Below are 121216 nucleotides of genomic sequence, written 5' to 3' on the forward strand. Positions count from 1 at the left end.
TAGGAAGCTTTGGAGCTAAGCTAGGCCTAGTTTTATCCAAACTTCCTCTTCCTGCCCCAGTGGGAATTTCCTTTCGGTTGCTTGGAAAATTGCAGCCAAACTCTACCAGGGTGAAGCTTAAGACCATGTCCTGCCCCAAAAGCCATTTGCAACCAGAATTTGAACTTGGCTCTCAGAAGCAGACTTGACACAATCACCGGCCACGAATGTTCGGGCCTTTCGTTTATAATTTTTTTCTGCCCTCTCCACAAAACATCTCTGTGTGGCCTGAAGAAGTGGACTTGACCCATGAAAGTTTGGAGACGGTTTGATTTCTTTGAGTGGTCTTGCTAGCTGGATCGCTCAGTGGATTTGGTCTCTGGGTTGGGAGTTCGATTCCCCCACCTGGGAGAAGAGCCAGCCTGGGTAGCCTTGGGCCAGCTGCACCATCGCAGGACGCCCCCCTAGAGGAAGGGAAGGGAAATAAACCACTTCTGAGCATTCTCTTGTCTTCTCAAGAATGAAGTGCCTTTGGGGGAATCGGATGGGAGCCTTTGCCGGATGTGCTTGGTAACTCCCGCGGTACAGAGGTGGTGGCAATCTACCTTCTAGGGCTGGTTTGAACCCTGGTCTCCAGCTCATTGGGTTGGGGTTCCTTGTGGCAGAACCATGGGCTGAGAATCCAGTTTCCCAGAAAAGCCAGCCTGTGTGGCCTGATGTAGATTTCATGGTCCCATAGAGACCGGAAAGAAGAACTTGGCTGGGAACCCTCTGAGCCTGTCATGCCTTGAAAACCCTGGGAAGGCTGCTGTAACTCGGAATCGGTGTGGCACAGAATTGTTACAGCTCTCCTAAGCCAGTGGATTGGGGTCGCCAAGGCCCAGAGTTCGAATCCCACAGGGCCTCCCAGGAAAGAGGGCAGCCAAGAGGACCTGGAACATGCAGGACTGATGGGATTTGATGTTCTTCTACCTGGACAGCCATAGACAAGCAGCCCCGTGATCCCAGAGCAGCTCCAGAAGGAAGGGCTGGGAAACCACTTATGAGGGCTTGCCCCCTGGAAAATTCTAGATTTAGAATTCTAAACCTGGATTGATTGGATGATGATCACCATCATCATAACTGGATTTCCTGCCTTCCTAGTAATCCCAAGGGTTTGACACTGCTGGAGCTCAGTCTGGGAGGAGAGCAATAACTGCTGGAGGTTTTTGGAACCTCGCTTGCTGCCTTTAGTGGGAGGGACCTTTCTGGACTGGAGTGACCGTCAATCTGTCTAGCACTGGCCAATTGTGTTCCCGCCTCTCTGCTCTGACTCTCTTTCCCCTTCTCTGTTGTCTCTTGGAAGTCAGTGAGTCTGTTGGAGCCTGTTGTTGGCAGCAGTCATGTGTTGTTAGATTGCTGTTTCATTTCTTCGGAACGGCAAGTAAAGAAAATGTTTTTCATTCTTTCTGCTTCAAATGTTTTAGACTGAGTTATCGAGACTGTAAGTGCCAGTTAATGAGAAATAGGGGTGGACAGTTCTTGGGAAGTTGAAGCTAATTCTGTTCTGTAAATCCTTGGCGTCTGATGGCTGGATTGATGGGGAGTTAAATTTTTGATTAAAAAAGTATCACAACTTGGCCAACATCTTGTGGCTGAGCATAATAAATTGCACTAGAGTAGGTCCACTGAACAAGTGGAGCTTTGGTGACTCAATGCCTCTGTATATTTCAAATGGGCCTACTCCACCTTAATGCTTAGTTAAATGCTTAGCGATAGGTCGCTGACTTTTCCTTCTCTCTTTTCTCCACAACGGATTAGCGATGCATTGCTTTGCCAATGTCTTCCTTATTATAATTGTCATCCCCATTTCTGTGTGTCTTATAGTTGTTTTCCCCCCTTAGCTTGGTGGTGATGGGAGAGTCTCGGCACAGCCACAGAGAGAAACACATTCCAGGCCTGCCTCCTGTATGTTGACCTCATTGCACACAAATGTCGCTTTAGCAATATATCACTAACTTTTTTTAAAACAAAATTTTAGGGCGACGGAGATCCAGAAACAGGACAGGAAAGGAATCTGTTTAAATGAGGTGGCCTATGTTGCCTCCTTAACTGGAACAAATAGCAAGAAATATGCCAGTTGAAATGACAGTCATGTGAAAGGGGGAACCGTGGCCTTTATACCAGATACAAATACATCGATATAAAAAGGAAGAGGAAAAAGAAATGAATCAAATTATGCCCTTGTTTTAGCCTAGTAAGTCCCAGTGAGAGTAGGCCCATTTGAATGAAGAGAATTTACAGAGGAGCTGCGTCACTAAACGCCCATCCATTCAATGGGGTCTACGCTGGTGGAACTTAACACACGAAGCTTTTTCTGATCAGCAGAAGCATCTCTCCACGCGAGAGGCTGAAAGATTGACAGTTCCGAGAATGACTAGTTTATAAACTACAGGGATGCTGGGAGTTACACTTCTAGAGTAACTTTGCCAAGCAGTACTCAACATGGCGAAGTTTCTTCGGTGCAATAGACATCGAGGTAAAAGATGTATTTGTTGTTGTACGAGTCTAGATTGTCTCGGAAGCAGACGGCTGCTGTCTTGTCACATTCACAAAGCTGGGTCTCACAGTGGGATCCATTTCCTAGGGGGGGAAAACACAGAGGACACTTTAATCTCTGACCCTTATTCAAGATGCTCAGCCTCTCTGGTTCTTCCCCCTTGTGGATAGCCATCCTAGGATTATTCCGCTGAGAGGGGTTGACGAAGGATGGACACGGTGAAACATTTCATGTTTCTTTCATTTTGTGTTATTTTTTTGGGGGGATGCCTGCCTCTTTGCAGTAGGACCCCTGTATCCACGGGATCAGTATCCACTGATTCACTTATCCATGGCCTGAAAACATTTAAAATATTAAAAGAAAAATCCCGAAAATATATATATGTTCCTAAAAATTAAGTTACTAGAACTGGCCACTACAGGGTAAAACACAAAAGGACACCCTCCCCCCAGGACTTGGCCAGACCAACCTAATTTGTTCCTTCCCTCGAGAAATGAAAGGATTTGCTACTTGTTCCCACTACCCCCCTCCCTGGAAAGCATTTGACTGCAGCGTCTGCTTTGTTTTCCTTAACAGTATGGCTGGCCGTGTGAGGCAGGACTTGAACCCAGGTCTCTCAGGCAACTCACCGCATGTGATATTTCCACCTTCAATTGTGTAATCGTATCTCTCTGTAGTCGTGTGGCAGTCTTTCAGCTTTTCGTAACAGCAGTCATGGGCGAAACAGCATCTGTTAGGATGACAGAAGAAGACCTTGAATTGAAACAAAACTGGCCTCTGAGCCTGGAGGTTAATGTTTATGACACATACACAACCTCTCTTTACAGGTTAGCTACCCATCGGCCAGAGAGTCAGACAAGGCTGTATAGAACCAGGAAGGAGAAAAAGAAAGAAGAAACAAAATTTTTGGCTATAATAGTGACTTTGAAAAATGGCAAAAACTGTGGTCTAGAAACTATAAGATGACAATGGCAACATCTTATAAAGAGAATTTATATACAGTGGTGCCTCGCTTAGCGATGTTAATCTGTGCAGCAAAAATAGTCATTAATGCTTTCCTATGGGCTTAAAAACTAACCTTAAGCGAAAATCCTCCATAGAGGCGACCATTTTCGGTGCCTCTAAAGCGAGGCAACACAGCGGGCGGCCATTTTGTTTACCAGCGGCCATTTTGGAACCACCGATCAGCTGGCCGAAAATGGGGGCTTTGTGATGATCGCTTCCCTGCGATCATCGCAAAGCAAAATTTCCCCATAGGGAACATCGCAAAGCGATCACTTTTGCAATCGCAAAACAGCGTCGCAAAGCGATTTCTTCGTTAAATGGAGCGATCGCTATGCGAGGCACCACTGTAAAATGTTTTCTAGATGGCAATTACCACCCAGTAGATTAACTAAAATGTACTCTAATAGGTCAAGTAAATGCTGGAAATGTCATTAAAAAACTGGAAATTATTATCACCTTTGGTGGACCTGTGATAAAGCAAATTATTTTTGGAAAAGAACCACATATATAGCTTGTTAAAATAATCAAAAAACATGTAGATTTTAAGCCAGAACTCTTTCTATTAGGTAAAGTAGCAGAAAGTGTGGATAAACAAAGTATATATTTAATGCTGCATATTTTAACAGCCTCAAGGGTTATATTCGCACAATACTGGAAAAATGAAGAAACACCTACAGATCAAGAAATAATTAAAAAGATATTGGACTGTGCCGAAATGGATGGACTGACACTGAAAATTAAAGGAAAGGAAGATGCAGAATATTATCAAACATGTTTTGTCAATGGTTAGAAGCACGTATAAATTAAGAGCTTAATATGTATTGTAGCTGTATTAACAAATGATTATAAGCTGAACCCAGGTGACAGAATGTTAAATAAGCGTGGATGAAGAAGAAGAAGAAGAAGAAGAAGAAGAAGAAGAAGAAGAAGAAGAAGAACAACAACAACAACAACAACAACAATAATAATAATAATAATAAGACATAAGACATAAGACATAAGACATAAGACATAAGAAATTTATTTGTCATTGCGCTCACAAGTGGGTGCAACGAAATGAGGTGCTCTTCCCCAAGGTAAAACTGGACAACACTACCAAAAAAAGTTAAAATATACACAACTTTCACCATCCAAATATAGATACCCCGTTTTCTCTCAGCAATTAAAAAGTCCACCAAAAACTTATGGCCCCGCATTTAAACTCAATACTGCACTTGGGTAAAAACTGTTCTTGAATCTGCTTGTCCTTGCTTTCAATACCCTGAATCTCCTTCCTGATGGTAATAGTTTAAAGAGCTGATATCCCGGATGAGAGGAGTCTTTCAGTATGTTAGATATCTTCCTCTTACATCTGTTCTTATACAATTCTTCCAAAGAGGGGAGTGAACAGCCAATGATGTTTTGGGCCGTCTTGATCATCCCTTGAATTGCCTTTTTCTCTGCCACTGTGCAGCTCGCGAACCATACACAGAGACAGTAGGATAATATGCTCTCAATCGAACTCCGATAGAAGGTGATTAACAAACTCTCAGTCAATTGTTGCTTTCTAAGAATCCTTAGAAAATACAACCGTTGTTTTGCCTTCCTGATTAACGCAGCGGTGTTTGCACTCCAAGTCAGGTCATTTGTTATGATAGTCCCAAGAAACTTACATTCAATAATAATAATAATAATAATAATAATAAAGCAAGAAGGAGGACAACCCTCCCGAGATTTGGTTTCCAGCATGAGTCAGCCTGAGTCATTGGCCCGTATACACAACACTTCCAAGAAAATATAGTAGGATCCCTGTACCCGTGGGATCAATATGTGCAGACTCCCTTATTCACGGTCTGAAAATAATAAAAATATTAAAAGAAAAAAACCTAGAAATCTATATTTCTAATAATAAAGTTACCAGAATTTGCCATTAGAGGGAAACAGAGGCTATGCTATGTATCGTCTTTGTTAATAAAATAACATTCACTGTTATCCACGTTTTTCAGTATCCATGGGGGATTTGGAACGAATACGGGGATCCTACTGCGATGCTTCCCCACAGCGCTCTAGCAGAGGATTCAGAGTCCCTCTTCAAAGTACAGATCCCAGCATTTCATAAGACATGAAATGCCAAGCGGTTATAATGACCTTGGATCTACAGAGAAGGCATTTTATCAACAGCACGGAAGCCAGTGCTGCGATGTTGTAGCATGGCTTGATGCTCTCTGGTGAAGGTGGGGGATCTGGGTGTGTGGTCTGGGCTAAACTGCACTGTTATACCTGTCTGATCCCACCTTCACCATCTACTGGATGAGAGAGAGAGAGAGCATTCTCCTGCCCTTCCCTGAACCACAGCAGAGAATTTTAAGTACCAAACTACAGACCATCATCCAAAAATGTAACTGTTCCAAGCCATTGAGAAGTACGATGTTCAGCCAGCAACTGAGTTACCTGTCCGTGGCGTCCCGTGGCTTTCCTTTTCCACCCAGCCCACAGTAACAGCCGTAACCGGTATAGTACGGGAACGATGTTTTCCCAGTGAGTTTTAGGATCATGTCTCCAAATTCCAAAATGCCCCCATTGGCTTTCAAAACACCTATGAAAAAAGTTGTAGAGTGGTAAGAATATTAGCAGAGCTTTGGAGGTCATTGTTAAAAATCTGTAAGTTACACGGACACTTGCGAGGCATGCCAGGTTTTCTCAAAAGCAGCCGAGGACCATCCTAGACAAGAGCATGTATTTACAAGGAGTCCTTCTTCAAGTGCAGAAAGCCATCTCTTTGTCATAGCGCGAACTTTCCATATCTTGCATATAGCAGAGCGTTGTTCTGTGACTGGTCCTTTGGGGCTTAACATAAAACTCATTTGGGCAAGTCTGCTTGCCTAGGTATGGATTTCTGGGGAAACCCCTTAGTGGAGAGAAAATATGTTAATTGCAGGGAACATACATTTCCCTTTAACTTCTAACCTGACCTTAAAATAGATGCTTCAACATGTATTTCAAGAAAAAACATGCAGTGGAAAGCCAAGCCCAAAACAGCCTTTCAACATTGGGAGCTATAAAAGTGGCTAAAAGTTATAGTTTCCCTGCAAAGCTAGTGAACATACCCCTTATGACATGGTCATAATAATGTAACTTAGCTGTACATCTGTCACGGGAAAATGGAATTACATGCAAATAGGATAAATAACTCATTATTTACAACCAGTTGTTTCTAAACCCCAGGTATTAAAAGGGACTGTTCTATCGCCTTGCTTCTGGCATCAGTGTGGAGATTCTTTCATGCCCTGACTCCATCAATCAGTGTCTTCTAAAACCAAAGAATTAAAACTTCCTGTGTGATTGATAACTATCAAGAGTTGTAGTAATTTGTAGTACAAGTAAGGACCCCGTGTCCGAGGAATCAGAATCCATGGTTTCACTTAAATGCAGTCTGAAAAATATCAAAACTATATTAAAAACTCTAGAAATACGTATTTTCACAATGTAGTTACCAGAATGGACCACTAGTGGGTGCCAGAAACCATACTACGTATTCTTGTTGAAGAATTCATAGCAGGGTCTCTGGCTCCCACTAGTGGCCACTTCTGCTACTATACAGTGAAAATACATATTTTTGGAATTTTTTTTCTTTTACCGTGCTAGTGTAGCATTTGCTGTTATCTGTGGTTTTCAGGATCTGTGGGTTTGTGCTTGGAACCAATCCCCCCTGGATATGGGGATCCTACTGTATTTGATTTTTATAAGTCAAAGTAAAGATCAGCATTGTTTTTTGGGAACTTGGGACTGTAATGCAACTTGGGACTGTAAACTTCAGATGAAATCCTGTTGTTTAGCGTAGCAAGTCGCATTGTGAGTAGGCCCATTGAATTAACAAGGATTTGGTGAGTCAACTCCTCTCTAAGATCCTTTGAGACAATGATCCTACTCTATTTGCAAAAAAGTGTTTCAACCACAGTGCGTCATTTCCTGTCTTATCAGCTGACTGGATGAGCACAGGTGAACTCAGTTACAAACCGAAAGAAACTTTTGTATTATGACACTGCTTTTTTTGCTTTTGGGGAGGTACAGTGGGGGGAAGGAAGGATCCATCCAAAGTGTTATCACAGATATTGTGATAATGGGTTTGCAATCGCATCGCTTTTCCCCTCCTTTTCCTCCAATGTTTTCCTTCTTGGAAAAGGGGAACAGCTGTCTGTCAACACTTGAAGCTTCTCCCAGAATGGAAAAATATTTATGCCCTTTAAAAAATTAATCCTAAGGCTATTTTAGCACATACACCCATACCCATGCACACAAAAGATAATCCACACACCTGTGATGACAGCTGAGTTTGGAATTTTCTGGACTACAAATACCACAATTCTCCATTATGGGAGTTCTACAATATCTCACAGACACCTTGTAAAGACTTGAATGTGGCTCACGGGGGGGGGGGGCTAAATCAGAAAGCTTTGAGGTTTAGCTAGGCCTAGCTCCCTTCAAACTTCCTCTTCCTGCCCCAGTGCTAGCTGGGAAATTTCTTTCTGAATAGGAAGCTAGGGAGAGCTAGGCCCAGCTAAGCCTCAAAACCTTAAGGTTTAGGTCTTTTTTTCTAAGTTCATCACATTGAGGAATTTGCAAAGTGCCTTATAAGGCAGGTAGAACTCCCAGAATGGAGAATTATGATATTCGTAGTCTAGCAAATTAAAAACATTTCATCCCTAGTAGTAGTAACCACTATCTTGTTTCTTTGTTTCCAAGTAGGCCATCTGGTAGCCTAGTAATTCATCCATCATTGGTTTGTCCTTTAATATTTCTTTTTAATTCCACTCACCATAAACGAACAGCACCATCAGTCCCCAGTGGATCTTCATTTCCTGATAAGAATCTGTGTGGTTAAAAAAAGAGAGAAGGGAATAACCAGACACTATTATATGTATCAGCCAGCATCCATGCTATTGTGAGTGGAATCCATTGACAGAGGTCGCTGTGCGAAGGAAAGTAAAGACCCTACAGATTTACTCAGAAGTAAACGTTCAGTTTGGTTTCATCGCAGGGCACCTCCAAGTAGGCGTATGCAGGCTGGGGTCACAAGGAAGACGAAGGGGACTCGTCCACGAAATCTCACATTAAAAAAATTACGTGTATAAAGTTGGTCTTTAAGGCAACACCACATTTTTGCCTTTTTATCTGTGCTGTTCTTTTCTCTCTTTTAAAAAACTTTTATTTTGCTTTTACCAATAAGGAAGAGTCAATAAAACATCCCAGCTGAGAATGGCCGTCAACAGGGTCTTCTCAAGTGAAGGTAAGAATCAGGTTTTAGACAAGTTTCGTTCTTCGATCAGGATTCCTCGGATTTCCTGCTGGCTAGGAAATTGAAGGCCGTCATAACCCAGGAAAGTGAACTTTTCCAGTTCCAATGATGAACAGGAAACAAATTTGGCCCACAGGTCTCTACGCTTTCCTGAGGCTGAGTAATTAGAGGAAGATGATGAAACCGGCATGTCTTAGGCAAGAGAGGAGACCGAGCTCCCTGGATGGCTGTCCGTGGAAAGGTCCAGTCTCAGAAAAGCGGTGATGATGCAACTGGGTGAAAACTCAAAAACATTTCTAAAGAATGACCTTCGGGGTATTTTCAGTGAATTGGGAGCCAGGAGGAAGGCTGTAATTAGGGAGAGCTTTAAGGTCTTGCATTTCTGGAACCCACAGTGAGATCCGGTGTCGGACCAGAGGAGGCAAATCTATTGATCATCGGAACACGCCCCTCTTGTGTTTTGGCATCCCGGCTTGCTACCAAACAATACGGACATTTTTGCTCCAAACACATGGCATTCTCCGATGTTGTGGATGATACATGGGTTCTGTGGTATAACAGCCATAGCAGACGACTTTGATGACTTACAAAATGCGCTGAAAGAGTTGAAAAAAGGGATCCTGGCAAGTCTTTGGGTCCGAAGTCCCGAGTTCAACTCTCTGGCACTCAGCCCCGAGTCCAAAGCCCCACATCTGTGTCCCTATTAAAAATAACCTTCTTCCCCCAGAAAAAAAGAGGGAGGAGTGGGTGGTTCTGAGTCATAAGTTGATTCCGAGTCATTGAAAAACAATAAACCCCGAGTTGAGTCGCCGCCGTGACTTAAGTACGACTTGAGAGCAAGTTCCTTGACTCAGGCCCCCATCCCTGAATAGAAAACTGGGCGGGAGAAAGTTGAAGTTTAAAACTAAACTGAACAAGTGAAGTCCAACCGAGAAGAAAATCAGAATGTTGTAACTGATGGGTGTCATATAGAATAAACGTATGAATATATTTATCTGGGGCGGGTAATATCGTGTGCAAAATCTAACCTTCAAGCTGAAGCAGGGAGATGAATTTGACAGATCCGTGTGCTCCACCGAGCTGGACTCTAAGAGAACCCATAAATAGAAAAAAAAAATCAAAGAGAAAGAGAAAGACAAATGGCGAAGATCACACTAGTAGAAACCAGGACATTCAACCTTTGAGGCACGTTGAGAAACAACAATGAGCCGAATTCTTTTCAGACCTTAAAGCCGAGAAATAGATCGGAAGAAGGAACTGTGGAAAATCAAACTGGCCGGAGGAATTTGGGGAGTTGTCAAAACAAACAAACAAACAAACAAAAAAACCAGGAATAATAACAATAACTTTTCCAAGCTGTGAGAACAACAGACAGATAGAGGGGCAGTAGACAAAGGGTTTCCAGGTGGTTGTATGAAGGATCTGTTTTAAGTCATCGCCTCCAGACTGAGAAAATCAAGATAGTACTTACTTACTTCTGCCTTTTAAAACGTCTTGGAGGTTCGAATCACGCCTGGCTTCTCCTATGGTCCTCCTTTGGCTGCTAGGGGTTTTATATGCTCTCGCCCTGGGTTATCAGTAGGCTGGAGGTTATGGAAAGTTTTGGGAAACACTTGTTTTCCTGTATTACGGTCACCATGTGAATCAGCAAGTTCCTCCTCTAACAGGTTACGGAGCCGAAACACCTCTAGGCAGTTCTTGCCCAGCAAGACAACCGGTCTCTCGGTGCCCCGGTGACCTCATTATATTGAAAGAATGAAAGCCGTGGACACCGGAAACCCTCTTTTGCAGAACTCAGAATAAAACCCCTCAGAGGAGCGAGAAATCTGGTCTAAACACTTTGGCCACGTTGGGCAAACCATCTGGAAGCCAGAGCTCAGGGGTTCCGCTGCGGAGCGAAAGGTTGGGAGTTCGATTCCCCCACTGTGCTTTCTGGGAGAAGAGCTAGCCTGGGTGGCCTTGGGCAAACTGTACGCAGTCCCAGGGCGCCCCTGGAAGAAAGGAACAGTGATAAACCACTTCTCTACCTGGAAAATCCTGAAAAAGGGCCATCGGAAGCCAGAATTGACTTGACAGCACACAGTTACTGGATGGCTGAGTGGCTGAGGAGCTGGAGGTTGCGAGTTCAATTCCTCCACTGGGTCTCCTTGACAGGGGCTGGACTCCATGAGCCAGAGGGTGTCCCTTCCAGCCTGGGTAGCCTTGGGCAAACTGCACCATCCCAGGGCAAGCCCTGAAGAAGGGAGGGCTAAACCAACCCCGAGCACTCTATACTGTATCTAGAAAACCTTGGAAAGGGTCACCATAGATTCGATAGCATGGTTTATTTATTTATTTATTTATTTATTTATTTATTTATTTATTTATTTATTTATTTATTTATTTATTCATTCATTCATTCATTCATTCATTCATTCATTCAGTTATTTATTTCCTTCCTTCTTTCCTTCTTTCATGATACTTTTTCTTCTTCGCCGATCAGGCAATACTGTACAGATATTTGGTACATCGTCATGGCATTAACTTTTCCTTGAATGACGTCTAATTCCGGGGAAGGGCATCTGTGACTATGGTTTGATCCATCCATAAAACATGTCCTGTATATGGTACGTTAGGATTCCCGCGCATGCGGTTCCTTCTTGTATCGGAGCGTTGCCCCATTTAAAACGAGGGACGTATATGAAACGTAGGTGAAACTTCAAAACATGAAACAAGCAATATTGATGCAATGCTTCTGGGCTAGAGGAAAACATGTTTTTTCTGGAGGCACCGATCCTCCCACTCTCCCACCAGAAAGACTGAAAAGTGGATTGGGGTTGTGGGATCATAAGGGGAAATAGATCACCATTTGGACTACGCGTGGTCTGGGGCGATCGGTTTCCCGTCAGTTATATGACAGACAGGGAAACGGGCTCCAGCCTGACCTGGATCCATGCCTAAGCTGGTAGTTTTTGGCCCGGCTGTAGGGCTCGCTGCTTCCTGGAGCCAGGCTGGACCAATGCCCGGGGGGTGGGGGTGGCTTTAAGGGAGATGGGCTCCTTTCCTTGGGAAGGAGAGATTCGCATCTGGGGCCCCTTCCCTCCCCGCTTCCTGGCTGCTCCCCTAGTGCCGACGCATTGGGCCAAAACAGAGAAAGTTCGGATAGAAGCGGTAAGCTGCTCGGTAGCTCTTGACATGCTTTTTCAGGCAGAGCACCAGTCTTTTGTCACATTCACAGATCTCCCCCTCACACGGCGGCTGGTGGCCGAATATCCGTTTTCTCCACCACTCCCCACCACCTGAGAAAGAGACAAGGGCAAGACGTTAGGACAAAGGAGAAGAACTTGTTAAGGGCTGCAGTTCTTGGAGCCCAGATCTAGTGGTGCTTTCATGGGGCATCTGGGAACTGTAGTTCAGCCTCCTGGCTTTTCCTAAGCTCTGATGAGAGCAGGGTGCATGAATCTACGACCCCCAAAGCTTTGGGGGACTTGTTTTCTCTTCAGCCAACGCTTGCCCGGCTGTTGCGGCTCATTCGAGTTCAGCTGATCAGCAAACCAATTCTGTTTGGATTTCCTCTCTACCAGAGGCAGGTCTTTTGTATAGTTAACGGGTCTTGACTGCTCGCTTAAGAACATCCTTAAATATTTTGCATTGGAACAGGAGGACGTCACGTGGCTATGGATGTGCCCCCCCAATCCTATAGATGGTAGAGGGAAGAAGAAATGCCACCCAGACACTTCCTGTTTACATTTTGAAACCCCAAAGGGCCCCAAACTGTTGTTTCTGGGCGCAATACAGTCCGTTGGGAGGGCCGGGGAACATCGGAGACCTCCCGCCCCCTGCATTGAAGCGAGGAGAGTTTACGCCTCTGTCTCGTGGCCGGCTCACCACATTTGACTTTCCCTCGGTGCACCGAGTAGTGGTAAAAGGTGGCTTTGGAATCACATCCTTCTGCATCAACTCGGTCGTAGCAGCGGTCGTGGTCATAACAGCAGCTGAGGAGGGAAAAGGAAAACGGTGGGAGAGCCGACAGGCAGCAGAGCCACTGGAGCAGAATCGCGCTCAAGCAATTGTAAGGAGCTGCGTTTGCGTTCAAGCTGACACAGCACCTTTCCACGAAACTGGACGGGAAAAGCCATGTGGCCAAAATTCAGTAGTTAGACTAGTTTTGACCAGAGGCAGGCTTCTTCAATAGCATTATCTCAGCCATTTGCTAGATCTTTTGTACATGTGGTGGGGCCCAAATTGCACGCACATATGTGCTGCATGGATTGAATTTCCCCCCAGTCACAGAAATTTTGTCCTGGATTCAAGTCGCCTCATTTTACTTGCTGATTCTTTGATCTTCCTATGTGGCTTTGAAGTCTATTAAGTGACTTCCCGATGGTCCAGCCTCTCCTCTACGGGAGATAGGCTTTTGCCATCTCTGATGCACCAGGACGTCCCACGGACAGAAGTCAGAACATGGGGCTCACTATCACATGTTCTTCTGCACTGCAAACTGGACAGACAAGCCGCTAATGAATGACGAATGAAATAAGTGAACACAACGTCAGACCAACCCACTTCGTGGGCACCCAACCCCCCTCGACGATGGCTGAAAGTGAGGAAGAGTTTTCTGCACACCAAATAGGGAACCAGGAGAGACGAGGCTAAACCTACGGAGAACAAACACAGCACACCTGGCTGAACTGATGAACGCCAAAGAGTGTCTCCCACCAGGACAACGTCAAAGAATCAGCAAGTAAAATGAGGCTTCTTGGATCCAGGACAAAATTCCTGTGACTGGGGCGAAATTCAATCCATGCAGCACATACGTGCGTGCAATTTATGCCCCACCACACGTGCAAAAGAAGATCTAGCAAATGGCTGAGATAGTGCTATTGAAGAAGCCTGCCTCTGGTCAAAACTAGTCTAATTATCTGAACATTTTAATTTTACCCGGATTTCATACAGGTCCGTAATTTTAAATTGTGCCATATTAAGACAGCCTGATTCTGGGATCAGGCTGTCTTAATATGGCGCAATTTAAAATTCAGTTGTTAGGAAGAATGAGAGAGAATGGAGGAAGAATGAGAGAGAATGGAATATTCTCTCTCATTCTTCCTCCATTCTCTCTCATTCTTCCTAACATATATATACATTCAGAAACAGGAATGTTGCACATTTTAAAATTATATGTATACAATCACTGGTCTTTGAACTTACATGCCACTTGGTGGGCCAAGGGGACTCTCTTGGGGTGGGGGAGTGGGTAATGCTTACACCCTTGTTTTCTGGGATTATGTAAACAAAATGGACATAGTAAGTGGGCACCCTCTTCCTGTTTCTGAATGTTTCCACTTTTGGTTTGTGCACAGACACTGATGGAATTTGCAATTTGTATGGGAAGGAACAGCATGCCTTTCAGAAGCGACACTGCCTAGAGGCGTTCCAGAGAGCAGAAATGGTGAGCAGAGATTTGTAAATGCAAGTATTCTTAAAGTATATCTAGGTGAGCCACAGGCAAATACTTGCTTATTCTTTAGACATGACTGACTTAGTGTTAACTGTTTTTTATGAACCTTGCGTACTATCTGCTGGGTGCTTTTTCCCTGTCTTTGGTCAGTTGGGAGGAGTCTGTTTGCTGTTGATCTGTCCAGTTGGTTGATAATATGAGTGCAAAAAAAGAAAGCAGCAGACACATTTGTAATTTTTTAAGCAGTTGTAAGAAATGTTTTTTATTCTTTCTCTTACAAATGTTGTCAAGGCATTAAGTGCCAGTTAATGAGAGAGGGGTGGACCATTGGGTGAACTTGTAACTATTCTCCTCTGTGAGTCTCTATACTTCTATACTATACGCATAGTAAAAAAAAGGAATTTTATCAGAAAGTTAACACTCTGTAACACAAACCCCATCATATGGATTATCTGGAAGCTTACCGGTCAGTTTCATCTAGTGGCGTTCCTTTGCCACCCAATCCACAATAACACCCATAGCTGGAATAATGTGGTACAGCATTTTTCCCTGTAACGTCTTTGATCATCTGTGCAAGTTCTAGGAGACTTCCGCCTGTGCCAGTTAGACCTGGAAATGAGTCAGAGAGGTGACAATTTCCATTGCCAAAAATAAAATAAAAGCAAGACTCTTATCCCCATCTTTGCTAGATTAGGCTCCCCAAATCCGTCTCAACTTAAAATTTCCCAGGTATTTCACTTCCAAAGGGGAAGCAGTTCTATACCTTAGTTTACCAGAGAAGACGACGCATCCCATCACATGAGGCTATCATTGTCAATGATCGTGGGAGATGATGACTGCTATAACATTTGGGGACCCATAACTGGAACTATTGTGTTAGCTCTCTTCTATTCCCCCCCCCCCCTATTTTTAAGTGTTTAAAGTGATGTAATTCAAAAGGCGCCCCCTGGCACAGTGGTTAAACTGCAGTACTGCAGCCAAGACTCTGCTCACGATCTGGGAATCGGATCCGAATGGATTCAGGTAGCTGGCTTGAGGTTATATGTCATTAGCCACCCAGAGTAGTCAGTTGCCTAAATGGGCGGGGTACAAAGTCAATAAATAATAAATAAATAAACTCCGTGTTCAATCCTTCTGAGATCCATAAATGGAGTACCCAGGGTGGGCAGTGTGTAGCTTGCACAATTAAGACTGTAAACCGCCCAGAGAGAGCTTTAAGCACCATGGGTTGGTATATAAGCCGCACACTTTGCTTTTTGCTGCCTCGCTGGCCCAGAGAGACTGTCTCAGAACATGTGCAGAAAGTTTGACTCTACTAAGTGCTCTTTCTGCACCTCTGGCTGAGTACCTGGACACGTGTCTCTCTGTATTATGGATATAACCATAGGATTCTGGGCAAATGGCTCCCTTTTCTCTTCTTCTGGTGGACATCCATCCTATATTTAACCATGTTAGCCATTGCATTAGGGTCTCCAACTGTTTTTTAATGCAGCTAACCTTTAACAGCCACAAGGGAGAGCAGCTGAGATGACCCAGTATTCTCCCTGTTGGCCATGGCCTCCGTCAAATTTGGGCAGTGCGGGTGTGAATCATTTCACTTCAGGTTGTCTTTGAAGGATTTACCGAAATATGCACTCGCTTCCCCCCATTTGGGATAAGAAGGACGAGGGAGTGTGAACATTTCTGAGGTGGAAGAAAGGAACGCGGACAGATATTTTTCCGTCCCAAGAACGGAGAGCCTGGGGAATCAGAGCAGCTGTCCTGCTTCCTGAAATCCCACGTGCATAAACACAGGAAAGTTTGTGTTTTTTGGATGGCACATGGGGTGGGGTGAGAGAGATAGAAATCGTGCTTTCCCTCTATTGGCTAGAGTTGAAAAATATATTTTTCAGGGCACATTCCAAAAAAGGAACCTTTTCCCGGGCTCACTCATAGAGACCAAAGGTTGGGAACCACTATCCTATGCGTCTTCCAGCCTTGAGACCACACCAGTCCCACAGAACAACAACAACATAAACAAAACAGAACTCAGAAAATGGCTATTTCCTTTTCCATGAAACCCCTTGGGCTTCCTTCCTCCCTTCCCCCTTTCTCTCTTCTCCTTCTTTCCTTACTTCCTCCACTCTCTTTCCCTGCCTTTCTTACTTCCTCTTATCTCTTTTCCTTCCTTCCTTTTGGGTGGGGTGTCTATGTAAAGTTTTTGAAGTCTGTGGGAGGTCAGACCCTGGGGTTCACGTGGACCCCACATATTATAGGACCCCCCACTTCCATCCCTTTGGAAAAGGCGGCTACCTAGGCTTCGAGCTCTGTGGCCTTTTTGAATCAGGGCAGGATTACTTGGCAGCAGGATGGAAAGAACAGTGTGCATCCCACGTCTTGGCACTTACCCCAAGTCAAGAGGAACATCACCAACGCAGGGAGAGTCATTTTTGCCCCAGGAGATTGAAGAAAACAAATCTGGGTGCCTTTGCTCGGTCACGTACCTTTTCTGGGCATCTAATTTTTGCAGTGCAGAGGGCAAGGTCTGATGGCCAAACTGACTTATATACAAAGCCAAGGGTATTCCCGGCCCTTGGGGAATTCTTATGAAGAAGTCTTTTGTCATTGATCTTCCTTCCCCTTTTAAGAAGCCCATGAGGCCGATTTGGGTTTTCACCTTCACCGAAAATATGTCAATGCTGCTTTATTGCTGTGGTTCCCAAGCTTAGCCATGGGGAGTGGCTCTGGATTCATCCCATCAGAGCCACTTTTTACTGTTTTCTTTTTAGTTGGATAAGAGCCGAGAGAGGCCAGCACTCGTCCAGACTCGTGGTCCTCCCGCTGGTACCTATGGGGCTGGGTGGGGTAGACAGGGCTGGTGGGGCTCCTGACCTGTCGACTAGTTAGTAGGTGGCCGGATTTCCCACCCGCCCCTGTCCAGTGACTCCTGGTGACTCCAATTTCAGCAGTGTTCCAAATCCACTCCAGGTTTTACTCTGCACTCTACCCGAGGAGTTCTCCAAGGTCCTTAGACTCAATGGGGCCCACCAACCAGAATGACCCCTTTAACGGGCAAACTAAAACCAGGAGTGGATTTTTGCATCCTCCAAATTGGAGTCACAAGCCACCTCTACCCCTGCCAGCTCAAAAAGCTCTGGAAATGAACACGCAGCTTTGATATAAAAAGAGTTTTGCCATGCAACACACACACACCTGAATATATCAAGCAGTGGGCACGATAGCTGCTTATCACAATCTGCATCTAACAGTTCCATCATCCTTGCTATAATTTGCCTCTAGACATAGGGGAGATGGGTGGAAAGGATCATAAACCCACTGCTCTGGTTCTCCTTTTCTCTCTCTCTTCCCCCTCTTCTGAACAATCACATCTTAACTTCAGCTGGGGTGTTTTTTCTTTTGGTGGCTGATGGGTGAGGGCTCAGGCTGCTGGAAGGTGCCATAATGCTAAACTCCTTACCCAGAATTTGGAGAAGAATTTTTTTTTAAAAAAAGTCTGGGAAATCAAGAAAAAAAAACACCACCCATCAAGTCAGATGAGAGGAACGTCATCTGGATCTTGCAGGAATTTCTGTTATGATCTGAATGAGAGAGGGAGTGTAAAGGAATATAAACGCTCTTCCTGGAAGAGAATGTACCATAATTAAAGTGTAAGGAAAGCAACGTGGTATTTGTACCCACTGGTTTTCAAGGTCTGGGGGTAGAAGTGGTTGAGGATGATAATGTGGCTTTTCATAGAATAATGGACTTGGAAGAAGCCTATAAGGCATCAAATCCTGTCAGTGCAGGAACCCAAATCAAACCAGATCTGACAGAGGGCTGTCCCATTTCCTCTTGAAGGCCTCCAGCGTGGGAGCGCCCACCCTCTCCTCCTAAGGCCATGGGTCCTGTTGTCGTACTACTTGAACAGTCAGGAAGTTTTCTCTAATATTCAGACTAAACCTAGCTTTCTTTCACTTGGGCCCATAATTAAATGTCCTGCACTCTGGGATGATGGAGAACTGATCCTGCCCCTCTTTTGTATGAATACCTTTCAAGTCTTTAAAAAGGGCTGTCTTCCCTCCATCTTCTTTTCTCAAGGCTAAGCTCGCCCAGTTCTTACTGTCTGGTTTCCAGCCCCCTGATCATCAGCCTTGTTGCCCTCCTCTGAACTTCTTCCAGTTTGTCAGCATCCTTCTTAAAGTGCGGTGTCCAAAACTGGACACCTTTCCCACTCACAAAGAACCACAGAAACCAAATAAACTCCTCACAATGACAGAAAAAACACACTGAGGGAGAAATTCAAAGTGAATTTGAGAGAGCAATTCAAAGTGCATGGCTGTGATAGCACACGATCCTGCTGTTAGCTTCCCAAACGTTCCAGTCAGTGGCCTTCGGTTTCTCCTTCACAGTAGCAGTAGTGCAAAAATAATCAGAACCAACCAATTAAAAAAATAATAATGAAACAATGAGTTTATTCTTTCTGTTTTAAGAAACAAAAAAAGTGTCCATGTATGGAACGTGCAAATTATTACTTAAGATGCAACGGCTACTTCTTTCTTTTTTTAAAAAAAAGCCTCTTGAAAATCAACTTTAATGTTAAACAACCTTGAAATGTAAAGCTTTCCAAAAATTCTGGAGCAAAGCACCGTGACCGTATTCAGAACTCTTGCAAGCTTTTCATTTCAGTTGCAAAATTACGGCCGGGTTTGTTCTTGTTTGAGAGCCTCCTGACTCTTGTTGATGGCTCTGGTTGGTGGAAGAAGACCCGTTGCCCTGCTCGTTTTTTTCCTCAGGACATTTCGGGGTGGGTTCTTTGCACAGGATGCCGGGGTAATGGCGCCATTTTCGGTTGTAGCTTTTGGCTTCCTGGCTGAAACAATAGGCCGCCTGCTCGTCACATTCGCAAGCCAACATAGAGCAGATGGACTTGTTCCTATAGTCTGTGGAGACAAAATTGTTTCTTGGAACACCAGAAATAAATTTATTTATTTATTTATTTATTTATTTATTTATTTATTTATTTATTTATTTATTTATTCATTCATTCATTCATTCATTCATTCATTCATTCATTCATTCATTTACCCCCACCTTTCTCCTGAAAAAAGGACCCAAGGTGGTTTTACAACATTCAAAGTCAATATTTAAAGCCGAAAATTATACATATACAAAAACGAAAAAGGAACAAATAAATCTAGGCATCCTTCAGTCTCGAGAGACTATGGTAACATTTTCTGCATAGAGGTCTTGGAACAGCATCTAGTGTGACTGAGGAGGCCAATTCAAAAGTGACAATCCCTTTCACACTGAAGACAAATACAATCTGTACCCTACCCAGCTCCCTGATTTTGCTGCTTTCGGGACTGCCTCTTTGCCTCGGCCTGCTGGACAAGGGTCTCTTCAAATTGGGAGAGGCCATGCTGCACCGCCTGCCTCCAGGCCGAATGCTCAGAGGCCAAGGTTTCCCATCTGTTGAGGTCCATTCCTAAGGCCTTCAGATCCCGCTTGCAGATGTCCTTGTGTCGCAGCTGTGGTCTCCCTCTGGGGCGATTTCCCTGCACTAATTCTCCATACAGGAGATATTTCGGAATCCGACCGTCAGCCATTCTCACAACATGCCCAAGCCAACATAGACATCGCTGTTTCATGCCGACAATTCCAGCTCATTCTAAGACTACTCTACTACTCTAGAACAAATAGATACCACTCCTAGAAATGCTAAACAAAAGCAATACTAAAAGCACATTCAAAGCGGTAATGCGTAACCGTCCATCTAAAAATCACACACAGGTCCCTAGTTATTGAGGGAAAGCTTGCCTGGAGAGAAAACTCTTGGCCGGCAAAGATGGAAGGAAAGCCAAGATGGGACCAGCCTGGCCTCCAGTGGCAGAGAGTTCCAGGAGCAGCCACAGAGGAAGCCCCTCTGCCGTGTCCCCACCAAACGCACCTGTGAGGATGATGGGACTGAGAAAAAGGCCTCTCCTGATGATCTTAACACCTCAACCTGGCTCATCAAGGGGCACCCCATTGCATCTCAGGGAATCTGCTAGGGCTGAGGACCCTGTTTGGTGTGTCTGGGGAAACAGACCTGTTTCTGTGGGTCTCCAGGCAGGGGGGACAAATCTCAGGGCGATCAGCCCTGGAGGGGAAGATTTGCTTTGATTTTTGGGTGGGGGGTGGCATCAAAGCCAGGGACCCACCCCCACCCCTTCCTTGGCCAGCACCAGGGCTCACTGGCTTAGCAGGAGGACACTCGTGCGACACAAATGCCTCTCCCTTTGCCTGATCTGCTTCTGTGACATTGCAGGGGCTCCCATCACATCCTCGCTACTCTTGGGGTTCAAACCTGACATTTTGGGGAATGGGTTGCAATCCTAAGTCTCAAGGGACCTTCCGCTCTGCCTGAGCAGCTGGTATTAAGAGGAAGGAAACATGGGTTAGAGAAGTGGTGCTTTGAGGGGGAGGGAACACACAACAGAAACACGTCTCTCTTTGTGTGTGTGTTTATTATATGTTCTTAAAAAATACTCATGTTCAGTGAGGTGTAAGCATTTTTAAGCCAGTCAGTTCCAGTGCTTAACACTGCACATTATATTTCCCTTTCGACACGCACGACAAAGCTCAGAAGGCGAGGTCCCAACCTCATGCTTATTTAGTGAAAAATGTCTGTGAGAGCACCGCTTCCAATTTACCTACACAGCTTGCTTTCTGACTGGCCATTTGAAGGCAAACAGGTGCTGTGACAAACAGATGCCTTTCACCGCTTGTGGGAGCACCTCTTCTAAAAACATGCTAAGCGTAGGGTCTACTTTTGGTGGAAACAAATCCAGTCACTGCCTCTCTAGGCAAAGGTCTTGGAAGAAGCCATAATTCAGAGTTGGAAGAAATCAACAGGGTTAAGACGGACAAGGGGGATATAACCCCAGTGCCTGGACTGTGTTAAACTGGGAGGAAATCTTGCTTTGTCTTTCAATTAAATACTTTTTGTCTGGTGTTCCTTCCTTGAGGAAACCATAACCATGAAGCCTTGTGATGCTGAACTATCCTCAGGAAAACTAGTCTCTCCACCTGAGCTATATGAGCTACTCCAGAGTCATTAAGTGGGTGGGAATGGGTACGAAGGTCTGAAAGGGGGGAACCTGTGCTCACAAGATTGCCTTCTGCTGACTCTGAGCGATGGGCCCGGGGGGGAGATCCAAACGAAGGAGGAGGCAGCAGGACATCTAAAGTGAAAATGAAGAGCTACTGGCAACAGACGCTGTTTTCTCATCCCAGTATCACCAGGATCTTCTGTTTACCTGTGGTCTGTTGACTTACGCTAGGGAGGGGCCTCACCCCCAACTCCACCGCTTGGGAGTAAAAGGCCTTATTCGGATCAGGCCTTTCCCTCCCGTCCACATGACGTTTCCCTTATCCCAGTGAATACTGTAAATTTTTCATGAAGGGGTTCTCCTCCTCCTCCTTCTTCTTTTTAATCCTTAGTGCACGTCATGGTTTATTTTTGTCTTGGTTTGTTCCTGTGTATGGGAGGCAGAAATTTACATCATGCCACTTCCCATTTTAAGTTCCTTTTCACAGTCATCCTCTCATGGGGATGCTTTCAGTTGCCTTTCCACTAGCCAACACCCCCCTTCCAACAGGTTCTGAAGAGATGCTCCAACAGGGAAGTGGATTTTGAATGTTTTGTTGAGATTTCAAAGATTTTCTGGACAAAGGCAGTTCTCAGAAACATGCTTTTTAAAGCAAAGCAAAACAAAACACAGCACAGCACAGCAAAGCCAGCTTATATACCACCCCAAGAGCACTCTGTGGGCACTTTACAATTTTAATCAAGCAAGCTATATGGTGCCCCCTCCCCAGCAAGCTGGATTTATTGGACCTTGGAAGGCTGAGTCAACTTTGAGCTATCAGGATCAAACTCAGATCATGAACAGAGTCATAACTACAGTACTGCAGTTTAACTGCCTCATGGGGCTCCTTAGTGTAGTATTGGCATAAATTCTGGAAAGAGTCGTGCTCCTTCATCAGCCATGGCAAAATGGGGTGGACCTGTGCCCCATCTGGAAGATCGCTTTTGTCTTCCAGCTTCTGGGAGTACAGTTCTCACAAGGGGTATTGCCTAGTATCTGTGACGTCACTGTAGCAACCATCAACGGGACTGTCTGGAATATGATGCTGCTGCTATATCACAGGCAACTCGGTATCGATGGCCAAACTGATCCTTTTGACGGAACCCCAACCACCTCTTTGAACGGTGCGGGAAAGGATTTGAAAAGTCCATTTGGATTTCAGCAATACAGTCGCAACTCACTGCAAAGAACATCGCCATTGATGATCAGGTATCTGTAGTGATCAATGTATGGGTGGCACTTCCGCTGGTGCAAGCGCTCGTAGCAGCAGTCGTGGTTGAAACAGCACCTTGAGGAAGACAAAACATATCTGTCTAAAGGAAGAGCTACGCAAAAGCAAAGGAGAAGCATTCTGCCTGGCCTGGCCTGATAAGAACAAGCTAGCAGATTGATGCCTAGCCATTATCCTTCTAAGCTTATACATATTATCTCATGGTACAATATTATAGACCAATGGCCTTTATAAAACCTCAAGAACATGGTCAGACAGCCTGAATAATCTACAACCATCGGATCCTGGCCGCAAAAGCCTTCGAGAATACAGTGGACCCTTGACTTACAGACGGCTTGACTTACAGACTTTTTGAGTTACAGACTTCTCTGGCCGCAAAATTTAGGTTTGACTTGCAGACTGAGATTTGACTTACAGACCAGAAAAAAAACCAAAATGGAACAAAAACAGCCTGTTACGGGATTAATCGGTTTTCAATGCACTGTAGGTCAATGGAGACTTGACTTACAGACTTTTTGACTTGAGAACCGCCTTCCAATACGGATTAAGTTCTCAAGTCAAGACCCCACTGTACATCGAGCCTTTATAAAACTTCCTGTTAATTTGCTGTTAACTTCTGTTAACCTGCTTTCCTAGGAACGAATCAAGCGGTGGAGTTGAAAAGGATGTGATGCAAGATTGTTGTGATAGTTACTCATTCTTGCCACGGAGGCACAACCCCTGTGGGAATTGACAGAACTTGGAAAAGTTACTTTTAAAAAAACTAAGAGCCCCACCGGCTGATATTTTCTTTATTTTCAACTCTATTTATGTGTGTGTCAGGGCTGGCTTAAAAAAAAACCCAAAGAGGGTAGAGGAGGGAGGTGAGTTCCAATCAGGGCCACATAGACTTACCAGAGTATAAAACAGTCTGAAACTGCATTACAGGTATTTGTATTTTAACCTTCAAGTGACTCTAAAGGCCTTTTTGAGTGCCATTTGAATCGATGTGATTTCATCCTAGGACTGATCAGGGAACAGGAATGCTCTTTGGTCATGCAGAGTTCCCAGATCCTTATGTGAACCACATGGGCTCCAGATATTTCAAGAGAGAGCCACGGGCCTTAAAGCAGAATAAGGCAAGCGGAACTTGATTGGGTGGCCCTAGACTCTCTACCTGCAGCCTCAAGGACCTATCTCTGAATAAGACCATCTGTCTACATGATCTTTCATGGAGTTTGGATTTTTAAAACTTCTAGGAGTTTTATTTTTTTAAAAAACCATTGCAGGCGTCCCTTATCCGCAGAATCGGTATCCGCAGATTCAAAACTATTAAAAAGAGCTAACCACTAGAGGGAGCCAAAGACCATGTGTATAATATTTGCTATTCTAATACAGTGGTGCCTCGCAAGGCGATTGCCTCGCGGGACGATTAATCCACAAGACAATTGGTTTTTGCGATCACTGTGGCTCTTTGCAAGATGATGTTTTCTATGGACAATTTTCACGACGTTTTTCCCCCATTGGAGCATATTAAATAGATTTCAATGCATTCCAATGGGAAACTGCATTTTGCAAGACAATGTTTTCTATGGACGATTTTCGCAAGATGATTTTTTTCCCATTGGAACGCTTTAATTAGATTTCAATGCATTCCAATGGGGAACCGTGTTTCGCAAGACAATGTTTTCACAAGACGTTTTTCGTGGAACGAATTAACATCATCTTGCGAGGCACCACTGTAGTGTTTGCTATACGTAATCTGTGGTTTTCAGCATCAGTGGGTTGGGGGGGGCAATTTCGGAGACACTAGAAATGGGAATCATGGGTGCTGTAGAAGGGAAGAACAGGACTCCCCATGACTAAGCTCCCCACCACACTTACATATCTGTCCTGTCCCTCGGCTTCCCTCGCCCGCCCTTTCCGCAGTAGCAGCCGTATCCGTTGTAATAGATGAGAGCGTTTCTCTTGGTGATCCTTTCGATCATCACCTTGAAATTGAGGAGGCTGCTGCTGATGGCGCAGAAAACTCCAAAAGCAAAAGCAGAGGTGGGGGGGAAAATTACTTTTCGGGCCTCCCACAGGGTCCTAGAACCAGCGTGGCCCCTTTTTATATGATCGCAGGCCAGAATCCTGTTGAGAAATGTAGATCCCGGGTCTGCAGTGAACCGCCTAGGAGATTACCCCATTGAAGGCTTATGGGAGGAGGGATCCTGCTTGTGTGAGGGGTCACTAGATCCTGCCCACCCCTTGCACAATTGCCAGGGAAGAAGGAATGGCCCACAGAACCAAAGGCTTCCTCTGCAATAGGATGCTAGCTATGAACTTTGACGACATTTGGAAAAGTGGGCCACAACTGTCAGAATCCCACAGCAAACCGATCTTGGGGTTAAAACTAGGTATATATACAGATGGACTCTCTTATTTTTAACACTTACCGCTTGCCCCCAGGATAAGAGCCAGGAGAAATTCCCTCATATCTAGGATAAACCTGAAAAGGGGGGAAAGGAAGCCAAGTGACACATGATTAAGTTCTTTTTTAGAAAAGGAAAAACCTCAGCTCTGTGGAACTATCTTTGTGTTTTACTGAAATACTGCAGGTATTAAAAGTCAATTAAAAACATGGCTGTACATTCAGGCCTTCCCTCCAGCTAATACCTGATTTTTCTGTTTATTCTCCCTTTATTTATTTTCTATTCTATCTTTGTATTGTATTTGTTATAGTATGATTTATGTAATATTTTGTATTATTTTATTGTTTATATTATATTGGAAGCCGCCTAGAGTGGCCTTATAGGCCAGATGGGCGGGGTATAAATAAAATAAAATAAAATAAAATAAATAAATAAACTGCCTGGGGTCCTTTGAAGGAGAAAGGCAAACAAACCAACAAAAGATGAAAGCCAGGATGTAAGATACATATTTTTGAAAAGTGACTAGTTACAGTTACAGATAAGTTATTTACTTTGTATATAGCGATAGTGTTGGTTGGTATTCATATGAACACGGCAAGCTGCTAGCTTAGGGTATAAAACACAGCTATACAGCGATGTTGTGAGGGATTGGCCGGACGGCTGAGTCTGGAGTTCGAGTCCTCTCCCCTCCCTGTGCCTCTCAGGAGAATAGCCAGCCTGGGTGGCCTTGGGCAAAGTGACACAGCCCAAGAATAACCCCGGAAGAAAGGGAAGGGGAGGACCACTCCTTTGACGGGCAGCAGGAGACATGAAACTCCCTCCTTGAGACCCGTGGGGGAGTCGCTCACAGGATCGGCCTCTCCTACCTTGCAGGGCTGGTGTTGTATGAATGAAGTGGGAGGAAGAAGAATCAGAGTCATGGAGTCAGAACGGGTCTCGAAGGCCATCGGGTCCAACCCCCTGCTCAAGGCAGGAACACAAATCAAAGCAGATCGGACGGACAGTGGGCCCATATTTCTCTTGAAGGCCTCCAGCCTTGAAGCACTTGCCCCCCCTCCCCCTGAGGTCATTGTTTCTGTTGTTGTACTGCTCTAACAGTTAAGAGGTTTTTCTTGATATTCAGCCTGAATCTGGCTTCTGTCATTATGTGTCCTGTACTCTGGGAGGAATGAATACAGATCCTAGCCCTCCCTCTGTCGGGTAGCCTTTCAAGTCTTTGAAAAGTGCCCTCCTATCTCCCCTCAAAGTCTTATTTTCTCAAGGCTAAACGTGCCCAGCTCTTTCCATCTTTCCTCATAAGGCTTGGTTTCCAGCCCCTCTGATCCTCCTTGTGGCTCTCTTCTGAACTTGCTCCAATTGGTCAGCATCCTTTTTGAAGTGTGGTGTCCAGAACTGGACACAAGACTCAAGGTGAGGCCTAACCCGTGCCAAAGAGAGGGGAACAAGCACCTCACAGGATATGGAAGCTATGATTCTGTCAATACACCCTAAAATAGCATTGGCCTTTTCTGCAGCCACATCACACCACTGGCTCATATTCAGCTTTTGATCTACAACAATTCCAAGATCCTTCTCGCTTGTAGTATTACTGAGCCAAGTATCCCCAATCTTGTAACTGTGCATTTGGTTCCCCCCCCCCAAGCCAGGTGTAGAACTTTGCACTTATCCCTCGTTAAATTTAATTCCATCCTGTTATTTCCAGCCCAGTGCTCAAGCCTATCAAGATCTTTTTGAATTTTGTTCCCGTCTCCCAAGGCATTAGATTTTCAGTCTTTCCTCCTAGGGCTTGCTTCCCAGTCCCACCATCATCCTGGTCAGGTCATGCCAGCTTGAGTTGAGTGAAGTCTAATTAGTGAATACATGACGTGGCATTCAGGAGACATGCCATTTCATCCATTTCCAGGACCTGAACCTAAAAGGCAAATCTGATGCACCCCAAGAGCAGCTGTAGAGCTTAGAAGAGTTACTTTTTTTTTTTGGACCACATCTCTCAGGATCCCCTACCACGGCATGCGGGTCAGGAAATTTAGGAAGCTGTAATCTCAAAGTAACTTTTAAAAGCTCTGGGGCCCTCAGATACATTTGCACAAGAAGAGGCGTCCCTCTCTGCTTTTCTTGCTCGGAACACGAACGCCGAAGGGCACCCACGGACCCATGTTCCCCGATGGGTGGGGTGGGCCACCCTGGCTCGTCAACTTCCCACAGCTTCTGGGCCAGTGGGAAGAGGCATCTGAGCAGTCCGGTCGCCCGCAGGAGCCGTGGCGCACACAGTCAAAGAGAAAAAGGTTGGTATTAAGAGACCCAGGCATCGCTCACCGCTCTGCATGAGAGAGTTCAGCTTCCAATGGAATCTAACTCAATTGTGATGCTCAGCACCGTGGTGCCTGTGGAACAGGAAAGGCGAGAAGAGGCCGAGAAGAGAAGGGCAGGATGGACTCCCTGTTCTTTTTTGGGGGTTGCACCCTGAAAGGTTGGGGTTCAGAGTTGAAAAAAAATAATATTTGCAAACTTTGATGTCCAGGGAGATTGGAAATGGGGAGTAGTTAAAAGCCCCCTGAAACTGTGCACAAAATCCTAACTCTAGTAATGTAAGGGGTTTTCCCCACCACCACCCTGCTAGGGGCTGCAGAAGTTCGAAGGGGTGCCAAGGAATTCTGGGAAATATAATGCCAAAAAAAGAGAGAGAGAGTAATTTTTCCAAGCTCAGTGTTCTCTCCGGAAAGGAGACAGGTTAAATAAAATAGTGAGATTTCACTGAACACATGGCTGTATCTTTACGGAAGATGGGGATCAACCTGTGGCTATCTGGATGGGGTTGGACTACAACCCTCATCAGTTCTAGCCAGCAAGCTGAAAGATAGAGGCTGATGGGCATTGTGATCCACAAATTGCCCCCCTTTAAATTGCTTTAAAGGTATCTTCCTTGACGTGGAAAGCTGGGTTAGAATCAGATGAAGGAGCAGTTAAGACCTGGTGGAAGAAAGGCAAATCGTTTAAGAGAGGGAGATGATGCTATCGCACCCGCAGAATAGGAAATGACTTAGAATGGGTCCCAATGAAGGCGAAAGAAGAAAGTGCAAAGGCAGGATTGCAGTTGAATATTAAGCGAGAGAAATTGTATTTACAGAATTCCATGACTTCAATGTTGACAGTGAAGACACTGAACTTGTTATTTAGGCCTGGGTGCAGTCATCCATCCAAATGGACTGAATGCCAAGAAATCAGAAAAAGACTGAGACACAGAAGAGCAGCTGTGAAGGAATGAGAAAAGACCACCAAATCTAAAGAGGTGTTGCCAGAGATCAAGGCCAAGATCCTTCTATGATGTTTCTGATTTCTATATATGGATGTGAAAGCTGGGCAAAAAAGAATTGATTCATTCCAACTTTGTTATTGGAGATCAACTTTCTGGTTATTATGGACCACCAGAAAGACAAATAAGATCAAATCAGGCTTGAACTGTTCATAACAGCAGATGTGACTAAAAAAAAAGAAAAGACTCACTGGAAAGAACAATAATGCTAGGAGAAAGTGGGAGGCAGTAGGAAAAGAGGAGGCCCACCTAGGAGATGACTCAGGAAAAGAAACCATGGTCTTGAGTTTGCAAAATCTGAGCAGGGTTATTAATTAAGGGAAGAGGTGAAATCCCCCCTTTTCTCCTATAATTTCTTTTTTGTTTTCCAACTAGAGAAACAGACGCGAGAAAGAAGAGAAACAAAACGGAGATGGTGTCAAAAGGAACCTGCAAGTTCCTCTAGAAGAAAAAGAAGCGACCCATCTTCACTTTTCAGACATCTATGAGTCAATTGAACGCGTCGCTGAGGTGGCCGGAAATGGGAGCTTGTGCCCCTCTAGCCCCCCCACTCCAGCTCCATGGTGGACCCCTCCCTACTTTCTTCTGGACGTCATCGAACGTCGTTGGATGCGGTGGGCGTGGCTTTTTCCGGAAGTGGAGTGGAGGAGACCACCGAGAGCGGCGAAGGAGGTCGTTTCTCCGCCTGAGGCCGGATGTGGTTGGTGGTACCGTTGCCATGGGAACAAGGGGATCGGGGAGCCTTGGGGGCGGGCTTCCGGAGGAGGGGGCGGCCGCTTGCTATGGAGAAAGGGGGCCGGAGGTGACTTGGGGAGCCGAGAAATGGGGGGGGGTTGCTATGCCTTTGCGGGAGTATTATGGGATAGTTATTATGGGATGTCGCCCTGGTGCGGTACTAGCCCGGACTTGGAAAAGTGGCCTTCCTGGCTGGTGCATGATGGGAGTTGTAGTCTGGGATAGGTAACGCCTCCCAACCTGTCTATCATATGTAGGCCGCCTTTCTCCTGGCTTGGGTGGGAAGTCGGGGGGGGGGGGAGGAGGAGAGAGACACAAAGTGACCCTGACAGCAGAAGAAATTACGGAAAACACACATTTTTATAATTTTTTTTAAATCAGTAAAAGTGCAATAGTAATTAAAAGCCCATTAGTTAATTACAGACTTTATTTTTAATTCTATTTTTATTTTTATTTATCTAAAACATATGCATAAACATAAAATACACAAATCAAAATACAATGTAACTGTGTTCCCCACCACCGTACACTTAGAAAAACAAAAAATTCAGCATTAAGGTATTACTATTATTCGATGTCCTATAGTTTTGCTATTATTTTTATTTTTATTGTTATTATCATCATCATTATTATTAATATTATTATTACTGTGATACTGAAACTGATGGGTTCAGAGGAAGCAAAAGGAGAGGCCCTGAGAGTTTCTTTCTACCATTGATTTTTAAAGAGCTGAAAGACTAGAGTGACTTACAAACGGAAATTTTTAACCGGCCTGTTTTGACTGTCGCCTTCTTCAGTTGCGCTGGCTAGAAGTTTGTTGATTTTTTTATTTTGCTTTTACCTGAGCCACTGAAGAAGGCGGGAGCAGAGACGTGTGGCTTGAATAGGCACATCCCTCTTGCAAGGGCATCGAGGCGGCCAGGAGCACCTCTGCACGATGGAAACTTAATGCGCCAGCAATGATGTCCGCCTCTGGAGAGATTTGGTCTGGCCCCGGTCATGCAGGCCCTTCCGGCTGGATTACTGCAAGGCGCTCTGTGTGGGGCTGCCGATGGGAAGGGCCAGGAGACTTCAATGGGTCCAAAAGGGTGCAGCCAGATGGCTAACCAGGGCTGGTCGCAGGGATCACATAAGTTAAAGCCAGACTTCCCTGGTGTGGAGTCTCAAATGTCACATTGGCCATTGAATCTGTTGGCTGAAAGTGGCTGATCAGCTTCTTTATATTATCTAACCCTCTTTAACCAACTCCTCTGCCTTTCTTGGCCCGGCTTCCCCTCCCGGGAAGCACCAAGCCACAAACTCATATGTAACTGTTTCACAAGAACGAAAAGTGAAAGAACCGAACTTTCCAGAAATGAAAAGGAGGAAAGAGCTGTTAGCTAGGCAGTGATTCATTCTCAGTCAGGCTGGAAACCCTGAAACAAGTGCCTGCGTTCAGCTGGTAGGTGTCTGTCTGTCTGAGCATTTAATTCATTTTTGCTTGGTACAAGTGCAATGAGAGTTATGTTTTTTAAAAAGGGAGAGGAATGTAGTTTCTGAATTAAATTGTTTAAACTTTTGTATTTGAATTCAGAGTCACTAGCCCGTATTGAGCTTCACCCCAATTGCTGTCATCTAGTAATACAGAATTGGGCTGCCCCAGCATTATGTAGGCAATGATTTCCATGGAGAAAGCCCTTTCTCTTCTTGGGGGAGAGCAGGATCTGTGCGAGGAAAACCATTCTGTGCGACCACACTGTTCAGTGGAAGCTCAACCAGCTACTAGCTGTTGACCCAAACTTTCCCCCCAACCTGACTGAAAAGCAGCCTTGACATGCCCAGTTCAGCCACGTCACACTTGTGTTTAAAAAAAGCATTTTATCTGAAATTTGTCCTAGTCTTTGAAAGCGATGGGTAGATTCCTCAAGACTGTTGCAAATGCACTTGAAATGAATCTGGACACGAAGAAGCTGCTTGGAGGGCGGAAGGATTGTGTTCCACTCGGCAAGGGTGAGCAAACCCTGTGGGTCCTGCGCAGATCCTCATCTTTTGTGGGCTGTGCCACTTTTAAATTTTTTTTTCTCCAGTGTTTTTTCAAATGTGGAAACGCCGGGATGTTGGCTTCTCCTTTTTGTAAAAAAGTAAAGAAAACCTTCCCATTCTCATCTGCATCCAGGAGCTTTGTTGTGGTATAGAAATGGCATTACTTGAAAGGAAGTCATACAGAGGAGGGACAGGATCTGTTCTTGATTATCCCAGAGTGCAGGACACGTCATAATCGGCTGAAGCCGCAGGAAGCCAGGTTTAGGCTGAATGTTAGGAAAAACGTCTTGACTGTTAGAACAGTATGACAACGGAACCCATGACCTCGGGAGGTGGTGAGTGCTCCAATGCCGGAGGCCTTCAAGAGAAAACTGGGCCACCCTCTGTCAGATCTGCTTTGATTGGAATTCCTGTCTTGAGCAGGGGTTGGACTTGATGACCTTACAGGCCCCTTCAACTCAGTGTGATTCTGTTGTGGCTATGCCATGCTTAGGCATGACTGAAAGGCTTGTTATTCAGCCAACGTTGGAAACGGTTAAAGTTTCTCGTCCGATTAATCTAGATCCATTCTGTTTTTCCCTTCCAGAGATACACATCAGGATCAGACTGTAACGATGGATGCTGCCGGGCGCCCTTCCACGGGCCAAGTCATCCTCCTGGCTACCAGCTCGGCAGTTACGGCCATCCTGTACGCCATTTACAGGCACAAGTCAAAAGTGGCTCACAGCCTGAAGGTCCGTGGCTCCTTATTACTTTAGCTAGTTGCCCTTTGGTTCGCTGACGTTTCCAATCACTGGGCATTTGGAAGGGATGAATAAAGTCCCAATTAAAAGTAGCAATACAGGAGCTTTTCCACTGTGCCTTGTCTGTTTTCCCACACAGGGGGACAGCCATCTCTAGAGGTCCACCCTTGGAGGGACATGTCTGATCTTGAACCCCCAGCATGAGTTTGAGTAAAAAGACCCCTTATGCTCTCTATGTGGCTGAAACATATATTAAAAAAAACACAGGAGGGGCGTAGGCTCCCTTCAGAGCATGACAAAGGGCTCCAGCACTTATTTAAATAAAGCAAAAAATACGAAAATAAAATCAGAGCCTGCTGGGGCTTACTAGGTACCCCTGCCCTGCCCCCAGATCCAAGTGGGGTCCTTTGGCAGCTAACACGAGTGACGGGTGGGGCTTCCTGCTGCTCCAGCAGCCCTCAGCGGCCCTCGAAAACCTGATCCGGAGGGTTCCCCATGCCCAGCCCTCCACCTCAGCTTTTTAGCTTGTGTTGATGGTGGTTGGGACCGAAGGAAGTAGGAGAGGAGACCACCGATTTTGGCAGGAACAGTCAAATCAGGAGGAAGAAGTCCATTACGAGATCCCGGCAGCTGAGCCAGTGGCTTACTTTCCTCTCTCACCCCCTTCTCCGACCTGTTGCTAGTTAGCAAGTCCTGATCTTCTGGCGTCTGGCCCTTCCTAGCTGCCTTGCGTAGATGATGTCTGTGGGTTCAGAGCTGGAACCGGTTCTGCAGCAGACGAGCGTCGCGTGGTTGATGAGCTCTCTTGTCCTTTGCCCATGGTGTGGCTGTAGCCAAGCTGCTGATTCGGAGGAGGCTTTTACCAAAAATTCCTCTTTGCTTCCCCCCCCCCCCCGCGACTTTAGGGAGCCAAAAAGGTCACCCTTGACCAGGACTTGAAGACCTTCCTTATGGAAGCACCAGGGAAGTGTGTTCCTTACGCCGTGATAGAAGGTAGGATCCTCGAACCACATGGATGTCTGGGGGGTGGGCACGTCCCTGGTTTGCTTCACCATCCCTGCTTTTCTCTCTCCTCCCCCCCCTCCGGTCACAGTGGGTTAACAACGGCAGGCAACTTGGTCCCATTCCTGTGTTTCAAGCTTTAGCGCTCCGAAGGCTTTGGGATGTAAAGGAGACGTCCAGAACACTTGCCCCCCCCTCCAATGTGGTCCACTCCTGGATTATTATATAAAGTGAACAGGAACATAGAAACAGATGCAGTCTTCTCAAAAAAATGTTATTTTATTTTCTCAGCCGGAAACCCCTCTTCCAAAGTTCGAAACATCTCTTCCGTATCTCCTTGGAGATATGGAAGGACCTAAATAATTTCTAGGCAAATAAAACAACAGGAGCGAGGAACGCTCTGGGCCTGTTAATGGAACGTCGCCTGCTATTCTGGTTGTTTTACAACTTTCCTGGAAGTTGTCTGTGAATAAGGACATGGGAACCAAGAGGTGTCGTGTCTGCAGAAGGAGACTCTGCATCTCCTTTCCCACTTTATTTTCTCAGTTGCTCTTTCTCATAGTTTTCTTTGGTATTTGAGTCACCTGTCTCTGTCTTTGTCATCATCTACTATTGTCTCCATCCTGGTTCTGGAAAAATGGGCGACAGGCCATGAAATGTCCTACCAGATAAAACTTGCTCGTAATCAAGGTGCTGTTAAGATTCTTTTGTTGCCTTTGTTACCTTAGACCAGTGGTTCTTAACCTTGGGTTACTCAGGTGTTTTTGGACTGCAACTTCCAGAAGCCGTCACCACCAGCTGTGCTGGCTGGGGTTTCTGGGAGTTGTAGTTCAAAAATACCTGAGTAACCCAAGGTTAAGAACCACTGCCTTAGACTGAACACAATCCCACCCCCTCCACCTCCATCTTGGAAGGAAAATGGGTTGAAGCTTCCTCTCCACTCTTTGGTAGATGTTACACAGAAATGTGAAACTCAGAAGTAAGAGCCTGTCCAGACTGTGAAATTTGGTACTATCTGGCTCCGGCTGAAAAGGTCCTTTGCTCCAGTGCAATCTATTTTAACAAGCTGAAACCTCTCTCCAAAGAGAGCTAATTTGCCTTTCAATGAATCATCCCCAAAAGAATGCATACCCTAGTCTCATGCCAGAAATGTATGGGCCAGCTCTTAAAGGGCAAAGGATGGATCATTTTAAGTAGAAGCATGATCAGAGGAGTTTTTTTCCCATGCTTTACAGTGCTGTCGGGGGACCCTATATCATAACTATATGCCAGTGTGGGCCGGCTCTCAGAAAAAATGAGTTGGAAGGCATTCCCAGGTTTTACAGGTGCTGTTTGTCCTACATGTGCTTGGAGAAACATCTCTTTGTTGCCAGATAAACCTGTTGGCATTTCTCGCGGCCACAGTCTGTACTTGCATCATCGAGCACGTTCCGATTCTGACGGTTACCTACCTAAAACTATGACAGGGTTGCAGAATAACCAGAAATGTCAATACCTCCTGTTTTTGGTGGTGGTGGTGGGTCTTGGAAATGTATAAAGCATGCCCAAGGTGGTGTGATGCCTTACGAGACTCTCTTGCTCCTCTAGCCATGCCCTTGTGTTATATAAGTATGTTGCGGCAGTGGGGCTGAACGTCGCCATCCGGCCTCCAAGTGGCTTCTGCAGTTTTCCCTTATCCGTGATCTAAGGTGTCTAAAAGGTGTCTAAAGACCAAGAAGCTGCAGCTTAGAACTGGTCTCTGCCTTGCCGCCAGCAGATCCACTGTATGGAATTGGATTGTGTTGGAAAGGGGTCCCCAAGGCCCTCCCCATCCTGGAATTGGCTGCCCCAACTCTTGATTATGACACAAAAAAGTTCTTGAGACTTGGAGGGTTGTTGTGGGCTGTTGCATTCTGGGTTGCGTCATGCTGTCGGGCTGGTTCAAATGTGCGTTTTGATTCTTTTATTTTGCTTGGCTGTCTCAACCTTCTGTACCTGACAGGTGTGGTGCGCTCGGTCAAGGAAACTCTGAGCAGCCAGTTTGTGGAGAACTGCAAAGGGGTGGTCCAGCGGCTGACCCTGCGTGAGCACAAGATGGTGTGGAACAGAACCACCCACCTCTGGTTGGTATAGTGCCCTCCCTCTGGACCGCTTTTAGGCCACGAGGGTTGTTGAATTCATGGGTTTCACAGAGCCAGTAGACTGACAGATTGGAAGACATGGGACACACAAACGCACGCATGCACACACCCCTTAATGGAAGGTTAGGCATGGATCTCCTAGATTCCTGTTTAACAAGAAGTTAAGTTGTATCAGCAACAGCTGGAATTGTGATCCTGGTTTCCTCTCCTACTGCAGGTCTTCATTTACTTTGCATTATCTTTAATGGTTGCTGCTGTAAATAGATGCTGGGCTTGTTTTGTATATATTTTAGGCTGAAGCAGATACCAACACCAAAAATACATCAATTTGTCTTTTGTTTTTCATTTGTTCCTGCTGTACATTTCCTTATTTGAGAGCCCCTGTTAGAACAGACCCATGGAATGAATGGTGAGCCTATACTTGTAGGTCCATTGATTCAGCTGGTCTGCTCTAGGTAGAACTGTTCATTAGAATTGGATCCCTGTGTGTAAAAACTGCCCATTGAAAGTTGACAAAAGCCTGTGTCATAATAAAATGTGTTGAAATTTCACAAATCTCCCTTTAGGACAGGTGTGCCTGTCTGTTTACCTGTGACCTTTCAGATATTATGGCCTCAGTGTGTATGACCAAAGGTGAGAGATCGTGCAGTTCTCCATCCCTCAACATCTGTGTGGCCTCAGTTCACACATGCACACATTTTCAAGTAGTTTTTTTATGTAAGACATTTCTTATCTGCCTTTCTAGACTTCGGACTGAACTTTCCATGCATGGCATAGTGAATTTTTAAAAAGGTCACCCAGTCCGCCTCTGCAGGCTTCCAGTTTCTAACATGGTTTGAAAGGGAAAATCGTGGCGGTTGGCCAGAGGGCCATAGGACAGCGATGGCGATCCTACGGCACATGTACCACAGCTGGCACGCAGCGCCCTCTCTGTTGCTGGATTGCTACCCCTGGCAGCCAAACCTGAGGAGGTGGCTGCAGCCGTGGCACTAGCGCCGAGATGCCAGGATCCGGAGCAGCTGGTGCTGGTGGTGGCAGACCAGCCGAGCTATAGGCAGTGTCAGGGTTGGGCACAACTGGAGGTGGATCCAGAGTGGGGACTGGAGGCACCTCCATGCCTGGGATTCCCCCTTCCGCTTCTGCTGCCACTCACTGCCACCTGCTGGGTTGTTCCTTTAAAAAAAAAACAGTTTGGGCACTCGGGCTCAAAAAGGTTTGCCATCACTTGGCATAGGAGAACAAGGAAATTCCAGCGGTCGTGTTTCACAAAGTATATATGGGGTGGTATGACTCCTACTCCCCCTCCCAGCCTTGGCTTCTGACCTTGGCAGATGCTTTTCCTGCAGGAACGACCATGAGAAAATCATCCACCAGCGGACCAACACGACACCGTTCGATCTGGTGCCCCAGGAAGGCGAGGCCGATCGGGCCGTCCGGGTCGTGCGCCCCCTGGAAGCTGCCGAGCTCAGTTTGGAGACGGTGTACGAAAAGTTCCACCCCTCCGTGCAGTCCTTCACGGACGTAATCGGCCATTACATCAGCGGGGAGCGGCCCAAGGGCCTGCGGGAGACGGAGGAGATGCTGAAGGTGGGGACGGTGCTCACCGGGGTCGGGGAGTTGGTCCTCGACAGCAACCACACCATCAAGCTGCAGCCCCCCAAGGAAGGGATGCGCTACTACCTCAGCGGCCTGGATTTTGACTCCTTGCTTCAGAAGCAAGAGTCGAGCGTGAGGCTCTGGCGGATCCTGACCGTCCTTTTCGGCGTGGCCACCTGCGCTGTGCTTGTCTTCCTCCTGTACAAGCAGTACCGCCGGCACCAGGAGAAGCAGCGCCTGCGGGAGATGCAGGAGACACTGATGGCGGGGGGAGACACGGCCAACCATTGTGTCATCTGCTTGAGCAGCCCCCGGTCTTGCGTGTTTCTGGAGTGTGGACACGTGTGCGCCTGTGACAAGTGCTACCAAGCGCTGCCCAGGCCCCCCCACTGTCCCATGTGCAGGCAAGAAATTGTTCGGGTGGTGCCTTTGTATAACAGCTGAACAATTGGAAACTACCTTCAGACACCGTTGTCGCTGCTCAGGAGTGTTCTTGGGGGGGGGGCTGTTGCTGTCCCGAGAGGCCCCTAGGGTGGGCTGAGTGACTCCTTTGCGCCCAGAGATGTGGCCAAGCTTCACTCACCGAAATCCACAATTTTTTTTATGTCGCTGTGACTTTGGAACAGGATCCTTTGCTCTCGGTTTGGAGAGAAGGACAAAACGAAGCACCTTCTCAACGGCGAATTCGTACCTTCACAGCCGTACGTGTCTGCAACAGACTTTTCTGGGTTTGTTTTGTTTTTCATTTTTGTTTCGCTGTGCAAAAACTAACAGAATCATGGTTTTAGATTCAGCCCTGTGTGTTCTGCCCGGAAAACATTCAGAGATTCCAGTTCTTGACTGAGAAACTCCAAATGAAGTGCCCCAAATAAAGCAATACTCTGGTGTTGTGTATTTTTAGCCCTCTCAATAGACCTGAGTTCAGAGGAGTTTAAAGGTTTTAGGAAGGAGCTGGCCGAAGGCAAGCAACAGGGGCCTTAGAGGAGAGAGGCTGAGGAGGTGGGGTCTCCCCAAAAGGAGCGACAGGGGACTTTAGGCCATCTGGCACCCCATCCCTCTCACCTCCCCTAGACACACACCTTTTCTCCATTCTCCAGTGCTTCTCTTCCCAGAGGTGAAAAACATTCTTATCTCCAATCACTTATCTCCGATCCCTTCTGCCTTTGCTCTGCCTTTAAGCTTTTCAAAAGGTATCCTTTGAGGGAGGGCAGGGGTGCACTGATGCTGGGGCCTTCCACGAACGAATGAATGAAAGTCCTCCCACCCTAGTGGCAAGTAGCCTTTTAATAAATTGGGCTGCAACTAAGGAGCGTTTTCAAGGAGGACTTGAGCATAAGAGGATGTGTCTCCATATACCCTGTTTCCCTGAAAATAAGCCCTAGTATGGTTTTTTTCAGGATGCTCGTCATATAAGCCCTAAGCCCAAGTTCAGTGAAACCCCTGCCCTCCACCCTTGTGCAGCAACCAGAAGAAGAGGACATGACTGTATTTGAATAAACATAGATTGTAGATGAAAAAAACAAGGCATCCCCTGAAAATAAGCCCTAATTTTTTTTTTTTGGAGCAAAAATTAATATAAGACCCTGCCGTATTTTTGGGGAAGCACAGTATGTATGAGTGACTCTGTGATTTGATATGATGCTATCAAGAGTGTGTTCGTGGTGGGACAGCATGGAAACTATGGGGTGACCCCCAACCCTGATGGCCGACAGTCCCCACTGTGCTGGCCCAGAACTACTTCACCCCTTTGGACTAGCCCATCCCAGAGGATGGCAGAGAGAGTTTTATATACCATTGAAGTAGCCATCCTGTCCTTGCGTGAGCCCTATGGTGCAGGGGTTAAACTGCAGTACTTCAGTCAAGACTTTGCTCACCACCTGAGTTCGATCCTGATGGGCTCAGGTAATCGGCTTGAGGCTGACCCGGCCTTCCATCCTTCTGAGGTGGGTAAACTGAGCACCCAGCTCTCAGGGTGCATGTGTTAATGTGCATAGTCTGCATGACTAAATTGTAAATCACCCCGAGAAAGCTTTAAGTGCCATGGGGTAGTACGTATATAAGCGGCACCTTTTGATTTGCTTCATCCTAGATGCCCTTGAGATACCCGTTCAGCTCTCCTGGCGTTTCTGAGCATTCGCCCAAGCAAAACAGTGCCGTTGCAAAAAGCCGAATTGTAGCTGGGATGGGGAAGCCACATTTGCTGAGACTCTCGTTTGTGCAGACGTCAGAAACCTCGACTGGAAGTGAGGAACTCTGCAGGATTTTAAAATTCCCAGTTGAGCCATCTCTTCTGGAGAGGAGAGACCCCAACCCTTTTGGGCTCTCACCGAGGTCACCTGAATGGATGGATGAGAAGGCAGCATTTGGAGAGGATCGTTTCCATTCCTAGCAGCAGAACCTGCTGGATCAAAAGAAAGTGGATCTTTTAAGCACTTTTTCATAAGTTGAAAGCAAGTTATTTTGGTGGAGTACGTTTTGTGCTGCCACGTCTGAATTTCAGCAGGAACTTGGGGGGGGGGCAGAGTAGCAGTGAAGGGGGTGGCAAGGGGTGCGAAACCAGATGGGGACCACATGCCTTGCTAAAAAGAGAGGTGAATCTGCTTCAGCCACTCAGTCATTAGAATCCTAGAGTAATGGACCTGGAAGGGGTCTCTGACACCATCCAGTCCAACCCCCTGCTCAAGGTAGGAATCCAAGTCAAAACAGATCTGACAGGCTTGTCCAGTTTTCTCTGGAAGGCCTCCAGCATTGGGAGCACTCACCACCTCGTCCCGAGGCCATGAGTTCCATTGTTGTACTGCTCTAACAGGATGTTTTTCCTGATTTTCAGCCGAGATCTGGCTTCTCATAGCTTGTGTTCACAGCAGCTGCCATGTACTGTACGTAAAAACATCCATGTAACATCACAATTCCTTATTTTGTGATACTTTTCCCATCTGATCTTCAGAAACATGGGATGAACCAGCAAAGGTGGGCCTAGTTTTGAGGGGTGGTGGGGGTGGTGGAAAGTTGCCATCAAGCTGATGGGGGTGCCCAGGGTTGGCTGTGGCTCAAGCCACCAATCCAGGGCCAGCCGAGAGGGTTGCGCTGTGGTGCTCCTGGCTTTTCCGAGAGGCCGTGCGGGCCTCTAGGTGGCGGTGCCTCCCTGCAAGCTGGTCCCAGCACCCCCCAAATCCAGTGTACACCTTTTTGCCCAGTCCAACCAATCTGTGTTTCTAGCTTCTCTTTCTCCGACCGGCGATGGGGAGGTGCGGCGCGAAAGAGGGGGCAGCTCGGCAAGCGAGAGCTGTCGCTCAGAGCTATTTCTGTCCTGCCGCTCTTTCACTCCCACGGCGTGTGACACTATTGGACCTACGGATCTGCTTCTGCGGAGGAGGGTGTCTTTTCGGCACCCCCCCCCTCCTCTTCCAGCCACCTGCTTGATTCGCAACGTGGTGGTGAAAACCAACCAGGGATGGCAAAAGGCGGAATCTCACATGCGCAGAGGGATGGTTGGTGGGATGGTTCGCATTCCTGTCTTGAAGAAGCGATGGGGGAATGGGTTTACTTTGATGCCATGCCACGTTGGCAGGATCTTGCCATCCTTTCTGTGCCCACTAAGGGTGGAGAATTTCAAGAGGACTAGCAGCATGGCTCTAAAATCCCAGCTGCTGGGGTCAAGACGAGCGGGGAGATGTTAGCCTTGCATCCTTCTGACACTGGTGGTGGCAACGGGTTCCCCTTGGCCTGAAGAGAGGGTTAGATTCTTGACTGGTCCTTGATGGGATCTGGGTTCATGGCTCTTGCTTGCTTCCGGAGACAGGCCGAACATTGATTCATGAGACGTGGTGGCTATTAGGAACTTGCGTGAACACAGATTTAAGAAAGTGCCTGTGACAAACCCAGACCTACTGGGATCTGTCACACAGTTTACACTAAGCTGCCACCAACCATTCCCTTTAAGAAGTCACACAGACCAGGGATGGATTTTTAAACAATAAAAAGAATAAGGTTTATTTTAAATACACACAGGGAAAAATAAACAATCAGGTGAATAGGATAAAGTAACGTGGCTTATTCTCACTCATACAAGCATACAGTTTGGTTCACCCAGAACCCTTAACTTGAAGCACAGACCCTGAACCTATCAGTTCTGGCTAACCAGCAGACACCTGAACCTATCAGGTTGGTACTCTGACACACAGTAGTACCCTGTCTGACACTCAGACTCCCACAACAGCTTCTTCTTCCCAGCTGCTGCTTCGTCACAACCCAGTGTCTCTCAGCATCTCCTTGTCTCACCACACAGGCATCACATATTTATACAGTACAGCCCCTCCTCCTGATGTCCCGCCTTCCACTCCCCATAGGATGGAACTTTCCCTCCAAACCCATGACAGACAGGTAACATCAGTGCTGTATGTAACACCTCCCCTCTTTATAAGTTGTTTTGTAGGGGGAAAGCTAAGGTGCTTTTCACCAAAAAACAACCTGGATAAAACACACAACAACAATTATACATACCATATTATACTTACTTATACTTACACTCTAAGTTAACCATAGCAATTAGGCATTTAAACATTTACCATCTACATTACATCAATTTACCTTTATTCATACAAACCAAGTTCAAAACCAGGTACATTTTACTTTTTGTCATCACTATATACACATAGTCCATGTTTCTTTCGCCGTCTTCATTCTTCAGGTCTTCTTGATAAGGCGTCAGCAACACAGTTCACTGACCCTCGGACCACCTTCACTTCAAAGTCATAGTCCTGTAGGTTTAAAGCCCACCTCATAAGTTTGCTATTGTGGGTTTTCATTGTCTTTAACCATTGCAATGGTGAATGGTCAGTACACAGAATAAAATGTCTTCCCCAGATGTAAGGCTTGGCCTTCTGGATCGCGTAGACTATGGCCAAACACTCCTTCTCCACAGTTGCCAAATGTCTGTCACCTTTTTGAAGTTTCCTACTCAGGTAGGACACTGGATGCTGGTCACCATTCTCATCCTCCTGGCACAGAACTGCTCCTACCCCGCTGTTAGACGCATCGGTGTAGATGATGAACTCCCGGTCGAAGTCTGGAGCCCGCAGGACTGGATAGTTGATTAACGCCTCCTTCAACCTCTGGAACGCCGCCTCACAGTCGCTGGTCCACGGGATGCGGTCATCAGCCCTCTTCCTCGTCAGATCGGTCAGCGGAGCCGCAATCTCGCTAAACCTCGGGATGAACTTTCTGTAGTAGCCCACCAACCCAAGAAATGATTTGACTTTTTTCTTGGTGTTGGGTCTGGGCCAATCACGAACAGCTTCTATTTTGGCCTCCAGGGGTTTTATCACTCCTCCCCCTACCATGTGACCCAAGTATTTTATTTCTGGGCTACCCAGCTGACACTTGCTGGCCTTTACTGTTAGCCCTGCTGCACTTAACCTCTGCAGCACTAACTCCAGGTGTATCAGGTGATCTTCCCAGGTGTTACTGAAGATCCCTATGTCGTCAATGTAGGCCACTGTAAAGTCACTGAGCCCTGCCAAGGTCTGGTCCATCAGCCTTTGGAATGTGGCTGGTGCATTTCTGAGACCAAAGCTCAGGACTCGAAACTCATAGAGACCAAAAGGGCTGCAAAAGGCAGTCTTTTCTTGATCCATGGGATCAATTCTTAATTGCCAATATCCCTTTACCAGGTCCAATGATGAGATGAACCGACAACCCCCTATGGTTTCAATCAGGTTGTCTAGCCTGGGCATTGGGTAGGCATCAGGAGTGGTTACACGGTTTAATTTCCTGTAATCGACACAAAACCTAATGCTCCCATCAGGCTTGTCCACTAGGACTATCGGAGAGGACCAAGGACTAGAAGAGGGGACGATTATGTTCTCCCTCAGCATTTCGTCCAGCTCCTTCCGCACCTTGTCCCTATAGGGTCCCGTTACTCGGTATGGGGATACTGCCTGCGGGGGTGCATCCCCTGTGTGGATCCGATGCATCACTCCCTTCACTATCCCCGGCTTGTTGGAAAACACCTGTTGATATTTACCAAGCAGCATTTTTAGTTCTTGATGCTGGTCTTGGGTGAGTGCAGGACTGATCTTTACCTCCTCTGGGTTGTATTTTACTTCCCCTCTACCCTCCCAGAAGGGTAATTCCGCTTCCTCACTCTCAGCTGCTTTTATCGCGAATAAAACCCTCTGTTCCCCTCTGTAGTAGGGTTTTAGGGCATTCACATGAACCACCCTCCTTGCTTGGTTCTCCTCCTGCTCTATAAGGTAGTTCAGGTCTGACATCTTGGAAATGACCCTATATGGTCCTGCCCATTTGAGCTGCAGTTTATTTTCTCTGCAGGGCCTAAGCCAAAGCACTTCCTCCCCTGGGTCAAAGTGCCTCTCTCTAGCTTTGTGGTCATACCATGTTTTCTGTCTGACCTTCTGAGCTTGCAGGTTTTCTGCTGCCAGCTCTAGATTTCGCTTTAGGTCATTCATCAAGGTGTCTATGTATGTCACAACGTCTTGTGGGTCATCCTGGGTGATCTGCTCCCAATTTTGTTTGATCAAATCAAGGGGCCCTTTCACCCTTCTCCCAAATAAAAGTTCAAATGGACTGAACCCGGTACTGGCTTGTGGCACTGATCGATAAGCAAACAAAAGGGATTGCAGCTTCTGGTCCCAATTGTTTGGATTCTCTGCCAAGTAAGCCCTAATCATGCGCATTAGAGTCCCATTGAACTTCTCAGTTAACCCATTACTTTCCGGATGATAAGCAGTGGTTTCCTTGTGCTTAATTCCACAGATTTGCCATAAGCGTTTCATGAGCTTTGATGTGAACGATGCTCCCAAATCTGTGATTATCTCTGAGGCAAATCCCATCCTGGACATATACCCCACCAAAGCATCGGCCACTGTGTTAGTTTCAATGTTAGTCAAGGGTATGGCTTCAGGATACCTTGTGGCATGGTCCACAATTGTTAGAATGAACCTGTTCCCCCTCTTTGTGGCCTTGGGCAAAGGTCCCACAATATCCACCCCTATACATTTGAACGGAGTGTCAATCACAGGCAAAGGGCACAACTTTGCTTTGGTCCTGTCGCGGTTATTCCCCTGCCTTTGACACACATCACATTGTTTACAGAACTCCCTGATCTGCTTCCCTATGTCAGGCCAGTAGAAATTCTGTGTGATTCTCTGCTGTGTTTTGTTCACCCCTAAGTGTGCAGCAAACATGTCAGAGTGCCCCCTTTGTAAGATCATGGGGCGATACTTTTCAGGTACCACCAGCTGACTTCTGATCCCATCTCCCCCTTTTGAGATATTCCTCAGGGTTTCTCTATATAAAATCCCCTTTTTCTCCAGAAATCTCACTGGGGTTTCAGGTGTTAGCTGGGCGTCAGTCACCTGTTCAAAACACTTTTGGAGAGTGGCGTCTGCCTTTTGCTCTTGTCCAAATCTGCTGTCTGTGGTTAAGGTTTCCACCACAGCTTCTGAACCCCCCTCTGCTTCCGTCTCTGGCTCATCATTACCCCCCTGAACTGTCCCCGTGGTGGCTTGTGAGCGTGTAATCACTAGCACCCGTTTCACATGTTCAGCCAGGTCATTTCCCACGAGCACGGCTGCTGGCAGAGTCGATGAAATTGCTAGCCGCCAATCTCCCCTCCAGCCTTGAAAGTTGACAGGTACCTCTGCTACTGGCAGAGAGATTACCTGCCCCTCAATCCCTGCCACCTTTATGCTCTCATTTGGGATTATAAACTCCCTAGGAATAATATCTGGATGGCACAGGGTTACCTGGGAACAAGTGTCCCGCAGCCCCCTATACTGACGGTCAAGTATTCCTACGTCCACCCCTGCTGTCTCAAACAACTGAGAATCTGTTTTCACCAGCAAGCAGCGTTTTACCTCCACAAGAGGACCATTTTCCTCAGCCTGATCAGCAGAGGTAGCTGTTCCAGACTGAGTAGCCATGGCAACAGGCTCCCTCAGTGACACTGAGCCTTGCTCTTTCTGGACACAGAACACAGCTTTTGGCTTGGTCCCACTAGAATCCTTAGGCACCATTCCTTTTAGCTGCTTTAATTTCTCACACTCTGAGATTAGATGACCCTTTCCCTGACAGAAATAACATTTTCTGGTGTATTTTGATTCTCTCTCATCTTGTTTTGGTTTTCCCTCCAAAATCTGAGGTCTTGGTTTCATGTCTGAGGGCTTCCCTTCACCATGGGCCCCTCCCCCTTGCTGGCTTTTCCCTGGTCCCTGAGAGTACTTGCTGTAGGTTTCTTTGGGTTTACCTTCAGATTTCCCCTCACCCAAGGGCTTTCTTATTTGGGAAATAAAATCTGCGATCTCTGCGGCTGCTGCCACAGATTTCGGTTTCCTTTCCCTCACCTGGAATTTCAATTCCCCATGCAGGACTGAATAGAACTGTTCCAGGGCTATCAAGTCTTTAAGCTGCTCATAGGTCTCTATTCCCTCCTGCGATAGCCATTTCTCAAGCAGCCTCACCAATTGGGCCCCCACTTGGGTAAAAGTCTGCTCTGGCTTCTTGGTGAGGGACCTGAATCTTTGTCTCAGCTGCTCCGCATTTATCCCATGTCTGGCAAACACCAGTTTTTTAAACTCTGCAAAATCTTTCATCAGTTCCTCAGGCATCTCGGCATAAACCTCAGCCAAGCTACCACTGATTAAAGATCGCATGATGGCCATCTTCTCAGTTTCCCTCACTGAGAAGTCCACAAACGCTCTTTCCACTAAGGAAAAGAACACCTCAGGACAATCTCCCTTGTGGTACACAGGGAATTTCTTCAGATCAGCCTTAGACAATTGGCCTCCCTCAGAATCCCTATTGTTATTATTGTTCTGATTCATCAGTTCCAGTCTTCTTAATTCAAACGCCATCTTCTCTCTCTGCAATTCCAATTCAAATTGTCTTTGCCTTTCCCTTTCCCTTTCCTCCATTTCCCTCACCCTCAGTTCATGCTGTTGGGCTAGGAGTATCTTTCTGAGTTCTGGGTTCTGCTCTCCTGTGCTGTCACCTTGCACTGAGCCAAATTCATCCTCAGAACCTTGGTCAATCTGGGGGTCTTTCACTTCACTCATTTCGGCCATCTGGCTTCGAGTCAAGGGCATAATCCCCCCTCAGAACAGGCTGCTTTAAAAAGTCAAGCCTCAAAATAAAACGACCACTTTTTTCCTTCTTGCCTCAGAACCAGCTCTCCCTAGAGACTGCTGCTGTTCTTCAGCACTAAACTTGTAACAGTATCGAGTCAGAGCCTACCCCCCTCTGCTGGGCCTCTCAGCTGGCAAGCTAGCTCACTGTTACTATGCAGTTTTGCCTCAGCTTTTTCCCGCCAAAACTAGGCCGCCTCAGAGCACCTTAATCTAAGTCTCCCCAGTTGGCACGTTCTTCTACTAGCGCACCTCCCCGTGAGGTACACCTAGAAGATTACCTACGCGCCTCAGATTGTCCCTGACTAGACCCCCCTCGCTCTGGGCACACTTGCCAAGGCTTTGCTGGACCACTGGACAACTGGACCAGTCGTATCCCACCGCTGCCACCAATCAATGTGACAAACCCAGACCTACTGGGATCTGTCACACAGTTTACACTAAGCTGCCACCAACCATTCCCTTTAAGAAGTCACACAGACCAGGGATGGATTTTTAAACAATAAAAAGAATAAGGTTTATTTTAAATACACACAGGGAAAAATAAACAATCAGGTGAATAGGATAAAGTAACGTGGCTTATTCTCACTCATACAAGCATACAGTTTGGTTCACCCAGAACCCTTAACTTGAAGCACAGACCCTGAACCTATCAGTTCTGGCTAACCAGCAGACACCTGAACCTATCAGGTTGGTACTCTGACACACAGTAGTACCCTGTCTGACACTCAGACTCCCACAACAGCTTCTTCTTCCCAGCTGCTGCTTCGTCACAACCCAGTGTCTCTCAGCATCTCCTTGTCTCACCACACAGGCATCACATATTTATACAGTACAGCCCCTCCTCCTGATGTCCCGCCTTCCACTCCCCATAGGATGGAACTTTCCCTCCAAACCCATGACAGACAGGTAACATCAGTGCTGTATGTAACAGTGCCTTCTCCAAATAAATGAATAAATAAATACATTGTAAAAAGCAACAAATGTCGTTTCTTGGCGGGTTGACCGTGCAGCTGAGAGACGAAAGCTTTATTGATTGTCTGGTTTTTATTAAGTTGCATTTATTTTCTGCCAGCGAGGTCATGGTGCTGTATTCCACCTTCCCCTCCCCGTTTTGTTCTCACAACAACAACCCTGGTCAGACTTCAGGAGATCTGGCTGTCCCGGGGTTACCCTGTGTGTGTGTCATGAACCCAGGGGTGGCTTGAACCTGGATTGTAGACGTTCCAGCTAAATGCTCTAACCACTACACTGCACTGCATCTCAAGCATACACAACCGGCACTTACAACCCAAGCCTTTAGTAGGGGTCTGGTCCACCCGTTGTTCGGGTGGGGTCACCATGCGGTGGGAAAAAGCTTGGAGCCTTGCCAACTTTGGAGGGAGCTCATCCCACTGCCAAACAGCTTCTTACTCTCAAGAAATTCTAATCTTTCCTTCGGGGCTCCGTTTCTGTAATTGGAATCCGTCATTCCAGGTTCTACCCTTCGGAGCAATAGCAAACTAGCATGCTCCCTCTTTCAAGGGAAAGCCCTTCCGATCCTTGAAGAAGGTGTCTCTCGTATCTCTCCTCTGCTTTCTCTTCTCCAAGCCAAATGTACCCATCCTCCTTGCTCGTTTCTCACCGAATTTATTTGTTGGACTTTTTATCCTCTTTGTTGCCAGTTTCTGGATAAAGCCGAGCTCGTCCGTATCCTTCCCAAACAGCGGTGCCCGGAACTGGAGACTGTATTCCGTCAGCCATTTGACCAAAGCAGAAGAGAAGGGTACGCTGCCTTCCTCCAAATCTGGACACGGTGGTCAGGATCCTGTTGCCTGCCCACCTGTGCAGAAGGAAATGAGGTAGGCCATGGTGGCAATTTGCTTGCCACTAGAGATGGCCCTGAACCACTGGTTTGATAATTTGGCGCGGTTCATTTTTCAGCCAGACAGCTGATCTGCGCTTCGGTGATCCACTCCTCCCAGCGGTTCAGCTGTTCAGCCAGGAAACGAACTGCGCCGAACCAGTGGATCGTGCCCATGTCTACTTGCCACTGATGAACGAGGTGTTGGTTGCATTCCTGGTCACAACCAGAAGACCTTGAGTTCCTTTTCATAGAATTTTTACAATGCCTTGGAGAAGAGAAGCCCTTGTCCAAGTTCGGCACTCCATTGCGATCAACTCGGTGCCGGGATTTTATTGCTTCTGCCTCTTGATCTTTGCAACTTTGGTGGAATTCCAAGGTCATGAACTCCCCAAAGCTATTTTGTATGAAACCAGGAAGAAGACCGCATGCTGAAAGATGGGAGAATTCATGCAATGCCTCTCGGCGACTGAACAATGAACTGGAAAAGTCCTGCACCGGACCCAAGGGAAATTTCACCTAAAATATTCTTCCCCTTTGGTGGTGTGGAGGAATCAAGGAACTCTTCCACCAATAATAGTAGGACTTCCGTATCCGCTGGGGGTCCCCCGCACAGATGCCGAAAAATGTGGATTAGAGCTAACCTTATTTTAGTAGTGAACACTGTCCATAGCACGGTCTTGAGTTCCCTCTAGTAAACTTTAGAAATATACCTTTCTAGGATTTTCCTTTTCATATTTTAAATATTTCCAGTCTGTGGATAAGTGAGTCAGCGGATACCGATCCTGCGGATAAGGGGGAGGGGTTTCTTACTGTAAACTCGGATGAAAAAAATTGACAAATCATTATTATTTTTTTGTAGAATCACAGAATCATGGGGTTGGAAGGAGCCTACAAGGCCACCAGGTCCAACCCTCTGCCTTTTTTTTGACCCTCTCTTATCTCATTCTGGGGCCCTTGCTGATGGTTTGTTACCCTCGTTCCTTTTGGTGTCTTGAACCATGCGACCCACCGATGTGTTCAAGCCCCTCCAGCTTTCCCTTGAGAAACATCACAGACCTTGGTGAGATTGATTTTCCTATTTAACCAGATTTTTTTTAAAGCAAAATTAAACTGCTAGATGAAAGGGAGGCCGAACCATCTGTTCGCTGGGGAGGTGAGATTAAGAAGTTTTTTTTTTCCTTCTCAGATGATGTTTGGGAGTCAGGCCTCATAGGCTGAGCATTGTCAACCTCCCCCTTCTCCCCAACGGGGGGGGGGGGGAAGATATAAAATAGAACAGCCAATTAAGTCGAGAAGTAAACAGCACCTTTTCCACCTCCCGCCCACCCACCCACGCTCAGGCTGTTGCAGAAATGACAGCGAGGAACTCTAATGGGTGCACTTTAAAATCAAGGGCTGTCCAGAAGTCCAGCCCTGGGCTCTCGTCAGCTCACCAGTACCCTCCGAATACCCCCCCCATAATGGCCGAATCCATTCCCAGATACAGTCATGGTCCCACTTCGGGGTGGGGGTGGTAGGTTTCCATTTCTGTCTTTGTTTAGCCCCCTAGTAGCATTCATCTGTAATTTCCAATATATATATTTTTAAAAGACGTCAAGAAAACCCAGACTGATTTAACTGTACATTTAATTTTAGATTTTAAACCCCATTGTCTCGCCAATCTGCATTTGGAGAGTATTTCTGTATTTGCCTTTTGGCTATGAACAAACGCTGCAACTTTTTAGAACTGACACCAGATTTGCTATTTTCCTCTTCCCTTGGCGTCTTTTTTTATTTTTCTTTGTTTGTCATCATCTCTCCGAGGGCGTGCAGTGTTTTGATTCGAGTCTGCAAAGTATTCTGGGCTTCTCTCTGGCTGAAAAGAAGGGTAACAAGTCATTATTCTGTTGCGTTTCTGTTTTTATATGATTGTTCAATGTATTTATAGCACCCTCTGCCTTGAAGTAGGTCAGAACCATATACAGGAGGACCCCCGTATCCATGGGGGATCGGTTGCAACCCTCGCCGTGGATGCTGAAAAATGTGGATTATAGCAAACACCATTTTAATAGCAAATGATATACATAACATGGTCTTCGTCTCTTTCTCGTGGCCAGTTCTGATACCTTCATAGTTAAAAATAATTATTTTGGGGGTATTTCTTAATATTTTTAAACAGTGGATAAATGAATCAGTGGATACTGATCCTGCAGATAAGGGGGCCCTGCTGTATGTACAGAGGCTTTGAAGAGAAATGCCCAGGTGGGATTTCACTTACTCACTTTGTTTATACCCTACTTTGCTTCTCGTAAAGGAACACAAGGCAGCAGGCCACAATTTTTAAAAATGTGTCTATAAAGCCACGCTCAATGAGGATAGTATCTTTGCTGTAGAATTAAACCAGAAGAATTTTAAAGCCATCGTTAGTTCAAAAAAGTGTTTTTAAAGTTTGCTAAAGTGTGCTCCAGCCTTTTGGAGTAGAAAAAAATGTCGAGCTTTGAACAAAAATATTTGGCACCAGTTGCTGTAGCAGAAAGAAAGAAGAGCCAAGCTTAGGAGGAGGCTGACAGTGGGAAGCCAAAACCTCCCCTAAAGAGGGTTCAGATTAAGCCCACTGGGCTCCCTTCATTGACCGTGCACCGGGAGAAGCATGCATTTCATGTTCCAGGCCTGGCCAGAGGAGGGGAAACATTGCTTACTGGAGTAGTTGCATTCTAGGCTGTTCTTCTTGTTGCAGAGTTTTGAATTTTGGGTTAAATCCCTCTCCCTGTGCAGCAGAAGTGTAGGGATTCACAGAGCAGAATTAGCTTCAAATTCCCCAGAGTAGCCCACTCCTTTTCGTCAATAACATGTCACTTTCAGTCCCATTAACTCACTCAGAGACATAGGTAGCAGAAAGAATAAAAATGTTCCATTGACCTACAGGCCAACAGCAAAAGAGCAAACGTAGCTGCTTTGAACAAATAGGTCTCAACAGGCTCACTGCTTTCAGATGACTCGGGAGAGGGAAAGAGACATTGAGCAGAGAGGGTGGGCCTTTCAGAGGTAGAGAAGGAACCATTGGTTAGTGCTGGATAGATTGACAGTCACCCCAGTCCAGAAAAGCCCCTCCCACCCACACCTTCTGCAGCCAGCATGCGAGGTTGAAAAACCTCCAACACTTCTTACATTGAATATTCCTCACTGTGTGCATGTTACCATGTGATGCTCAAGTGACTACATTGCAAATTATCCTTTAGTTTGTGTCAGAGCTGGCATGGTTAAAATCGAAGCATTGGCCAGTAACTCCATGACATAAAGCTAAGTGTGGGAAAGCTTGGCTTCCCCCCCCCCCCCCATGGGCGTTATGTTTCTTTTTGGTTTATTTTGTACCAATTCAACTGGCATTGCTTTTTCTGGTGTGCGTCATCGCCTGTCTCAGTGCAAACGGTCAGTCACAGGCATGCACTGTGTTGACATCTTCAGTGTGACACAGTGTTGTCTCCCCTCTGAACATTTCTTCCACTTTCAAAATTACACTTTTCTACTCTAGCGCTGTATCAGATGTGCGCTATGTCACTTCTGGAAAAAAAGGAAGACAAAGGGAAGAGGTGGGATGGGACTTTGATTCTGGTAGAAATCAAACCAATTTGCAAACGTGGTGTGGTCTCTTGTAATAATTGTTTTGGTGTGCGTGACTGGAGCCTTTTTAGCTGTGGAAACTAGCAGGGCCCCTATATATTAAAAAACTTCAAAGTAAAGCCGGTGTTCCTCCCGGTGTGGTTGTACCCTTTTGTGCAGGCTTTGGTTGGATGGGTCAAAGTTGTGTTGCTTCTTAATTATTTTGTTTTTTAAATGCTCACTACCAGTTGATACGTGCGCGGGGGGGGGAATTCCTGGAAATCCAGGATAGGAAGGGGCTAAAATGAAGAACTTGTGGGTTTGGCACAGAGCAGGGTTGGGGAGAGAAAGAAGGAGAAAGCTGGCTGGTTTGTCTACAGACCAGAGGTCAGTACAGTATCTCTGCCTTTGCCTGCAGAGCAAATTTGCTTTGTTACTATGGAGGCCCACCAAAACTTTGCTACCTGAGTCGGTTGTGTCTCTTTGCATCACGTGACTTGCTGTCAAGATAGACATAAGCCACACCAACAACTAAACACAAGGGTTCCCCCCCCCCAAAAAAAATGTTGGACTTGACTCGTGACTTGGAATGCACCCACCCCTCCCTTTTTTCTGGGGGGAAAAGTTTGTTTTTAACTGGGACTTGAACTCGGAGTTTGGACTTGGGACCAAAGATTCAGGCTTGGGACGGACCCAAAGGCATCGCTGGCTGGAATGGAAATGACCACACGGGCAAGGGACTTGGAAATGACCCCTGGGCTGCTTTGTGAAGCCAGTATGATGTAGTGTGTAGTGTGTCGGACCAAGAGTCGAGATCGGAGCTCAGCTGTGAAACTCATGAGGTGTCCTTGGTCAAGCCGCCCTCTTCCAACCTCGCTGGGTGGTTGTTGTGAGAATAAAGGGTGTGTGTGTGTTTGTGTGGCAGGAGAGAACGGCCATGTACGCGCATTGGGATAAAGGCAGGATATACCAAAATAAAATAACAAACTCTTCAGATCAGGTGCTAGGAGGAAGGGGGTCGCCATGGCCGTTGGCTGCCGGGACACAGGATCGGGGCCACGGGAAGAAGTGGGGAGAGGCTGGGATCCTGTGGTTCCTGTAAAGTGTTCCCTCTGTGACTCAGAGCTCCCCGGTCTAATTAAAGGATTTGAGTCGCTGAATCACCTGCCTTTCAATTAGTCGGTTAACTGATTTCATTTGAAATAGATTTCCCTGTAAACAAATAAGCAAAAAAAACAACAACCCCCGGATGGGATCCTGAAAGCACCGCAGGGTCATAGAGATTGCTTTCGAGTCAGGAAGCTGGGAAGAAATTACCACAATTCAGTCAGAGGTCCCTTAATAATATTATTACCGTGATTGATTCAGAACAAAGTACACCTCCTGTGAAACACCCTTTAACAAACATTTTAATACTTTCCCCTACAAACGTCTCAAGAGTGAGTTTTTGAGACTGTGAGTGCCAGTTACTGAGGAAAGGCGTGGGCTATCTGAGGAACTTATAGCCATTCTTTTCTGTGAGTCTCTATACTTCTGCTGAGTAGCACAGGGAATTTTACCAGTAATTCAAACCTCTGCAACATATACATGTGATATTATATATAAAATTTATATGTCCCTCTCTCCCCATTTTAACTTACACTACAGAAGGAATAGGGATAGAAAGCTAGTTCTGCAGCATTTCAGGAAAGGCTTTTTTTTTCCTGAGCCCTGTCTGAGGTTTTCTAATTGCAATGATTTTTAAAACCAGCATCAGTCTCAACGTAGAGCAAGCCTTACAGCTGAAAGTATTCCCTTTCTCTTTAGATGTGGCAGAAGGCTGGCCATTCTTTTCTCTCTCTTTTAAATACATTTTAATTCATTTTCAGGCCAAAGAAAACAAAAGTCAACAACGCGCTACCAGCAAATCTGCTCGAAATAAACACAGTTCTCAAAAAATAAAAACCCTTCTTTGCCGTTTGAAAACGTCTCCTGTGTTTCTGAGGAGTCACCGGAGCACATTTTGCGGCTTCCCGGCATGGCTTTTGGAAGAAAAAGCCTGCTTGAAATCTCTCTCTCCATCTCTCTCTGTCTCTCTCTGTGCTATTGAGTCTCCTGAAATAGTCCTTTTCAGCATCACTGAGCGAGCAGGATACCCGGAGGAGTCAAAAGCCAAGCCGTCCCTGGGAAAGATGCCAGGAGGGTTTTTTTAAAAAAAGGGAGCCAAGATTTCCCAGGGGGTCCCGGTGCGAATAGGAGAATGTGGGACCTTTCCCCGGAAGACACCCCTCCGATGCTCTGGAGTTGATCTTCACCTACTATTTGGGCGCTGTCCAGGCCCACCGGTGCTGAAATGTCTGTTTGGCACCAGGCCTCTTCCTGCTGTCCTGAGAGGATGGCAGAAGGAATTGATGGAGCACATTTGCCTCTTTCGAGAACAGGTGTGCCGAGCTGGAAAGACCACATCTGGAAGAGATCGGGTTTACCTCTCCCAGAAAGCCACCCCTCCGGCTGCTGGGCCCAAGATTTAGGAGTGAAAGGGGAGCATCTGTGCCGGCGAATCTGCTCCAGCTCTCTGGTGCTCTTTTTCGGAGGAGAAGGCAGACGAAGGAGAGGCAAGGTGACTTAAGGGTTAGAATCCTGCACCCAGATTTGAGAGATCTTTTTGCTGGTCCCCATCCAGCTGCGAAATCTGCAAGTGGCTTGTTACTCTCACTTGAGCTGGCCCGTCTAGAGATGTAAAATTTCCAAAAATTTTCATTCCGCCCCCCCCCCCCCCGTTTCTTCCCATCTTTTTGTTGGGAAAAAATGGAAACTTTGGGGAAGTTTACATCTCTTGAGAGAACTTCAATACACAAAGTCTCAGAAGTCTTCTATTAAGGTCTTCATGTTATATAGTTTGTCATAGACATATTATTTATCTTTGTAAAATAACATATTCCAAACTTCATATTCCCCCCCCCCCGTTTTTTTTTCCAAAAAAAAAAACAAAAAATGGCTTTGGAGAAAAAAAATGAAACACCCCCCCTGAGGTTTTCTCCCAATTTTTCCATCACCTCCACCCGCCCAGGCCTTACCATCTCTAGGGTTGTTTTGTAAGCAGAAAGTAGTACAGTAGTATATTTGGCTGATAAGGCCTGATCCAGATTGGGGCTTTAGCATGGACAAAAACCATGATCGGGTGATCTACCTCCTCTCTCTGCTGTTCACTGTGGATGATGGGTAACTTCCAGACCCCTGCTCTTCCCTCTTCTGGCTTTTTAGCTTTGGTCCGACACACAGCAGAGCATCGGCCTGATGTAAATAAAGGTGTTTGAAGGGGGAAAGTTCCTTTGGGACTCCAGTTGTGTGATTCTGAGAACTACAGTCCAAAAAAAAAAGTATTCCCCCCCCCCACTCCAAAGAAATATCTCTGAGTGGGAGGGGGAAAATTAGCATGACTGAGGTTTCTAAAAGCACACACATTATGGAGTAGGTGGCAAGTGAGTTTTGCTCCTACTCACAGTAATGCAGTGCTAGAATCGGAGGTGGTTTTAGTGGAACTGATTGCCAGGAGGCTGTGGAATGGTGCACGTCTTCCCACATCCCATAGTTTGGAGAAGAAGCCGGCAATTTCCAGCACGCGTGTGTGTGTGCACCATGTGTTTCAGTAAAATTTTGGAGAGTTCCAGTGGGAACATTTCCCACTGCTGCCTTTTAGCTTTACATCTGGGGTGGACAAGACTCACCCCTCCAGACATAGCAGGACTACAACACCCATCATTCCTGGACAGTGAAGCATTGGGTGAGGAATGCTGAAAGTTCTGGTCTGAAAGCACCTAGAGGGCCACCAATGGCCCGACCCTCCTTGAAAACAAGGTGCAGAGGGAGCACCTGGACTGGAAACAAGGTGCATAAGGAACACCTTAACTGGAAGCAAGGTGCAGAAAGAATGCCTTGACTGGAAACAAGGTGCAGAAGGAATACCTTGACTGGAAACAAGGTGCAGAAGGAATACCTTGACTGGAAACAAGGTGCAGAAGGAATGCCTTGATTGGAAACAAGGTGCAGAAGGAATGACTTTACTGGAAACAAGGTGCAGGAGGAATGCCTTGACTGGAAACAAGGTGCAGAAGGAATGCCTTGACTGGAAACAAGGTGCAGAAGGAATGCCTTGACTGGAAACAAGGTGCAGAAGGAATGCCTTGACTGGAAACAAGGTGCAGAAGGAATGCCTTGACTGGAAACAAGGTGCAGAAGGAATGACTTTACTGGAAACAAGGTGCAGGAGGAATGCCTTGACTGGAAACAAGGTGCAGAAGGAATGCCTTGATTGGAAACAAGGTGCAGAAGGAATGACTTTACTGGAAACAAGGTGCAGGAGGAATGCCTTGACTGGAAACAAGGTGCAGAAGGAATGCCTTGACTGGAAACAAGGTGCAGAAGGAATGCCTTGACTGGAAACAAGGTGCAGAAGGAATGCCTTGACTGGAAACAAGGTGCAGAAGGAATGCCTTGACTGGAAACAAGGTGCAGAAGGAATGCCTTGACTGGAAACAAGGTGCAGAAGGAATGCCTTGACTGGAAACAAGGTGCTGAAGGAATGCCTTGATTGGAAAGAAGGTGCAGAAGGAATGCCTTGACTGGAAACAAGGTGCAGAAGGAATGCCTTGACTGGAAACAAGGTGCAGAAGGAATGCCTTGACTGGAAACAAGGTGCAGAAGGAATGCCTTGACTGGAAACAAGGTGCAGGAGGAATGCCTTGACTGGAAACAAGGTGCAGAAGGAATGCCTTGACTGGAAACAAGGTGCAGAAGGAATGCCTTGACTGGAAACAAGGTGCAGAAGGAATGCCTTGACTGGAAACAAGGTGCAGAAGGAATGCCTTGACTGGAAACAAGGTGCAGAAGGAATGCCTTGACTGGAAACAAGGTGCTGAAGGAATGCCTTGATTGGAAAGAAGGTGCAGAAGGAATACCTTGACTGGAAACAAGGTGCAGAAGGAGTGCCTGGACAGGAAAGAAGGTGCAGAAGGAATACCTTGACCGGAAACAAGGTGCAGAAAGAACACCTTGACCGGTAACAAGGTGCAGAAAGAACACCTTGACCGGAAACAAGGTGCAGAAGGAGGCGTACGCTCCCTCTGCACCTTGTTTTCTGTCAGAATACTTCTCTAGAGGCTTGCAAGGGGCTGCGTTAAAAGCATGGGACATGCCGGCTTGGCATGATAGGAATGGTTGTTCCACACCAGTGAAAGATGTTTGGTGAGGAATGGCTGATGTAACCTCTGATTTTCCCCCAAAGCACTCCCTGCCTTGATCATTTTAATGATCTTCTCTACCTCTCTCCCTTGTGCACCATCGACAGCATTTTCGGCAGAGCTGACCATCCAGACCTTGCACCTTGTTCCGAGCACAGCCACCGGGCGGTTGACGTTCGGTTTGAACAAAGCCGTACTACCCCTGGCGGTTTTATTTTCAGCATTTTCCCTCATAATCTCTCCCATGGCCCGCCAAGCAGACACACCTGTGAATTTTAGTGTCTGTGAAAGGTGCCAGACTTTGCACATGGAAATTTAGTGTTGGTTATGCAAAAAAAGGGGGTGAGTAGAAAGGGGAACGAGGTGTAGCTGTGTTGGGATTTTTAGTTTAGTAAATTTCCTGCATTGGGGGGGGGGGGGAACGGGACAAGAGCAATCTAACAGGGAGTTCTGTTTTCTGCCCAAAGTACAAGACCCAAGGTCTAGCTTAGAATGAAGCTAGGCAGTTAAAGCAGCATCTAAATGCTACTTTGGTGTAACACAGATACTTCCCTGCTGACAATCAAAGTACTTTACTTCTGCTTTTCCGAATCATGGTTTGCTTCTGTTACTGAAACGAAGTAGCCAAAGGGAGTGACCACTAGGAAGGAGAAGGAAGGAAGCCCACCAGTACCAGTCTGCATGTAGATCTAGAAAAGACAACAAGGGGAAACAACCCAGGCTATCTGTTTCCCTTCTCCCCACTGAGTATGGATTACTTGACACATGCATCAAGGCAGTGATCCAATAGATTTTATTGGTATGAAAGAGGGAGGGGGGAAAGGAAGTAAATCCTCATCAAACTAAAATAAAACCTCAGCTTGGCAGCAGTTTCTGTTCAGCATCTTTGGGTGAGGAAAGGAGATTTTCGTGAAGTGACACAAGACTTTTCCTCCTCAGAGGCAGGAATAATTTTATGTGTGCCCCAACTGGTTTGACAGTGCTTTAAAACAACAACAACAACAACAACAACAACAACAACAACAACAACAACAACAACAACAACAACAACAACAACAACAACAACAACCAGCCCAGAGATTTCCAAGGGAAAATTCTTTCCCATCTTCCTGTTACAGTCAAGTTGAATCCCTGGCCTCAGGCAGCAGATGCAGGAGGGCAACCGCGGTAGCTTTTCAGTGGGTCCTCCCGCGTGCCCTGCTTCATTCTGATGTTGGAGGGCAGGGCCTGTTTGACCGACCCTAAACTCTCCTGGTGACCCTGGGCTGGCTGGGGGCGCTGCTGATGTCGGATGGCCCTCAGCTAACCTCCTTCGTTCATCCCCAGAAGCTATGCAGAAATGGGCCCAGGGGTTATTTGGATGGGAAACACCCCCCCAGGGAACCCCAGAGGTCTCCGGGAAAGGCTAAACCAGCCTCTTGCAACCTGGGAAGAGAGCTGGGTGGCCAAGAGTCAGAGCAGGAGAAGGCCACCTCTGAGGTGCCCTGGAAGAAGGCAAGCTGCCCGTCCTGTTTGATTCCGTCCGTGAGAAGTGAGGGATCCTCTCAACTTTTCCCTCAGGCAGCAAAAGCCACGGAGTCTCCAGATTCCTGCCCAGCTGCTCCTGTTTCTCCTCACTTTCTCCATCAGAAGGCAGCTGGCTGAGGCTCTTGACCTGGACAGCCTCAACGTGGGCCTTCGCTGTTGACTTGGCCGTAACAAGAGGAACATGTCGTGAACGAAACAGGTGGAAAAAGTTCTTTTCTGGGTTGTAGTTCCCAGCCTCCCATTGACCAGACTGGCTGTGGGACACGGGAAAGTCCAGTCGTTCTGAAAAGTAACTTTTCTAATCCCTGGCTAAAAGAGAAGCAAGGAACAATGAAATCCATCTATGCAAAGAATGTGGAGTGCTTACAAGCCGCGTGGACAGATTTTCCTTGCACTTCATGTCTGAGTAAGTGTGGATCATTTTCCTGCCCTCAGGGCCCACATTTATATTCACTGGCCCTGAAAAACAAAACTTGAAGTACAATGAGAAGTTGCATTTTTAAAGGAACTCAAAACTTCTGCCTAATTAGCTTGCTGTTACTGTTACCATTCCTCTAATTTTGCAAGAAATTCATTACGTTAGGCATTTTTAACACATAAGCTTGGTTTTGAACAGGAGGCCAGGAAAATCCAGGTTCCCCTTAGTCTGATTTCACTTTGAAAATAAATAAATAAAAATACAAAAAATGTAAACTCAAGAACATTTCCCCTTGTTGCTTAGATTAAAGAACAGCATAAAACTGGAAAAAATCTGTTCAAATTCATTTAAAATACCTGAAAATGCCCTTTAAGAGTAACTTTTGAAAATAACAAGGCATTACTCATTATACTTAAAAAGTAACTTTGAGATCACTAGTTACATCAAAACAAAGGAACAAGTTATATGTAACCAAATTATGTGAAAGTAGTTACAGTGGTGCCTCGCATAGTGAGGTTAATCCGTTCCGGATTAACCCTTGCTATGCAGAAACATCGCTGTACGGAAAGGAAAAAGCCATAGAAACGCATTGAACTTTGTTCAATGCGTTCCTATGGCTTGAAAATTTACAGTTCAGCGAGGTTCCTCCATAGCGCCGCCATTTTCATGCCCTCGGTAAGCGGGGGCAGGGCACGAAAAGGCGGCGCGGACCTTCTGGCGGCCATTTTGGAACTGCTGATCACCTGTTCTCCCCCGCTTCGTTATGCGATATTCGCTAAGCGAATCGCTTAGCGAATATCGCAAAGCGGAAAACCTCCATAGGGGCCATTGCTGAGCGAATGCTCCAGCGATGGCCCAGAGCCCCTCGTTAAGTGATTTAATCACTCAACAGGGCACTCGTTATGCGAGGCACCACTGTACTTCCAAGTTCTGACTACCGTGTTTCCCCGAAAATAAGACAGGGTCTTATATTAATTTTTGCTCCAAAAAACGCATTAGGGCTTATTTTCAGTGGATGTTTTATTTTTTTCATGTACAGCCGTCTACATTTTTTCAAATACAGTCATGTCATCTACTTCTGGTTGCTGCACAAGGGTGGAGGGCGGGGTTTCACTGAACTGGGACTTATTTTGGGGGGAAGGGTTTATATTACAACATTCTGAAAATCATACTAGGGCTTATTTTCAGGTTAGGTCTTATTTTCAGGGAAACAGGGTAGGAGTGGCTGGAAATCTACTCTGGGTTTTATAAAAACCTTTTCAGCTCTTTTTTTAGGAGCGCACATGGTGCAGGGGCTATATGATTTCCCAGCCCCGAGGAGCTGGCATGATTTTTCAAGGTTTCAGGTAGGATTCATTACTAGCCGTTTCTGGAGAGGTTGGCAATTGAACCCACTGGGAGCCTCTTTTCTCTCTCTGACTTCCAATCCTTCTCTTCTCATGAATCTGAACCAGGAAGGCTTGAACTGGTTTATTTGCTTACCGTGGGTTCTCGGAGGTGTCGACGTTTGGACTTTGCCCAGTGCCTGACATGGGGAACACCTTCTGTCTTTGGAAACGAGCCACTGAAAACAGCTCTTTGCCCGCTTGCTGGCATGTGACTGTGCGATCAAGCGGTTTCTGAGTTGGTCTCAGGGCTGGCGGGAAGCCGTGGGTCGTGTCTGGCTGGGGGATGCTGGAACCTGAAGTTCTGATTGACCTTTCACCCTTTCGGGGGGCCAAGACTGTTTTTGATGGTACTGTTAGTTCACGAGAGGGAAAAGGCTGTGTGTGTATCTTCTGCATGATAGGAGCCTCCCAAACATAGCTCAAGAGAGTCATAGGGTGGTCATCACTTGAAAAGAGGACACGCATCTTTGGGACAGGAGACCCAAAATTTCTCCGACGGGCATCGAGCGGCACGTGCACGTGATGTGTCCAGATGCAACATTACGTGGAAAGAATGACTTGAATGGGGAGCCGTGGAACCAGGTGTCCACATCACAATGGGGGCAAATCCGCCATCGCTTCCCGCTTCCCCCTCACCCCCCAAAGGGGCATCGGCTTGTGTAAAATCGGGGCCAAGTTGGAAATGGTGTTTGGTTGATTGCCTGGTTGCATCCCAACCTGGGTAAGAAATGCCTATCCACAGTAGTTCACACATTGGTGATCTCAAAAAATAGACTACCGTAATGCTCTTGTTGTAGGGCTGCCCTTGAAAACAGTACGGAAACTTCAGGAAGTCAAAAATGCAGCACATGGTCAGATTACGTTTAGCGGGACTAGTACATAGGCCCCAGTCTTGGCCCACCTTCGTTGGCTTCCTGTTGATTTCTGTGCCCAATTCAAGGTTCTGGTTAGGATCTCTAAAGCTCTTAACCAGTTAGGACTCCCAATACTTGTCAGAACGTCTCTCCCCGAAATCGTCTACCCGCCAGTTCGCTCGCTCTGAATCCATGCTGCTCGAAGCGCAGACAGAATCCGGCTGACTTTAGTAGGTATGGCTGGGAGGGTCCTTTCTGGGCTCGGGTGACTGTCTATCTATCAAGCCCAAATCAAGGGTTCCTTCCCTGCCTCTGATTTAAAGACAGCCCCGCTTCTCTCCCCCCTGGTTCCACCCCCTCTAGTCATCTGTTGGAAGCATTCAGTTAGTTTGTTGAGGCCTGTTGCTGAAAGTCAGCCACGTTTGTTCGGTTTGTTGTGTTCAACCGTAAGTAGATGAAACCTTTTTATTCTTTCTGCTACTTATGTCTCTGAGTGATGGCGACTTTAAGTGCCAGTTACTGAGAAAAAGGGGTGGACCACTCTGAGGAACTTGAAGCTAATTCTGCTCTCTGAATCCCTGCCCTTCTGCTGTGCAGCTAGAGGAATTTAACTAAAAATTCAAAACTCTGAAACAGCTCTTTCTCTCCTTATCTTCAGAAAGACAGAATGCCTTTAATAACAGAATCCTTGGGATGCTGTCATATTTACAAAAATGAATTCTATGGGATTATTTATATTTATGATTTCAATTCTATCCATGTATGGTCATATTGTTTTTGAATGTATTTTTTATGTTATTGCGGTGTTTTTGAGAGTTTTTAAAATCTTGGATACCACTCAGGGTTGTGCTTGCACTAATGGGGAAATATATAAATTGGATAAATGAATGAATGAATAAAATGTAAAGAGAATTACATCTTTCCCAGGTGAGGAAGACAGCGAGAGTCTAGCCTGCCATACCTTGTGAAGAAGTGAACTCTGAACTTTGCATATGCCCTGGAGCTAGGTCCTGGACTCTGGATCACTCCAGAGTGCAGGACACGTCATCATGGGCTCAAGCGACAGGAAGCCAGATTTGGGCTATCAGAAAAAAAAACTTCCTAACTGTTAGAGCAGTATGACAATGGAACCAATGACCTCACAAGGTGGTGGGCGTTCCAGTGCTGGAGGCCTTCGAGGGAAAATTGGACTACTGTCTGTCTGATCTGCTTTGATTGGGATTCCTGCCTTCAGCAGGGGGGTTGGACTGGATGGCCTTCGAGACCCCTTCCAACTCCATGATTCTATGAAGCCCTTCCCAGGAAATGGCCAGGCTGTGAAACCTCCAGATGAAATGCAGTTTGGGGCTGAAGGTGGGCAGTCAGGGTGGTCAACTCAGAACATTAGAAAGATGCAACTTAAGGCACTGTCTTAATCTCCCATTTTCCTCCCAAGGATCTTTTCACACACCCTTTATCCTCACAATGGTCCTGCAAGGTAGCGTGGCTGGCCTTAGGCGAGCTGGGTTTTTAAATCTGTCCTTCTGTCTCCACCTTCTACACTGCTTAATTGCATCTCAATGGCCAGCGTACTGAATTTGCATTTTAAAAATCAGTCGAATGTTAGTTTTACATGTTACTTCCTTGAGGGGGGAAAAACAGTAAATGAAAAAGAAAGCAATCAACAAATAAATGCCAGCCATGCATACTGATGAACCTGCACATGATTTTTTGCTTAATGTCATTTTGCCTGTTAGTTCCTCGAAGCAAAACTGTGGCAAGTACCTGTATGGTAAAATGTTGAGGAATTTGATGACAGCAGTTTCATGTAAGCCTCAGTTTGCATGTTTAAAAACTGGGTTATCATGCTGGAAGTGGTGAAGGGTCAGGGGTCAAAAGCTGAATAGGCCAGACTGTTATCCTGGCATTTCACCAGCCTCCGGCTTCTATACACACATGGGGCCAGAGGAGGAGGCCTTCAGATCAAAGCGGTTGGGTAGGGAGGTGCCTGGCTTCCTCTTCTAAGAACTGTTCCTCACCTTAGACCTTTACTTTCTTGGGGAAAAAAAAAGTAGCAGGTGTGGAAAACAAATAAACAGCATAGGACGCACCCCAGAGTTCATACAGTGCGGGAAGAGATTTGACACTAGCTCTCCGTCTTCCTTTCTTTTCTTTTTTTCTTTTCTTTTCCTTTCCTCTTTTCCTTTCCTCTTTCTTTTCTTTTCTTTTCTTTTCTTTTTTCTTTTCTTTTCTTTTCCTTTTTTCCTTTTCTCTTTTTTCTCTCTTTTCCTTTCCTTTTCCTCCCTGGCAAAAAATGCCTGCGCAAAAGAGCAAAAGACGAGCGGAGAGGAGAAAGAAGCGCAGCGCGCGTTCAGCTGCAGCTCTCGTTCGCTCCTTTCCTTCCTTTCCCCCCTCCTTCTCTTTCGCGCTCCCTCCCCTCTCCTCCTCCTCTCTCTCTCTCTCTCTCTCTCTCTCTGACGCGGTGGCTCTTCCAGGGATCTCAGGCTCTTCCTCCTCCTCCTCCTCCTCCTCCTCCGTCCCCCCGCCCCCCTCTCCCTTCGCGCTGTCTCTGTTCTTCCCTGCCAGGCGAAGGAGCCAGCCAGCTAGCCAGCCTTGCGCACTTTCCGCAGCCCAGAAGCATCCCAAGGAGGCAGCGCCGAGGACCGGAGCGCCTGATCCGGACGCGGCGAGCGAGATCAGACGAGACCCCCCCCCCCACGACCGCCTCCGAGCCTGGAGCACCCTTGGGCCCGCTGGGTCACCCCGCCGCTGACACCCGCCGGCTCCGTCCCGGGGGACCCCCAGGCGCTGCGGAGGCTGCGGCGCTCCAGCCTGCGCTCTCCTTCCTCCCTTGCTTTGCTTTCCGCCTTCCCCTCCGCGGGACCCCCTTTCCCCACGGCCAGGCGATGTCTCAGGTGCTGCCCTACAGCGAGGAGAAGCTGGGGCCCTATGGCGACGGCGGCGAGGTGGGGCAGATCTCCTTCACCTGCCGCCTCCAGGACACCAACAACTTCTACGCCGGGGGCCAGACCAAGCGGCCCCCCAAGCTGGGCCAGATCGGGCGGAGCAAGTGCGGTAAGCAGAGCCCCCCCCGTGGGGGGGGGGTCCGGGGAGCAGAGGAAAGTGTGGGGCTTGGGGGGGGGGACGGGAAGAGGTGGAGACGCCTGGTGCCCCAGGGCGCCCGCTCGGAGCAGCCCCTGCCGCCGCCAAAAGCCGGCCGTAATCCCGGAAGGCTTCCACTCGGGCGTCTTTCCAGGTGTCACCAGACGCTTCGTCGGTGGCCGGCTTCGCTCTCTCGCCTTCATTGCTTTCGGGACAGGGGCCGGCGTACGGGGGGGGGGGGGAGGAAGAAGCTAAATGGCGTTTGCTCCTCTCTCTCTCTCTCTCCCAACCGCCCCCCCTTTCTCAGCGCTTGCAAAAGCTCAAGGAACTTTCCGTGGAAATTGTGGGTCTGTGTGTACGTGTACACGCGCGGGTGCGTGGAGGTGCGTACGGGTTGGCTCAGGCTGAATTCTCCTGCGTCCCTTGTAGTTCTGCTGGATGGCAAGAGTCGCACAAGTCCCCTTCCCTACCGAGCGGGGGGGGGGGCTTTACTCTCGAGTAATAGAAAAATCCAGCCCTCCCTCCTCTTATTTCTTGTCTTTCTTATTTCCTCCTCTCTTTTCCTTCCTTTCTTCCTTGCAGGAGGTGGGTGGGAAGCCCCCCCCCCCGAGAGTTTGCTAGAAAGGTCTAGTAAACAGATGAAGAAAGTATCATTAGCACTAATAATAGTAGTAGTAACGATCACCCCCATCCTTTGAGCTAGCTGCTTTAAAACCACCCCTCCCTCGGGGTCATGTAAATGTTGTGTTTCCAGGTCTCTCCCCCCCCCCCGCCCTTCTGCTGTGTCTCTGACCTGCTTCCCCCCCCCCCCTGCAAGGACCCCTTTGTGCCCCACAGGTACTCAGAGTTAGATGTTTCCTCTGGAAAGTATGGACAGGCAGTGGGTTCTTGGGAGTTTGTGTGTGAGTATCTCTCTGTGTGTGCGTGTGTCAGTGAGTGTGTTGCGGTGTGTGTGTGGTGGCAGAGAGTGCTAGGGGGAAAAAAAATCCAACCTGATCAGATAAGGACTGGGTGGAGAAAATCAAAGGAGTTCAAAATCCTGGCAGTGGCCGGGGTGGGGTGGGGTGGGGTGGGGGAGAGAAGGGCTCTTGTCTGTCTCGGAGGGCAGGGCAGCCAGCCTGCGAAAATTGCAACGAGGATTTCTCTCTCTCTCTCTCTCTCTCTCTCTCTCTCTCTCTCTCTCTCTCTCACACACACACACACACACACACACACACACACACACACACACACACACACACACACACACACACACATTATCGAGGAACTCATCTGCATCGCAAGGACCCTTCTGCACTGTAAGCCTGGAGGAGAACCAATCTCCCTGCCAATATAAGCAAACCAAGCTGGGTGGGTCCCACAGCAGTCCTGCCCGGGGCGGGGGAACGTCCATGCTTCTCCCCTGCCCCAGTAATTGATTTTTTTTTAAAAAAAGCCACACTAGATGAAGTGTTCTGGAGAACTCAAAACCTTGCTCACTGCTGAGTTTCAGTTGGTCATAGTAATTATATTAGTCCCCTGTAGATTTTTGTTGTTTTGTTGACCAACAGGTACCAGGTATCTCTAATTCACCTGCAGCATCTTTTGTATACCTTGCCTGCCTGCCCGCCCACCCTCCCACTGTCCCTCCCTCCCTCCCTCCCTCCCTTCTCCTCCTCTCCTGCCTTTTTTACTTCCTCCTCTCTCTTTCCCTTCCTTCCTTCCTTCCCTTCCTCCCTTGGCAACATCCTCTGCATCTCATGAGGTAGATACATCAAGCCATCCTGCAGGCAGCAGGCTGAAGAAAATGCCATAACATGTCGTTTCAGATTCATCTGGCATCAAGAATGCCCTTTCAGATATCAAAGAGACCTGTGGTGCCTTCATGAGTGACCCATTTACAGTTGCTATCTGTGCATTTGCTGCCAGAAATTAATCTTGGGATGGCAGAGCTGGAAAGGATCCTCGGGGTCATCTAGTCCAGCCCCGGTCAAGGGGCCACCATGCAGGAATTGAACCCCCAAACTCTGAATTCACAGCCAGAGACCTAAACCACTGGGCTATCTAGCATGGGCCAGTCTTCCAGATATCACAGGTCTCTGAGTTCTTTTGGCTGCAAACAGACTGTCATGGCTACCCCCTGGGGAAATATGAAATGGTAGAAAAGGGAGGTTGTTAATTTTCTCTCCCATGCTATGGATTGTTTCTCAGAGGGCTCTGTACTTGTCAGTGGCTTGCTTGGACTAGCTGCACTTGTAGAGTTTGGGAGAGTTTTGAAGCTCTCAGACTGTGCGGTGTAGTGGTTAGAGTCATGTGCAGCGATGTCGGTGGTCTGAGTTCAAATCCCTGCTCAGGCTGAAATATGTTGGCTGGCCTTGAGCCTTCTCTCTCCCTCTCCATGACCTACGCCGCAGGGCTGCTGGCGAGCAGAAAGTAGAGACACAGAGAGCCTCAGCTACTGTCCTAAGCTCACGGCAGGAGAGACAATGAATAATTTTTTTGAAATACAATGGTGCTTTTGAAAAACACCAATTCCCTGGATGGGGTGATGAAATTAAGAGGATCTGCTCAGCCTTTGTTATGAGATAACAAACCTGCTTTCCGTGAGCTGGTGAACATTAATGGGACGCTTCGTTGAAGGCGGAAAGGTTTTAGGGGGAAGAGCAGGGAGGAGCATCATTGTGATCTCAAAGACTTGAAAGGCAATCATACAAAGGAGGGGCAGGATCTGTTCTAGATCCTGCCAGAGTGCAGGACACCTAGCAATGGGCTCAAGTTACAGGAAGACAGATTTAGGTTAAACATCAGGAAAAACTTCTTAACTGTTAGAGCAGTACGACAACAGAACCGATGACTTCGGGAGGTGGTGAGTGTTCCAATTCAAGAGAACAGCCAAATGTCAGATATATAGCAGGACCCTTAGATCCATGGGGGATTGGTTCCAAGTCCCCTCCCTCACGGATAATGAAAAATGAGGATTATAGCAAATACTGTACATACAGTAGTTATGGTCTCTGGCTCCCTGTAGTGGCCATTTCTGGTAACTTCGTCCTTAGCAATATGTATGGCTAGGGTTTTTCTTTTATATATTTTCATACCCTGGATAAGTGAATCAGTGGATAATGATCCCGCGGATAACAGGTTCTTGTAATGTGATTTAGATCCCTGCACTGAGCAGGGGGTTGGAATCGATGGCCTTAAAAACCCCTTCCAGCTCCATGATTCTATGGTTTCCCTTGACATGGGCACTGGGTTGGGTGGGTAGTGAAGTAAAGTGGGTAGAGCTTTTCTAGTGTCCAGGTATAAAGAGTTTGCAATTATCATAAGGCAGAAGCCTTGATCCTCCTCTTCTTCCTCCCACTCAAAACGGTTTCTGTGCATTCTGGAGCGTGTGGCAAATCTTACCTGTGTCACTCACCCTTCTGTTTCTCTGCTTCCAGTGGTCATTGAAGACGACAGAATTGACGATGTTCTGAAGAACATTTCGGAGAAACCACCTCCAGGAGTTTAAGTCTCCCCCACAGAGGCCATGAGTAAGAAAAAGAAAAAAAATAAAGATGAAAGAGGCAAAAAAACATAATTTACCTTTTAACACATTATCGGGCAACTCACCCACAAAAAAAAAAGGAAATCTTTTTTTTTAAACGCAAACTTCGATGTTCTCCATTACTAGCCTGTATTGCAAAAAATTTGCAATTTGTCTCCTGATTCGGAGTCTGAATCCTGCAGGATGGAGGAGAAGGTGGGCTCAAGTGTGTGGAGGGGAAAAAAGAAGGAGAAATCACGTCTGACGTGGAAAGAGTGGCATTAAAAATTGCACACGTTCAAATCTTCGAGCGCAAGCTCTAGAAGGGAGGGGTTGTGCGCACGCATGCGCGCATGTCTTTCCGCCTGGACAATCAATCATGTTTTTACGGTTTGTCTGTTTTCCAGTCTGGGTTTTCAACTTTTGGTTTCGGACAGCGAGACTGTGGGGAGAAGTTTTTTTTTTAAAAAAATCAGTATCATTTGATCTCATTGGGCTGATCCAAATAAGCACTTGTTTACTTGATGAAATCATGCAAAAAACAAAACAACAACAAAAAAACCACACACACACAAACACAAAACCACAAAACTAAATGCATTTGCATAAACATTATTTGCATTTCCATTTTTAAAGAACATCTGGGGGTTTTTTTGGATGTTAGGGAGGGAAAGGGGGAAAGGATGATCTTTAATTATGACTATAAATATAAATAAATAAATAAATATATCTATTTAATTCTAGTTAACTTTTAATATTTCTGGAAAGTATGGAACTTTTTTTCTTTTCTAAGAGAAAGGGATTCTTAGAAGAAGGGTGCTCTTGGCTTTATTAGCATTTTTTTTCTGGAAAACCGATGGGAAAGTTCAGTATTTTGGTATGGAAGCACACAGTTGCACTCAAAGAGAAACTTAATTTTGGATGCAGAAGAGCAGGGGAAGGAAATGGATCTGTTGCTTTTTCTTATGATTGCCCTGAGCAAGCAGTCTGTAATGTGGGCAGTTTCTACTTTCTTTTAAATATATATATTCTCTTTCATAGAGTGTAATTATATAAAAGTACAAAAAGGCATTTAAAAAGCCCACCACCCCTGCAACATGAGTGCCAAATATTCGGAAATGCCAAAAGGTGACTTTTTTTCTTTTCAATTTTTTTTTTAAATTTAGTGATCTTGAGTCCACGTAAAGTTGCATTCTTGTACCTAACTAATTCTCTTCTTTATAGCGCTCTTTACCGACTTCCATCTATCTATCTGTCTATCTATATTAAGAGAGGGATGTAAACATCTTGTCTATTAATACTTGACTTCTGGAGTCTTCTTTTTTAAAAAAAGGACTGTATTTCTTTCTTTCTATTCTGATCCTGTTTCTAGTTTTCCCGTTTCTTTGCATGACATGCAAAAAAAGAGAGAGAGAGAGAATGAAATATTTTTTGCTGTTCTTTTTGCATAAAACTAAACTCTGAAATGACCTTGGTCTGGTTTCTTTTTTTTTCTTATACGAAGTGTGTATGTTGAATTTCTATTACTCTGCACAGGGCTATTTCTCTGCGATGTATAATAAAAATGAAGAAAAAGAAATAACGGCCGCAGTTGTGATTATTCTTCTCTTCCATCTTTGCCGTCTTGTGTCTGATTATTTGTTGGGGATTACAATCTTTTCTGGCTCTTAGGGGGCCTCCAGATGTTTGGGTCTCTAATACCCATTAGCCCCAGCCGGTCTGCCCAAGAGATGTGGATGATGGGATTTGCTTTCTAAAACATCTTGAGAGTCCAGGTTGGGGAACATGGCATGATTCTATTCCGTGTGCACTGTGTTGGCCAAGGGTGTTTTGACAACAGCCCTATGAGGGAGCTTAAGCCGAGAGTGGCTGCTCCAGTGAGCTTCAATAACCAGGTCAAGATTTGAACTCTTTACCCTGAATCCTCCAGTGGAACAAACTTCTGTCCTGGTGGGTTTGGTTTTAAGGACTTGGATTGTCAAGGACATGGTGCCTTGATTGAAATCTCACGGCAGAGGGTTGGTGGGGGCGGGGGAAACCCCAGGAATGTAATTTTAACACAACCTCTCCCTTGGCACCCCAACGTTCATTGCCCAGACCCCAAATATCCACCCTGGTGCACTGCTTAAGGGTTGTTTAGTCTGGTGGGAAACAGGAGGGGGGTTGAGCTAGGGGAAGCACCCAGAGTTTGTTTTACGTTCTTGCTTGTTTTGGGACTCCGAACCCCCAGAATCCCCTACCCGGTGGCCGGAGAGAGACGCTGAGGGGGATTCTGGGCTCTGCGGTCTCCCTCAGAAGGAACTTTGCCAAGTTCTGGCATCTGAAGTGGTTCCACTTCAGCTCCGGTGCAGGAGCTGAAATGGCCCAGGGGCCTCCGTTCACTCTGCTACAGCTTTTTACTGAGGTAAAAATCAAGAAGGCATTTATTCTTTGGAGCCAGAGCTCGGGGGGGGAGGTATAAGAAGAGGCCCAGAGGTATTTGTTGGCCATGGGAAGCCCACCAACCAGCAGGGCCACTGACTTGTGATCTCTGGCAACTGGAAGAAGATCAAGAAAATGGGTGCCTCTCCAAAACCTTTCGGGTTTTGATGCAATAACCTTGGTTTTCTGCTTAGCCCCTAGGAGGGCACCATGGCTCCCCATGTGTTCAGACACGGCTCTTTCCTCGCCCTCCACAGAGGACCCGGCTTTTCCCTGGAGATCTTCCCCATCCAGGTAGGAACCTGGCATGATGTTGCTCAGCCCTGCCCCATCCCTACGAATTATGGTTCCAACAAAGTTCCAGTTCCGGTGCTTAAGGAATGAAACCATCTTTCATGGAGTTACCATCATGATTTCTTTATAACCTCACAACTCGGGGGTGGGAATGAATGGTTCTTAATTAGTCACGGTGAAGCTCTAAAATGTACCTGCGAAGTTACCCAGTAAACCCAGTCATCCCAGCATGCAGGACCTGTAACAATGGGCTCAAGCGACAGGAAGCCAGATTTAGGCTGAATATCAGTAAAAACCTCTTGACTGTTAGAGCAGTAGGAAAACAGAAGCAATAACCACAAGGGGAGGTGGTGAGCACTCCCAATGCTGGAGGCCTTCAAGAGAAAGCTGGACAACCCTCTGTTGGACTCGATGGCTTTATAGGTCCCTTCCAACTCAATCACTCTAGGATTCTATGAAACTTTGGCCAAGGAAAATTTGAATCCAGGTCTTTGTAGGCCAAGCTTCACCCTAGTAGCGATTACAGCATATTGCAATTTGCCCATGAATTAATCCATGGAAGGAACTGGTATTATCAGGGTTTTGAAATTTCCCTTTTCTGGACCACCTCCAACCCTGAGGAAATCCACGGTGTGGGTCCTTGTGATGGAGAACCCAGGTCTTGGCTGCGACGGGCTCAGAAATTAGCCCCACTCAGCCGGCAGGTTGGTTGCTGAGACCTGCTGTCACTCCAGTCCTCTGAGCCTGTCACCTTGTTGGAGTGCTTGTGGGGGTCCCCTCACAGGAACCCTCTGAGATCTTGAGTCCTGATATTGAACGCAGTGTTATTAAAACCAAGACTGAGCAAGAACAGTGAGACGCACAGGTGGGTGTCAACCATTTGCCTGGGGCTTGTTGAGGAAGGTCCGGTCCAGACAAGGAAATAACACAGGTAGAGCTCTTGCCATGCCAGCCCTTCACTCTACCCACACCCCTTCGGATCCTTCTGCCTGTATCTGGACACACCCTTTATTTTAAAGGAACATGAAGCTATAGGCTTTAGGAATGCTACCTCTGAGCATACTTTGAAAGCCTCTCCCCTCCACTGGCATATCCACCGTGTTGTGCGTAGTGGTGAGTGATTCCTCTGGTGCAGGTCTTCACCTGAGCTTTGGAGGAGCTCTCCAGGGTGCTGAAGCAGATCTCCCCAGCCGACAACTCCTCCAAAGTTGAGAAACTCACTGGATAGCCCTGGGAGCCGAGTATTTAGCTAAGGTTTGTCCCTTTCAGGAGAAGAGCCAGCGGTGTGTCCCCCCCCCCGGCTTCTGCCTCCTAGCCTGTTCCCACCCATCGTGGGCCAAGAAGAAATGCATATTTCTGGCTGGCATCATGTTGCAAGGAAGCTAGAGGGATGTCTACCACTTTTGGTGGTGGTGGTGGGGTTTCAGAAGGCCTCCCCTTTCTTCTCTGACAATGCATGAGGACTTAAAACCTTACAGCCTTCTGCTTAGCTGCCCAGTAATAAACCCCTGGAATTGAGTGAGGGTGATGGACCCATACCGGGTGCTAGATGACCGTCCGAATCCTTCAAGGTCTAGAAATAATATGGCTTTTATTCCCTTCCTCTGCCCTTCGGCTGCATTGCCGTACTCTACATTCCCGAAATGCTGCTTTAATGAGGAGCGTTTCTCCGGCTAATCTCAGAAGTTGAGATTTGCACCGTTTGGCTCAGCAGGAAACTGCTTCCTTTCATTGGCATCTTTTCCTGGCTTCTCCCCAACGCTTCCTGGGCTGATGCCCATTGCGGAGAGGGTGGAAACGGGAAAGATCTCCTCCTTTTCTCATTACCTGGGGTCATCTGAGGAAACTGAGCGATGGGAGAGGGTGGTCTCTCTCTCTCTCACACACACACACACAGACAATAAAACGGGTCCCTAATCTGCAAACTTCTGCATATACTGAATCATATGCGAGGATGCAAAATCAAACATGCTTTCCATGAGGTCTCAACAGAATTACAAGACCTCTCACCTGAGTGAGGAAGGCAGCAGCTGGGGGGACCTCAAGGGTCACTCCCGAATCTACTGCTGCCTCTGAGCCGGGATCTTTGAATCAACTGATCCTGAATGCCTCTGGTCCTGTCTGGTTTTGGAAACTAAGCAAGGTCAGATCTGGTTAGTTATGGATTGAAGTCCACCTGGTGGATCCCAGGGATCTCCAGGTAGGATGACAAAGATGTTGCCAGGCAGAACTGGTGATGATCCAGATATCTTATAGGAAATGTTCAGTCCATAACCTCTGCTAGCAGGCTGTTTAGATCAAACCCAAACACCGTTACGTAGCTGTTAGCCCTTAAAACAGGAGATGGAAGGCTGTAAAATAAGGCCACCGGGCCACCACATCAGGGCCCGATCCAAGCCTTTGCTCTCTGCCCTGCTCCTGGTTCAACTGTGGAATTTGCTAAGCCATGTTAAAGCCGTGGATGATCAAAAACCAGTCAGCCAAATGCAGAGAGGCTGTCTGCCTAGCTGAGGGATAGATATTTTTACTTCCAGTTTCTGAGAGTGGATGCCTCTCCATGCAGTTGCCATGGGATACGAGCAGGAGGGTACGATGGTGCTCGGATCCCTCACGTCGCCATCGTGGTGGTGGTAGTGGGGGAGAAACCCGAGGGGGCCTTTGGGCTGAGCCAGGTGGCGGAGTTGTTGAGTATGTGTGAACTGACAAAAACCTGCAAGAAAACCACCGTGAGGTGAGATGTAAGCAGGGGGGGATGGGGTAAGTTTTGAAACATGGAGTCTAGAGCGGAAAACCATAGAGTTCGTGAGGTTGGGGTAGAGCATCATGTCTGCCCCCCCCCTGCTCGACCAGTGAGAGGATCCTCAACCAGAATTTGGAAGGGTTAATTTTTTTTGTATGTGGGGGGGATGACAGTTCTCAGAGCCCCCACTAGCCCTGTTGAATGGGGAATTCTTCTCAGAACTACAGAGGGGCCCTCATCAAGGAGGCACTGAGGGGGAATCGAACTCCCAACCACTGGCTCCACAGCCAGAGGCCTCAGCCCCTGAGCTATTCGGAGAAGTGATTTCATCAAGTTGGTTGTTGTGGGTTTTTCGGACTCTTTGGCCGTGTTCTGAAGGTTGTTCTTCCTAATGTTCCACAGCTATAAATACTCAACTATCCAAACAAACTGCCTCAGAGCACAGAGTTCTGACTCCAGTCCTCTGGAGATGCCGGCCACAGAAACGGGCGAAACGTTAGGAAGAAAAACCTTCAGAACACGGCCAAAGAGCCCGAAAAACCCACAACAACCATTAGATCCCGGCCGTGAAAGCCTTCAGGGATTTCATCAAGCTTTTCTTGAAAAAGACTGCCCGTCCCATCCCTACTGTTGAACTGCTCGTGAGGAAGACCTTTTGTAATGTCCAACAAAAATCTGTATTCTTATTATGTTATGTGCTGTAGAACAGGAGCCAAATTATAGCAGTCCTGACTGGATCTTCAAGATAAGTGATACAGTTAAGGAATATTTTTCTTGTAAAATGGTAGATGTATCACCATGGGGATTCGAACACAGGTCTCCTGAGTCCTAGTCCATTGTTCTATCTACTGCATCACACTACATATATAACCATCTACAGATTTCAGTCACCCTTAGTCCATTAAAGATGTCATTTTTGCCCTCTGCTGTTCTGTGAGACAGCCCTTGGGGGGATTTGAGGAGTGGGGTTGTGACCCCCTTCCTTTCTTCTCCAGAGTAAGGATACCCAGATCCTTCATCCTTTTCTCAGAAGAATATCAGGGAAGAAAAAAACTTCCTAACTGTTAGAGCAGTAAAACAATGAAACCCAAGACCTTGGGAAGTGCTGAGCGCTCCAGTGCTGGAGGCCTTCAAGAGAAATTTAGGCAACCCTCTGTCAGATATAGTTTGCTTTAAATTCCTGCCTCGAGCAGGGGGTTGGACCAGATGACCTTCAAGGCCCCTTCTGACTCACATATTCTAGGATTCTTTGATTCTACAACTTCATCTCTTTAGATTATCTTTTTCAGACAGGATCCCTACAAGACTCCTTCCCAAGAGGTCTCCGGACCAGAGCCATCTAGGGTGTCTACTTTACAACCATCAGAGGGAAAGAGCATTAATCTATCAATGTTATAGATAGAAATGTAAAACCAGCTACGGTTTCAATGAGTCGAACCGTCTTCCCATCCGCTGCAGTTTAGTGGAAACGATGATTACCGAGAAACTTGCCTCCTGCTGAGACCACAGCCTGGTGGAGATGATGGGAGACTTTGAAATCTCTCATCTTTCCTCTCCTGGTTCTTAATCACATCCCTTTTCAAGACGGGAGCTGTCTTGGTCCGTTCCGGCAAAAACGGCAGCACATCCGGGCATGTCGTGGTTCTATCGGATAGTTTCAAGAGCTTGAAACGTGCCGCTACACCCGGCAAAGTGCACACGGCTTATTTTTTAGTACCCACATTAGAACAGGGACTCCCCAAGACTTCCATTTTCTCTTTAGCTGCAAAAGCTCTTTTGCATGTCGCAGGGTGCAATTTTGCTAAGGTTTCTGCCTCTCCTGCTTCAAGACATGTTTTCTGAAATTCTCGGGGTGTGTGGAATCATCGTCTATTGTAAAACATGACCCGAGGAGCAAAAAAAAGTAACACAGCCAAGTCACTTTTCACTTAAACAACTCTATCCACAAGAGACCCCCGAAAAGGCCCAGTTCTTTATTAAGAGTTCTGCTCAGGTCTTGCAAATGCAAAGCTGTGGCTTCCTTGATTGAGTCAGTCCATCTCATCTTCAGGTTTCCTCTTTTCCTCCTTTCCTCAATAGTTTAGGGTATTGTTGGCTTTTCAGGGCAGATTCATCATTTTATGAGACACAGAAGGGCTTTAAAAAAAAACAAAGTGTTTTTCAAAATGGCTCTTAATTCAACTGTCCTTTAAGAGTTCAAATGTGTTTTACTGCATTTAAACGATGTGTTTTCAAAATAGCTTTTATTTTAGCTAGCCTTTAAAATTTTAAATGTGTCTTCCTGCATTTTAACATTCTGTATGTTGTGACACGTCTCTCTTTTTAATCTATTTCCATCTGTATCTCTTTCAATCTCATTGCGGGATGTGTTGCACCCCCAATTGTAGAAGAAAACCAGGACAGAAACTCAGCCAATCTGTCTATCAATCACAGGTTTCCAGGCGAGGCACAGAAGAGTTGGCTAGCTCGGTGGTTGAGGTCTCCGATTGCAGAGCCAGAGGTTGGGAGTTCAATTCCCCCCCGGACCTTCTTGACCGGGGCTGGACTGGATGACCCCACAGGGTCCCCTTCCCCATCTCTGCAGTTCTATGATTATCCTTCTCCTTACCTTATTGGTTTTTTCCTTCAATACCTTTATTGCCTCAGGTTTTTTTTACTTCTGCCAGCTTGAAGGCTAACAGCTTACTGCAGTTGACTTGCGCATGGCAGGAACATCATCATAGAAGTTTCCGGATCTTCAGCCGAAATCTGGCTCCCTGTCACTTGAGCCCATTGTTGCCTGTCCTGCAACACGGGGACAACTGAGAACAGATCCGGCCACCTTTCAAGTCTTTGAAGAGTGCGCTCCTCTCTCCCCTGTCTAGCTTTTCTCAAGGCTAAACAGGGCCGGCTTCCCAATTTCTAAGCCATCCATTCTTTTGAAGAAGCCCCACAAGGAACTATCCTATAATTGTCACGGCCTTGCTTTCAGGCAAACCCTTGATTTCCATGGAGGTGAACCAGCTGTGGAGGCCTCCAGCTGTGGGAAAGCTGCACATCCCTCTCACTGACAGAAAAGAAAAGAACGACACAACACAACACCATATAATCCTTGCCGAGAAGAGCTTTCTTTTTTTTTTAAATGAAGCCCAGAAATTTATACCCTCCTTGAACTTGGTTGGGAAAAAAGAACACCGTTATGGATTCCTGCATCAAAGTACAGTGGTGCCTCGCTAGACAGTTACCACGCATGACAGTTTTTTCACTAGACATTGGCTTTTTGCGATCGCTATAGCGATTCTCAAAACAGTGATTCCCATGGGGGAATTTCGCTGGACAATGTTTGGTCCCTGCTTCACGAACCGATTTTCACTAGACGACGATTTTGACAGCTCCCTCCGCGCTCGCAAACAGGTGTTTTGGGGACCTAAGCTTCGCAAGATAGCAATTTTAACTGCTGCTCGGCAGTTCGCAAAGCGGCTTTCCTATGGCCGATCTTCGCTAGACAACGACGATTCTTCCCCATTGGAACACATTAAACAGGTTTCAATGCATTCCAATGGGGAAATGCTTTTCGCTAGACAATGACTTCGCTAAACAGCGATTTCAGTGGAACGGATTATCATTGTCTAGCGAGGCAACACTGTATATCAAAGTGTTTTGATAAGCTCCATTTTTTTTACTTGCCTCGCTGAGGGTGACGAAATGAAAGGGTCAGGGTTCCTATTTCTTCAGAAGAAGGCATTTCAGCCAGATTTGCTGATGTGTTCTCCTCCGTATTCCCAGGAAAAATGAAATAACCCATCATTTTGTGTTGGAGTTTTTGCAACCTCGCAGGCCGCCTGGAGAAGGTATGGGTGGGAGGGACTTTTCCGGGCTGGGGTGACTCAGGAGGACGCAGGAGGGTGGTTCCCAACCTTGGGTCCCCAGATGTTTTTAGACTATATCCCCCAGAAATCCTGGCTGGCCCAGCTGGTGGCAAAGGCTTCTGGGAGTTGCAGTCCAAGAACATCTGGGGACCCAAGGTTGGCAACCAATGACTCCGGAGAAAGCACAGGCTGGCCAGATTATCTGGTCCAACCTCTGTGTTCCCGGCTTCAGCAAATGTGGAAACAGCCTCATCTTAAGAGAGTCTTCAGCAATTTCAGCTCGAAATGAGTTTGGCTGAGCCTTCCCCCCTGGATCAATGACAGCAGGAATCTTTCAGGCGGAAATATCCTCAAGGCAAGGATAGCATTTCTGGAAGGCAAAGCCTCCTGTCCTTGTAGAGGTTGGAGAAGCAGGACCAGAACAAATCAGTGCCGAAATGTCAGGTTTTTGCTTGGATTTTGAAAAAGCGGGGGGAGAGGGATTGTCAAGGTTTTGCGTACCCTTCTTGTGATTCTCTTGGGTTGGCTAATAGTCCCACCCTGGCGGTTTTCCTTTCCGGGCAGCCATCTTTTGCACAACACAGCAGAACTAAAAATGCTCAGCACCTGCATCCCTTGAGTGTTTAGTTGTGCAATTCATTGTGCGCTCACCCGTGCAACAGGGGATTTGCCATTGTGTGTGTGTGTGTGTGTGTGTGTGTGTGAATGCTCAACCCAGTTCCCCATGTGCCCCGCAGAGGATGTTGACCCTTCTATGGTGCACCAATGTCATTTTCTAAAATGTAAAATATAAAATGTTTTCTTTCATTTTGTTTGCTAATGTTGCAGCTGCGAAAAGCACCGGTCTTTGTACTCTTGTGCAGAAATAAAACTTCTCCCAGTAGGGGACAACTTTTTCTTGATAGGGCCTCTGAATGAGTCATGATACCCTCGTTTGCTGAGGACCAAAAAATTATGAGTATTCATTGCATCCTTATGAGGCATGTAATGAGGCAGATTTCTGTGCTTCAAAGCTGCTAAAGTCGTATCAGCTCCCAAGACTCTGCTCTGCATGGAATGAGCCAACTGTGTCACGCGGCTGCAAAACAGGCAAATCTGATTTTAAGCTGCATTAACAGAAGTATAACCTCCATTTCCTGTGAGGTACTACTTCCTCTCTATTCAGCACTGGTTAGGCCTCATCTTGAGCACTGTTTCTAGTTCTGGACACTGCACTTAAAAAAAAAAAGGATGCTGACAAATTGGAAGAAGTTCAGAGGAAGGCAACAAAGGCAGTCGGGGGACCAGAAATCAAGCCCTGGGAGGAAAGACAGAAAGAACTGGGCAGATTTAGCCTTGAGAAAAGAAGACCGAGGGGAGATAAGATAGCACTTTGCAAATACTTGAAAGGCTGTCCTACAGAGGAGGGGCAGGATCTGTTCTCCATCATCCCAGAGTGCAGGACACGTCATCATGGGCTCAAGTGACAAGAAGCCAGATTTCGGCTGAATATCTGGAAAAACTTCTTAACTGTTAGAGCAGTACGAGAATGGACCTAATCGGGTGGTGAGCACTCCAGTGCTAGATACATTCAAGAGAAAAATTGGACAACCAGTATTATTATTTCTGATGGTCATTTTGATCCTCTTTCGTTCCAAGGAATCAGTTCAAAGAGTCGTTCTCTAGAAGATCAATGAAATTTATTAATTACTTAATTCGATTTAAACCCTCTCTCTCAGTGAACTGTACGTGGCATAGATGGTTTCTGCCTTCCCTCTTTCCTCACAACAGCCCTGTGAGGCAGGTCATGCTTCTTGCAAGAAAGAGGCAGCTCCAAAATGAGCTGGAGAGCTCAGTGGTTTAAGCCTCTGGCTGCTGAGACCGGAGTTGAGAGTTCGAATTCCCCCCACGGGCCTCCTTGAACGGGGTTGGACTTGACGATTCATAGGGTCCCTTCCAGCTCTGCAGTTCTGGGATTATTGTTATTAAAAACAAAAAGCCCAGAGAGAGACAGAGAGAGAGACAGAGAGAGCCTTCAGAACAGAAACAAAGGCTTTGTCTCTTTAAAAGCCTGCATGGAAATTTCACTTAAAAACCCAAGAAGCCAGCTGCAGGCGGGATTTGGTTTCTCATTCCAGTCCCTGAAACGCATTCCCAGAGCATATTATGAATAATATTAAGAGAATAAGTCAATCGGCAGAGAAAGCAGAGGAAGAAAAAGTTGAGGTGGGGGGGAATTCTTGTTCTAAGGAGCAATTTGAGGCTTGATCGGTGCCCCCCCCCGCTTTTAAATTGGCGAGGTGTCTGTTTGTCTAGTGCGGCTTGGAGGCGGAAAAGTGGGTGTCTCTGTGCCTGAAGTTTAATTTTGATTGGGTTCTCTGAACAAAAAGCCTCCCCCCAAAGTCATGTATATAATCCCCAATTCCCTTCCCGCCCAGGCAAAGCAATTTTGGCAGCTTCTCTCTTGATTTCCCTGGGATGCCATTGGAGCCGCTTGGCCTTGCGGCAGAGGGCGGGTTTTTATTTATATATTTATTTATTTATTTTATATCCCACCTATCTGGTCGGTTAAGGCCACCAGGGTTGAGCCCTTCCCAGCCTGGAGGAGCAGGTGGGGGGGAGGCTGCTCATCGGGGCAAAGAAGAAAAAGTCTCGGGATTTCAGATCTCACACTAGAAGGAGTCTTTTCTTTTTTAAAAAAAACCTGTTTGTTGTGTTTCGGGAGAAAGGGAGGCGTTGGCCCCAAAACTTGATGTTGCCCCAAGGGTTGGGGAGGAGTGAAAAGGAAACGAGAAGCAAAGCAAACACACATTCAGATCGACAAATTCATTAACCGATGTCAATTAAAAAGGCAAAGACGTTTAAAGACAGGATGTGCCAGGTGGTGTCTTGTGAATAGTGTCTCCAAAGCAAAGATGGCGCACACACATTCACACACACACACAAACATACACACAGAGAGAGCGAGAGAGCACATTTTTTAGAGAGCTGATCATTCCAGAGTGCAGGAGATATAAGAATGGGCTCAGACTACAGGAAGCCAGATTTTGGCTGAATATCAGGAAAAAAAACTTCCTAACTGTTAGAGCAGTACGACAACGGGAACCGATGACCTCAGGAGGTAGTGAAGCGCTCCAACGCTGGAGGCCTTCAAGAGAAAATGGGACAACCGTCGGTCAGAATTGCTTTGATTTGAATCCCTGCCTTGAACAGGGGGTTGGACTTGATGGCCTCATAGGCCCCTCCCAAGTTCGTTATATTCCATGATAGAGAGGCCTAGTGGTTAGATGGCTCAACCAGAACTCAGAAAGAAGCTCTAGGTTCTGATCCCCATCAAGTAAAAAAATTGACTGACACTGTAGCTCCCTGCCCTCCTAGTTTCGAGGATAATATGAACAGGAAGAGAGACATTTGCGCCACCTGAAGTTCACTGCAGGAAAGGTGTGAGATAAATGTGGCAAATAAAACAAAACGGTGAATAAGGTGTCTCCGTAAATGCTCGTTGACTCAGCTTTCACAGGGGCAGTGAAGCATCACTGGGTTTTACTCTGCAACTGCAGGAAATGTCCAAGGTACTAAACATATACCCAACAGGCTCAGCCGTTTAGAGTTTAAAGTTTGGGCTAAAATCCAGAGTGGATTTCCTGCCCCAAGGGCACTGAAGCTACCAAGCCTCCCTCGACTGCTATCATGTTTTGGATCAACCCACAGGCCTGTGTTCTTCATTAGGAAGACTGACCGGCGTCTTATTGGAGTTTCAAACTTCTGGGAGGTTTTTGACCCTGTATCTGGAGACGCCGGGAACTGAACCCATGACAACGTGTGCTGAAGATTAGGGCAGAAGGCTAGGGATAGGATTACCCATTGTGGTGTAGTAGAGTGATGAACTAGGACTCTGGAGACCAGGGTTCAAATCCCCACTTGGCTATGTTAACTCACAGCAGGAGTGAAACTGTTAAATTAAAAAAAAAATACTGTAACCATGTGTCTTCAAGTCAGTTCTGATTTTTGGTGAGCCTTTTCAGGGGTTTTCAGGTAGAGAAGACTCAGAAATGGTTTCCCCTTTCTTTCTTGTAGGGGCACCTTGGAACCACCATACAGCTTGTCCAAGGCTACACAGACTGGCTGTTTTCCACAGTAGGGAATCGAACCCCCAACCTCTGGATCCTCAGCCAAATACCTAAGCCACTGAGCTATTGAGTCAGCTGGAACTGGTAAAACTACTTCTTAAATGTTTCACCTACCTAGAAAGCCTTACAAGGATCACGCTAGTTGGTTCTCACTTGATGGCTCATAATATAACAGGGTTAGGGTTAAGGATGGGTTAGTGGTGCTAAGTTTCCTGAAATTAATGTAAACCCCAGTACCATCACTGGAAGGACAGATCCTGAAGCTGAGGCTCCAAGACTTTGGCCATCTCATGAGAAGAGAAGACTCCCTGGAAAAGACCCTAATGCAAGAGGAGAAGGGGACAACAGAGGACAAGATGGTTGGACAGTGTCATCGAAGCAACCAACATGAATTTGACCCAACTCTGGGAGGCTGTGGAAGACAGGAGGGCCTGGCATGCTCTGGTCCATGGGGTCATGAAGAGTCGGACACAACTTAACAACTAAACAACAACAACCAGTGTCATCTCAGACCAAAAGAAAACACAGAAAGCCAGAAAATGCAGTTTCTGCTTCTCATCCTTACAAAAATAGTCGGTGTGGTAGTTTTTGGTGCTGTTATAATAAATCGGCTGGGTTACAAAAAGTATGCTAACTGGAAAATATGGTAAGGCTGGTTGGGAGGTATTTTGCTTCATTTATTGATGTTGTCTTTAACAAGAAGCTGTAAATGGCAGGTGGATGAAACTTGGGGACAATATTTACATCTGTTCAACTTAGGAAAAGCCTACATTGTCAATTGAGTTCTGTGTGACGTCCGCAATGAAACGAGACTTTGGAGTTCTAAAACATCCCGCCTGCTTGGATGAAGCTTAAAGAAGCCATCTCAGCAATTGGCTGGCTGGCTGGAGAGCTCAGTGGTTTAGGTACAGAGGCTGGGAGTTTGATTCCCCATAGGGCCTCGTGGGAGACAAGCCAGCCCGGGTAGCCTTGGGCAAGCTGCATCGTCCCAGGGCAACCCCAGGAAAAGGGAAGGGTAATCAACCACTTCTGAGTCTTCTCTACCTGGAAAACCCTGAAAAAAAGGTTGCCATATGTCAGAACTGACTTGACAGCACATGATGATGGTGATGATTAAGCCAATTGTTAACGATTGCTCATCAGTTTCACCAGACTCCTAATTACAAGTTTGCCAACATGAAGGGCGATACTTGAGGTTTTGCCGATGAAATGAGATGATGAAATGGAATTGTGCATGATTGGACAATATATTTCATATACTCTTTAAATATTTGTCACTGATTGTAATAAGGAAATGGTCCGGTTCGCAGCCCATCGCTCTTCCTATGTGGGAGAATTTCTCTCTCGTGCTATTTCCTATTTGAAATTGGATTTCCTCTTGTCTGTTCACCTCTGCTCTCTCTCTCTCTCTCTCTCCTCCCATACTTCTGTCATTCTCTTTCATAAGCACTCAGTCCCGTCCTTCCTTTCACAAGCTGGAGTGCCATCCACCTAATGACACAGAATGTCACTCAGAGAGAGGTATTTTCTGCTCTTTTATATGGAAACAGCCTTCCGCACAAAGCGTGTCTCAAATTGCTTCAGAGCGACATGAATAATAGAAGGTCCCTCGTATTCTAGATTCAATTACCCAGATAAATAATACAGCCATCAGCCTGGATAATGTATAATACCCACCAAATGAGTGAGAAAGAGAAGATGGGAAAAGAGAGGGACAAGTGAGATCATTTTGGTGAGCGGTGGGAGAAAAACGCCAAGAGAGGACAGGAATCAGCAAATTCAGGATCTGTCTAAACAGTGATATTTCTGCAACTGACTTTGTTTAGAAATCCACAGGCCCAATAAAAAGTGGATCACATAAACTATTGAACGATCGCCCTGAAACACCCTGGGTTGCTCTTGCGTGTCTTGGGAAAATGTACACGTAGAAATGGCTCCAAAATTTTCGCCATCATGATGTCCGCCAAGGTCAATTTCTGCTTTTCCAACTTGCTGTTTTGATGTATGGTTCTTTTAGCACTCATCGTGTTCAGCCGGTATACAGAACATTTTATACAGAAAGCCAGGTTAGATTCAGGTGAAGGAGGAGTGGAGATTGGTGGAAGAAATATCAATATTTTAAGCTGACGCCGTCTTACTGGCAGAAAGCAGCAAGGGGTTGAACTGACTTTCAGGGAAAGCGACAGAAGAAAAGTGCCAAAGCAGGATTGCAGTTGAATGTTAAGAAGACATTAAAAAGCACGACTACAGAAGAACTACATAACTCTAGTGTTGACAATGAAGAAACTGAAATAGAGATTTTGTCCACCTTGGTTCAATCGTCAGTCCAAATGGAGACTGCAGCCTACAATGGAGGAAGGAAACTCAGACTTGGAAGGGCAGGAATGAAAGAACTAGAAAAGACCATCAAGTGTCAGGAGGTGTCCCTGGAGACCATGAAGATCATCCACACTCTTGTCTTTCTGATCACCATGTACGAGGGTGAAAGCCGCCCAGTGAAGAAAGCTGACGGGGGAAAAACAGATTCATTTGAAAGGTGGTGCTGGGGAAAAGCGTTACGGATCCCCTAGACAGCCAGAAAGACGAACGAGTGGGTCCTAAAGCAATTCAAGCCTGAACCGTTTCTGGAGGTAAAAATTACGAAATTCAGGCTGTCCTACTCTGGGCCCATCATGAGAAGACAAGGTTCTCTGGAAGCGCCCATGATTTCTGGGAACGGTGGAAGGCAGCTGTCATATGAACACATGGTCGGACGCTCTTTAAATGAGCTTCCTCTTTCTGCCGCTTGTTCTTGAAAAGACAAAAGGGGATGGAAAACCCGTGGAAAGCCCCTTTCGGTGGTTTCCTTGACATGTCGTGATCAACCCGGAGCACCAAAGGCATCAAGACTTTTGTAAGGTAAATATTTTATGGATCGTGAGAACGGGGGAGTGCCGTGTAGACTCTCTCCTGAAACCAAGACTCTCATCCGCGGCCCCTGCCATACAGGGCTCGGGGTTATTTTACAGTTCAGAGTAGCAAAATGTTTCGGGTGCTGGTGGCTTATAGTTTGAAAAGAAGGGAGCCCCTTGCCCGAGACATTTGGAGCGAAAAGCGGCCCTTCTCCTGAAATCAAAAGCTGTCTTGGCCTTTGGGTAAACAAGAATATAAAAACATCTCTGTACAAAAAGCAGCAGCAGAAATAAATATGGTTCTCAGTGTAGATTTAACACAGTGGCTTCTCATTCCCCTATATCTCTGTTCCTTGTTCTCTCCCAGCGCCCATCCTTACTAAAATATATCCTTCGCCCTCGTTCATCTCTCCCGTCTCCCCGGAATCCAACCGCACTCCTTTCCATCCTACCCCTTCTAAAATAAATTTCATTAATCAGGTGCTCTGCAGGGAGAGGTGATACGAAAGTCAAAAACAGCAGAAGGGTTTGGCCTAACAACAAACATCAGAGCATTTTGGAAAGAGTGCAGATTCAGAAGAGAAAGCACAATATGGCGTCCGGAGCACCCCCTAAGCACCGACTTCATCCGAAGGAATCATAGGTTCGTATTTTGGGGAGATACTTAGAATTCTGTTCCAAATCTTCACAGAAGCCCAGAATTGTGGAGCGGGAAGGAGCCTCTAAGGCCACAGAGTCAAACCCCCGCCTCAGTGTTACAGCAGATCGCTCTTACCACCTGCCAAAATGACAGATCCCAAGATCATAAAGGAAGGGACCCAGACAGTGGAAGTGGGATCACATGACCATCAATGCATAACATAGACACCACTCTCACAAACAACACACCCATGTGAGCGCATCTTTCTGCTGATGTTCCTTATGGGAGGCGAAGGCACACCTCTGACACTGAGGCCCTCCCCACTTCCACCATGATGGTTGCAATGAATAGCGGTTAGGTATTGATCTTGTCTTTCATGACCCCGTGAGAAAGGCATTCAAGGTGCTGACCTTCCTTATGTCTTGTTTTGCATGCCACCATTTTGGGGCTCTCTTGTATCTGAGCCGAGTCACCCAGCGACAGCTGGCGCCCTTTGTGGTCGGTTTGTGGGGGGGCAGGCAAACATGTAGACCGGGGGACAAAAGTCATAAACACGCGTCAACACCTGGAGGCAGGAAAACAAGCACCCTTTGGGAAAGTGAACCCAGGCCATTCAGAGGAGAGCAACCCGGAGGATCAGGGGGCTGGAAATCAAGCCCTAGGAGGAAAGACGGAAAGATCTGGGCCTGAGGGGAGAAACATGATTGCACTCTTCAAAGACTTGAATGGCTGTCATCCAGAGGAGGGGCAGGATCTGTTCTCTGTCATTCCATAGTGCAGGAGACACAATGATTTCAAGCTATAGAAAGCCAGATTCGGGCTGAATATCAGTCAAAACTTCTTAACTGTTAGAGCAGTACGACAACGGACCCGATGACTGCGGAGATGGTGAGCGCTCCAACCCGGGAGGCCTTCAAGAGAAACCTAGGCAACCACCTGGCAGATCTCCTTTGATTTGGGTTCCTGCCTTGAGCAGGGGGTTGGACCCAATGGCCGTGGAGACCCCTTCTAACTCCATGATTCTACGGTTCTGTGACCTTTCCTGTCCACCTCTACCAAGATGGACGGGCAGAAGTGGGGCACCTTAGATGCGGGCAATTCCTCATTTCCCTCACGGACCAACCTGGATTCCCCATCTGGCCTCAGGCTCTAGCTGTTAAGAGAGAGGAAGAAAAATGGCTTGAGATGCTACTAGTCTTCAGGAAGGATCCTATCCATGCAGAGACTGGAACAGCCTCCTTACTCAATCAAGATGCCCAGGGCAGCGGTTCCCAACCTTGGGTCATCCAGATATTCTTGGACCGCAACTCCCAGGGATCCTGGCCAGCCCAGCTAGTGGCGAAGGCTTCTGGGAGTTTGAGTTCAAGAACATCTGGGGACCCAAGATTGGGAACCACTATCCCAAGCTGCCTCCAGAGGAAGGGAATGAGAAACCACTTCTGAGTCTTCTCTACCTGGAAAACCCCAAAGAAGGGTCTCCATCACTCAGAATAGACTTGACGGCACAGGGCTATTAATTTTACACAAATTCAGGACCCCTTTTGTCGTCTTAGTATTCTTTTGGGGAGGTGTGTAGGTCTTATTTTGGAGATGTTCAATCTGGCCTCTCCCAATTTGAAGAGACCCTTGTCCAGCAGGCCGAGGCAAAGAGGCTGTCCCGGAAGCAGCAAAATCAGGGAGCTGGACAGGGGACAGATTGGAATTATCTTCAGTGTGGAAGGGACGGTCACTCTCGAATTGGCCTTCTCAGCCACACAAGACGCTGTTCCAAGTCCTCCATACAGAGCACGTTACCATAGTCTCTCGAGACTGAAGGATGCCCGGCTGGTATAAAATGCCACCTGCTCCAAGCACCGGGAACGGAGAATTTCCGCTTGGTGGAGGGTGAGAAATTGACTGAAACGCCGGCATCCTCTTCTGTGCTCGGCTACCACCCTGGTTGCGTGCAGGGGTCCAGGATGTGACAGCTGTGAATGACCCGTTCACAAAAAGACACCTGAGACTCTGGGCCACACCGGGGAAGGGAATCAGCCCATGCCTCCAGGTATCAACACCTCCCATTGTTCCCGCTGTGACCTTCTGCTTGGATGGAGAGGGCCCGGCAGCCAAGAACATTTGAGCTCTGAGCTCTTATTACTTGCACTGGAGAAGCCCGCCATTGAAACCAGGGGAAAATACCCTCCTGGAAAGAGAAAGAGAGAGAGAGAGAGCAAGGAGGGCAAGTCACGGGCATGGCAACTTGGCAGAAAAGAAAAAACTGCTTGGGTTTTTTTGTTTCTATGGCAACTGCATCCACAAAACCTATGCTTGGCAGGGCTTTGGACAAGCAGCCCTGCCGAAGCGATTGACGCCCGTTGTTCTCACAAAACTTTGGGGAAATCTTGGGCCCCACTCACGGTGGGACGAGCGCCTCAAAGGCAAGAAACACCATCCCAAATCTTCCCCAGGGTTTCCCTGCTTCGGGAAGTATTTTAAGAAGGATGTCAACAAACTGGAACAAGACGCTGCGTGTGACGTCGGGCTTAGAGGGTTGACATACGTGATAGGAATAAGGATCCTGAGGTGCCGGCTATTCTGTTCCAACTTGTGACTACTCTTCCCAGGGCTTTCTAGGTACAGTGGTGCCCCGCTAGATGATTACCTCACAAAATGACGAATCCGCATGACGATGAGTTTTTGCGATCGCTATAGCGCTTCGCAAAACAGTGTTTCCTATGGGCAATTTTCGTTATACGATGTTTTGGACTGTGCTTCGCATGATGTTTTTTTCCGGGACCTATTTTCACAAGATGACGATTTTGATAGCTAGGTCCGCAACTTGCAAAATGGGTGCTTTCGGGACCATTTTTCGCAAGACAGCACTTTGCAAAATGGTTTATCTATGGGTGATTTTCACAAAACGATGACAATTTGTCCCCATTGGAACACATTAAAAGGATTTCAGTGCATTCCAGTGGGGAACCGCCTTTCGCAAGACGATGTTTTCGCAAAACAGCGATTTTCACGGAACGAATTAACATCGTCTTGCAAGGCACCACTGTATAAAGGACTCAGAAATGGTTTCCCAGGCTCTTCTTCTTGGGGAAGGGGGCTCTGGAACCACTTGCCCAGGGTCACACAGGCTGACTTTTCTCCTGGAACTCAAAAAGGCGAATCGAATTCCCAATCTGTACCGAAATCACTGAGCTATCTCACCCGTACAAATTGCTACTCAGTCATCAGGAGTCAGTTTAGCTTGCTCCCTACCATTGTAGAGGAAATAAAAAAATAGGAAAAGAGAATAACATGAATGAAAGTCTGTTTCATTAAATACCTAGCCATACCCCGGTTAGTTATATTTCTCCTCAGTCCTGTTTGTATTTTCTTTCATTCATTCATTCATTCATTCATTCATTCATTCATTCATTCATTCATTCATTCATTCATTCATTCATTCATTCATTCTGTATTTCACTGGCACAGTACTGAGGTAAAGGTAAAGGTTCCCCTTGACAATTTTTAACCAGTCGTGTTTGACTCTAGAGGGCGGTGCTCATCCCCGTTTCCAAGCTGTAGAGCCAGCGTTTGTCCGAAGACAATTTTCCATGGTCACATGGCCAGTGCGACTTAGACACGGAACACCGTTACCTTCCCACTGAGGTGGTACCTATTTATCTTCTCGCATGTTTATATGCTTTCAAACAGCTAGGTTGGCGGGAGTTGGGACAAGCGACGGGCGCTCACTCCATTGCGTGGATTCGATCTTACAGCTGAAGATCTACAGACCTTACAGCACAGAGGCTTCTGTGGTTTAACCTGCAGCGCCACCATGTCCCTTGCACAGTACTGACGTCTGGTGCTATTGATGAGAAGTAATCATAAGTACAACGTTCTACACCTAGAGTAGAAAAAAAGTCCGAAATGCACAGTTACAAGATAGGGGGACACTTGGCTCAGTAATACTAAAAGCGAGAAGGATCTTGGAAGTATTGTAGATCACTAGCTGAACATGAGCCAATAGTGGGATATGGCTGCAAAAACAAACAAACAAAAACAACAACAACAAAGCAAAGTCTCCAAATCCCATTGGATACTTGTACCTGTCTATTTGGCACTGGTTAGGCCTCACCTTGAATTCCGTGTCCAGCTCTGGACACCACACTTCAAGAAGGATGCTGACGAATTGGAACAAGTTCAGAGGAGGGCGACAAGGAGGATCAGAGGGTTGGAAACCAAGTCCTGTCAGGAAAGGCTGAAAGAACTGGGCCCGTTTAGCCTGGGGAAAAGAAGACTGAGGGGGTGATAGCATAGCAATTTGCAAATATTTGAAACGCTGTCCTACAGAGGAAGGGCAAGATCTGTTCTCAATCATCCCACAGTGCAGGATGCACAACCATGAGCTCAAGTTAGAGGAAGCCAAATTTGAGTTGAATATCAGGAAGAATTTCTTAACTGTTCGAGCAGTACGACAGTGGAACTCCTGACCTCAGGAGGGGGGGAGCACCCTGGCGCTGGAGGCATTCCAGAGAAAATTGGACCACCATGTGTCAGATATATTGTACTTTATTTTGGATTCCTGCACTGACCCGATGGCCTTGGAGGCCCTTTCCCACTCCGTGATTCTAGGATTCTGGAGGTAGGTACTTAGTGAAAGGAACAGGGAGGAAACAGAGAGGGGGGAAGAAAAGAAACCCATCGTTCATTGATTAGGTACTATCATATGTTGATAGTACAGAAGAGAGTGAACAGGGTACTGACACCCATGTAAGGGAGGAAAGAAGCCAAAAAGCCGTGAATTCTTGTGTTGGTAAGACTATGAGGTCAGTTGGCTTCGATCACAACGGTCAAGCAATTTCACACGCCGACAAGTCGCAACTGGATGGCTAGATTTGCTAGAGCTAGACTTCTAGCCGAAGAGTAGTAAAGGTATTACCCTCAACTTACGAACTGAGAGGAATTTCCACAGAGCTCAATGTTTGCTGTTGTTATGTGCTGTCAAGTTGCCTCCGACTTATGGCGACCTTAAGGATAAGTGATCTCCAAAATGCCCTGTCTTCAGCAGCCCTGCTCAGCTCTCGTAAGTAAGCCTATGGCTTCCTTTAGGGAGTCCAACCATCTCATGTTTCATTTTTTCTCTTTCCCTTCTGCCTTCCACCTTTCCCAGCATGATGGCCTTTTCTGGAGAATCCTGCCTTCTCCTGAGTAAGACAGCCCCTGTAAGTATATCTGGGTAGCAAAGGTGGGTTGATTCAAGGGTGAGATTGGCTGGAGAAAGCCAATGGCATCTTCATCCCGCCATCCCTAAAACTGGTGCTTTACGTTTTCAGTCTCCCTCTTGAAACACTAGTTTACCTGCAGATCCCGTCGCTTCAAGATCTCGTCAGGAGATGCTTGGTTTTCCTCCTTGCCCCACCCAAGACCTACAATTCCCAACCTGGTCGAGAATCCTGAAGAACTCAAAAACACGCCTGCCTAATGATATTCCAATAACACGTTTCCCGACTCCTGTTTTTTGGATGTTTCTCACTTCTGTTTTGCTGTGGTGTTCTTGCCACGAGTCACCATGGAAACCCGAAAGTTGGTTTGTACCGAAGAAGTGGCTCTAAGTTATTTCTGTGCCCCCCTCGTTGAGCAGCGTGGAAAGTTCAGCTATCTTTCTTTTTTTAAAACCCAGAATCCCAGATCCCTTCTCCTTGTAGCTCAAGAAATTCAAGGAGAAAAGAGGGGTAAAAATATTTTAAATCAAAACATTAATAAATTAATTTCCACTTTGATAGCCACTGAATCTTATCAAGTTGGCAGGACGGAAGGGTTTACCCATACCAGTTTCCTTCTGTTTCTCTTTTTGCCCTGATTTCTGCACCATTTTGACATTTCCAAGCCCTCATAGCCATTCTTGTGCATTTCCCTGCATTGTTCGCAGGGTGGTCATAAGAGTATCAGCAAGGATTTTTGACTCTCTGGGTAACATCACAGGTTAAAAGGCTGATGCATTTCCTGCCGTTCTACTGTTTTCCCTCCAGGCACACAGTTCCTCCAGATAACAATCAGACTGTCAAATAAAGCCCATGTTGACCTTGTAATAGCCAACCAGAAATGAACCCGTTCGCCACTTGCACAGCCAGATGAACTCATGGGACCCAATCAGATGTGTTTTATCACTTTTGAAAGCTTTAGTTCTAATGGCTGAGTGAACTGTATTGTCTACACTGGGCCTCAAATGCTTAACCATGCCGGCAACAGAAGGGCTGATTTTTTTTTCCACCTTGTATTACACGTTACTGAGATGAAGGAAGTGTAGAAAGGACTCGTGACCCTCTTGTAATTTTATCCTCAAACAGGGACACATCAGGCTTTCAAGATGTATCTTACTGGTCTTGTTTTAGTACAGATTGAGAATCCACAGGGACAACCAGGTGCAGAAGAGAGATGCCTCAGGGTTACATGACACCTTATGTGGAGGTTTTTCTCTTACAATTATGCCAAAGGCATCGCGTGGGATTCCCCAGGAAATTGTTTTATTGCTCTAGCTAGCAAATACACACAACAAGGCAGGTATAAGGACCCACCAAAGAAATAAAGAAATGCAATGAAAATACATCGAAAGTAAATGCCAAGGATCACAAAGCTTAATTTAAATTGGTATTTCTTTGAAGGTTTGGCTGGAAAGGTCAAAAAGAGGAGGGGCAGGATCCGTTCTCAATCATCCCAGAGTGCAGGACACGTAAAAAATCGGTTCAAGTGACAGGAAGTCAGATTTCAGTTGAATATCAGGAAAACTTCTTAACTGTTAGAGCAGTACGACAAGGAACCAATGAAAAGTTCACACCTTGAGCCTTTTCTCTTAAAGACTATATAGAAAGTACGTAAGAAAATACATTGGCTATATATTTATAGAATTGCTAAATTCTAGCATATTTGAATTATATGGTAGAATATATGAAGTTACAATGAGGGAGATCTCCTTAATTACACCAGGGCTTGGACAAGTTACTTTCAAAGGCCTTTAGCTACGCTGTCGGACGTGCGTTTCTCCAAACGCTGGTTTGAAAACGCAGTGTGCTTTAAAGAACTCCCACCCCACCATTTTCTTCTCTGCTATCAACATATAAATTTCCTAGTCAATGAATAGTGGGTTTCATTTCTTTTCTCCTTCCCCCCTTTGTTCCCCCCCTTCCTTTTGCTAAGTACCTAATTCTTGAAACAGAATAATAGAATAATGGAATTAGAAGAGGCCTGTAACACCATCGAGTCCAATGCAGGAATTGAAATCCAAGCTGATCTGACAGAGGCTTGTCCAATTTCCTCTTGAGGGGGCTTAACCAGTGCTGAACAGAGGGGAACTATTACCGCATTGATGATAATAAAGGATCACGCCTCATTGTGATGGAAAGGATCTCCTTGCTGGGAGTGCTCTCCCTTACAGCGATCCTTCTGTGCATAACAGGAATCTCTCCAGCCCAGTTCCAAAAATGGCAAGCCCTGACACTGGATCATCATCCTGTCCATCGTCTAGCTCGCACCCTACCATGCCACAGGAGGTCCAAAAGACAAACCATTTCTCCATCTAAATCAGAGGAGGTCCCATTTCATTTGAACTTTAGGGGAAATGTCTGGGCGAAAAGAGCAGTGTGGCCCAATTACGTTGGTGATGGTCTTTCACTTGTGGACATCCGGGAAAGGTTTAATAAGGATCCGTTGATGGTGCTGTAGCTGTGGATTCCCTGCATTCAGGAGGGAGGAGAAGATTTTGGAGAGAATAATATTTTATTGGGTTTTTTGAAAAGAGAACTAGGTAGGAGATTTTTACAGAGAAAAGACCATTTCTAGTCACCCACATCCAGAGGAAAAGAAGCCACGTGACAGTTAAAAATTCCATCACGCCCTGCCAGCAACTTCGCTTTCAGAAACATCAGGGGCCACGTCTAGTCCAAAATTTGTGGACCAACAGCTTCTTCCTCTGGCCCTATTGTTTTAACCCTCGTTAAGTTGAAGGCGAGCCTTGTTTTTAGGGACCCTGTAAAGGTATGGCTCAAAGGAGAGCCATTTCCGTGGATGCTTTTAGATGCTGGTTGCCATCATCTACTTCAACATTGTATTTGAAACATCAGCCCCAAAGTTAATGAAGGTAACAGTGGAGGGGGGGGAGTACTAAATCTCACCCTAGTGACGAGCAGAGCAAACAAACAGAAGTTAACTTTAAAGGTCTAAAAGCAAACAAGATGGGAACCTAACGTAAAGCCGTGGTAGCTGGTCTATCCTAAGGGACAGCAAAATGCCAAATTATTGCTGGACAAGTCTGCAGCAACAGATAACGGTGAGATAGTAGGTCAATAACGAGGGATGGTCCAAACAGATGGTTTGATCTTAGCCCAATTTTGGGGTGTTTGGGCAAATGCTTTCTGAGTTATGATTTTTTAAAATGTAAATCTGTTTTACCCCCATATAGATGTTGGCAACCTCGTTTGTCTGGAAATTTAAGATGGATCAAATACTTTGGGGAAAAAAACACAACTTGCTTATCTTGAAGAAGAATGGGCAGCACCACCCCTTTTTTTTATTATTATTATTATTATTATTATTATTATTATTATTATTATTATTATTATTATTATTATTATTATTATTATTGTTGTTGTTGTTGTTGTTGTTGTTGTTGTTGTTGTTGTTGTTGTTATTATTATTATTATTATTATTATTATTATTATTATTATTATTATTATTATTATTATTTGGAAGGGATCCTAGCATCCGTGGCTCTAAAACCAACATGAATAATTCACTACCATTCACAATGGTTTAAAAAAAGGCCGTGACAAATTACTGTGTTGTTTGGGTGTGACGTGGTTAATGGATGAAAAAAAGGAGCAAGCTTCTGGGATTGTCCCTTGCGTGGTGTCATTTTGTGAGCCAAAGAGGGGATCCATGGGTGTGTGGCTAACCTTCAAACAGCCCTTTGCTCGGTCAAGCTTGCCATCTCGTTTTCTTGCTGGCAACGCGGGCATGATATTTATGCAGCCATCTTGGGCCGTTTTCTGGCTTTCCAAATAGTGGGTACAAAAGCACAGTATCCCCACATTGATAAACTGGAGGGTTCTTTAAAGAATTGAATTAGTTTCTAATTCTGCCTTCATGGCAGTGCGTAAGTGGTGCGGACCCCTTGATCACGGGCTGGACTAGAGGACCTCCCACACTTCCCAGAGGCTCTTGTCGAGGCAGCTGCTAATGTTACGATGTGCTTTACTGTAGCCTGCCGAGCTCAGCTTCAGGGCAAAGATGCAGGCAGAGCTCAACAGAAGGCAGTAAATGCTACAACAGGACAAATGGCTTGAAGTAACTCAGATTTTTTTTTAAAAAAAATTGCAAAACAAGCTTAGCATGTTGTGGAAGCACAGATGCTTTATGATTTCTGGAGGTGATGCACATGCTTTCTTTCGAGGCTCAAAGAATTCTGGAGAAATAAAACCCACCCAAAGCATGCTCGGGACAAAAGATAAACAGGTTAATTATGCACAACGCCCCCTTTTCTAGGCCGCCTCCTCTCTCGACTGTAGCGCAGCCTGAAATATATAAATATTCATATTTTTCCCCTCCGCTCAAGTAGGGCATGTTAAACTAGGTCAGCATTTTGCTGTAAAAATGGTTTATTTATGATGCACAGTGAGGAGGAGGAGGACATAGAGAAAAGGACCTGATCTGTAAAGGCACATTGAAAAGGGAGGCTCAACCACCATGAGCCTGGGTGGCAGAAGACAGGTGAGCTAAGAACGGTAGGATCTTCCACCTGTAGCCCTCCTGGATCACATCCAGCAGGGGAGACCTGTTGTCGCCGGCAGTCAACAGATCGCCTGTGTTTAAAAAAAGTGTGGGATTCCAAGTCTTCGTAATGGTTGCGAAATTTCTATAAACCACAGAACCCACCGGAAGGGACCCCTCAAGGTCCTGTAGTCCAACCCCTTCTGGTTCTGGGAGAGACCCACAACTCAAGCCTTCTCCACATCCAATCTTTGCTAAAAGCCTTCAATGACGGAACGACCATCAGCTACCCAATGAGTCTCTTCCATTGTCTCACTGCCAGAATGTTCTTCCTCATTTTCTCTAATCTGAACTTCGGATCCTGGCTTTGGGATCAGCAGAGAACAAGCCGGCTCCTTCTTCCACATGGCAGCCTTTCAAAGAGGGGGGCTGAAGAGGGCTGTCCCTCACCTTTACAATGCCGTGCATGCATTTTACAGCCGGTGCTTTCGGTGGATCTAAACTGTGTCCCTTTAGAAGGACTTTGAAAGTATGGCTTCTGACGAATCTGTGGGTTGGCTAGTGCTTGAAAAAAAAACACTATCTGGTGCAGGTTTGTGAAGGGAACGGATCTTCGTGGCTAATTCCTTGTTTCCATTTCTATCCGTGGTCATCCAGACGTGTCTTGAAAGCCTCCTGGCAGGAAATAATACTAATATTTCCATGAGTTTGTACTTTGGTGGGGTGACTGAGCAATGCACAGAAAATGAGCACAGAAAAAGGACTGGAATGCCAATTTTTGTAACATCCTCAGCCAAGCAGGGCCAGAGAGATCCTTCCATGGGGGTAGAACCGGCTCTTTCTACTCTTTCTGTGACACCAGGGATGGGGATGACATCTGGGCTGTTGGGTGCAATGGCAGGAAGGGGTGCGAGTGGCTTCAGCATTATGTGGTGGAAGGGAGAACACTTCTCTCCCCCCCCCCCGATTTGGTTGGGGGAGCAACCTGGAACTACTTCTGTGCTGGATAACTGTGGAAATTGGTGTGAAGGGGAATCACTGAGTCAGGAAGTTGGAAGGGGCCTCTAAGGCTATTAAGTCCAACCCCCTGCTCAATGCAGGAATCCAGATCCATGCAGATCTGATAGAGGGTTATCCTAATTTTTTCATGAATGCCTTCAGTGTTGGAACGCTCACCTCCCCCTGAGGTCAAGAGGGCTCCATAGTCATAGTGCCCTAACAATTAGGAAGTTTTTCCTGATATTCAGCCTAAATCTGGCTTCCTGGGGCTTGAGCTCATTGTTGCGTGCCCTGCACTCTAAGATGATCAAGAACAGATCCTGCCCTTCCTCTGTAGGACTATCAAGGATTTGAAAAGTACTCTCCTATCTCCCCTCAGTCTTCTTTTCTCATGACTCAATATGCTCAGTTCTTACAGTCTGTCCTCATAGAGTCTGGTTTCCAGCCCCTTCGTCCTCTTTGTCACCTTCCTCTGGAACTTGTTCCAGTTCGTCAGCATCCTTCTTGAACTGCGGTATCCAGAACAGGACGCAGGACTCAAGTAGGGGCCTAACCATTGCCGAATAGTGGGGGACAAGGAGCTGAATAGGTTTTAGTCCTGCTCAATAGGAACTTGGATCAACGGGTCCAGAACTTGGGCAGAACCTGGCTAATTAAACTAAGCAAATTGCCCTAAGGCTGCAGTGGGCACCCTGGGATTTATTAACGGTGTGTCTCTGTCTGTGTGCATGCATGCACATGTGTTCCTGCACACATGCACACATGCAAATGAAATGAAAACCAAGACAAACTGATGGCGCTCCTTCCTGGAAGGAATGAAAGAAAACAGAGAGATTCGCTGAGTTCAATTCAGGAAGGGAGGGAAAGAGGTACAGGCACAGAAGGTGAAATGAGCTGTATCCATGCCACTCCGTCAATCACTCAATTGATCATCACATGCTATCAAGTCGATTCTGAGTTCCAGCAACTCTAGAAAAGTCAAGAATGGGCCACTGGACACCCCTGATCTGCCCATTCTTGGGATATAAAACTATGGTGGAACCAGGAGATGCTTTTCTCTCCCCCCCTCCAGTATCTTCCAAGGACTGCACAGACTGCCAACCTCTCGCTCGCTCCCTCTCCTTCTCCGTGTGCCTGTGTAGGTGTGTGCGAGAGAAACACAACTAAAAATTTTGGTCCCATGGGCAAATAGACCCCAAATCGTGCTGACGGTCTATAAAGGACGGCCACACTTCCAGTGAGGGAAACCCGCCTCTCTTTTTTGGCTTCATTTTGTTTTCTTTTGATGGAGAAACCATTCTTTTATTGTGGGGCTGGGTCATTTCATGAGGCAGGACAGAAACACGGCCCGGGAAGGGATGGAGGGGGGGCCCACTCAGCCTCCTGCTCCAGGTGGCAGCTGGAACGTTTTCCAGCTCCCCACCTGCTTGCATGTAATAAGATGGTGCGGAATGAATGTTCTTTATTGATGTATTTATAGCATCAATAATGTTCTCTTCAGCTAGAGTGTTTTAAATATCACTACAAGCCAAGCGTTCTCCAGCCTGCAGCCTGAAAATGTAAAATGCAATGGGGGGGGGTTAAACCAAATGGGGACCGCACGGTAAATTTTCGCCCATCCCAGGCGATGGTTGGACCGGGTCCTGTGGTTAGTTTGGCATTTTTCTCCGTGTGTCTTTGATAGCTCCGGATTCCTAGAAGAGACTCTTCCAAAGCATTTGATATAAGTCGTTGGAGGATGTTATGCAAGATGTGATGGCACCTTGTAAACAGTCATTAAATTGATTGAAAGGCTGGGGCGGATGTCTGCGGAAAGTTAAAAAAAGATCATGGATGAATCCTAATAACGACGGCAATAATTACAGCCTGGAAGGCTGTCCGTAAATTCGAAAGCATTGCAAAGCTGTGAGGAATAGACAGAAGAGCAAACGCAAATTGAAAATGTGGTCTTTAGATGTACGGAGGAAACCCTTTCCACCAGTGATGGAAAAGCTGGGGAATGAAAGATGGAAATCGTATACTTTTGCTGTCTGTGTGGTGGCACCCCAGACAGGATGGGAGAACTTTCTTGAAGGAAGAAAGATTTCACACCATGCTTTCTATCAGATGTAACAGCTAAGCAAGCATTGATGCACCCTTTTGGAAGATCTCAATTCTGGATGAATGCTGAAATTTTGATGGTGTGTCCTCCCATTTCCCCCCCACAAATTTTAAACATCATCTGCACAAGATCACAGATATAATTTGCTCTAAAACTCTTGATTTCCAAAGGCAAGGTAGGCTGCGACAGGGTGGAAGCAGGATAAGAACCACCCCAGCATAGCGTGATGGGTCATTTATAGAGATGGGACAGAGTTTTGCATTATCAGTGGTTCTCCATCTTGGATCCCCAGATGTTCTTGGACGAAAACTCCCAGAAACCTTCACCGCTAGCTGTGCTGGCTAGGATTTCTGGGAGTTGATAGTCCAAGAAGATCTGGGGACCCCAGGCTGGGAATCACTGCGTTCAATGACAAACCTCTTTGTACAGGATTGTGAACAGAACTGCATAAGCATATTTCCATCCACGGCCAAGAAAAATACTGCATGCTTCAGATTTCTCTCTTGGTCTTCTTGTCTTTTTGAATTGTGTGTGACTAAGATGCATCTTTTGGAACAACGGCTGCAAGGACACTTCAGTCACCAATACAGATTTCTTTATTATGCATAGATTAAGAGGCATACCTTAAAGGTTTATGCCAGAAACAATAATGTAGAACCCTTTAAGCTAACAAAGTTTTTATTTTTCATAAGATCTCTTGTTTCTAAGCTAAGCCCACTTGAAGGGACAGGACCGCTCTATTTACCCGAAGACGGGTGCTTAGAAGCACAAACGCTTATGAAAAATAAAAACTTAGCATTATAGTTACTGTTTCTGGTATATGTTGCTATTCAACAGACTAAGAGTGTGATCACACGAGGTAAATGTTCCCTAGTTATACCCATTAGATTGTTGTAGACATTTCCAGTCACATGGCACATGGCCATTATCAAATCATTTTCCTCGCCGGCAGGGCGAGAGCGGTTTATTTCCCAATCACTGGGAAGCTTCTATTATTTTGTTCTAATGGTGTATCGATCTATTCCTTAGTGTTATGACACGTGTGCATGAGCCCCATTGATCGTTTTCCAAAGCCAGGTCACCAGGGAAGGTGGCCACCATTATTGTCGCTCAGCTGCTCTGCTATAATTTTTTACAAAATTTTGCGGCCAGTACATCAGTATGTCGGTAAACTTATGCAATGTACTTCTTCCACAGGGACCGGTGCAACAGAGAAAATTTTACTGAACAGAATCTATTCCTGACATATTGACGTATTGGTAATTTTTTTAAAAGGTTGAATATCAGAAAAAAACTTCCTAACTGTTAGAGCAGTACAATGATGGAACCAATGACTCTGGGAAGTAGTGAGTGTTCCAATGCTGGAGGCATTCAAGAGAAATTTAGACAACTATCTGGCAGATCTGCTTTGATTTGTTTTCCTGCATTAAGCACAGAGTTGGGCTTGGGGACTTTATAGCCACCTTCCGACTCCATAATTATATGATTCTATGATTCTAAGGAGACGTTCAGGAAAGCTGATATTAATAATATGAATGAAGTTATTTGAGTGGTCCAGTAAAGGTATTATTCTCTCCTCTTTTTGGACCCCTAAATTTTCTGGCCTTCTTGGGGGATACCCAAATGTACTCGTTCGGAAGTTCTCTTTCATTCCAGTTCTGAGGATCTGGGTTAAGAAAAGCAATAAGCAACTGGGCTGGTGCAGTAAGTGAATTAGGCAGCCGTTGTCAGAAGAAACAGCTTCTATTTATGGATAAATATCTTAATCAACCGGGAGAGGAGCAGAAGCAAACGATGTGGCTGCCGAATGGGATTGGAGTACAAATCTCATTTGGAGAACTCTGCCGGATGGCTGTAAGTGGCTACCTCTGGGCAAGAGAAGACAAACACAGACCAGGAACGCTTCCAGAGCATCTCAGAAAGATGAGAGAGTTAGGAAGCTAGAGTCGAGCTACATGTTACACTCCTTATTCTCAAGGCTGTCCTGCAGGCAGGGAGAGAAACAAGGTGGGGGAGGATGGTCCTGCCTTTCTCCATCTGCTGCTCCCCCTCCCTTACATCAATAGATCATTTCCACCTCAACTATATCAGGGTTGTTATTATTTTTTTTAAACTAAGTAAGATGCACCGATCATTAAAATGTTGGAAATCATCTGAATCATAAATGTTTCTGCCTTCACCTGCATGCTTTTGTTGAATCTTCTGGCCGCTTGACCGAAATCAGCAGCTGCCCGGTTTGGAAAGAACGGGTGGAGAAGGTGGATGGAAGCTTGGTGGGACGAGAGGAGCTGGTTTGGTCATTTTTGGCCCCCGCGATTTTCAGACCCCTGGGGCAGAGAGAGATGGAAAGAAGAAGGACAAAAACATTGTTATTTTTTTGGGGGGGTAGAGCATGCGTAGGGTGAGCACATTTGCTCCTTAAAAGTATTTTGAGCTGGCACATGCCAATTTTACTTGGAATAACTCAGGCTAAGAATCATGATGATGTAACAGGGCTGGGTTTTTTTTTTTTAAAATTATCCACTACAACCCATTCCCCTCATTTACCACCTTTTTTATATCTTGAGAGGACATTGTGCCTCTGGTGGGGACCCAGGAGAGGGGCCTTCTTGGTGGCTGTCTCTCAAGACTGTGGAACTCCCTCCCACTGGAGGCCAGCCTGGCCCCATCTTGGCTGTCCTTCCACAAGAAGGCCAAGACCTTTCTCTTCGGGCCAGCCTTCCCATGGGGTTTTTCAGTGGATGGTTGTGCTTTTAATGTGTTTTTGGTGTTGCTTATGTTTTTTTAGAATGGTATTTATCTGATCCTTTTTAGCATTTGTATATTTGTTAGCTTTCATATTGACTTTTAATAATCCAAGCCACCTTGGGTCTTTTTTAAGGAGGATGGTGGAGCAAAACTATTATCAATGAATGAATGAATGAATGAATGAATAAATGAATGAATGAATGAATGAATGAATCAATCAATCAATCAATCAATCAATCAATCAATCAATCAATCAATCAATCAATCAATCAATCAATCACAAATGCCATTCAGTCAGACCAAAGGCCATATTAGTCTTAAATCAGCAGGTCAACGGCATTTTTGTCACTGAGGGTTCAAGACCAAAACTTGAAACCTTGGGCCTCGGTGGTGAATTAAAAGACCTGTGTGTGAATTCTGCAGCAGTTGATCTATAAACTGTAGGGTGTATTGGCCAATTTGTCTGTATTCAATGGTGCAAAAATCAACTACCTATGATTTTAACTTATCTTTCATGTTCAGGTCCAAAGTGAACATGGCGGCACCTCCAGAAAAGTTCAATTTAGAAGAGCATAGGACCATAATCAAGTTCCTGTTTCTACAAGGGAAAGGTGCAAAGCAGATCCATGATGAAATGTCACAAACTATGGGTGACAGTGGCCCTTCATATGCAACAGTTAAACATTGGGTTGTCAATTTCAAAACTGGCCATTTCGGTGTTGAAAGTGAGAAACCCAGTGGAAGGCCTGTTTCTGTCTCTGTGCCTGCAAAAGTGAAAGCCATCCATGACATGATCATGGAGGACCGCCGAATATCAGCCAGAGGTATTGCTATATATCTGAGAATATCACGTGAGAGAATTGGTGCCATTATCCACAACGATTTGGAAATGAGAAAGCTGGCAGCAAAGTGGATCCCCAAATGACCGAACAAAAGAGGAAAGGTGTGGAGTCATCGGTGGCTGTTTTGGAACATTTTGCAAGGAATGAGTCAGATTTCCTGGACAAACGGGTAACTGGTGATGAGACATGGATCTACTGTTATGATCCCGAGACGAAGGAACAGTCTAAGGAATGAAGGCACAGTGGTTCCCCCGGCCAAAGAAGGTCGATGCAGAAGCAAATGGCAACAGTTTTTGGGGATAAGAAGGGAGTTCTGCTGGTGGACTACCTCCAACAGGGTTGAACCATCAATGCAAAATAGTACTGTGCTTTATTGACGAAGTTAAGGCAAAACATCAAGGAAAAAACATCGAGGAAAGCTCTCCAGAGGTGTCATCCCGTTGCATGACAACGCCTCGTCACACACTGCAGGTGAAACAATGGCAAAACTGACGTCCTTAGGCTTTCAAGGGATGCCCCGTCCACCCTATTCTCCTGACCTGGATCCTTCTGACTATTATCTGTTCCCCAAACTCAAAATACACCTAAAGGGACAACAATTTGGGAGTGTTCTGGAGGCAACTAATGCTGCAAATGAGTGGGTACACCAGCAGTCGGAAGAATTTTATTTGCAGGGACTTAAGACGCTGCAGGACAGATGTCACAAGTGCATTGAGTTCCTGGAGGAATATGTAGAATAGTGTGGTAGTTATAGCTTCCTAGCTAAATTTTGTTTCTGGGAAAGGCTCAATATTTATCAGCACCCCCTCGTACTCCAGAACCTCTCCGAATGAATCTGACTTTATGTACACTTCGCTGGGCACTGAGGCATGCAGGTCTCTCCAATCCCCCCCCCTCTGCCGAGGCCGTCCTGGGCAACCGAAGGGGGATTAATCTCTTCGTTTGGCCTCTCACATCCGTGGGCGGAAACGACTCTCTCCATAATGGCCCCAATTAATTTTCTTTCCCTCCAGCGACTCTGGGAGAAAATTGTTTGCAATTTATGTCAAACAGCCCTGGGGTTTCCCTTGTGTTTCAAATCCAGGTCATTTTAGGGGAACCTCTTCATTCCGAGCAACGCTCATGAGCCCTGTGTTTTCATTTCACCAGGGCATTGAGGCATGAGTAACTTTCTGTTTTATTTGCAAATCAGTATAAAATAAGAGGCCACAGGGAGGGTGGAGACATGCCACCTTTCCTTCCTTCTTTTTTTTTTGGGGGGGGGGTTGTTTCTCTTCCAAGTAACCGAATTTTAAGCTTAGGATGCAATGGGACAGAGAAATAGCTGGCATTTGGGGGAACTAGGTAAAACTGGCAGGAACAGAACAGGTATTTCTTAATAAAAATGGATGTCCAAAACAGTGGGATGTGCTGGACAAACATCTCAATGGTTAGATCCCAAACCCAATGAATATTACTTTTTCATTAACCCTTTATTGCCCCACCCCCAAACCCACCGGAACAGAACACAACGGCCTGTTTTGGGCCAAAACAGCCCATAACGGAGTCTACAGATTTGGCCGGCCCAACCGAATTCACCAGATCCGGCCAAAGAGAGGAGATAGATGCCATCAGCCACAAAACGTCCACAGGAACAACTTTCCGGTACCGATTCCAGGCAGAAAACAGCCTGGAGCCTGTGATATTCAGCTTTCTGATTGGAAAAATACACATTGGGTTGTGGTCTAAAATATGGTTTGTCTAAAAATGGATTGGCATCCATTTTTATTCAGAAATGGCCGCTCCATTCCGTTCCGTTTCGGCTTTTACCTAGTCGTCTCATTTTGGATCACTTCTTTCACAATTCGGTGTGAGCTACTGCGATTTTAATTATGATTTTAATTATGCAGGCTACACATTGCACCCCACCCGACCAGTGAGCAGGTTAGTCCACTTCCCGACCTTGGACAGATGGAAAGTTGAGTCAACTTTGAGCAGACTACCTGAGCCCGCTGGGATCAAACTCAGGTTGTGAGCAGTCTTGACTGTAGTATTGCAGTTTAACCTCTGCGCCACCAGGCCCCACTCCAGGGCCCTGTTCCTCCATTCGAGGGAGGGGCTCAGCCTCGCCCCCTCCCTGCGTTCTTTTCCTCCCAGTTTATCGTAGGCTGTGTCTCCCTACGACTAGGGTGGCCACAGGTCCTCTCTTACAGGGGGGCAATCCTTCATTGAATGAGTTTCTACACAGCGGTCTGTTAAAAGGTATCTTCCCTTTGGAGTGGGGGTCGAGACCAAATCAGAGGCAAAGATAACAAACTAGAAGGAGGGAGATTCTCTCTGCTTTATTTTTATTCATTCAAAATATTATTGACCCGCCTTTCTCCTTTAAAAGGACTCAAGCCGGCTTACATCCTTAAAAGGCAGCATTTCAAGCTAACAACAGTACGCACACAGATGCTAAACAAGATCAAATGAATACCGTATTTAAAAACGCGTTAAGTAACACGAAAACACATTCAAAGCAGTCGTGAATAATCATCTATTTAAAAAACCCCACTCAGGCAGCCAATCAATTATGGGAAAGCTTGTCTTGAGAGGAAAGGTCTTGGTTTGTTTGTGGAAGGACAGTGGGCCTCCAGTGGCAGGGAGTTCCAGAGTCTCTGGGAGCAGCCACAGAGAAGGCCCTCTCCGGTATCCCCACCAAGCATGCCTGGGGAAGGACAATAAAGATGGGGCCAATCATCTTTTAGATATTTCTCCAGAGTCCCATCGCCACCCCCACCTAACTGCTAGAATCCTAAATTCACCCCCTCTTTCCCCTGCCTCCAAGAAGCAGAACTGATGATCTATTGAAATTTACCCATGCTAACGGTAATGACTGACGTTGATGGGGTTTGATCACAAGGGCAAATGCTTTATGGGTGTGACAGTCCCACAGTCACTTGAGCAACAGCTCCCGGCTCCACGTACAAATGAATTGAAAGCCGGGGAGGCTGACGAACAGACACACTTTCTCTCAACAGAGAGCGAGGCGCTCGCTCTTTTTGGGCCAGCAAACCGTTTGCTCGGGCCCTCCCTCGGTTTGCTTGGCGCACTTCTATCGTGTTCTAGTACCTACCATGGCCAAATCGAAGAGCAATAAATAACTCCTGCCGTTGTCATGGCAACTGCAAAAAAAACACCCCTCAGTTTCTGAGTAAAGAATGGTAGCGGTTTGTGCGGGATGTGTGGGATTTAATTTTTAATTTTGCATTTTTGGCAGCTTTAGACTCAGGTACTATCTTTGGGGGCCTAACGCAGAATAAGAAGACAAATGAAGATTGATGGATGGACGGACAGAATATTTATACAGTATATTCTCCTAATGCCCCTCCCTGTGAGTAAAGAATGGGTAGATGAAATATGGACCTCAGTTTCTTTTTTCTTTTTTTTTAAAGCAATGGTTAAAGGCCTTATTTTTTTTGCTCCCGGGGCCTCCAGAAAAAGCAAGTTGTTCCCATTAGGGACCCCTCTAAACGGTTGCAGAGTTTTGAATTTTGGTTAAAGTCCTCTAGCTGTGCAGCAGAAGTGCAGGGGCAGAAAAGCTTCAAATTCTCCAGAGTGGCCCACCCCTTTTCAACATTAACTGGCACTTAACGGTCTCAGTAATTCACCTGGAGACATTAGTAGTAGAAAGAACAAAGATGTTTCATTTACTTACAGATCAACAGCAAACCGTCAAGCATGACAGCTTTTGAACAACAGACTCCAAAAGACTAGTCTAGAGAGGGAAAGAGCTCAAAAGCAGAGGGGCGGGTCTCTCTTTGAAATCAGAAGCAGGGGAGAATGATTGGTTACTACTGGATAGATTGACAGACTCCCAAAGGTTTCTCCCAGCCACACTATCACAAGGAACACGCGAGGTTGTAAAAACTCCAACTAAAACAACAACAACAGACATACACAAATTGAAACTGGAAGTGTCCATCTTGATTTTTTTCCCCCTTTTAATGGCCTAATGCAGCTCACGGCGGTGACTGGGAACACATGCTATTCCCCTAAAGTCCTCAGAAAGTGTACACCCTGGGGGCAATGGACACCTTGTGAGGGAGACTCATTAGCTGAGTCTCTCGGGACACCCCAGTTTACCCCACAGATGCACAATGACAGCAAGAAATGCAGCTTTTTTGGGGGGGGCTGTACCTTCCCCTTTGCCACTTGAAGATCCCAAATCTTCCCAGACTTTATTATCACCCTTTTCATACTTCCGCCTCCTCGGCTTCATTTAACTTCTACCATGCTGTCACTAGCTATCCAGTCTTCCCGGGAAGCTTCGGCTCCCATAAGCCACGCTACTTGGAGGCCGTAATTGCTCCCAGTCTCCTCCTTCCTGGACCCATTCGGAAGGAAACAAACACCCCTTGGCACAGGTGACACAACTGTGAGGGAAGAAGGGGGCCCACGGCCTCCCCCACCGCCAGAATATCAAGCCCCTCGGCCACAACGGCCACGTGGCCAGCGTCTCTGCACCGGAGGCCAGCCGGTCATATTTTAACGCCCAAGACATGCCGAGTGTCTATGAGCAACCTGCAATTTTTAAGACCCAACCTCCAAACTCTGCTTTCAAGAAGACTGAGAGGTTTTGTTGCTTTGGGGCAAGATCACCTTTTCTCCTTCTGGCATTTTTGAATATCGGAGTTTGCTGCCCTGTACGGGGAGAGACACCGACCAATTCATGTCTTGGGAGAGTCTTCTAGGTCACCTGTTAGATATTGAAGCTCCCGGGCGGCCCTGTTGGCAGCAGGATCTTGAGATCTGTAATCCCCAGGTTCTCCCAGAAGCTTCCTGCTTGCCTGATTTACATGGTGCGCCTGGAGGCGTCTCCTGCAATTTCTTGCCTCGCCATGTGTCGATGGATGCTTTCCATGTACTGCAAATTATGATCAGCAAACTGGGATCAGCAAGGATGGAGGCAGTTATATTTGCAGATGGGAAGGAGCAGAAGGAAGTGAGGTGGGCAAACTCAGCCATCCAGGAAGATGGCCACAAGCAATACGAATAACCGCGTGCCATCAAATCAATTCTGACTTTCAGCCACCCTTTCCAGAGTTCTCTTTCAGGCCATGAATACTCAGAAGTGGTTGGCCCTTCCCTTTTTCTGGGGTTGCCCCGGGACGGTGCAGCTTGCCCAAGGCTACCCGGGCTGGCTGTTTTCCACAGAGGGGAATTGAATTCCCAACAACCTCTGAAACCAGAGACCTAAACCACCGAGCGATCCAGCCAGCTGGCATGGAGTGCTCATGACTTTAAAAAAATTTGGTTTAAACCCCTAACCCATCACTTGGTCTTTGTAGTGCTGAATTAGGATGGTCACCGCTTTTTAATCTGGCAGTCAGTGGCTGGCAGGAAGAAGAGAATCTTATGTTGGGAGTAAGCGTATCTCTTGATGTTATCGGGTCCAGGTGCCTGAAATTTATTTATTTATTTATTTATTTATTTATTTATTTATTTATTTATTTATTTATTTATTTATTTATTTATTTATACCCCGCCCCCCCCAGATAGCGTCTACTCAGGGCGGCTAGTTAGCTAGTTTAGTTGTTTGTTTGTTTGTTTGTCTGTTTGATTGATTGGTTGGTTGGTTGGCTGGTTGGTTGGTTGGCTGGTTGGTTGGTTGGTTGGTTGGTTGGTTGGTTGGTTGGTTGGTTGGTTGGTTGGTTGGTTGATTTCATTTAACATCCTGCCCTTCTCTCAGACCTGGCATCCGAGGATGCTCACAATATAAGTAAGTCCAGTATACTATATTCCTTTTTAATTTGTCATATTCAGAAACTGTGCTCCTCTTATAGCCAGTGACTTATGCACCTGCTGAAAGCCAGAGGTTAGGAGTTCGATTCTTCTTAGTGGTTGGACTCGACAATTCATAGGGTCCCTTCCAGCTCTGCAGTTCAAAGATTATTATTATATATTTTTTTAAAAAATAGGGGTGTGCAAATACAGCCCGCCCTGATTTGGCCTGAGTTATTTGCCCCGCAAAATTGCAACTGCTTAACCATAAGCTGATTTATATCTGAGCGTTTGAAAGAAATTGTATGCATTTGTATTTCTCCCAATAGTGGTAAACGTGAAAATGTAGGGCTTTGAGAGCAGGGACGGAGGAGTTAAAGCTAGTGTCATCAACTACCGCTCAACCTCTAGCATGCAGGAAAAGGTCTGTCTGTCCGTCCGTCTGTCCTTCCTCCTTCCCTCCAACTTCACAAATGCCACAAAGTTAAAAGCAAAGATGAAACATTTCAGCTAATTTATAACACTCACAGTTTTCTTTAAAAGTTTGGGAACAATTTACCGACAGCTGTAAATCTTTCCGTAAGCAACACACAAAGAACTTGAGATTTCAACTGTTTGGCTGTTTGCAAACAATCATATTTACTTCCGTAAATTCCAGAAGGAAAGCTGATTTTTTTGGGGGGGGGGAACTGACACCACCCAGTGAAACAGAAATCTATTCACCTGCTTCTGTTCATACTTTTGCAGATCACAGATTGGAAACACTTATTTTAAAAACTTGGCTAAGGCCAACTGATTTAATATTCTGTTCCTATAGCACTGTCTTGTGCTGCTTAATAGTAATAGAAGGACAGGGGCATTTATGACAATCTCCTTTAACCCTTTGTTGAAAAAGCAGCACCTTAAGTTGTGCAGTTCTACAGACTTCCCTTTTCCTAGCTAGGAATGGCTTGTTCCATTTCATCTTTCCAACTCTGCTCTTCTATCATTCCCTTTTCCCCCTCTCCAGCAATTACTCTTCCCCCCCAAACCCACACACAGCTGGTGGGCCACAACCAACACTGTCATGTGGCATCTTGTCTCTATGGAAACCAGACCTTCGCTGTAGCATTATCCACATTCTCTGGTTTCTTGGAGGGTAGATCTCCACCCGCATTCAATTCACCTTTATCCCCAGGATCAATGGTCTATTTCATCTCATCATCTCTCGGTGGCATCTTTTGCCTCCTTCACAAGATGGTGAATACAGTGGTGCCTCGCTTAACGGGCGCCCCATTTAACGACAAATCCGCATAATGACGATTTTTTGCGATCGTTTTTGCGATCGCATTGTGATGTTTTTAATGGGAAAATATTGCTTTGCGACGATCGGTAAGCTGTTTCGCTTACCGATTTTCGCATAGCGATGATTTCCCAACAGCTGATTGGCGGTTCCAAAACGGCCGACGGGTAAAAAAAATGGCCGCCCGCTGTGTTTTCGCCCAGATTCCTCGCTTACCGGGCAGCGAAAATGGCAGCTGTATGGAGGATTTTCGCTTAAAGGTGAGTTTTTTGCCCATAGGAACACATTAAACGGGTTTTAATGCAATCCTATGCGCTTTTTTCACCGCATAGCAACGAATCCGTATAGCGACAATTTTTGCTGCACAGATTATCGCCGCTATGCGGGGCACCACTGTACATACTGGGTTTCTGTACGAACATTACAGGAAATGCCCAGGAAGCTGTGCTGAGATTTAGCACCTTGGGTAGTTTTGGGGTTAAGCACCATGAACAGATCCTGTAACATTTAGAAGCTTCCACCCCTCCAGCAAAACCGGAATCACCAACACACCCTTGGTCTCCGAGATATTGATGAAGTGAGCACAATTGGCCTGTGCTAATCCTAAGAAGGCTGGTTATTATCATGGTCTTCGACCACTTCATTCCTCAGAGCCAGTTTATAAAGGAAGCAAAGATTTTTTGAAGTAGGAACAATTGATTCCCAAAAGAATAATCACCATTGAAACCCGTTAAAAATCTCAGCGTTCTTCAAATGTGGATTATTATAATGTAGGCCACCAAGTAGTGAAGTCATTCTTAATGGACTAACTCACACAATTTTAAAGTGATCCACTCATATTGCGATCATCTCATTTTTCAACTGTGGTTCCAACCATAAATTTATTTTAATTATATCCTACTTTGTTCACAAAATGGTTGAAAAACAAATATGGGCTAAAAACACGGGGAACTGTAACAATAAATGCCAGTTGGAAAATACTATTGGATCTAAAAATCCCACAGAATCAAAGCATTCTCCAACAATCCCAAATGAGGCCATTGAAAAGTAAACGTAAGAAGCTCATTAGAAGCACCGTCCCCAGCAGGCCGTTCAGCGGCTGTCGAACTGCCTGAAGATAAAGGCGAGGGTTGGCTGCTGGAGGAATGGCAAGATCCTCACTTTGCTCACAAGGGATCCTCACAGCCTAGGAGAAGTCACTGAGAAGGCCCTGTCTATATTGGTGTGTGTGTGTGTGGGAAGCAAAGAGAGGGTGTATCGGAAAAGCCTGGGAAAGCTTATGGGAGAGACACAGTGCTTTAACCATCCTCGACCCCAGGCACATAGCGTTCTATAGACAGCACTCAAAATTCTGCCTGGGGCAGAATCAGTAGCCAGTGAAGTTGCTGAAGGAGAGTTTTGCGGGTTTTCACAACATGCCATTGACAGAACAACCTCTGTCTACTAGCTGATAATCCCAGGTTCAATATAGTAGGGCCCACAGATGCTGAAAACCACAGATAACAACAAATGCTATGTATAGCATGGTAAAAGAAAAAGAAATATCCAGAAACACGTATTTTCACCATGTATTACCAGAATGGACCAATAGAGGGAGCCAGAAACCATGCATTGTATTCTTATTGTTGATAAATACATAAATGGTCTCTTGCTCCCTCTAGTGACCAGTTCTGGCAGTACATCGTGAAAATAAGTATTTCTAGTTTCAGTCCACACCTTGTTCTTGATCATCCCAGAGTGCAGGACATGTAACAATGAGCTCAAGCTTCAGGAAGCCAGGTTTAGGCTGAATATCAGGAAAAACTTCTTAACTGTTAGAGTAGCATGACTGTGGAACCCATGACCTCGGGGGAGGAGGAGGTGAAGCGCTCCAACACTGGAGGCCTTCAAGAGAAACTTAGACAACTACCTGGCAGATCGTCTTTGATTTGGACTCCTGCCTTGAACAAGGGGTTGGATTGGATGGTCTTAGAGGCCCCTTCCAACTCCATGACTCTAGGATTCTTTAAGAGCTATCCAGGGTGCCGAACCGTCTCCCACAACAGTTACAAGCCCCAATGCCTCAGGCAGTTCAGTTAAAGTTCACCCCGATACACAGAAGCCGCTTCACCACTCCCTCAACATTTGCCACAGCTGCTGCCACCACCTAGCGTGCCCTCATGTACGCCACACACTGCGGGTGTTTTTTTAAAAGACAAAATACCCCATCTTGAAATGGTCCTGTGTGATGGGTGGGCCACCTCAACTTGGCTCGCCCTGCTTTTGCTGAGAAATAAACCAAACCGCTTCCCTCAGATTAGAGTACGCAGCAGGACCCCGATATCTGCAGGATCCGTATCCACTGATTCATTTCTCCATGGTGTGAAAACATTAAAAATATCACATTCGTACATGGAGGGGGCACCCAGCTGTGGACGGCGATGGAAAAGCTGTCGTGTGACCTCAGAGGCAAGCGAGCCGGCTAGCCAGTCTCCTCCTCTCTCCCCCTATTGACCTTTCCACTCTTTTTTGTGGCACGTGGACCCACGGGACCATGTTGCCCTTTGAGGATTTAAAGCACTCTGATAATACAGTACATTGTCGGAAGAGACCCAACAGCGTCAACAGGCACGCTTACGCGATCAGTCTTTGTGACAGGCGGTGTGCCTCCATTGCAGCGCGCCACCGATTTCTGTTTGCTTGCACCTTCGCCGCTTCTTCCTTCGGCAGCGTTGCGTTTGGTTTTGTGGTGTTGGTTTTTTCCTTTTCTTTTTAAACACTCACACTTACACCCCCCACCCCAGTCCCCTGTCCAGCCCGCACACCATCTGCCGCGCTTATATCACAGGACCCCCCTTCTCTCTCCCCTCCGCCTCCTCCCTGCCTTTGGCAACCGTCTATGGGAGCTGCTAACACGGCCCACCTCTGCCAGTCACCGCTTGGCGAGGCCGCTGAGCATCCCCAGCGTGGCACTTGTGAGTTTAACAACCACCTCGCTGCTTTTCGCCGCCTCGTGATCAGGAGCAGACAAAGCGGGGAGGAGTGGGGTGCTTGGCTCAGGAATCGCCGGCGGCTCTCGAACAGGATCCTTTCCCAGTTTTCACCATCAAAACAAAAAGAAGGTCCATCGTTCGGTTTCCTCTCACCTCACGTAGCTTCCTCTGGGATCCTGCCCTGATTTGGCCTGGAACTTAGTCTTCCAGACTCTGGTGGGCTCTGACACCCCAGTATTGTGGGAGTCTGTGAGTCTTTTTTCCCCCCTACTTGAGTAGGTTTGACAAGTAACAAGGACGGCCCAAACAGGGGACAGCAGACAAAATGGCTGTCGAAGATCACCATAGGCTGTGTTCCTGGTTTTGGAGGGAAAAAAATCCTGTCAAAAATGGTGGAGAGATCCTGCTGAATAGACCAGGTCTGGCCCTAGCAATGTTTGGGACATCGTCTGTCCTCAAAGCTCCAGCTCATGTCCATGGATGGTTCGGGAGGGGCCCCAATGTTCTCCAGGTGGAAAAGTCCTCCATCCTGACAGGAGACGTTGACTGAAATGGGCTCCTACATCTCATGTGGATTCTGGCTTTCAGGGTGCAACCTCATTCCTCCCCCACCCCCCATCACGTTTCCAAAACCTCAATGGCAAGACTTCCAAGATCATCCTGCTAGGGAGGCCCCACCATGGCAGTCATGTTTGAGGAAGATGCGAGAGGAGGCCTTCTCGGCAGCTACTCCCAGGTTGTGGAATTTTCTCCCTCAGGTTTTTAGATTTAATCTGGTCCCAGAGGTCCTCCAGGACGGTAGCAACTGGTCTAGTGGTTGAACTGCAGGACTGCGGCCAAAACTCTGCTCAAAACCTGGGTTCAATCCCAGGGAGCAGGTTTGAGGTTCACTCAGCCTTCCATCCTTCTGAAGTCTATAAAATGAGCACCCAGCTCTCATGGGGAAGAGGGTAATGTAGAGCTTGCATAATTAAACTGAAAACCACCCATAGAGCTCTTTAAGCACTACGGAGCGGTATATAAGCAGCACCCTTTGGTTTTGCTTTTTTTTTTTTTTTTTTTACTTTTGGCTGTGCCTCACGCCACAACATCTGCCCCATCAACCACTCTGGGCACCGGCCTCCCCTGCTTCAGGCTTGCAAACTCAAAGACGGCAAGTTTCCTAAGAACAGCACCAAGAAAAGAAAAGAAAAAGGCTTAGTCTAAAGGCACTTCTGGGCCTCCCACCCCACAAACATCCGCTTTCACTTCAAACGCACGACATGTCCTGCACGGAGAGAAACGGAACGAGGTGAAATCTAAGCACCATCGTGTTTGAAGCAAAATGTTTCCTGTTTAATTGGTCCCTTTGGGGAAGCCTTGTTTGGCATCTCCTCGCCGCTGCCTCCGTGGCTAGGTCAGATCGCGCTCCCAACGTGGGCGCACGGCGTGTTCTCAGGCCTGCTGGAAGGCACAACGTGGCGGCCAAGGAGAGGCTGCGCTCAGCCGGAGCTGGCAGAAGTTCCTTCTTTGGGACAGCTCGGATCTGCCCCTTGGGTGTTGCGGTGGATTCATCCTGCAGCCTCTGCGGGCCAGGAGTGCATGCGCCCAGGTACGTCTGGTACGCTCGTTCTTTGAGACACCTGGTTGGCCGCATGCCTTAGTGACCTCCTGCCTGGACTGCTGTAATGTGCTCTACAGGGGGCTGCCTTTGAAGACCGTTTGGGAGCTTCGCCTCCTCCAAATGACCCCCGCTGCCGGATTGTGTAGCCAGTTATCAGGAGTGTCTCATTGCTTTATCACAACAGCTTCGTTGGCTGTTGGTCCATTTCTGGGCCCCATTCAAAGCGTTCATGTAAAGCCCGCATGCTGTTTGGCTCCAGGCTCTCCAAAGTGTGGCCGCACAACTAAGAAACCTTGTCATGAGTGGCAATCTGCCCCTGATGATGACGCCTCTCCAGAACAGCTCTGGAAGGATGCATGGCTGCTGTCTTCCAGCTTCACCCCCCTCCTTGGGTTGTTGTGAAAATAAAAGCACAGGCCATGTGTAAGAAATGAATAATATACCTGTGTGAGCTCTTTCTTGCTTTCTAAATAGCAAAGCAGCCTGGAAAGGGGGAGAGAACAGACTTGGAAGTGTGAGCACACGGGAAAGCAAGACAGATCACAAAGAGAGTGACTCAAGCTTTCTCTCTGGTTCAACTTGCTCCTTCCCCGAGAATAGCCGGTGGCTTACTCACTTCTCTTGTCCTGAATCTACCTTCCCCATGTTTTCTCCACACACAGGGGAGGAACAGCCTGGTGCTTCTGGGTTTCCAACTCTCTCTCTCTCTTGGATTTTGACCACAGAGGTGTAGAACGTTGTGTTGGCGCCGCCATTTGTTTATTAACTTGTTTACTAGAGCTTTCTCAGCCTGGCCAGCTGGTAGATCATAGAGTCATAGAACCATGGAGTTGGAAGGGCCCTCGAAGGCCATCAAGTCCAACCGCCTGCTCAAGGCAGGAAACCCACTCAAAGCAGATCCAACAGAGGGTTGTGCCATTTTTCTCTTGAAGGCCCTCCAGCGTTTGGAGTGCTCACTACCTCCCGAGGTCCTGGGTTCTCTTGTCGTACTGCTCCAACATTTAAGAAGTGTCGGGTCAGCTTGGATCGGGATTTCCCCGCCTTGAGCAGTGGGTTGGACTCGATGGCCTTAGAGGCCCTTTCCGACTTCATGATTCTAGGATTGTATTTCTTAGGAAACGTGGGAGAAGCCAAATCTGGCAGAGTTATCCGTTGCTTTCAGTGGACTTTCAGGGCGTTGGAGTCCATGGCCTTAGAGGCCCCTTCCAGCTCCATTATTGTGTGATTCTCTGATGGGGAGATGCTGGTGCAGCCCTGATAAATTTGCCTGGAATTCATCTGCCCACATTCTAGAGTAGTTCAGATGCTTGGAAGTTTGGGAGCCTTTTTTGCATGAAAGCCACAGTGGGGCATTTAAAACTGTTCAGAAACCACCCGCACCCCCTTGATGGCCTTTCCTTTCCCAGGCCTTGGAGGTTCTCTGTGTGCTTTCCGGCCCCTGCCTGTCCACCTGCCACTATCTGCTGGGTTTCAGCTCGACAAGGACTCCCCTCTTCTCCGCCATGTGCCCTTGCCCGAACGATCCTCTTCTCCTCGATTCGAGGACGGACAAGGCAAGCTTTGGGGATCCTCATTTCCTCACTCGCTCCTGCCCTGCATGGTTTAATTTTCCTTCTTTTTGCAAGAGAGAAATCTGGCTGGGGGGGGGTTGGGGGAGTTTGCAGCGTGATCCGTGCAACGGCAGGCGCATCGCACCAAAACCCGCTGCGGGGAGGAACGGCTGTGGGAAAATAGCTGGCATTAAATATGCTGCCAGAAATAATGAGAATTCTAAGTAGGAGATTTTTTTAAAAAGGCCTATCATACCTCATGGGAGCCAGCGTGCTCTTAAAGGGACAGGAAGATGGGAATACTCTTTATCAGTCTTCTGCATAAGTAAAAAAACACAGAAAAAAACCTGCCTTTCTCTCTGCGTTGCACTGCCTGGATTTTTGATCTTACAGTGCAAACATGTAAGGTCAGTGGTGCCAAATTACTGAGCTAGGACCTTGACCCACCCAGCTTAGTATTGCCAGCTCTGACTGGCAGCCGTGTGGCTTTCCAGGGTTTCAGACGAGACTCCTTCCAAGGTCTCCCTGGAGGTCCTCCATTCAAGGACTCCCCAGGCCTGATCCTGCTTTGCTCTGCAAAGGGTCCCTGCAGACCCCTGGCAGGAGCAATGGGGCTGTCCTGGCAGCTCGCAGGAAGGTAGGGGGAGAAAGAGAGAGCTGAAAGGGGAAACTCACAAAGAGAGAGAGAGAGAGAGAGAGAGAGTGAGAGTGAGAGAGGGGGAAGAGAGTGTTGGAAGAGAACATCCAGGAAAAGATACCTTGACAAGAACGTCCTGCTTGTCCAGGAGTTTCAGCACCACGGACAGCTGCAGCTACTCATCCTTCTGTATTCTGCACTGGTTAGGATTCATCTTGAGTTCCGTGTCCAATTCTGGACACCGGACGTCAAGAAGGATACTGAGAAACTGGAGCAAGTTTGGAGGAGGGCAACAAGGAGGATCGGGGGGCTGGAAACCAAGTCTTAGGAGGAAAGACAGAAGGAACTGGACATGTTTAGCCTTGAGAAACCAAGACTGAGGGGAGATAGAAGAGGACTCTTCAAAGACTTGAAAGGCTGTCATCCAGAGAAGGGGCAGGATCTGTTCTTGATCATTCCAGAGTGCAGGACACGTCATAATGGGATTGAGTTCCAGGAAGCCAGATTTCGGTTCAATTTCAGGAAAAACTTTCTAGCTGTAAGCGCAGTATGGCTACGGATCCCATGGCCCCAAGAAGTAGCGAGTGCTTTAACGCTGGAGGCATTCAAGAGAAAGTTGGACAACTGTTGTCTACAGCCAAGCCCTTAAGTATAACCAGATCTGCTTGGACCCAGTCATGGTTGTGGGGAAACACACACCACAAGACTTGAAACCACTGAGATAATGTACAGGAAGATGCTGGAGACCTACTGAGGACTGAATATTCATCCAGGGTTCTTAAGTCATTGTTACTGTGGCTGTTATATGCCATCAAGTTGGAACTGACTTACGACTCTAACTTTCCATGGCAGAGTGAAGATTTGAACCCAGGCCTCGTGAGTCCTAAGCCATCACTCTGCCTGCTGCACCACACTGGGTATCTTTTAAAGTCATTACCAACCCTGGAAAGGGTCGCCATAAGTCAGAATTTACTTGACAGCACAGGATTATTATTATTAACAGAGTGTTCAAGGTGATATATTTTAGGTGTGGTTTTGCCAGCCACACTCCCCCAAGTGAGTTTCCATGGCTGAGTGGGGATTTGAACCCAGGCCTCTAGCGTCCTAGTTCGTCACTCTATCCACTAGGCCGCACTGGGTATCTGATGAGAAATGGTCCAGGTAAAGAGGGCCTGTTGGGGTGTATGGAGTTACTGGTTCAACACTAAACCCTTTCTTTTTTCCTACAGTTGTTGGAGAGACAGGGAAAGTCCTTGGCCATTTGGAGCTGATGGGAGCAGCTTAAGAACCAAGCCTGGCAAGACAACGCCCCCTAGTGACCCCATCTGGGACACCAAGAGAAGTATGGGAAGTCCACCTTCCATCTCATCAGGCATCAGTGGGCTGAAGCCAGTTTGGGAGTGGTGTTGATTACTTAGTATTGGGGAAATTTGGTTTAAAAGGATGGAGGTCCCTTGGAATTTGGTTAGTCCTTCAGTTAGAGGAGTACAAGGCAGAGAAAAACGACCCAACAGAGAAAGAGAGATTAGCCCAGTCTCCTTGACATCCTCCATGGTTTTGCACACAAACTAGCACTTTGTATGATAAAAAATCACTCTAGAAGCATTTAAAGTAGGGAAAAAGATATATTTACTTACAGTTACCACCTCCAGTTATGGTCAGAAGGGGAAAAGGAGGAAATGAGGTCTCCAGCATGCAACTAGAAGCACCAGGTGGGTGGTTTGCATCTTCTGGTTCTATCAGCCAGTCCCGTGCTTTCCACATCTATGGGTTTTGTTTCACAAAGAGAAATGATGCTGCGTTTGCACAGGAGCATGTTGTGCAAATTTCAGAACTCTCATTTAGGAAAAACAAACAGACATACACTTGTCCTGTTTTCACAGTGCAGGTGAAAACTCTCACGAGGCCAGCAGTTACTCTGTCAAACAAGACAGCCTGTGTTGCTGGGAACAAGGAATTTTGAAAGTATTCCGCAACCCACCCAAGCATGGCTATAGATGTAAAATCTTCTTCTTTTTGTCCTCACTGGCAAGGATGAGTGTAACCTTCTTCTTCTAACTAGCAGGGATCCCAAGGCATTTCCTGGGTCTTTTCGTTGCTAGTGTGGTTTGAATCCAGTCTTGCAGGTGCTGCGAATCATACATTTTCCTGGAAGTCCTAGTTGATTGGGAGGCACCCCTCCAGAGAGGCTAATGAGGCAAAAACGTTTAGCTGACCTGGTGGGAGTCATTATTTCACTGACCACTAGGCTCTCGAGAGGATGCCTCCCAAAGAACTAAAACTCCCGAGAAGACCTACCACTCCCACTCCCAGGTTGCACCACGGCCACTTTCTTCTTTTCATAAACAGGAAGTAGCTGGAGAAAGCAAAACCAACCAAGCAGGGCGCTGTCACATTTTTTTGCACCAAATTTGCCTCCTTTTTTTTTTTTTGAAAAACTAACAACTCACAGAGAGCACAAATTGCCCCAAATCGGGCCGGTGACTGCTTTATTTTAAAAATACAACGTCTGAAAGGGGCTGCTGGAATCTTTCCTAACCATCAGTCGGAACTTGCTTACTCTCTCTCTCTGTTTGTGCGTGTATGCATGCTTCATTTCTTAAAAGAAGGCATTTAACACAAATTGCAGGAAAGGGAAGAAAAAAGCTTTCCCCACCCCCCTTGATCAAAAACCAAAGAATTTTAGAAGGTTGTAAGAATCCCTCACTCTGGTGTCTGATCATGACCAGGCAGCATCGGTCAGCGAGAGAGCCAGGAACCATCATCTATCTGCTGAGATAGACTTGCTCTCCTTAATGCAAGAAACCCCCCACCCCTGGCAGGCTCACAGGGAGGATCACGAGGCAGGGAAATGTTGGGGTCTAGCCCTCCGTGCTTTGATGGTCAACTCCAGTGTTGGTTGGGGCGGGAAGCTGGAAGAAAGTTCCTTCTGTCTTCTGGCACTTGACACCCAAAACGTAGCTCTGTCAGTGGGCACCAAGGAGCACAGTGGAGAATGGTGTGTGTGTGTGTGTGTTTATAAATATACCTGTGCTGAGCATCATTCTGACAGTTTGCTGAAGGAAGCCAAGGTGTAGGCAGCTGGGCAAAGCACTCCGAAGCTTGTTTCTGATTTAACTGACAGCTGGGTTTTGCCATGAAGATTGCAAGCCACCCTGGGCTGCCGCTTGATTGATTGATTGATTGATTGATTGATTGATTGATTGATTGATTGATTGATTGATTGATTGATTGATTGATTGGATTGAATTGGATTGGATTGGATTGGATTGGATTGGATTGGATTTATACCCCACCCCTCTAGACCATGTCTACTCGGGGTGGCTTACATAGATAAAACAGAACAATATAAAATATAAAATATATAAAATATATAAAATTACAATTACAATTGAACAATTAATTTGAAGAAGATTACCAAGATGCCATGGCATAAAAAGGGAGAAAACACAAGGAGGGCAGAATATGTACACAAGAAGGACAGAATACGTCCGGCAGCTTCGAGCCATTGCCAAAAAGTGCATGTGCCAAGCAGGTATGTGCCCTCCCCCACCCAGATGGGTGGGGGGCAACCCGAACCCTCTTCAGCCATCAGAGCTGACTGGCAGTGCAGAGGGCTGTGCCCCAACCACCATGGAAGAGGACCAGCTCTGGGGAAGCTGCTATACAGCCCACAGATCCACTACTACTACTACTAATAATAATAATAATGCCAGAGTTGAAAATAAAGAATTGGAAAAACGAACCAAGTAGAGAGACCTGGCCATCGAAACATCTCGCTTGTGGATGAAACACACTTCCGTGGTCCCCGTCATCCTTGGGGCTTTGTTGAACAATCTCAAGACATTTCACACTGCGCTATAAGCAGTTGCAGATCTCAGAAATCACACCACCATCAGAGCTACAACCAACGGCAATATTAGGAACAGCACACATATGGCACTCATATTTAACAGATACTTAGATCTGGGGTTAAAACTTGTACTGAACCTGTGATGTAATACCAGACATGCCTAGTGTCTCTGATGTTGGGAAAGTGTGAGGGCAAGAGGAGAAGGGGACGACAGAGGACGAGAAGGCTGGACAGCGTCATCGAAGCGACCAACATGAATTTGAGCCAACTCCGGGAGGCAGTGGAAGACAGGAGGGCCTGGCATGCTCTGGTCCATGGGGTCACGAAGAGTCGGACACGACTAAATGACTAAAAAACAGCAAGTGTTTTGGAATAATCATAATCATCATCATCATCTTAGATCTGCACAGCTAGAAGGGACCCTCTGGATCATCAAGTCCAGCCCCTATCAAGGAAGGCCAGGGGAGGATTTGAATTCCAAACCTCTGGCTCCCTTTGAAAGGCTGTCATAAGGATTCCAAAGAGGCTTAAGTCTCAGAAAAGCTGTTTCTTACCCTTCTCACTGCCTAAGGCGGCTTCTGGGATAACGAACAGCTCTTGATTTAAACGAGGCACTTCAGAAGAGGCTTCTTCTGCTTGAACCCCGAGTCGCTTTTAAATTTCACGAATCATGCGGATATTGGCCAAGGATCTTGACGTTAGCCAGTTAGCAACCCAATAGGGAGCATGTTGGGTTTTCTGCTTCATTCTGAGCTTCAGTTTTCTGAATATTTGTTTTTGTCCAGACCTGGAGAATGTTTCCAGCCCCAATGTATTCTCGAAGGCTTTCACAGCCGGGATCCGATGGTGATTGTAGGATTTCCCGGCGCTCTGGCCGTGTTCTGGAGGTTTTTCATCCTAACATTTCGCCTGTCTCCATGGCCGGCATCTTCAGTGGACAGGAATCAGAACTCTGTCCGTGCTCTTCCCAGCCTTGTTTGGTTTCTGTGCTGAACTTTGAGATTGATTTTAAAATCATAGGACACCTTTATAAGCCCTTTAGCTCTGCTTCTGATCAAAACATTTCCTGGGTGTTTTTTTGGGTTTGTTAAGGAAAGACATCCTTATTCAACAAGAGCGGAAAGGAAAGAAACTGAACATCACAAGGGTCTTCCGAGTTGTCTAGATTCTTGGAGGTGGCCTCAGAAACCCTCAGATCTACACCGCCACCAGGCTTATTGTCTCAGCATGACCTACCTCGCAAGGTTGAAAAGCTACGTACACAGCCCTGAGAAAATTGCCAAAAGATATCTCAGGAATAAAATGAATGCACAACGTGGTCCACCTTTCTCCCTGGAGGCATTTAACTCTACTGCAGTGCTTGAATAAAGGATCGGCTGGAAGGGCCACTTAACATGCTGCAAAAGTGTCCGTGTTTCTCACTCACACCCGGCTGCTGATGTCCGTCCCCAGGGACTAGTAATGAATGAGGCATGTGTGTGTGTGTGTGTGTGTGTGTGTCCCCTCCTTTGCTTGTGCCTGCCAGCAAAGAGAAGGCGCTGCAATGCATTTAACCCCTTAACTTGCAGTTGTGAGAGAGATTTTTCTGGCAACAGCCTCTTGTCTATTTTACACCTCTTTTGAAAATTAGGTAATGTGCCGTTTAACCAATTCATCGGACCAACTATTCTTCCATCAAGAGCATCAGCTGGCTGGCAGTGTCTTTTTAAAGTGATCTGTGAGCCCCTCTCTGCTTTTTGTGGGTGCACGAGGATGCTTTGTGTCCTAAAAGGAAAAGGAGACACAATTTATGTGCAAATTTGTCACGTGCAAATTGGAGAAATCCTGCTGAACCCCCTTGCCTCTCTCCCGTGATGGTGCTCAAAAACCTCTCCGGGCTTGGCAATTTCTCACAGACGTGCCCCCGTACTGTCAAAACAGGCTAAATCAAAATGAACAAGGAATTTAAGAAACGGTTTTCACATCCCTGTAAAGCAGCAATGGTTTGTTTTAATCACAAGGGCCACGTTCCCCCAAATTCAGAAAACCACATTATAACAGAGCTTCGATTTTTTTTTTTTTACTTAGAAAAGTATCTCTGTTCAGTTCAGAAAAAGTACCTTATAACACGCTCTAAATATCACCAAATCAAAACACCCAGCTTCAAGGAAGGCGGGATAAGCTAAGAAACGGTCTTGATGAATTTAGCCCTATTTTACATCAGTGGGTGCTTGGACATTTAAAAATCTGTTTTTCTTCATGGCATGGCACATTTTTTGCAGAGGTGCTCCCCCAAGTGGCATTAAAATGTCTGTTTTGCCATAGCACAAGATAAGAAAACTTGAGGGGAGATAGGATAGCACTTTTCAAAGACTTGAAATGTATTCTCGAAGGCTTTCACGGCTGGGATCCAATGGTTGTTTGTAGATTTCTTGGGCTGTTTGGCCGTGTTCTGGAAAGGTATCCCTCCAGAGGAGGGGCAGGATCTGTTCTCAATCATCCCAAAGAGCAGGACACGTAATAATGGGCTCAAGCGACAGGAGGCCAGATTTAGGCTGAATATCAGGAAAAACGTCCTAACTGTTAGAGCAGTACGACAACGGAACCCATGACTTTGGGAGGTGGTGAGCGCTCCAACGCTGGAGGCGAAAAACTGGACAACCATCCATTAGATCTGCTTCGACTTAGATTCCTGCCTTGAGCAGAGGGTTGGACGCGATGACCTTCGAGGCCCCTTCCAACTCCATTATTCTGTGATTCTAAGATTTTCCTTTTCTGCACACCTTCTGGCGTTTTGTTTCATGGCCGGTCCTTTGGAAAGGTTGATCTGGCAACCTTGATTCCCCGGGGCATGCATCTTACAGGATCCCAGTGTAAACTGCAGAGAATATGAATTCCTTTTAGCGTCTACTTTGACCCCAGTTTGACATCGCTACCTGCTGTGGGGAAGAGTCATCCTTTGGGGGGGGGGAAACATGGCTTAATGGGAGCATATTTTCCTTGCACCAATAAACAAACAAACAAACAAACAAACAAACAAATAAATAAATAAATAAATAAAAGGAAATGTGTCCCTTTCAGGCCCCAGCATATCCCACTGAAACCAATATTTGTAGCTTGGGACGGAAAACCCAACCCTAATACGATGGAGGATGCTTGAAACCAGAC

General features: G+C 46.4%; 4 protein-coding genes and 2 long non-coding RNA genes across 13 annotated transcripts; 2 read left to right on the forward strand and 4 right to left on the reverse strand.

Annotated features, from left to right (window-relative positions):
- Window positions 1–2117: 2117 nt before the first annotated feature.
- LOC144583043 (uncharacterized) lies at window positions 2118–18664 on the reverse strand. The gene is made up of 9 exons (XM_078379084.1): window positions 16623–18664; window positions 14700–14844; window positions 12666–12772; window positions 11905–12076; window positions 10274–10365; window positions 8319–8372; window positions 5954–6098; window positions 3148–3248; window positions 2118–2601 (listed from the first exon to the last, which is right to left on the reverse strand). The coding sequence occupies exons 1-9, from the start codon at window positions 16660–16662 to the stop codon at window positions 2459–2461; spliced, it is 999 nt and encodes a 332-aa protein (XP_078235210.1). The 5' UTR covers window positions 16663–18664; the 3' UTR covers window positions 2118–2458.
- Window positions 18664–29048, reverse strand: LOC110072694 (basic phospholipase A2 PLA-B). 2 transcript variants are annotated; one of them, XM_072978756.2, is made up of 5 exons: window positions 28861–28988; window positions 24993–25045; window positions 24439–24583; window positions 22526–22632; window positions 18664–19154 (listed from the first exon to the last, which is right to left on the reverse strand). In XM_072978756.2, exons 1-5 carry the CDS (start codon window positions 28875–28877, stop codon window positions 18892–18894), a joined length of 585 nt encoding a protein of 194 aa, XP_072834857.2. In that variant the 5' UTR covers window positions 28878–28988; the 3' UTR covers window positions 18664–18891. The 2 variants fall into 2 exon arrangements, with proteins under 2 accessions (XP_072834857.2, XP_078235050.1); XM_078378924.1 differs by lacking the exon at window positions 24439–24583 and having other exon boundaries at window positions 28861–29048.
- MUL1 (mitochondrial E3 ubiquitin protein ligase 1) lies at window positions 28863–37393 on the forward strand. Of its 7 annotated transcripts, none has more exons than XM_072977778.2 (5): window positions 28863–28985; window positions 31625–31772; window positions 32687–32774; window positions 34765–34885; window positions 36250–37393. In XM_072977778.2, exons 2-5 carry the CDS (start codon window positions 31653–31655, stop codon window positions 36941–36943), a joined length of 1023 nt encoding a protein of 340 aa, XP_072833879.2. In that variant the 5' UTR covers window positions 28863–28985; window positions 31625–31652; the 3' UTR covers window positions 36944–37393. The 7 variants fall into 7 exon arrangements, with proteins under 7 accessions (XP_072833879.2, XP_020636794.3, XP_020636793.3 ...); XM_020781135.3 differs by having other exon boundaries at window positions 28871–28981; XM_020781134.3 differs by having other exon boundaries at window positions 28902–28988.
- An 11704-nt stretch (window positions 37394–49097) lies between these two features.
- On the reverse strand, window positions 49098–54419 carry LOC144583996 (uncharacterized). The gene is made up of 2 exons (XR_013537975.1): window positions 54124–54419; window positions 49098–49343 (listed from the first exon to the last, which is right to left on the reverse strand). It is a non-coding gene; the product is annotated as an uncharacterized LOC144583996 (long non-coding RNA).
- An 8604-nt stretch (window positions 54420–63023) lies between these two features.
- CAMK2N1 (calcium/calmodulin dependent protein kinase II inhibitor 1) lies at window positions 63024–68641 on the forward strand. Its single transcript, XM_020781132.3, has 2 exons — window positions 63024–63527; window positions 66974–68641. The coding sequence occupies exons 1-2, from the start codon at window positions 63359–63361 to the stop codon at window positions 67042–67044; spliced, it is 240 nt and encodes a 79-aa protein (XP_020636791.1). The 5' UTR covers window positions 63024–63358; the 3' UTR covers window positions 67045–68641.
- A 5819-nt stretch (window positions 68642–74460) lies between these two features.
- On the reverse strand, window positions 74461–116405 carry LOC140701793 (uncharacterized). The gene is made up of 2 exons (XR_012080773.2): window positions 115854–116405; window positions 74461–74650 (listed from the first exon to the last, which is right to left on the reverse strand). It is a non-coding gene; the product is annotated as an uncharacterized LOC140701793 (long non-coding RNA).
- Between the last annotated feature and the right edge of the window lie 4811 nt (window positions 116406–121216).

This window comes from Pogona vitticeps, chromosome 7 (genome assembly GCF_051106095.1).
Source record: "Pogona vitticeps strain Pit_001003342236 chromosome 7, PviZW2.1, whole genome shotgun sequence".
NCBI classification, from domain to species: Eukaryota; Metazoa; Chordata; class Lepidosauria; order Squamata; family Agamidae; genus Pogona; species Pogona vitticeps.

Excerpts from the sequence above, each read along its gene's own strand:
- LOC144583043 (XM_078379084.1), bottom strand. The coding sequence starts at position 16,662 with ATGACTCTCCCTGCGTTGGTGATGTTCCTCTTGACTTGGG. Across the intron at positions 8,373-10,273 it reads AGACGTTTTAAAAGGCAGAA|ATTCTTATCAGGAAATGAAG; the intron begins GTAAGTAAGTAC and ends TTAACCACACAG. Across the intron at positions 3,249-5,953 it reads CCACGGGACGCCACGGACAG|ATGCTGTTTCGCCCATGACT; the intron begins GTAACTCAGTTG and ends TCATCCTAACAG.
- MUL1 (XM_078378923.1), top strand. The coding sequence starts at position 29,120 with ATGCCTTTGCGGGAGTATTATGGGATAGTTATTATGGGATGTCGCCCT. Across the intron at positions 31,773-32,686 it reads AAGTGGCTCACAGCCTGAAG|GGAGCCAAAAAGGTCACCCT; the intron begins GTCCGTGGCTCC and ends CCGCGACTTTAG. Across the intron at positions 34,886-36,249 it reads AACAGAACCACCCACCTCTG|GAACGACCATGAGAAAATCA; the intron begins GTTGGTATAGTG and ends CTTTTCCTGCAG.
- LOC110072694 (XM_072978756.2), bottom strand. Across the intron at positions 22,633-24,438 it reads CCGAGGGACAGGACAGATAT|GTGCTGTTTCAACCACGACT; the intron begins GTAAGTGTGGTG and ends GTCTTCCTCAAG. Across the intron at positions 19,155-22,525 it reads CAATGGCGATGTTCTTTGCA|ACTATAGGAACAAGTCCATC; the intron begins GTGAGTTGCGAC and ends TTGTCTCCACAG.
- CAMK2N1 (XM_020781132.3), top strand. The coding sequence starts at position 63,359 with ATGTCTCAGGTGCTGCCCTACAGCGAGGAGAAGCTGGGGCCCTATGGC. Across the intron at positions 63,528-66,973 it reads GATCGGGCGGAGCAAGTGCG|TGGTCATTGAAGACGACAGA; the intron begins GTAAGCAGAGCC and ends CTCTGCTTCCAG.